Consider the following 144,179-nt stretch of genomic DNA (forward strand, 5'->3'; position numbering starts at 1 on the left):
TAAATCCCACATGGATCAACGAACGCTTTTCATTCCACTAATTTATTCGTGTTTTTCTCGTTGCCATGTTCCCATCAATAACGTAGCTCCATTTTCTGCCTTTAAAAGCACACACAACCCACAATTCCTCTATTCGCTCCGACGAAGGGCTAACGCTCGAAACGTCAGCTTTTGTAATCGTTACGGTGGCCAATTTGCCTTTTCAACTTTGTTGATATATCCAAATTATTTCGTTACTACCACCGACGCAGCCCCAAACAGTTTCTTTCGAAACGATCAGCCTTTACTCTTACTATAGATTTGAACGAGCAGCAGATATCCTTATGAGGAGAACGACACGCAATGCTGTTGCAGAGTTCACATCTTTTCTCTGCAATTCATTTCCTTAGTAAACGAAAATGCTAGTTTCAAGGTAATTTCTGCAATTAATCAAACAATCGATAGAGATTGAAATAGTAAGGAAGAGGAAACAAATAATTCAATTTTTCAGCGTCTTAAAAAATACTTATAAATTATTTAAAATCCTTACGTATACTCGAGGCAATTGTCATCTCGACCGCTTCCTTACACAAAGTAAGCACCCAAGTTTGAAATAATTAGCGTTATTCCGCACACGAGAAACATGTTTCTGAACTGACAACATTTCGCCAACATTTGGTTCGCGGTTTAGTTAAATACTTATATTTAAACAAAGATCTCTTACGTGAAGTAATTGCAGCCTCCTTTTCAACGAAATGGAAAGAGAGAAACCCTGAAATACGCTTTGTAAAAAATCATTATTAGGATGTGTTGACTATCCTGCCAAGTTATATCGCTATTATGGGAGCGATGCAACAATTTCAGGACTGCAATCCCCTTTTGTGGTACAGCAATATGGACGGTAAGATGATATTATATTAATTACGCTGTAGATTGGATGTAAAATGCGAAAAAATCGAGTTTGCGTGTGAATGGGGAGTGGTCAACTAACGTCTGTATGTATGTATGTATGTATGTATGTATGTATGTATGTATGTATGTATGTATGTATGAATGTATGTATGTATAATGTGTACATTTTCGAATAACTGAAGGCATCGCCAAATCAGCTCATTTTAGCCAACTTTAAGATTTGATTAAATCGCACTGAATCATTTCCACAAAAAATCCTTTGGAGATCGAAAAGAACCACACTTTGCCTTCCAAAAGCCAGATTTTCAGTCGATTATTTTGTATAGCACATAGTTAAATAACGGGTTACTTTTGACCTATTTTTAATCTTGTTAGAAGAAGGTCGGATAAATTCAATTACGTTGTGTAAATAAGTGATCAACAATTGCTCAAAATGCTGTCAAATTATGTATTGATGTTGTTTTTCAAGATTTGGTAGTTTTTTTCGGTCCAAGTCTTTTCAATTCGTGGCGCGACGCTCCGAGGTTCGTCTGAAATTTTGAGCTTCAAAAGCGGCATTTGGGCGAAATTCAGTTATTATCGATTTTTTCGAAAATAAATCGATATTCAGCCAAACAAAGAATGCAGTGCTTTGTTTCACCATAAGGCCTACCTAACTTGAGAATATGAGTCGAATCGATTTTTCGGCTATTGCCACCATATTTTGAAAACGTTCGATTTTTAATTGGCCGCATTTCCTCTTAAAATTCATTTGCAGGTCAAAGAACCCACTAGAATTTGTGTCGCTCGCAATGCCCCCGCGTGTGTCTTCATAGCTTGGCAAGTAGCATCAACCAGCTAGTGCCTGGGAAGCGCAGACTCGATTATGTGTCCTTCCATATTTTCCGATTATAAAGCTGTGTTATGACTGCTTGAACCCTCTACAAAGATCGCACGCTTTTTCTAAGAAATGCGCAACATGATGACGCTTTAAGCTGAATTTTTAAAGGTCTTTTCATAACCATCTCCATATCATTGAAAAAAGCAGTTATGCTTTTCTGGTAAGTTTCCACGAGGTCAATAATCGGATGATACTTAGTACCTTACCATGGTCAATTTGCAGTTGTGGACGGTCATTACACAGACTGGTCGGAGTCTGAGTGCAGTGAAACATGTGGGGGAGGAACCTTGACTCGGACGAGAACCTGCACCAATCCTCCACCTTCCAACTGTGGAAAGGCTTGCATTGGGCCTGCTATGCAGACTATCGCGTGCAACGAAGAAGAGTGCCCTCGTAAGTCAAAGCTTTGTTCAATAACAAAATATTTTGTTCTTCTGTGTTCTAACAGCCAATTTTAAATCTAAAAAGTAAGGCTTTTGATCTTGTGTATCTCTTGAGACATGGCGAGGGGCTGGTGCTGATGTCCATACGTGCTTCAAATTAATCCCAGATTTATCTTGTTCCCATCGTGATAGTTCATCGTAGAGGAGAAAATAACATTTTCATACTGTCCCTCAAAAGGATGTAAAAGTTTTAAGTAAGGCCTTAAACCACCATAAAAATTAAAAACAAATTTGGAGACTTGTACTTAACTCGTTTTTAATTTTTAAGGACCTCGTTGGAGAATATGATACCACAAAAGAGAAACTTAATCGAAAGATATAGAAAATTGGGAATAATTACCTGGCGCAATCCAGTTCATATCCTAACTAAGTGGTTTTGTTTACTCAATACAGGATGCCCAATGGATCTGGTGTTTGTTTTAGACTCTTCAGATACTGTTGGTGAAGCGTTGAAAGGCGCAAAGGACCTCGTAAAGGATATGGTGAAAGGTCTAAAACTAGGACCAGATGATTCTCAAGTAGCCCTGGTTTTGTTCGCTGATGAAGTTCGCGTTGAGGCTCCATTTAGTAAAAACTATGGCGTCAAAGAATTTCAAGATATCGTACAAAGTCTGCAGAGCATCGGTAGCCGAACAAGGATCGACAAGGCCTTGTTAAAAACAAAAGAGGAGTTTGAAGAGGGAAGATACGGCGCATATAAGATTGCAGTGGTACTGACTGATGGTAAACAATCCCAAGACCACGACAGTAAAAGCTTGCTAAGTTCCTCTGAGCCCTTGCGAAATTCAGGCGTCCGTGTGATAGCCGTGGGAATAGGAGCTGAGGCGACTAAGAACAAACTAAGGCTGATGACCGATTCAATGGAGGACGTGAAGATGAAAGATGAAGCCCTGACATATTTCCAGGAGCTAACCAACAACCTTAACCAGAATCGCTGCGGTAAGTATTGCAAATCTTATTTATAGGAAATAAATAGGGTGTTCTCCATTTTGATACAGAAACATTGAAAATGGCGACTTAGAACTTTCCAATTTCTTGCTTTTGACTTTAGTTGAAAGTTAATGGACGCAGTGCAAGATTCGGAACGAAAAGTATGGCGAGTGAGGAACTTGAGTAGAAGAGTTAAAAATAAAACAACAAAAATCAACAATAACTCAGCGGTCAGGGCAATCTTCAATTCCGAAATTTTGCTGTCACGGTCATAAGGGTAAGGCCATATATGAGCCCATATGGCCCGTTCAAGCTTGTCCGCTTTGATCTTGCGCAATAAAAAAATTCGCGAAGCGGACTTACAAAGTTCGCAAGTTTTGGACAATGTCGGCGATGGAGTCGCAATAAGCAGCGAAAGATAGTCAAATCAGGTAGCGTCGTAAAAAGCAGCAAAAGGCAGTCAAATCAAATAAGATATAAATGACTTTCGTGGGTTTATTGTGTTTACTTCGATCAAAGAACAGTTAAAAAATGCACGGTCGTGCGTACATAAATATTTTTACCATGGTAAAATAAAATGGAAAATATGTAGGACTTGAGCCCGCGATATGTTATATTCGATGGCGGCGCCTATGGGCGAACGCTGTGTTCTGGTGGTAAGTACTTGGTGTAATCCTTAATGTATATTAATGAATGCAAATGACCATGTATTCCCATATGTTCTTCTGTATTGATGCATGTATGAAGGATTTCACCAGGTACCTACCGTTCTGGTAGGCCACCCGAGCGGGGAAGGTGAGCCCATCTTGCCCGAGCGCGATTACCAGCATTGATCCCGCCCATGAAAAAAAATTGAATTAGTACTAAGTTCTAACCTCCCGGTTAGCTCAATTAGTTAGAGCGCTAGATTGTTGTGCGGGAGGTCGAGGTCGATGGTTCGAGCCCCGGCCGGACCAACACTCAAGGTCTTAAAATAACTGAGGAGAATACGCTATCTTTCAAGACATGGATAGACATTCAGGTCTTCTCGGATAAGGACCAATAAACCGTAGGTCCCGTCTCCTGCATCTATTAATTAGTTACTTTGGTTAGGCAGGGGACGTTAAAGATCCCACTCACGAGATTACTGTGATGTGCTCTGGCCTGTTTACTGGGAGTTGGGAAAAGGGGGGCATCTCCAAATAAGTTTCCTTCGATTGTTTGTAAACTGCTAATGCAGTCCGGCCAAAGTCCCTCGAAAAGTGTTGTGATGCGCACTTGATCATATCCACATGTTAATTTGCGCAATATAAATATTAGATTATTATTATAATTATTACTAAGTTCGTAACAATGCCGACGGTGGAAACATACAAAAGCGACAAAAGTTAGTCAATACAAAGAAAATAGAAACGACTCTCGTGAGTTTATTGAGCTACAAACACAGTCAGCTTTCTTACATGGCTCTCGAAATAAACAAGTCATTCTTAATTCCTAATAAAGCGAAATCTTCTTGACATATAATAGATCCGTTATTGATCAAGCTTGTTGGGCAAGAGTAGCTGGATATTAGCTTCGTTCTTTTTATGCATTTAAAAATAAAAATTAAATTAAATAATAAAAAAATCGGCCAATATCCAGCAATCTTGACCTCGCGCTTGATCAGCAACGCACAAGTATCCGATCTCTGTAGTTTAGTGGTAGAGATTCAGAATGTCCAGTCTTAAATTATAGAGTCCTACTGCCCTGGGGACGCAGATCTTTTCTGTGTGACAAAATAAATGACATGTATTTGTATTAGCTGAAAGACCTCAAAGTTTTCGGATGTTGTTACACTATGACACAATTATTCCTGAAAAGCGCGTCAGAAATGAGACGGTAAAGAGTCAGAGAATACGTTTAAAATGTTGCTAATAGATTAACAAGCATCTTTTTTCATGAAAGCTGATATTTTGCTTTTTCTCTCATGACTACACAGTTCCTCCAACACCCAAGGCTCCGGCCCCAGGTAACGTGTAGTGTCTTTAAATGCTCTTTTCTGAGGGAATAGTAACTTATGTCACTGGGCGCTGAATAATTTGTCTCTCTTTGAAATTAGAAAAGAAGTCATTGATATTTTATTTCAAATCATCTGAATTCATTTTTTCCTCTTCGTCTTCAGAAGTTTGCGAGGACCATGCAAAAGAATGTGCAGCCCATAAATCTCCAACATACTGCAACACCGATCATGCAGGAGTAAACTGTCCCAAGACTTGCGAACTTTGCTTTCGTCTAGTAAGTACAGAGCTTATGTTTCGGAAAAAGAGTCTGCTGGAATTCCCAGGTTTATGCGAAAATAAATTTCCACAACTCTTTTTTCCTTTTCAAATCATTGCAGGGCTTGACGGGTAAAAAGAAGTGAACAGGCAAGGAGATTACATCTTGACACTGCCAAAAATCGCATTTAATTAACTATAATGAGAGTCTGAAAACTTTGTTCAAACTTTAGAAATGGAGGGTCAAGTATCAGGAAAATGCTTTTAAAAGGGGATCAAAGTTATATAACACTGCTTAAGTTAAACTGAATAAAAAGATAAAAAAAATGAGATGGATCTGATAGCTTTAATTGTCTTACGGAACGGTGAACTCGTTTAGAACAGACCTGTTGCCTTAATCGTGCAATGTACGCGGTCCAGATACAAATACAGATCTTTGTTGAAGCGTCCTAAATGGTTTTTTCAGCATCGATACAAATGCTCAAAAGAAATAGAACAAAAGTTAAAGGATATGGTTTCGTGATAAACCTTAAAATGAATTTTTTCCACCAACTCCTTTATTTCTTTTATCCTTTTCTCTTCTTTTTCCTCTTTTTCCTCTTTTTCGTCTAAACGCAACAACCTACTTCACCTTCTTATATAGTTCCTTACAATCTTTCTAGAAGATTCTACAGATTTACAACACGACTATTTTTAGTAACATTACATCATAGAATTTTCCAGAATTTACGGTAAACAAGTCGAGTTTCTATAAATAGACGTCACGTACTCATGTCAAAACCACTAGAACTTTCCTAAAGGACTAATCAAGAACGTTCTGGAATTCATAGGATAATCGATAAAGGTGCCAAATAACATGTCTTCTGTCCATCCTTCCCCTCCTCGATGGGCCGTAGGCTCATCGACTGTAGAACTCTGCATCCTTATCCATTATCTGTCAGTAATCTGTTTCGCACTCCAGAGGACATAACTTTGATATGGGCCTTTCAAAGATCTTCTGACCAATTCTGACTTTGGCAACTCTCACATGTCCATCTTTTCCGGGAATCGTCTCAGCTATTCTGCCCAGAGGCCATTGTCCTCGTGGCGTATCCGGAGATATTACCAGTACTATATCACCAACTTTTAAGTCTTTGCCGTGTTTGAACCACTTTTTCCTGGCATTCAAATTCGGCAACCATTCTCGCATCCATCGATTCCAAAAGTGGCGAATTAGTTCTTGAACGCGTCTCCATCTTTTACGAAGATTGAAATCTGTCTGCTCCACGGATTCTGGAGCGAACTTTCCACCGACCTGACCATGAAGTGAATGGTTTGGTGTTAATGGGACGTTATCTGCTGGATTGGCTGACTGATAGGTTAACGGACGGGAATTTATAAGTCCTTCAGCACCTGTAAAGGCTGTCATCAGTTCCTCGTCTGTTACATCAGCGTTTCCTAATATACCATATATTGCTTTCTTAGCTGCTTTGATCATCGTCTCATGTGCGCCCCCAAAGTGAGGAGCCAGAGGAGGGTTAAAATGCCATTTTACTACTCTATTAGCAGTTGAACTTGCAATCTTTTCCTTGTCTAGTTTCTCTATTAGCTCTCGCAGTTCTCGAGAAATTGGTTCCATTATCCGAGATCATTTCTTCTGGCAGTCCTCGCCGACTTGCCATTCGACAAAACGCATTCAAAAAAGAATTAGTGTCGAGACCATATGCAATCTCCAGATGTACAGCTCTCGAAGTTAAACACGTGAACAGGCAAAGGTATCGTTTGGCCCTACGCTTTCCTCTTCCTTGGATTGTTAGAAATGGACCTCCAAAATCCACTGCTGTGCGAGAGAAAGCACGAAGCGGCATCTTCAACCTGATCTTTGGCAGAGGTGCCATAACCTGCTGAGCTGCCTTTGCCTTTCTTCTTCGACACTCATAGCATTCTCCTTCGTATTCTCTAATTTCTTCTCGACCTTGCATTAGCCAGAAACGCGACGAAAGCATTGCCAACGTTTGGTTTGTCCCCGCTGTGTGATTTCCTTGTTGATGATACCACCTTACTATCAGTTTTGTTACCCACTCTTTTCTTGGCAATATTATGGGATACTTGACGTCGTATGGTAAGTATTCGGCATTCTCTAATCGACCTTTGGATCTCATTACGCCGTCTTCGTCCTGTGTTAGCTTTAACGTAAGCAATTTACTGCTCATGGGAAGTGGTTTTCGAGAGGATAGTGCTGAACACTCTGCTTTAAACGACCTACTCTGTGCGGCTTTTATGATCCTGATCTCAGCTTCTCGGATTTCCTCGACAGTCAGCTCACCCCTTGTTCGTCTACCGTTTGGAAGTAAGCAGTTGTTCAAGAAGCTGTAAATCCACGCTTGGATTCTGGTTAGTCGCAACCAACTCGAAAAACGTTTTGGCTCTAAGCGCGATTCTCCGTCTCCTTTGATTGGTACCATCGTTCTGTCTCTTCTATCGCTGGGGTCTAGCTGGCACTTGTTGCTCTTCCTGACTTCTGTATCAGATGCCCTGACAGTTTTGACCTAGTTTATCGGCCATTCTGATGGTTTCTCCTTCAGGTAACTTGGTCCCTCCCACCATGAATTCTTCTCAGCAAGTTCTGGGACTGCCAGCCCTCTCGTGACAAAATCTGCTCTATTCTCATTGGTTGGTACGTATCTCCATTGGTTAGGATTACTTGATGATTGGATCTCTCCGATTCGGTTTGCTACAAATGACTTGAAAACTCTACTTGGTCGGTGTATCCACCACAACATGTTCATACTGTCTGACCAATACTTGGTTATGCTTGGATCAATGTTTAGTGCCCTTGCTATCGACACACTCAATCTCAAACCCAACACCGCGCCCATCAACTCCAGACGTCCTATACTCATGGCTGTCAGAGGTGCGACCTTTGATTTAGAAGCGACCATTCGTACAGCAACCATCCCGCTTTTGTACTCGCTTCTTACGTACACCAATGCTCCACACGTCGCCGTTGAAGCATCAGCAAATGAATGTAAACTTGTTGAAATCAGTTCACCAAAGTTAGGTTGTAGACATCGGGGAACTTGTACGCACTGTAGAGAATTGAGCTCTTGGAACCATTGTCTTGCCTTCTCTGCTTGATCCTCTTTCATTGGTTCATCCCAGTCTATCCCAGTGGTCCACATTTCTTGGAGAATGATTTTGGCGCGAACAATGTATGGTGCCAGAAAACCTAAAGGATCAAAGAGTGTTGCGATACTCTTGAGAAAACTACGCTTTGTAAGTTGGAATTCCTTCCCCGGTGGGTGTGCCGTGTAGGTAAACATGTCTTCCTCAGCAACCCAAAGTATCCCAAGCGTCTTTACCGATGGTAGATGGCCCTGGTCTAAGTCTGCTTCAGAGGCCTGTCGTCGACTGGTATTTCCTCCAGCACCTTCGGTGAATTTGATAGCCATTTTCTCGCGTGCATTCCGGCTCTTCCCCAGAGCTCCGATAACTGCTTGTATAGCTCTATTCCTTTTCGATCATCTGAAGTAGAGTCCATGCCATCGTCCATGTATGTTGACTTTAGAATCGTTTCTGCTGCCATTTAAAATTCTTCTTTATGCTTCTGCGCATGCTCTTGAGTGACAAACTGAGCTTAGAATGGTGACGAATTCACTCCAAAAACTACTCTATTAAACTCATACACGTCCGGCGTCCTGGTCTGATCCAACGATCTCCAAAAGAATCTATGAAAGGGTCTGTCTTCTGGTCCTAGACTTATTCGTAGGTACATTTCAGCGATGTCACACACCAATGCTACGGGGTTCTTGCGAAATCGTAGTAAAACACTGAAAAGTTCACGTTGCAAATTGGGTCCTTGGTGTATGACGTCGTTCAGAGAAATCCCGTCGCTCTTAGCGGACGCATCAAACACGATTCTCGTCTTTGTTGTTTCTTTATCTGGCCTTATGACAGCGAAGTGGGGCAAATACCATGATTTGCTGGGTTTTTTATCCATCTCTGGAACCTTTCTTATACACCCCTTGGCTTGGTACTGATTAATTACGTCTGAATAGCACTTCCCGATTTCTGGATATCTGCAAAAATGTTTCTCTGTGTTCTGCAACCGCCTTAGCGCTGTTTCGTAGTTGTCTGGCATGAACGGCTTTTCTTCCTTCCAGGGTACTCCAACCTCGTATCGTCCATCCTCACACTTTATTGACTTCTTAAGTGCTTCAAGTGCGACTTTGTCTTCTGGCTTTAGTGTCTTGATCTTCGCCTGTAATCCGTCGTCTTCTATCTCCCAGAACTTTCGAATAGCGTTGCCCAACTCAACAATTGAGTCCTCGTACACGGAGTAAGTACGTATGAAGTTTGTCCGGTAATTCAGTTCCAGACACAGACTGGGGTGCCCGATACATGTCCACCCTAAAGGTGTCAGTCTTGCCACTAACTCGCCTAGTCTACCTCTTACATCTTTGATGGAATAGTGTAGGTCTGCATAATCAATATCGATCAGGATATCAACAATCGGACGTGGCCCCAGATAAGGGAAGTTTACATCCTTAAGGTGGGTCCAGTTCTTGGCGTATCTGGCCCAATTAACCGTTTTCATGTTGCCTGTGACTCTCTTTGCTGTAAACGCAGTAATCCTAATGCTTATTCTACCATCTAAGCTCTCTATCCCACACTCGACTGGCGTCTCGAACGTATCTTCCTGGCCATTAAGAACGTTGACCGTCACTTTACGACTCTCGCCCTGTAGTCCCAACTCAGCAGCGACATCGCTATTTACGTACGTCTTGGTACTGGCGTCGTCCAGCGGTGCATTTACGACTAGCTTCCGCCCTCCATTCTTTAGTATCACGGGTACTGCTCTCAACGCAATGCATTCCTCCTCGACGCTTTCTTTCGCATGTACCGTGGTCATGTATGATCTCTCGGATCTCTGCTGCCTCCCCTCTGTGGTTGGTCCTTGTGCACCTTGCTTTGCTTCTTGGCTGTCATTGGACTTTTGACCACTGGTACTGTTCCCCTTATCCGACTCTCTCCTTTTAGCTTCATGCAACAATCTGTTATGTGTATCTACACATCCATTCAGGCCACAGATTCTTGACCTTGTACATGACTAACCGACATGGTTGGCTCCTAAACATCTGTAACATAAACTGTGTTGCTTCGCCGTTTTCCATCTTTCAGGTACGGCCATCTCCTTAAATTTATTACATAGCCAAACTGGATGCCTTTCTCCGCAGACTTTGCATGCTCGATTTCTGTCTCTTTGTTGACCCTTAGGGCTGCTTTGGAATCTTGGCTGGCCAAAGTATGTCTGATCTTTCCGCTGCGTACCAGATGAGCTTCTTGATATTCCACGTAGCGTTTCGGATGCTATGGTCTGGAACTCCGCCTCTTGTATCACCCACTCTCATAAAGTTTCTACGCATTCTGTTTTGTTTCTTTCAAACACCCATCTATGGTACTGTGCCAACATCTGCTCCGTCATTTTCTTCTGCAGCTTAGCGTATAGTGACCCGTTACCCAATTCCTCGTATCGCCTTACTTCCTTCAGGTTGACGACTGCGATATCCAGAATGTCTGCAAATCTCTCGATATCTTTTGGGTGTCCCGGCCTTACTGGTTTAAAGTTATCAAGTTCTTCAAGATGCAGCGCAATCTGCCTTCTTCTCCCGCCGTATTTCCCCTCCAGCCTGCTCTTTGCTGCTTCGTAAGCGGACGCTGAATGACCCAGGTTTTCTATTGCCTTGAGCGCTTCTCCTGACAAATATTGCCTAAGCTGGAGGAGCTTGTATTCTGCCTTGTCAATGCATGCCTCGAAGGCTGCTTTCCAACTCTCGTAGTTGGTTTTGTCTCCGTTAAACAGAGGGATGGATACTCCTTTTAGCTGTTTCCAAAGGTCTTGACCAATTTCCATCGCTTGCGACACTTTTCCCCTCGCGGTCTCCGCCTTTTCTTGACCTTTGATCTTTAACCCGCCTTGATTCTCTATCTTCATCCTTGGCTTTTGTTCGCCTTCCTCAAAATCACTGTATTCCACCCCGCCGACATAGTCCTCTTCTACCCCAAGCTCCTTGTCGATCTCTTTTTCCATCTTGACTTGTATTCTTTTAACTTCTTCTTTAACGTTGACGAGTTGGTCTCTTTTTTGCAGTGATCGAGCTTCAAGTTTTCTCAATTTCTTAGCGTATTCTTCTTCTACTTTTCTCTTTTCTGACTGTATAGCTTCTTCTTCTTTCAATATGCTTGCTTCCATTTGCTCCGCTTTCTTCTTTACTTTGACCATTTCCTCTTGAGACTGTCTAACCTTTTGTGAAGTATCCGACGCGATACTTGATAGTTCGTCTTTTCTGGAGTCCAGGTACTCTTGTGTCCTATTCTGAGTGTCCGTGAACTCTTCTGCGATTCTCTCTACTTCTTGACTTAACTTTCTTACATTTGCGGTATCTTGTCTTTTCTCGCACGCTGTGGACAAGGCCTCTAAATCCCCCATTACTTTGTCTAGTTGCTTGTCCAGCTTTTCTCGTGCCTCCCTTATTTGAGTGCGACTGGGTAAGTCTTCTTCCAGTAATTGTAGAAGTCCATGTCTTACTCTCGTGAAAGCCGCTTTGCTCCTTGACTTCGATTGCTTTTGCTTCTCTACAGCGTTATTTTCTTCGTTAGACCTTCCTCCGACTTGAGGGCTCTCGTTTCCATCTTCGTCCTCGCTGTAGAATGCTCCCTTTCTCTTGCTCCTTTTTTTACCCATCGATGCGACTTGAGTTTTTGCTCGTCTTCTTCTTGGAGCCTCGCTCTGCTACCAATCTGGTTTCGTGGTAAACCTTAAAATGAATTGTTTCCACTAACTCCTTCATTTCCTTTATCCTTTTCTCTTCTTCTTCTTTTTTTTCCTCTTTTTCGTCTTTTTCGTCTAAACGCAACAATCTACTGCACCTTCTTATATAGTTCCTTACAATCTTTCTAGAAGATTCTACAGATTTACAACACGACTATTTTAAGTAACATTACACCATAGAATTTTCCAGAATTTACGGTAAACAACTCGAGTTTCTATATATAGACGTCACGTACTCATGTCGAGACCACTAGAACTTTCCTAAAGGACTAATCAAGAATGTTCTGGAAATCATAGGATAATCGATAAACGTGCCAAATAACATGTCTTCTGTCCAGGATATAAAACTATAGTAACTGCGAAATATATATATATATATATATATATATATATATATATATATAAATATTATGAGAGGAAAAAAGGACGTAACTACATTTCCCGACCGGGAAATGTAGTTCGGGAAATGTAGTTACGTCCTTTTTTCCTCTCATAATATTTATTCTGCTCTGCTTCAACGTATTGAGCACTGTTCCACGCGAAAATCGACTTGCAGACTTCCTATATATATATATATATATATATATATATATATATAGATATATATATATATATCAGAAAAATAAAAGCTTTGAATAATGAAGTTAATCTAATAGTATAAAGGCTGATAGTTTCTAAAGAAACTGTTTGGGGCTGCGTCGGTGGGGGTAAAGAAATAATTTGAATATATCACCAAATTTTAAATGGTAAATTGGCCACCGTTACGATTATAAAAGCTGACGTTTTGAGCGTTAGCCCTTCGTCGGAGCGAAAGACGAAGGTCTAACGCTCCAAACGTCAGCTTTTCTAATCGTAACGGTGGCCAATTTACCATTTAAACTTTGTTGATATATTTAAATTACAACCTAATTGTAGCTTGGTGAATTGACGCTTCAATTTCTTGGGACATTTCAAGAGTGACCCTCATGGCGGTAAGGACCGAGTGAGATTGAAAAAATGTGGCACAAGGTCGAAAAAATGGACCCCTCGATATACCGTCCAGAGATAAACTATGTTATGCTAAGAATCGTGATCTAAGTCTTAGGTTCTAGATTTTTTGCATTTTTGAGAAAATTACGAAAAACCATCGACCACCCGTGAAGCCGAAAAATCACAGAAATGAGGTCAAATTTCATGATCAGATGATCGAACTCGCGTGAAGGCGCATAACGAATTATGGTTTTCCTTAGTTTATAGTTTTATTTAGGAGGTATTGCTAAGCTGCCTTGATGATATTTTAGACTTACAATAGTAATTCCGAATTCCTGGAGAGCAAGCGAAGAGAACCGAAATTTCTAGACTCTGAAAATCAAAAATTCCATACCGTTTTCAAAGACCTCAAAACATACTCGGTAGTATGTAGGATTCTTTCAAAATTAAATTCTAGCAAGTACAAGAGCTGTTTTTGAACGTGATACAATTTTTTTCTTGGAAAAAGTTATTTCTGAGGCGAGCGGCCCCATGCAAATTGACCCACTTTGACCTTTCGAAGAGACTTTGTTTCACCAGGAAATTTAAACAATTCAACGAGCCTTAGCTTAGTTTCTGAGCAAACCATTGAAAAACCCTACCATTTCCCATTAAAACTGCCCAGTAAACCTGAGATAATACTTCGATGACAGCTTACCTTCCAAATGGGTATTTGAAGGCAAATTCTTTTGACGTTCTCAGTTAATTTTTCCATTGCTCTGTTGCCACGCTTCACTGATAATTTAGGGTAATATCTTGACATCGAGCTTGTACGCCGGCTCCAGGCTAAGCTTGTGCAACACTTTTCCGGGAAATCAATCCACAAGTTGCAATATCTACCTCTCAGTGAGCAAGCTCTTGATATTCATTTAGTTTCTTGTATAATAAAATTGCGCAAGCGCAAGACGTAATACTCGGTATAATGAGTGTAACGCAATCTTTCCTTCGTCACTTCCAGACCAGGTGATTAATTTTTTTTTCTGACAGGGGAGGGAGAAAAAAGTTTTCCGACGCAATGTTGCACGCAATGCATTTAACGGTTCAATGTGGCCACTGCAACAATTTAACTGAGATTTTCCATCATTATGTAAACATACACAAGACTTTTTCACGTCTTTTGTTCCAAATATTTAAACAGTAATTCATTCAATTGCTTTCGCTCAAAATACGTTTTTCTTTCAAGTTAAAACGGGACAACTTCCCGTTTTTCCCATTAGCGCACTCAGCTATTTCTCAGCTCAATGGGTGGTGGAAAATAGCTTAGAGTTCGTAACCATACCCTAGTCACTCCGCCTAGTCCCCTACCCCACCTTTGTACCAACCTTGAATTTCAAGTGAGCGAAAAAAATGTATTTGGGGTAAAGGACGGCCAGTTCCATTTTTTTTATTAAAAGGGGGGGGGGGGAGGGGCTGGAAGATTTTGAAAACAAAAATGTGCAGGCGCAAGCGGGAAAACAAATTTCCTGCTGAGCGCAAACTTATATAAATTCCCTGAAGCATCTTAGTGACATTAATTCTAAGAAGAATGTCCACATAACAGTGCTCCCACGATTGACGTACGCTTTAGGATTTAGCGTGGTATTTGGGTCGTGATACTGTAAAACGTATCCCTATGATCACCCTCCTCCCATCCCCCTACCCCACCCTTGTGCTAACTTTCGGCTTTACCTACAAGCTTTGCAGCAACATTTTTTACAGTACACCTCAGTTTTGTCTGCATAGGCTTGTTTACGTTTGATGGCTACATCAACAGCAAAGTCAAACCCGGCGCAAATGTCTCTTAGTTTTGCAACCGATAACTTGGTCGTGTTGAGTTTCCCTCCTCAGGTCATTTCGCATAGATTATATTTATCCCACATGATGGGGTGTGCCGGCAAAAGTTCCCGAGAAACCTCATTCGTCAATTCTTCGATGGTTGCCTCCTGGGTGGCACATTCAATCTCTTCTTCAAGATCATCACCGTTAAACAGAGACTTCATTGCCGCAGGTCTGGAGAAGAATCCAGCGACCTGAGATGCAGTCAGAAACTCTTCACTGCTGAACATCCATTTTCCTTGCGAGTCCACTGCAGACATCATAGAGCGCGCAACTGATGCTGGATCACTTTTTCGTCCTGACCGCTCACCTCGTTGAAAAATCTCAGTCGGGTAGTTCTTTTGCTTGTACGTAAATCAACATATACGGGAAGCACTCGACTTTAGCACCAAGCCCTACGGTAGCATATCGTGAGAAGACGGCGGTTCTGCAACTGCGTCCAGCTCTGGAACAGCTTCGCATTGCCCCCTCATGCCTTTGAACATATCCAGCAGCAGTTCTATCCACTAGAGTATATCGCTCAAGAGCACGTTTGTGTTTTTCAAAGTGTAAATGCCTCTTCTTTGATAGATATCTCACAAATATTTTGACACAACCCTCCTCACGACAGCTGAAGATCGCTGCGTTACTGTCTTCCTCTTCGATATGGGCTGGTGGATCTCGAACTCATGCTTTTATGCGCCTCTTCTTGACAGATGTAAATGCGCTTGAGTAGGAGCGAGTAACTCCGGTAAGGGTCGGTAGGTCAGATGGGGATGGGCAACGCAATTTGTCTGTAGGGATGAGTTTGCCATCGCCGATACCATACGTCCTCCAAACTAGTAGCCCCTCTTCCTTGTACTCGACATTACTGAGCTGAGTTATACCCTCTATCTTTAAAGACAGCACCGTCGAGACTTGGGCAGTCGGGACTTGGGCACACAAGGCTACGTTAACACCAGGAACTCCACCACAAGAGAGTATCGCGTCTCTCATCTGCTCAGGGGTCTCGATATCATTTCCAGCGTTAAGATAAATCTTCATGTGTGACTTTATAGTCGCAGCCTTCCGATCACATGCCGCCTTGCCCCCTTGTGGATCAGAAAATTCTAGACGCCTGATCTTGACACCTTCTTCATGGCTAAGGGCTGCTGCACAGACGAGAGTGGTTCCGCAGTGGTAGCAGCCGGCATTATCCTGCCGATAACAGACGGTTTTGAGCCCGGGCATGGCGATCTTGAGCTGCTGAATAACATCAGCTATAACGGCAAGGACAGCGCAGCTGTCTTGACTACAGGACTTTAAAATGTGTGCGAACGTTAGCATCTGCAACTCCCCTCCCTCCCATCTTGTGGCAACTGTCAAATGCCATGGGATCCCGCGTTTACCGAACCAATCGGTCTGGCTTTCTCTATACTTCCGAGGAAGATATTTCATTGCCCAATCTTAAACAATTAAAACAGACGACTCATCAATCGCTTCCAAAAGCTGTACTCTGGCTCCATCCTGATTGACGGAACGGAGGAGATGAGACTTCCACACCAATATAGCGGTCTTTGCATTCTTGACTCGGAAAACAAGTTCTTCCTTCGTGTTGGATGTCATGTTTTGACTTTCCGCAACCAAACCTTCCTCGATATCATTTAGAGTTGACGCCAATGTAACGCAGCGCTCACACACGTCACTGTGATAGTGATCACATGTGGCCTGGAACGAAGGCTCCTTCGGGTCGCTTAGAGCGAATGACCTGCAGTGATCCGCTACTGTAGAACTCTGGGAAACGTGGACCTGCATAAACGTTTGAAAAAAGTTATAACTAAGAAGCGCTGCTTTAAAAGAGTACTTGGCAGAAAGATAGAGAAGATTTCACATGTCTGCCAGACAAGCTTAGTCTGTTGTTAGTGAGCCAATCAAATGGCGATCCAAACTCAAACACACGTTTACTCATGTCACTACTAAACGCAAGTCAGACATATTTCGCCTCCTGATTGATTTGTTGTTTAATGGGTTCCGCCCTTGGTTGGCTGAGGAATATTTTTTTGCGGTTAGTTTTACAACAGTCAAGTGAAATTTGCTCTAACATTTTGCATAGTTAGTAGAGGGGACTATGCATTTTGTTATCATATGTTCCTTATGGACCGATTGGCACGTCCATTGAGTCAGTCCTTTCTAGCAATCAGCCTTTGAGTGCCGGACAGTAGAACCATGAAACTGAAAAATACTTAGCGGTAAATAGCACCAACAGAACAACAACAACGAAAAAAACAATAGAAAGTATCCTATTTAATGGTATTTCGATTAAACTGCTAGCAGGTGGAATAGGGCGTTTTTCTTACTCGGAAAACTGGGAGTGTGTGATCGAAGACGCCACATTGAATGCACAAGACAAAGATTTGGGGCGAGTGACATAGAGAGGTATAGGGGTATCTGCCTAGCGCAGGGTCACACCCACCTTAAAGTCGCTTTTAAGGTACCGCTTACTTGCGCGTAGATTATTTTCCTGCTTTTTCGCCCATCCCATGCCTTCTCCTACATCTCCAAGGGTTTCAAAAACATCACACAGATTGTCAAATGCTTCCGCAACTGCAGCACTAACATAATCAAGGCCTCGAACCGATGTCCGAACAGACGCAGCGCACTTGCTTAAAATCCGCACAAGGGTAGCGCGGCTCAGTGGCGTGAGCCCAGACTCCTGGCAGTAAGTCATATACTGGATGACTATTCACTCTGGGATAATCACCCGTATGACGTTTGGAACCTTGATAGTCTCTTTAGTCGATAACATGATTGTTCTTTCGCCAAAAGGCAAATCTTTGATAATATGGGGACTAGTGATGAACGCTATGAAGTGGTCGATTTGAGCAGCGGATAGTCTCATTCTTGGCGTCGGAACTGTTAGCACTGGTGCTCTCCTTCCATATACTAAGCAGTGGCGTCTGGCCTCCGTAAAACGATACTGAGATAAATCGGGTATCCAGTGTCGGAGCTGATTCAGTGCCAACTTATCAGCCATAATAGACAGGATTTTCCGACGCGTCTCCCAGCCGTCGGCTGCACGGTAGCATTCCGCGAGTGCGCTCATCATGGTTTCGTCGACTGAGATACTTGTGGCTTCCTCTCCGTTACATTGTAAGGTTCTTTGTATGACACCAGAGGAATAGAATGCATTGAAGAGAGAACCACCATCACCTGGAGCTATGTCTTGTAGAAGTGTAGATAAACCTTGACTTGCCTTCCGCACGTAGCAGCGTCGTGTTCTTTCACTCGCTTCTTCCCAAGGCCACTGTAGCCGAGAACGAATGGGACTGATTTCTCGAGTGCGCAAATAATCATCGAGTGGGTCAGTGCATCTTGGACTTTGTTTCGCGCTTTGTTGTAGCTGGTGCGCTGTCAAAGGAGATCTCCTCAGAGGAGGACAAGTCGTTGCTAGGTGGCAAATAGAAGCTTCCTCCTGGGGTGGCTGGGGTACTGTGTTCAGGACGAGTAAGAGTCGTCTCCTCGGCCTAGAACAGCAACGTCAGCTGTTGTATTGCGCACGGTTCATGAGGCTTTTCCATGATAATATATAGAAAACAAGGCGTGGCATAAATGATTGAAAACGACCATAACAATAACGTCGCTAAGTATAATCAGGGAGTCTGATTAAAAAAGAGCGATGCAGAATAAGAGTTGTGTGGTAACTCAATGAAATTCAGGCCTTTATCCTGTTCATGTAAAATCAATGGTATGTGCGAGACTCCCAAAATAGCTAGTACTTACCAAAGAAAGCTCATGAATACTCTCTGAAAAGGCAATAAGTTGTGGGTCTTGGCAATCAGCTCTGACATGTTCTCCAAGAGTTATCCTACATTCACTGCAAATATTCCTTGAAAGAAGATAAAACAATAATAAATAATGATACGTATGATGCACGTATCTAATACCGCAGTTCAAATATATGAACTTCAAATAAATAATGAATAATGATTCAATTTTAGTGCTCAACATTGCTCATCCGAATGTGACTTGGCTCTTATGAAATGTAATGTAACACTGCAGTCTATGGATTTTATTCGAATGGACACTTACCAAAGCCGACTGGAAGAAATATTTCAGTAATACGCAAGATTAATCTGGAGATGTCTTTACTGATTCCACGCTCCGTAGTACGGGATTTTCGGACGTGCTTCGACAGCTGGGCTGGTATACGGAAACGCGCCAAACCCCTTCGCCACCCAATTCCCAGCGAAGAACGATGAGCGGGACAAACATTCATGTCAGAAATGTTGGAAGGGAAACTGAAAATTGAAGCTCCGACCAAGGGCTAACGCTCGAAACGTCAGCTTTTGTAATAGTTACGGTGGCCAATTTACCATTTCAACTTTGTTGATATATCCAAATTATTTCGTTACTCCCACCGACGCAGCCCCAAACAGTTTCTTTCGAAACTATCAGCCTTTATTCATTTGAAAATTGAAGACCTTGCTAGAATCAGTTCCACTTCAGTGGCTACGCCGCTGCCGGTGGTAATCCCAAGAGAGCTTTTTTAGCGGTGATATATCCTTGTTATAAGTTAGCAAGGGAACTAAATCTTGGACTTTAGTGCTTCGAGGGTCTTGACCGCACTGGCCACCAACTAGCCGCTGAAACGAGCATTTTCTCTCCATTTTCCAATTCTTTAACCAATGACGCAGAGCAAATGACTCAATTTCGACAGAAGTAAACACATGTGTCCTAATGTTTGATTTCAATTTTTTTGTTTGACCAAGTGAACGCTCAAGTTATACAATACACTTAAACAGACCTAAACTCATTTTCCTGCACATATCTTTGTAAAGTTGTAAAGATTTTAATCCAGTGGAGTTCAGTTTTTCCACGTAAGAAGGTTTACTAAATTTAAGAAAAAGTTAGGAGCCTCGCACTTGCTAAACAACGAACAATAAACATAATCTTTATTTCTTAAGATAAAATCACATATCCTAAGTTACAACATAAACTCACAAGGGAAACTATTATCTTAAGATAATTATCCTATTACTAAAAACGTTCTTAAACCTTTCAGTATGGATTTTAGGGACAGAGACTGACGTATCTCTAAGATTGTAGCTCATGTTCTTTTCCTTAGGTGAAAACTGGAAAAACGGGCATTCGGGGTCATTCGATCTTTTTTTGTAGAGTGGCTTGTCCGCCTTCTCTAACAAATCTTCGCTTATCGGGCAAGCGATCGACAAGTTCGATTTTAAAAGGTAACAGCTCGAATTCTGTGAGAATTCTATATTTAGATCTTTTTGAGAGGTTAACAAAGCGCTTGCCACAGATCTATTTGCGTTTGGTTATTATCTGTTTTAAACTTAGATCTCTCTCGTTGGCAACCCTCAAAACAGTTTTACGGCATGCTCTATGGTCGTACGAAAAGAAACATGTCTCGTGCGAACCCAAAAGCAAATCATTTTCAGTTTCCAAAGGGATAGTTTTCGAAGAATCATTAAAAAGCGTGTGCGTACTTCTGCATCGAAAGCTATCTTGTTCAACATAATTTCGAAAAAGTTAGAAGCACCACGAAGTTGACCTATTCGCGTGTTCACCTGCCATGGGCAAATTGGTAAATAAATTAATACAAAAATGATAACAAAAACTCGCTTTGCGGCCAATAGCTTTTTCAGATATACATTACTATTCCCTTTTATCTAGCTTTAGGAAATCATTAACAATGGACCCGCCGAGGCATTTGAATTTTGGAGCTAAAACTAGCTAGGATTTCTAGTTTGTTGCACAGTCACTAGAAAATGGGAAAAGTAGATGTGTTGCGTGTACATACACCGATTCAAAGTATTGCATACAAAGAACTCTCCTTCAAAATAGGCTTGTGATAACAAAAAAAAAAAAATACAAAACGCAAACATTTTATGCTAGTGAGGAGGAAAATGAAGAAATGAGCAAAAGCAAGACAAAAATATCCATGCGGATGTATTTGCGGCACGTGATCACTTAGATGTGGAGATTGCGTGACATCGATCTGGGTCTATTTTTCAATTCAATATTAGTTCCTTCACTTCTTGCCTCTTTTCATTAAAAACATTCAATAGGTACCCAGAGGAGGCTTTATATGCAAGACATGGATCCAGGTCCCGCAAAAATATTACACAAACCAGAGAAACTAAAGGTGCCGTAGCCGTATGAAAAGGCCGGTGGCTGAGCACGGCAGCAAGACAGGAAAATCATTAGCGAAGAACATCAAAGTTATTTGCCTTCAAAAACCCATTTGGAAGGTAAGCTGTCATCAAAGTGTTATCTCAGGTTTACTGGGCAGTTATATTAGGAAATGGCAGGGTTTTTTCAATGGTCTGCTCTGAAAGCGAGCTAAGGCTAGTCGAATTGTTTACATTTCCTGGTGAAACAAAATCCGCTCCGAAAGGTCAAATTGGGTCAACTTGCATTGGGCCTCTCGCCTCAGAAATAACTTTTGCCAAGAAAAAAATTATATCACGTTCAAAAACAGCTCTTGTACTCACTATAATTTAATTTTGAAATAATTCTACATAATACCGAGTATGTTTTGAGGTGTTTGAAAACGGTATGGAATTTTTGATTTTCAGAGTCTAGAAATTTCGGTTCTTTTCGCTTCCTCTCCAGGAATTCGGAATTACCATTGTAAGTCTAAAATATCATCAAGGCAGCTTAGCAATACCTCCTAAATAAAATTATAAACTAAGGAAAACCATAATTGGTTATGCACCTTCACGCGAGTTCGATTATCTGATCATGAAATTTAACCTCATTTCTGTGATTTTTCGGCTTCACGGGTGGTCGATGGTTTTTCGTAATTTTCTCAAAAATGTAAAAACTCTAGAACCTAAAACTTATATCACGATTCTTAGCACACTATAGGTTATCTCTGGAAAAAATATCAAGGGGTCCATTTTTCCGACCTTGTGCCGCCCCTCACGCGGTGGTTTGGTAGAGTGACTCTTAAAACACTTACGATTACTGCTCATTGAGTTTCACAGTTTCGCCCCTCTATAAGCAAAAGACCTCTGACCAGTTGAAAAGCGGTAAAAAGGTATATTCAGGGTACTAGCTGATCGAGTTTCCCTGTCATGAACACAAGAACTGAACGCAGCCTAAACTTATTTGCGAGGTAATCTGGGGTGAGATTGTTAATGCACTTGAAAACCATAATTGCATCAGTCAATTAAGTCTATCTTTAAAAGGGAGCCAATTCAATGATCTTAGTCCTTCGGAAATATGGTCATATTTTCTAAATCCCAGAACAATTCGTCCAGCAAAGTTTTGAACTTTTTGTAATTTGTCAATTTTGCTATTGCTGGTATTGCTCCAGACACTTGAGCAATATAATAATTTTCTAAAAACGAAAGCATTCACAAGTAAAAGACACTTAATTCTATTGATTTGTTCTAACTTAAATAGACAGTCTGAAAAACTCTTAGTAATACGTTCGTTAAAACTGAAATTTGCCTCCAGTTGAACGCCTTGGTCTTTGGCGGCAGTCTCACGTGATATTTGTTTATCAAAAAATGTTAGTTTGAATGGTGCGGGAAGACTCCACAGTAGTTGTGGTACTCCAAATATCAGAACTTTGGTTTTACTTAGAAAATTTAAGACTCCCCTTCACCTCATCCTCATAGGAAAACAAACTAACCAAAGATTAATGACACTCATCATCTGCTGGTACCCGGTGTCGGACCTGAGGATATTTTGATTCCGCGCCCCAATGCTCCCCCACTAATCAACAGAGACTTTACGGTGATTCATATATGACACTCATTCACATCATGCTAGGATCAGAAATATCGAAAGCTTCTTCAAGTTAATAGAGTTAGGAAAATTTTGAATTATAAGCTCGGAAAGAAAATGGGGGAAGATTCTTTTCTGTCTTGTCACGAGCGCAAGACAAAGAAAATCATTATGATTCCCCCGTAAGGACTGGAATCTCAGGTGTTCGGATTCCGTGCACGATAGAGCATCGGAGAGCGTAGTTGGGCGTTTGAGGGCGGAATACGGGAGTTTGAGGTTCGATTCCTCGTGGGGACTCTTTTACTCGGGTACTCCAGTCGTTGTTTCTTCAGAAACTTTCTTCAGTCCTTCATTTGAAAGTCCAATCCATAACATTAGTAGGAAGGGGCTTGGGACCAAATAGGAAAGACAATATGGCGGATGGTCTCTCGTGATGTGGAATTACGTTAATTCTTCGATCTTTTTCCTCCTTCAGGTGGTGTCAAACTGTTTTCCTCCTGCACTGATTCACCAACTCCTACAAATTGTACCATATATTTTTCTTGGATGCATTTGTTATGGAACTGACGCCATGTTTTTATCAGTCCAAGGAGAGTACGCCACTTACATTGGAGCTCTTGTTGACAATGCTGCCCATGGGATCATTGCTTTCTTCAGTTGGTGTATCGTTTGTGAGATCCATGTCCGAAGAGATCTGATCGACGGGGTTCTTTGTGGTGTCATTGCTTGTGCGGTCGATATCGATCATTTTATTGCAGCTAAATCTTTCAAACTTCAGGTAAGACACAATACTCAGTTAAAGAAGAGGGCTTTATCGTGCCTCTATAGCCTCGACTGAACACGAAGGGATTTTTAGAGTTTGGGACAATTATGCAAGGGGCATTAAGATTATTATTTTTTTTTTTTTTCATCCCAATCGCAACTTGGCCTTTCAAGTTTGTCCCCCAGGCTCCCTTTAGAAAAGCCATGAGGTGAATTCTTTTTTATGATTGACTCTCTGATTGCCTAACTTTAATGGGGATCGACTCGCAGTGATGAGCCAAGAAAATTTCCTTACAGGGCACACCAGATAAATACAAGGGAATTGATCTGCTTATATATCCAACATGTTAGATATCGGCCATTTCACGCAATGATCACCATGATTAGAGTATATGATTTGCCAGTGTGTCTTTTACCGTAAAATGAGCACAAATTATTTGAAGAAGTGAGCAAGAAAACGTAAGTATCCTTGATCAGAAACCTCCCTGAAAATATTGTATTTTATAGAGGTACAATTGATTTAATTTGCCCCAAAATACCTGAATCCATGCTCTATCCATGTGAAACTCTGCAGAAAACTGCGAGGTTCATCCTGCAACCAGGAGACTCCAGAATATTGCTGCAGGGATGTTGCAGAACTCTTAAATTGATTTGCTGGCAGAGTGAGTGCCCAGGGGCATGGTCTCCTGAAAAAATGTAAAATAATTGAAGTAGCTAAGACATGCATTCCTTTGTTCATTTCAAGAACTTTACACTGTTGGAATATGTTCCAACCATCTGAAACGTTAAATGCATGAGAAATCAAAGTTTTCATTGTGAGAGTGTAAGATTGAATTTGTCATGTGCTCTGCACTTAGCATAAATGCTTGAGAATTCCATTGAATACAATCTATGTTTATTTATCAGTTGTCAATGTTATATTGTACAGGATGCCCTTCAACTTAACCACAGACCATTTCTTCACACTATGACAGTTGTCTTCATTGTGGTGCCAATATTACAAGTGTGGCTTGCACAGAACAATTACTTTCTTCGATCCCTTCCATACGTGTTTGCAGTCGCTGTTATTTCACACCATCTACGCGATGGAAACAGGCGTGGCTTATGGTTTTGGCCTCTTGGGAGTACTCCACCTGTGCCGTACTGGATATACATTTGTTGTACTGTAGCCCTACCCTTTATTGTCAAAGAGACAAAAGCTAACATTGACAAACTGGCTGTTATTCCTATAGCGAAACAAAATGCAGTTCTGCTGGATGTATGAATAGTACCTGAATAGAGAAAGTTATCCATTTTTTGTTAAATATAAGGAAATACTGAGAGATTTTATTCAAATGCTTATTCTATGACTTAATATATCAGCTTGAGCAACTCAAAAGGGCTTAAACAATAAAAAAGAGGGAGTTACTAGTTAAAAAATTCTGGCAATGACAGAATGGCATGTTGTTACTCAATTATGAAGGATGTAAAATTTACTTGTCTTGAAATACTTTTAGCTTATGTAGGCTCTAAAGTTAAAAGAACTTTGTGTTTTATGAATCATAATTGGTCAAAAATTTTAACAGTCTACTGAGAAATAACTTGCATATAACTGACAACTGAGATTTGAGTTAGTGAATAAAAATATGGGCCAAATTTAAGCCTGCAAACATGAGGTTGGCATTTGAGGCACTTGGATAAATAAACTACTTGAGGGAAATAATCTATCTTTCATTTTAGTATTTACAAGCCTCCTATCTACCCCTTCCCAGGCTCTTTATGCTCTTTTATAACCAATCAATATTGTCTTCCACTCAATCTCATTTCTTTAGTTTGTGCCATTAAATTTCTGGCAAAATAGTCTGATTTGAGTGCCTCAAAACAACTGATGGGAAGTGTTTATGAAGAATAACACATCTTTGACATGAAACTATACATCAAAAGACAAGTTTGGAGAATATTACAGGTACAATCAAGCAGTTGTGCCTTAATCTTATCCTTTAAGCTCAAGTGCATAGTATCTCTGAGGATATCGTTGCTTGATGATTTGCAAGCGAGTTAAAGAATGACCATAATTTATATGTCTATAGAATGCAGCTTTATTAAATCACAGCAACACAAACCGGATTTGACTACTGTACTGTCAATCGTCTGTCAGCCTCGTCAAACGAGGTCATACTTAACAAATCGAGAAGCCTTGACTGTGCTCTGTTCTGTAGTAAAGCACGCAGAAGCGGCTAGAGCACGAAAGAAGTGGGGAAAAACACTAGACTACGTCTCGTGTTTCTCCCCACTTTTTGAGTGCTGTAGCCGCTTCCTAAGTGCTTTACTACAGAACAGAGCACAGTTAAGGCTTCTCTATTTGTTTTATAATAAAGAATCCGTTAAATTCCCCACACATTACTTGCAATTTCCAAACAAACTTTATTTTCAAAGCGAACAACAGTGTCGTCAGCATGCTCTATTTAAACAATAGAGTGTTTCTGTCGAGGAACTATCGGCTGATAGTTGCCCCGCGAAAATTTGATGTTCTTAAAACAAATATTTGCCCGAGAAGCGAAACTTCGAGGGCAAATATGCTAGTTTTAAGAACACCAAATTTCCAAGGGGCAACTATCGGACCGATAGTTCCGAGACATAAACACTCTATTGTTTTTATTGTTCACCACTAAATTTTCTTCCGCGCCTACAGCTTGTCACAAATGTCAGTAATTCGCAACCGTACGTTGTCTAAATAATACGTTATACCTGTCAGAATTGAAAAGTCACTGTTATTCCGATCTGCTCAACTTCGCGGCCGTCAAACCATTCAAAACTTTTCACGGATGAGTACTATCAATCCAGGTATTTTCCGCGGATGGGCACTATACATCCGGGTATTTTCCGCGGGCGGGCACTATGGGCTGATAGTGTCCCTCCACGGATGAACACTATCGCGTCACGTGATCGATTTAAACCAATAAGAACCGGAGAAAATTTAGTGGTGAACTCTCTGACAGAGCACTTACAATAAGGCAATCAGAATCCTTGTTAGAATGGCAACCTAATTTGATTGGATGAACAAGACCAAAGCTGTCAAAATGTTAAACCATCGAAAGCTATCACGAAGAACCGCAAATCTTGCTTTAAGAATTCGAATCCATAGAAGAGCAGTTTTTGCGTACAAAAACCAGTCTCTGTAATAACATGATTAATGAAATCCGGCCGAATTTTAGCCAATGAAAACCTGGACGTTATTAACGTGACAATTTGAAAATAACTGCTTAAAGCTTGTGGTTGGAACTTGACAAACTGCTGCGCTGTGTTGTTCTGTGAATAAACAACGGTCGAATTTACAGCAGCGTGAGGATTTTCTGAACTGGTGGCTGCATCAGAGGAACGTGGCAGCGATGATCTTCCATTCAATGCACCAGAGAGGATATCTGAACAAGCCTGTAGCTGTTCACTGGATGGACGAGTGTTGTAATTCCTCAGGCTAGCTTCATTAGATGCGATGACGAGAGACAGCCATTATGTGCCGCGATGGGACTTGCGCGTTGGATCACAGCGTGATTGCAGTGGCTCTGGCACTATGGTTAGTGTAGATTCTCGAAAGAGACGCTACTTTAGAAATTTCTTTCATTATTCCTTCAATTTTGTTGACCTCCAGAGGCTTGTTGTCGTACCAAACTTTAACTTAAGGTTCACGACTCGCTTTGGGTACTGAAAAAGTGCTTTGCAGGCAGGATTTAACTTCTGGATAGGTCAATCTCTTTGTTGTTCATTTCGTGGAGGTTCTTGGCAACTTTTCTTTCACTACACCAAGCTATTAATAAACGGCAACGAAAGAACAAAGTGTTTTATTTGTATTTTGATGTTAATTTTCTAGAGAAAGTTATAGTTGTTGGTTAGAAACGTATGCGTGCTAGCCAGTTTTAAAATCATCCACTTTCCTTGATTTTTTTTTTTTTTTTTGGCAAGAAAGTTTAGCAAATGTGCGTCCACTCTGTTCGAGGTTTACATATGGTATTTACTATGTTTTCTCACCTTCAAAAACTCGGATAGCCCATTCGGTGTATTGTTTGGTTTTCTTTGTTTCTGCTCTTACAATTATCTCGTCTATTGCGGCACTTGACATGTTTTCAAATATTTGCCTGTTTAAATTGCCGTAGCCTGCGAAGCAAGCCATGGGGGAAAGGAGGGGGGATTGGGGGGAGCGGAATGTGCGGAGGGGAGAGAGAGGGCTTGCCACAGACCCCCACTAACTAACGAAACGTCCCCTATTTTCATATTCATATCGTGTTGCATATGTCAATCAGCGTCTCCTAAAATTAACCAATCAGAAAGCGCCATTAGCGAGAGCTCAGTAAACCATGCAAACTGTCAAAACAACAACTAAAAACTTGCTCCACGTGAGTGAGAAATATCAGACGACAAGGAGAATCTGGTATCAAAATCTAAGAGAGGGAGAAAGCCAAAAGTTAATCCAGAAGACGTAGTTTGCCGGTTTTGTGGAGTAGATTTAAGAAATAAATTTGGAAGTGGCTTCAAGAGTTTTGTAAACATTTTTAATCAGAGTCAAAGGGAAGAATTTCAGTGTGTCTTCGCCGATCGCCTTCGAACGGTCGGTTTTCACTTTGAAAATAAGTCGCACACATCTCAAATTATATGCCTTCCTTGTGCAAGGAAAGCTAACAGTTTTTGCCAGTTTTATGAATCGTTGAATAAGGCCGCTTCTCAATGTCCGGATTCCCGTGATGTTTCGTCGAAATGAAAGTTTTCAACACCGACAGGAAAAAGTCCAGGTTGAAAGAGCTTGCGTGTCCCCTCCCCGGCACATGCAAAACCTACATCTAGCAGGGAAGCGTTGTTTGACTCGCAGACAAAAGGACAACCCTCAACTTCAGCGATGGATACAAATTTAAACATTGATGAAAAGGCTCCAACGTCCACCGGCTTTGCAATGTTGTGATTACGGGCAAGTTTGAGAATGAAGACGCCATTTTTATTAAGGCCCTGAGCTTGAACAAGTGGATGGCTGCCACAAATATTCTACTTCGACATCGATTCTTGAGGGCAGAACTTCTCGAAATTACCGTCGTCCGCCATTTTCTAAATGGTAGTCGCCACGAGAGACTGTTTAGTTCGAGGGTTGATTGACAACGTGTTGCTCTCAGCCAATGGGAATTTTTCGTCCATACGAGATTGGAAATTTCGTTGGCTAGTGGGGGTCTGTGGCAAGCCCTCCCTCTCCCCTCCGCACATTCCGCTCGCCCCAATCCCCCTCCTCTCCCCCAGGGCTTGCTTCGCAGGCTAAAATTGCCGCCGCGCTCATTGTTTTCATAATTAACTTTGTTGGAAACCTCACTTTCAGTTAAAGGGTAGGTCGCATTTTCATTGACAGTATCCTCTAAATCGATCGACGCTAATAGCTCGTTTTCTCTTTCGTCTTCTAGGTCGTAGAGGACTTCTGGGTCGAATAAAAACCCGAGAGAAAAAGTCGGGATTTGGTCTGCCATGTTACAAATTGGCAGATGGCGCGACAGCTTCAAATCCATGTTCTATACTCGGATAGAGCACGCCCTTTCAACCAATGACAGCACGCGTTATATCTGAACTTTATTATAAATTTTAATAAGAAATACTTGTGGTAAAAATTCTAGAATATATGATTTCATGAGAAGTAATAAATCAGATTAAAAAGTTACCTAGTTTGAAAGATTACGATTTATAACTGAAGTTGACATTTTACTAAAAACGGGAATTTTTTCGAGGTATCTCGTTGAATAAAGCATCGGAAACTGTCATGGAAACGTCATTTAATTTCTGTACGGTTAATTGTCTCCTCTCAACGTTTTCGAAAAATTGTAGTCTGGAATCATTAAAACCTCCTCTTAGCAGTAACAATTCTACAAGATATTATTTCATAACATTTCAGAGTAAACAGTTATCTAGTTTGAAAAAAATCTCGATTCATAATTAAAATTGACGTTTTACCAGAAAACGGAATTTTTTTCCTGCTGTCACCGAATAAAGTATTGGAAACTGTTCTGGAAACGTCATTTCATTTCTGTATAGATGATTGTCTTCTTTAAACGTTTTCTTTTTCTACAGTGGGGCGCTATTGAATCAATAATAGCGCCTGAAATATGCGCCGGTGCATCTGATGCGGCAGTCCGGATCAATTTAAATTTTTCACATGATGAAAAGAGCAGTAAAAATCATGTTTAAGTTTCCAGGGAAATCGCCCTGAGCAAGAAACTTTGATAAACAACAGCCAACTACTATTAACCTCTGAATCAGTTCCACTGACCAAAATAAATCAAAATTGTCTCGGATAAAATTGCGTTATGAAGAGAGCCTTATTTTCGCGAACACAATTTGTTGCTCCTAGAACAAGTAAAGCTCCACTTCCTACATTGAAGCCCAGTTCAACTTAACTTGGTCCTTTAGCCCAAGTAATCTGTACTGTTCCCATTTTTATGAAGCTCTAGGATGTTCTATATTCAATGTCCCAGACACAAGCTGGAGCTAAACCAGATGGGGTATATCTCGTTCCCTCGAGCCGTAACTCGAAGACGGTCTACCATCTGACAGGAGGCTTCCTCTCTCATCAGTTGATACACTTGGCTGGTTCGAATACCGTCGGGTGCGAGGCCTGCGAGGTCTTCTTGCTTTTTTACGAACTCGCGCCAAGTCAGCTTCAGTGGGAGGAGGAGGCAGATTCTCATCATCAAACGCCCACGACATATGCATCTGACCACGCCTCCACGGTGCGCGCGCAATCACGTGGAAAAACGTCTCGACTCGGTGCCATAGTAAGGTCAAGAACTGAATCACAATGATGAGTCCGTAAACACAGAGAAACGCGAGACCCAGCACGTTGGTTCCCAAGACCTGCAAGTGACTCTGTCTCATTAGAGCCAAGATCAAAATAATCCACATCCCGTTTGCAATTAAGAAAACCATCAGAGTGTAATTACGGAGATCTTCAAGCCTCTCTTTGAGTTCCTCGACGGCCCCAAACACAGCTGACTCAGGTAAGAGACAAAGTTGACGCAGACCTGTCGACAAAACCGTTTGTACAGGCAAGTTAAATTTTTTAAACTAAATGTGAACAAGAAGTTTGTTTTTCCACTGGTTTGATTTAAGGATTAGAAGAAAGAGAGGAAAATGAGAGCGAACTTTTGCTTCTGCCACTGATGTGTTGCCTAATCTCACTGTTGACAACATCTTCCAAGCAGAGGTACTATATATGTCTCCCTTTCAGAGTCGAGTCGTAACGACTCTACTTAAACCCAACGCAAATTCTGTTATAACATGCCTAATACCTAATATGTAAGGAAGCCCGCCTCCCTCTTCCAAAGTTAAGAGATAGTTAAGTACACAATTCGATTACGGGAAATTGTTCATCAACCCCACTAAGGGTTGTAGAAGGTCCGGATTCCTGGAGAGAAAACGTTTTTCACTCTTCGTAGTCGAATGACACGTAAAATAACTTCGAGAAATTTCGAGAAACTTCTATCGACGGCTGATCACGTAAGCCGTATAACGGCTCAATTTAATGATCCCTCTATTTATCCTTACTCGCCAACTGGTTTGTTAGTCGAGTAAGCAGTGTAACCTTTTTCTTGTTCACATGTTATTTTTGTTGTTGTCATCATTGTTGATTTTATTTATGCAGTCTTGGTGGTTGGTGTTTCTGCTGTTTTTAAGAAGGCTATTGTTTTCATAAAAAAAATGTGGTCGGGTATTCGTGAATCGATTTCACGAGATTACAATTATTTCGGCAACTAGAGTCAGTTCATAAAAAAGAAACGAACGATTTTTTAAACAACGCCAAAATGCATTTACTCGGGAAAATAAACAGAGACAGGGCAAAATTTGGAAAAGCTGGAATTCTAAAATGTCTTCAACAAATAGATTCCGTGTTACCGTAGATCTGTTCAGTAATTAATCATAGATGAAGTCAAAATGTGGCAACATCAAAAAAGTGGCAAACGAGGCGCAGCTGACTGTATTTCGGATGTTTCCACCATGGCAACATTGAATCTCTTCTTTCTTTTCCTTTTTTTATTTTTTTTCAAGATAAATAAGAAGGTTGTTAATGATGACGTAATCTTTCCAGCAGATAACAAGAGCCAACCAAAATTCGTGTGAAATTCAGCTTACCAGATCACAAAATAGAGAGAACGTGAAAGTAAAGGAGCAATATCTACCTTCCCAAAATTGGTATTCATAGCCACCGTCTTGATTATCCACTTTTAAATCCATGACCTGCAATTTGTTCGTTTCTTCACGAGTGTGACGAATTCTTCTCTGAGCTGCAAAAGAAAACAAAGTCTCTTGAGCTCTCTCACCCCTGAGATCTCAAAATAAATTCTTCTTACTATCTGCCATACATTTCTTTTAACTTTAGCTCTGAGAAAATGGTATCAAATAAAAAAAGGTGCTAGTAATTTTTTGTTTTGTCCCACCAACCAGCTATCTACTGGGCAAAATCTTGACACAAAAAGGAGAAGTAACTTACTGGTCGCTCCTGAGGGGGGGGGGAGGGGGGGAGGGGGGGAGTGTTAAGCGATAACCATGACCTAACTAGTTTATGCAAACAAAGAGCTTTCTGTTTTACCCTTGTTTTATTTTCCAATACCTCTTTTTCGTGAAAAATTCACCCATCATAACCTCTTTAAAAATCCCCTCCCCCTAAAAAAACAAACTCTTCTCTTCATTAGAAAAAGAAAAAAAATTGTATTTCATTTGTGTAGTTAACAGCAATTTTCAGTTGTTTGTTGTTGGTTATCAAAGATGCATTGTTCTCGCGTTGCGTCAGCTCTCTGTAACTGGCCTGGAAAGCTCTCAAAACCCACCTATCCAGTCAGGTCTACAATTAGAAGATATCACGACTTGGTCACCACTAGCGTTTTCCCGCGCGTTGTAAAAATTACTAGTCTGTTGCGATAGAGCATTTTCTAATTGACTGCCAAAAGTAACCCGAAATTGCAATGGCGTTACTTAACTCCACTCTGTGATTGGTCCAGAAAACTGAAGCCACTCATTCAACCAATCAGATACAACACTTAAACTAATCACTACTTGATCGCCCGCGCTTTGCCGCGCTCTGGGCAGTCTGCTTGGTTTTACTTCAAGTTCTCATTGGCTCCTGAAGGTATTTTCCTTTCCTCTGATTGGGCGTTTTGATAGCTTTGCTTTGGTTTTACGACGCTCTATCGACAAGTGCTCTCATTTCTATGGCTCAGATTGGCAGAATTTACCTTCAGTTGGGTACTGGACTTTCTGGATCGCCTTGTATAGCTTATCAAGGTGGCCTGGTTTGGTTATTCCGAAGGTCTCTTTCAACGTTTCCTTGTTCATAATTTTTAGATCTTCTAACATTCTAGGTTCGGTGTAGCCGCTCTGAGTGAAATTAGTCCAGTATTCATCAAGTCCCAGCTCATTTAACCAGTCCTCGACATTTTCCTGAAAATGAAGATCTCATTAAAGTGGTGCCAAACAACAATTCGAGGTATAAACCTCGGACAAAATACAGCCGAAAATTCTTGCGCGCTCAGTGAAACTGAAACAATGGCCTTGTATACACTGCAGCGCTTTCAAGACTTTTTACGCCTACGCTAAACCAAGTTTGCAGATTACTGATACAGAATTGTTCAAATCATTTATTAAGGTAGTGTTTGTAATTTACTTAGACGTCACTTCCAATCATTTGATAGACCTAATTTTTTCTCAGCCTTCCTAACCAGGCACTGCACTATCGTGTCATGGCACGAACTATTATCCATGCGAACGCTTGGGGTCAAAACGATTTCTTATCGTCCCTAGGATTTGATAAACATGCAGTAATTAAAGGATCAAACAGGATTGCAGAACCAGGGCTATTTAGTTTCAGAGACAAAGTAGTCGTGATTAATTCAATAATTACCGGAACTTCCTGAGGAATATCTATTTGGGGTAGTTTTTCAATTTCCATCAACAACTTCTTTCGGTGACCACGTTTCTCAATTCCGATGGCTTTCAAGTGCTGTTTGGAACAAAAAAGTAAAACAAAACAATTCTCAACATCTTGGTGAGACTGCAACTCGCTCCCGCAGTCAAGCAAGCAGTAACTCAGATCTCAAAATATGGGGCAGTGACTGATAAGAAAAATAACGTTTCGAAATACTTAGTTCAGGGGTACGCTTCATGACTCGCAAATATTGATGAGCAGCTCCCCATCACTTTGGAAAGCGCTGCAATAATTCACATAGACAAACAATGTTACATCTCAATAATTTTATTTGTGAACTTCAGTGTGCAACACAATAGACTGACGAGGAGCTCTAGTGTACATGTTACACCCACTACTCACCTTGTCTGTCATACCAACGATGAAGCTGACGCTATCATAACCACCGTCTCTGAAGTTGTTCGCGTAAATCTGCAAGAAAGTACAACGACAACAAAAAAGCGCTATTTAACTTAAGGTAGGGTTTTTAGGAGTAACGCTGCGTTTATTTTGAACTGCATTTGAAATTCGTCGGCAAAAGGAAAAAAAGAGAACAGGGAGAGAGAGGGAAAAATCTCGTTTGACACGTTCAAAAAGCGTAATTTTCTCTACCTTTTTCCACCGATTAGCGAAACGCTTTCATTCGTCTTTGAACACCGTGACAGTATTTAGCACCAACGAAATACGAGAATTATTACGCAGTTGATCACTCGTTCGAACAGAGCCTAAACTAAGAGACAGTTGGAAGGGCTAACAACCTTGCAAACAGTATTGTTGAGAACTACTCAATAAATCCGCGGTTAAACTCAAAGTTTTACTTTATTCTGACTAAGGACAAAACCTCCTTGGCGAATACTCGATCTTTTTTTTGGCAAAACTCGAACGAAGTAAAAGTACTTGACATTTAATCCCTGTCACTCATTTTAAAAATACTATAAATGTAACGCAACGTCACGTTCTCCTGAACAAGTATAGCATATTGTATTTTGTATTCCATCAGAAGTATGTACACATCAACTTAATACACAAAAAAAATGCGTTTAGAATTTTATCCTTCATTTAATTGGTTTCTCCGGCTTTGATTTAGAAAGCTTCTGCGCTATTTCAAAACGTCGGGCGCATACTAGGAGCAATACGTCTTGATCAGTCGAAATTTTCTGACTTTCACCTATTTAATTGCTTTAACATTTAAGTTCCTCTTAGCTCCTGGTCCCAGATCTCTACCGGGTGGATAGCGTAGTAAGTTTTGTTCACACATTCGCTGAAGAGCGATTTATTAGTTGGATAGTGTTATCCGCCCATTAAGTAACTGGGCCCTGGTAAGTCGTTTCATTCCCATCTAATTCAGTACCCATTTAGATAACTTAGGTTTTGGTTTTACCATACTTTATAGAAATACGTTCTAGGGGCACTAATCAAGCTTACTTGAAATTCTCTTTGAAGCCAGTCCTCCACTAGAGTCTCAGGGTGCAACCGTGGAAGCTTGGAAGCAAATGTGACTTTTTTGTCCCCCGGATAGCGCCACTTACCCAGGCGACCGCTGTCCTCTTTCAGGCCATCTTATAAAAAAGCATCACAAGTAAATAACAAACACACACACACACGCACACACACGCACACACACTTTAGATGCCGAAGGTTACTGTTAGCGGCATCCGAAAGCTTGCAATGCAAATGGTTGGATGCATCAGAGAAAATTTTCCTCCTAAAACTCTTCAATTTCCAATTTAAATCACAACAACAAACTTGAGAAATGAGCAGCCAAGAGGGCAACACCAACAGCTTACTTTGAGTGGAAACTACTTCAACACCTTAAGGTTCACAAGTGCACTAGTAAGTCGGCAATTTAATCTGTCATACTCATGAAACATTCCGTGTTCCGAACTGACTGAGGAGGACCACATTTAAGAATATGATTGGTTGGAATGATTAAGGCCTCGCAGTCCAGAGCATCCGCCCTTGACGGGATTAAGACAAGTACAGAGGTAGTGTAAGTCGCGAAAACGATACAAGAATTGAAATAAAAAAACATCGGCCAACTCTCAGAGGATTACCCTTACAGCATTACTACAAATATCAAGTGTACATTCAAGGTTGCACTTACCACGAGGTGCAGAAGGCCGACGCACCAGCGGCTGCTTCATGGCTGACTTGGGAGGTGGCTCGTCCACAAGTTTACCGCTTCCTAAAGAGGAAGCTGATGCACCATCTGACCCACTGTCAGCATTTTCCTGAACGGGAGGGGCGGCGTCCGAATCAGTCTCCTGCGATCAAGTAAAAATAACAAAATAAGTTGAAAAAAGTTCTTTTAATCCACCAGCATCCGAGAAATAGTCGGATGAAACAATTATCATGGCGTCGTCATTTCAAATCATAATGAAAGCAGCATATACTCAAGCGAAAAAATTCTGCCTTTGTTACCACCCTCAAGATGTTCCAACAGTAGACTATAGCACGAGTTTGGGGGCAAAAGCAAACCTAGTAGGGAATAACGCGTAAATCAAAGTTTTTCTTCCTCACAAAAACGTCATACCATGGGGTAAAAATGAGATGGGAGGAGGAGGGAATGGGAGGGACAATACAGTAATATCAAACGTTTGTGAGGGAGGTGGAAGGGAATATCGGCACTTTCCCAGTGATAGCTGTGTGATGCAAGGGGCACTGACCTCTGGAGAAGTCGGAGGTTCTGAGTCTGTTGGAGGCCCATCGACCCTGTCAGTGACGGCAGGCTGAGGCGCTGGTTGTGGTCCGCAGCATATGCAAATGGATCTGATCTTTGCCCACAACTTCTCATACCAAGGAACATCGTCCACCTTTTTAATTTTCTCTTCTCTTGTACCTGAGGAAAAGTGACCGTATTGAGAAAGAGACAGGTACATATCACCTCCTTCAGCAAAAATAACACGCCCTCCTAAAACAAAGCACTATCCCCAAGAAAGTAATAAATAGTACTCGTAAACGCTTTCTTAAAAAAAAAAAAGTATGGGGTTTTTAGGAGATCACGACTGTAGACGAGGCAAACCTATGCTAAGAAAGCTGACAATAATTATAATAATAATAACAATAATAATTTAATATTTATATTGCGCAAATTAACATGTGGATATGATCAAATGCGCATCACAACCCTTTTCGGGGGACTTTGGCCGGACTGCATCAGCAGTTTACAAACAATCGAAGGAAACTTATTTAAAGGTGCCCCCTCCCCCCAATTCCCAGTAAACAGGCCACACCACATCACAGTAATCTCGTGAGTGGGTTCTTTAACGTCCCCGGCCTAACCAAATTAACTAATTACTAGACCCAGGAGATGGGACCTACGGTTTATTCGTCCTTATCCCAGAAGACTAGAATGTCTATCCATTTCTTGATATTATAGAAAGGTGGCGCATTCTCCTCAGTTATTTTAAGACCTTGAGTGTTGGTCCGGCCGAGGCTCGAACCATCGACCCCGACCTCCCGCACAACAGTCCAGCGCTCTAACCAATTGAACTAACCGGGAGTTAGTTATAAAATAACTGAGGTATTACAAGGGCCCTGTTTGGTAAAAAACCTATAGTTCACTGCACCGGTGAACCTATAATTCGTACTGAAAAGTAACAGAACGCGCTTTGAAATGGTTACCGGCGTACTAACGCTCTTGGGATGTTGAGAAAACACTGAAAAAAGATACAAACTTTTCTTGTGTTCTTCCAACATCGCGCTACGGGTTATTACTCCGGTAAACCAATATGAAGTCTAGTACACTGCCTGCATAAATTTCGACGAAAAAGAAGACTGCAAGTCAGGACCAAATAATATGTAGCAAACTTGAAATGCGCCAAAACTGTCACAAAGAACGGGAGGAAAATATTTAGCCGGGGAAGCGTAGTAATACTCGCCAGTTTCTGTGCGCTCATTCTGTACCGAACTAAGACAAGCTTTCCTGAAATTGGGACTCGAGAGTATACATGCCCTTGCAAGCAATTTTTCAGTTCTGTGGATCGTAATCTGGGGTGAACCTCCTTTTGCGTCACTTTTTTCCAAAACTAAAACCAATCGCGCTTCAGTCAGTTCGCTTGTTTTCACGCTGAGTTATCGTCAGCTCCTTTTCCTTTCTTCTGATTGGTTGGTTGTTTAATTACTTTAGTTTGGGTTTAGCCACACTCAATCGAAAAGCACACTTCTGCGCTAAGAAATAAAGATTGTACATACCCCAGGAACGATCCGTCAGGTTACAAATAGAGTAAATGATGAGCAGCAGATACCCAGACGGTAAGCAGAACAAGTACCACAAGCCATGGATCAAACAATATGCTTCAGTAAGATGCAGTAAGGCAGCTAAAACGAATATTCCAATCAAGCCACCCAAATACAGAGAGCTTACATTAGCGGGAAGCTTGGGTCCAGGATTCTCGGTGGGAGAGCTAGCAGTGGTAGCATTTGTAATCGTCTCAGCAAGCCATGGCTTTGGAGTAGGGAGGTGCTGCCATGTATCAGTGGGAAGTGGGGAGTGGGAAAGACCAACGGCGGTTAGCTTAGTTGACTGAACTATGGATCTTACTGGCTGAGTCACTGGTGAAGTAGTTGGAGGTGAAGTAGTTGGATGCGAACGGTTGTAGAGGTCATCAGCGACTTGTGCGGTTACGCCCACTGTCACAAAAGCCATCAGCAATGCTAACACCATTGTTAACAAAAATGCAACTTTTAGCTGGAAGTCTTGCGAGGTGTAGAGACAAATCAAAGCATAACCAACAGAGGTAAGGATCAGAAGAACGAGTATTACAGTTTCGCCGAAAATTGGAAATTGTGCATACACCATACCAGACGCCATGATCAGAATAACCGTCGAAGGACTGTATATAAAAAAATGTCATTTCAGTACGAACGAAAACATCATCTGGACCGGAAATGAAGAAAATAACTTCATAATATGAACATAAGGTGATGAAGAGCAATGAGGCAAAGATGTTTCTTGGCCCTGGGAGGTAACAAGGTCCGCCGCGCGAGTCAAAAAACAGAAAACGAAATTTAAAAAAATTGAACTTAGCACGCCACGCAAAACTCTGGGAGGGAGCCTACTTCTTGAGCACCTCACTACCAGAGGTTAGCGGCGCGCTAAGACCAATTTTTTTTCACTGATTTTTGTTGTTGTTGTTGTTTTGAAATCTCGCGACGAACTTCACCGAGAGAGAAGCGTTTCTATTAAGCAACTTGATAATCTTTGCCTTAACCTCTCTGATTTAAAGCAAACCTGATAATTGTGGAGAAGACCATCAACGCCTGGTAGAGAATAAATGCAATTGAAATATAGTTGTTAGATATAGTTAGTTTCCACTGACTGATAACAAGGGCCAGATTAGCTAAAGTCGAGGGAATCCAACGCCGCCTTTGTTTGAAGAATTCGTCAAAGTTGTCTGGACAGAAGGTGCTATCTTCAGCTGCCGCACAATAGTCTAAACGCCAGCCTGACTGAACCATCAGAGTACAAAGCCATCGATCCTCACCTATAGACGTTACAGCAACGAGTTATCTTACTTTTAACATGACAAGAGGATTCGGACATGTTATTGTGCAAAAACTCAACCAAGCATATGGACTGAGTAGAAGAGCAGTATCTGATCATGGGTTTGCCTTCAAATGAAAAATTTGATGATCATAGTGTTCAGTTTTGGTCATTAAGTGAATTTGTTGCGCCACATAAAAGAAAAAAAACTTCAGACTTCCCAATTCTTCCCATATCATTTACCAGTCTCGAAATCTTTTTGGTATTTTGCAGTCTTTTTCAGGGGTCAAAATTCCGAAACATGTCTCAAAAAAGTTGTCTATTTCTTACAAAATAAAAGTATCCTTGACTCTGATGATAACTTCAGCTCAGTGTTCTGAAACGTCAACTACCGAGTTATCAGAGTACACGACCATATAAAAGTACTTCCGTGAACACAAAAACTCACCCATGTCTTTGGTGAGGAAATCGAATGATGTGTCAACTTTGGAGGAATATATGGGTAGCACGTCCCTGATTGCAGCGGCTCTGTAAACACTGAAACAACCAGGTGAGCACAGAACAGATCCAAGGACATGGTTAGCCACCTGCGTGATGGGAGCCCATCTGGTTAATACATTTCTGTTGCATCTCTCAAATGAAACTTAGGTTTCTTTTGTGCTTCTACTTTGTTCAATACTCATGTCATACAAGTCCATGAGCATGTTGGTCAACTTTATTCGATGACTGAGCTCAAAATTTACCACCATTCTTCCTCTAACTCTGCAAAGGAATCCCTTCACATTACTGGGCTCCAGAACAGGCCTAATTTTGGCGAAGGAAGTGCTCAGAATTTTCTAATTGAAAATTATACACGTAGCTGCCGTCTTTGATTTTTACAGCAGAGGAATGGTGGAGAGAGAAAGAAATTTGTACCAAGGGGGTGAGCGACAGTTAAAAAGACGGAGAAGATATGGGTGGGGCAATACAAATTACACCGTTTTTTCGCCTTTCCCTGCCTCCCCCCCCCCCCCAACTTCCATTCTAGATCTAAATCAAACTTAGCCAGTCAAATAAAAGATCCCGATTATTTACAAACCGAGAGCAAGTGATAACTATGGTACTAATACATTTGCTTTTGTAGCTTCAGTTATCTGGGAATCTATCCCCTTTGAATTAAAAAGACTTTATTATAATTGTTTTCACAAGCAATACAAAATGTATCTTTTAAACACTAAATCCAAAGGCATCTATAAACAGGACTGTACCTTTTGGAACCAGTGTCCAATTGCATAATCAAAGATCTGGTACCAGACAATCGGTCCAACACCCAAGGGATGTGTTCTGCCACAAACGGCGCCCACGTTAGGATCTCGCACCATAAGATCAAGTAGCGCCTCTACTGATTCATGCGTAAACCTCACATCAGCATCTGTGGTCAGTATGTAGGTGTTTTCATCTGTCACTGTAAAACGAAAAAAAAAAATGTCACCAGCTCTTGCAATCATTCAATACAAAGGCAGTTTTGGGTGAGCCTTGAAGCTTTCCACAAAGTTCCCATGAAAACGATGAGACCAATTACTCCACAAGGGGTTTTCGGGGCTCCACTCACCTCAATTTCATAAAGGCCCCAGGAAGCCGCCAAATGTCCAAGCTACAGTTGTTGGGGGGTTATTTTTACTCAAAAATTGAAACATTTCCAGAGTGAGTGAGGAAAAAGGTTTTTCTAGAGTAATTTCATTTTATTTTCAACTTAATACAAGGACCTTACTTAGCAGTAAAGCAACAATACGTTTTTAGCTTGAAATAAGATCCAAGTTTTTTTGATTTTAAGAATTTACTCGCGCTACATATTGATCAATCCTAGGCGGAATATCACAAGAGTAAAACCTCTGTTGGGAGATACAACAGCAGTTCAATTCTTATGGTGTATTCATTGAGGCTTAATTAAGGTTGCTTCCTACCTTCGGAGGCCGAAAAAATGTCTTTTTTTTTTTTTGGACTAGATTGAAGTTAGACATTTTAAATGGGCGAACCCCCCAGGGGAACATTCGCGACAATTTCCTGTGATTTGCATATTTTGTATACATCGCACACATGACAAAATTTACCCGTGGAAAGTCTTTTCTCATGGATAAAAAACACAACTCAAAATTAGAGAGGAGTCCTTGGGTGAAGAAAAAAAAAAAAAAAAAACAGGCCCAAAGAAAAGAGAAATGGCACCATTTTGTCAAAAAAAAAAAAAAAAAAAGATAAAAAAAAAAAAAAAAACAGTCTTTTCTAAAAGCGACAAGCTCAGCATCCGCTGAAGATCGGCAGCATTCGATTATCCTCGAGGGAAGCACCTTAAAAATTAAAGTCAACACCACAGAAGGTTGTAAACAAGATCCTTCGTCGGAATCTGACGAAACCGATGGAGAAAAAGAAGAATGCGACTGATTCACCCTTTCTGCCGCGGGTTTTTACTTCGCCGACTTTGTCCAAAATCTTGATTCATGTCATTAAGGCTAGGTCTCGTCTTCTCATTGGTTTGCGGTTTCAGGAGGCGAGATAATCTCCTAGTATGGCGCTAGTTGTTTATAAACCTCTAGGAGCTAAAATCTCGCATTTGATTTTGAGAAGAATACATCCCCTTTGGGCGAATTTATAGGGTATGAAGATTTCACCGATTTTCGTGAAATTTAGGCAACACATTCCTGAGATGATGACGAACAAAAGCGTGTCAGGAAATTGTGATATTTGAAATATTTTTTAGGTGGTGTCCATTTACGCAACACGTTTCGCATATTTTTCGCTACTCTAACTTTAGATGCGAATATCTAGACAACCAATCAGCATATCGGAAAAGCCTAACATACTTTTGTTGATTGATGCCTTGTGAATGAGACTGTGCAGCCATTTTTCTCGTGCCGCGGGATCCGATACCCGTTAAATTCAATAGAAGGACCCTCGGTCGTTTCACGCCTTACCGGCTCCTGACACTTCCTAAATAAAAAAAAAATCGCCTAAATTATATTTTCATAGTAAACTGCATTTATTAAGCTTTGTTTTGATGTATAGTTCGTTAGGGTTTTCTTAAAACTAGCGCGCGTACGAATTTTTTCCCGAAGGATACCCGCGAAGGTAGGTAGTAACTTTAATAGACAGGTTAATTTGGCTTACCTTCCATAAGCTTTTCTTTAAAATCTAACACATATGACATGTACATGACTTGACTCCAGCGTTTCTTGTTCTTTACCTAGAGGAATATTAAGGCTCATTGTTATTTCAAAACAATTGGAAATCCTGAACAAGTTACAACCAGGATAAATAAATAATGTTCAATGGTGATCACTAGCCTACGAGAACACTCTCATTGGTCTTGTCACAAAAGCGGCAAAGCTTACAAGATTTTGAATTCCTAAGCAAAAGGAGCCTACCAGAGGTCTGCAAGAGTTTTGCCAATGAAAGTAGTTATCATGCCACAATCTAACTTGCAGACCTTGCAGAGAATTTGCCGTTTATAGTGGTGTGCAAATGAGAGCCTATTTACTGGCCAGTTATCGTGTGCATGGTCACCTAGGCAAGGAGAATGGTGGAAAGAACTGCTATCGGTTATAGTGACTGATGTTTAGTTGACCTAAGGGGAGGCAAACAGGAGAGGAAGTGAAAAGGCATCTATTGGTTTCCATGCTTAGAGCCAGGATCATGAAAACTGATATGTCAATTTCCTGCGATTTTATAGGCTGTAAGACTCATTAGTCTCTTATCCATTGAATCACACAGAATGATGACCTAACAACACCAAACAATAAAACTTGACTTATATCACAAGTAGCAAATGCTGCTTGACAGCAAACGTGTGTCATTTATAACAGAAATCAAGTCAGTCCTCAAATTAATTCATAGTTAACTATGATTAATCTAATGCCATTCAAGGCTGAGCATTTGGACACCAAGGTGAGTAAATGGGACAATTGCCATATCATCTGAGCATGTAACCAGGTCTGCTAAGGGGCTGGTCATAATTTCACCTGGGGGCAAGGGGGGGGGGGGGTTTTGCAGGATTTTGATTGAATTTTCTATAGTTTCCTCTATACACTGTTAGTGATAACTGATCCCCCCAACCACCACCCCCCCCCCCCCCCGGCAGGTATCAGGTAAAAACACACTTACCCTTAAATTATCTTTCAAATGGATGTGAAAAAACATTCCACCTGGAAGTCTCCAACGCATCTGCATTCCATATGGTGTTTTCAGCTTCATACACACCTCAATTGAAACTTTCAGTGCCTTTGGAATTAGTGAAATTAACTGCAAAACATAGTTATTCAAAACATCTCCTTTGATAGCTCCATCAAAAAATATATGCGACTCAATTTGCCGCCTTGATTTTTCCCTCGCACAGTCAATGTCATGCAGTGAATTAAGCAGTTGTTCCATTTCTTGTTCATTTTCGTGGTACATGGTGGTGCAAATGTACACACATGAATTCTTCACCAGTTCTGCAAGGTCAACATGATAGTCATCTGTGATCTCATTCCTTCTATTTAAAAGAAGATGTTGCTCCAAGAATACTCCTATAAAAGAATGTTTCAAAATCAATTCACCCTTTTCTTTGCCAGAAGTAATGAACATGTATATCCTCCCTAAAATATCCAAACATGTATTGAGAATACCATATTTCCTTGAATAAGCATCTGCACACTTTAGCTAAAAGATGAAGCCCTTATTGTAAGAAGAGGCCGCTTAATCGTTGAAGTGCTTATTATTTTTCTGTACTGATTCTGTTGTAGTTGAAGCTTAAAAAGTTATAAATAACATGGTAATAAAAACAGGTTTTCCTTGTATACCTACTATTTAAGAAAGTGAAGGAGGGGAGGGTACCTATTGGAGAGGGGCACTTGTTTGACTTTATGGCCTTAGGGGTATGCACTCATTTAAGGAAGGGTGCTTTTTAGAGCACAAGGCCTTATTTAAGGAAATACAGTCCTCAAACTTATCAAGTAGATATTATTATCTTGTTCTAGCCCCAAATTCTTATAACTACTTTACAAGGAAATGTGTAACAGCCAGATTGGAGAATCAACAATCAGATCTTTGGAATTAAAGGGTCACGATCTATATTCTCCATCCACCACTGCAATATTAGTGTTTTGACCCAAATGCACTGTTGGTATATCTTACCATTGTATGTTGGCATCCAAAACAAGCTTGATTCCTTCGCCATTGTAATATCTTGACCTTTCAGCACGTAGTAGCCCACTGAAAAAAACTGTGCAAGCAGGAAACATCCAGTGATAACATAGAGCAGAACATCTTTTGGATCACCAGGCTCAAAATGAAATATATGATCCTTTGCCCATCCATTACTGATCAAAGTCAGGCCAACTGAAATAGGTGTTGCAAGAATCATAGGCACTGCAAAAGCAAGAAGCTGCATGCACATTGCACAAGCCAAGATGCCAAGCATATACCCAAGAAAGCTTGTCCATATCTGCACCATAAAGGGAACAAATTCTTTACTGTCAACACTGAAATTGTCAAACCCTTCCTGTAATCCTTTCAAGTCTGCTCTTTTAAATATAGAATAATACAAAGCTGCCACAAAGGGAATCAAAAAAAGCTTCCACAAGCTGCTGATGATTGCTGCCTTCCCACGTGCAGATTTTGAGCGGGTGACCATACCAAGTACTGTTTCACCTTGAGGAAGAGACAACCCACCATTTTCAACATTTGTCGATGGCTGACTGGTTGATAGCCCATCTAGACCAGAATTTGGATGATTTTGAACTGGTTCAGTCACAATCTTAAAAATCTCTGGGTTCCATGCAAATGATACAGCTATGAGAGCCAGGGGAACACCCCAAAATGGAGTGTTTGATGACTCTCTTGACATCTGCAATAAGAGAGAAAATGAAAAGCAATTACAAGAAACATGCATATTGCACTGAGCGTGCAAATTCAAAACGGGGCAAAGTATACTGTCAAAGCTGCTTCATTATCCAGGACAAGATATTCATCCAAGCAGGTTCCCCCACTGAAATGCATCCAGTTTCTCTGCCAATGTGATAAACTTGTCTGACTAATAATTTTCATAGTCCTTAGTGGTAAGATACAATGTGTCTTAATGTCCAAGAACACAACACAACCATAACTTGAACCTGGTCCTTTCAACTCGGAGTTGAGCAGACTTCCATGATAACTTCTTTTAGTAAGTATCTTCCATCCACTGATGGGCTAATGTTTAAAACATAAACTTCTCAAAATTTGCTACCACAGCTTATTTACATTGACTTCAAGTTGAAAATCAATGTTTCATTATTCATAAATTGGGGGAATCCAAACAGAATTCAAGTTCAAGAATAATTTCAAGGTGGCCGACAAAGTCACTGTCATTATTATATACTAACTTTTCAAAATAAATGCAATTTGCTCTTGATAATTCTTCCACTTGCCTTGAAGGTAAGCATTCCAATTCCTGCAAACTCCAGGATTAGTGCAAGAATGAATATAAAACATTGTCCCCAGGAGCCTTGAGCTTGGCACCCTCGACTTCTGAAGACTTGCCACAGTACTGGAACAAAAAACACTCCATTCATCATAACTATACGCAGACCAGGGTGGATGCTTTGATCAAGAAGCACAACAATGCCAAAGAAGCAAAGGCCAAAAACTTCCAGCAGGGAAGAAAACAAACCCTGTGATAAAATGTATAAATCAGTTGAGAGTAATATCACATTTAGGGGTGGGGTAAATAACTTAAAATTTGTGATGGAATTAAGGGTTAATTTACAAATATTTCTGTCATGACAGCCACTTAAAATGCAATTTTGGTGACTAAATATGGAGCAGGAGTCTAAAATTTGGCAACCTGTGTTTTTTTGTTGTGTAGCAAGCTGCAATATTATTTGAACTTAGTATAAAATGTAATGTATATGGTGTACATAATGTCCAGAGTTAAAGTTAAGGTGTCTTAATTGCAAGTACACAGTATTTGCACAAAGTGTCCTCTTTCCTTCTTTCCTGGCAATTAAAATTTTACTTCTAGCAACAATTTTATAATTCTTGTTGGCCAGATGATGACTTTGAAAATGATAAGAATTATAATGATAACTATCATAAAACATTTATTTAGTTCTATAATAACTATCTACATGCATTTAAAAGTGCTTTCCATCACGTAAAGGATTATAACCTTTAGACTTAACACTTTTCCTAAGAAATGTTTTGAGTTGTTTCTTAGAAGTAGATGAGCTACTGCTGGAACAGGTGGTAATGAGTCCAATAAAGTAGTTTGAGCAGTATGTATAGCAGTTGACCCACAGAGTAAACAGAGGAGATTGTGAAGATGAACAAAGAACATAATTAGAGGAAGGTTTACAAATGCAAGATCTCAGGGCATACTAAGATTTCTTGAAAACAAAAAAAAAATACTTAAAAAGGTTCAGTTTGGATCTCTGCCAGGTTTACCATTAGCTTTTGTTGTTTTCTCCTGCCATTTGAGGAAATACGAGCAATTAAGAGCACAGGTCCAAGAAAGGATCACAGCTCATCACATGATGACCTTCTGTCTCTCAGATTATTGGAGGGCTTAACAACTGTAAGATGGATATTATGACACTGATCAAGTTACACATTGTTATCCTGATAATCTACGAAAAATGATGCATGGGCAGTCATTTTATTATATATTCCATTATAAGAATGGGCGTTTCGTGAAACTTATGAAAAACCCGTAGCTCTGTTGACCTCATCTCAAAAATACAGAATGAATCTCCTTGTTACACAGAATTCGATGGTGTTAAACCCTATCTTTATAAGTAAGATTACTTGTTGACTTGAAAGTTCCTATTTGATATTTGAACAAACAGTGAGAGTGTTTGTTTTCCAAAGTCATGATAAAATTTTACCATAAGGAAATCTAATTTGTAACCACAGTGTACAAAGTACACAGGTTGCCAGTGTACAAAGTACAAGAATGCAGTTAAATTATTAATCGCTCTATAGTAAGGGAATGCAGTTCATCGTAAAAAGCATAGGTGTTACTAATGCAGATGAAACAGTATTGTGTGCATGTCAAACAATACCACCTACTTTCTTTTATTGTTTTCTTCTAATTAAATCAACGACTATCTATGAAGTTTTCTTAACCAGAGAATGGACATTATCTTCCTGTTTCTCCTTTTAAGTCAAAATAACAAGAGAAGGCTGTTGGGTTAAATAGAATTTTAAAAGCAGTTACTTTTCAGGGATGAAGTATTTCGACGTACTATCGATCACAGTCACTAAGAGTGCAACTAGACCGATTATTTTTGCAAGAGGGGTAACGACAGATGCGGGACCGCCGTAATTTCAATTTCGATGAACATTATTTCGAGTATTCTGGTACAGTGGAACCTCGATTTAACCATTGCCAAGGGGCTGGGGAATTTGGTTCGCTGTGTCGAGGGTTCGCTATTATCGAGGTTCTGTGGCATACATTTTCAGTTTAACTTCAGCCGCGCTGAAACTGAAGTATCGTTCGTTATACCGAGGACCTCGTTATATAGAGGTTCGTTAAATCGAAGTTCCGCTGTACTTGAGTTCAAGAAAATTGTCTGTTGTAATGGAGGAAATATCATCGCCGATCGAAAGAGTCATGTGATTTTAACTTGACCCCCAACGAATGTTTCCGCAGTGTATTCCGAAGAACAACTTCGATTTGATTCTCTCGGACTTCCAATTTCTTCGAACGATATTGGATTAAAGAAACATTAATACACTCCCTGGCATATCTAACTTCTGAAATTTTTGTAACATGCTTACCAAAAAAACAGCTTTCCTGCACGGCCACTTGTGAGTTTTGGAAAAGAGACTTGTCCAACTAGCCGTCAAAAGCGTGTAAACTTCCGGTATCATTAGAAGCAGAACAATCATGATGAACAAGGTTTCCCTTTCAAAACTGCTTTTCGAATGGTTTCCTTGGTAATATGATGCAATTGACAAAAGAGAAAGTTTACTGGCAATTAGGCAAACCAAGACGAAAACAAACAAGAAAGCGCCGAAGAGACATTTCACGATGAAAAGCCAGGCAGAAGACCTCGACTCGCGTGGTTTCTCTCGGTGGATCTTGGCAGTCTGTGAAACCGCGTAGTCAATTTGGGGAGTTGTTTCTGTACGCAGTGATCTTTCGGATGGATCCATTGAGCTGTGTTCAGGAAGCGTTGTCTGTCGTGCCATCCTCCACGTCTGAATACCATTTGCGTGATTACCCTGCAGCTGTTCCATGCAGAATTCGTGGAAATGGAGGAAGTGACCGTGAGCCCGCGAGCGCACCATGAAATACATCCTCGGAGACCCAGGGGCTGAGTCGATTTCAAGTTAGGGCATGAAGAGCCCCTGGGGACATTGTCTTACAAGACTAGTTCCAAACGGTCGCAGTCGTGGGTTTTAACACGGACGTATACTTGTAGCTCAGTTGCTCTCTATGTTTGTTGGACCGTGTGACGGAGATTTGCTTGAGGTGAAAAGTTTCAGTCCTAGCACACAATGTAAGAGAAATCGATCAGATTGTCCGCGAAAATCTTACCGGAAATTGTACTGAATACTTTCGCAGGTATCACTAGAGAACGTGTTTTAAAGTTTGCGAGGTTTGTATACACCACGATGGTTGCAGTCATTGATATGTCGCTTTAAACGTTAAAGGAGATTGAAGCTTAAATTTTTCTAGAATTTTTTGCATAATTTGCTGTGACTGAAACTTTGCCAATCCCGCGAAGTTATTTCGTCGCACGGGCCACGCAAGTATGTCAGCAACTGGCGCTTTCGCCTACGTAGCTTTCTGCTTTCTGTACGCGCCAAAATCTAATCTTAGCAGTAAAGTCCTTCACAATACGGCCAAGGTTGCAGAGAACGTTAAGTTCGTGGACGACCTCCAGCAAGTCCTAAGAGAAAGCTTAGCTGTATTTCCGGTTAGCTAATTAAAATCTGAACAAAAACTGTTTAACGAGAACATCGTGAGAAAGAGAGATGTTTGCGGGCAGTTGCCGAAAGGGTTTGGAAAGAGTTTAATCTTTCAACTGCTATCTAGAGTGTTGAAATTCTTGAGCTAGGAAGGCCACGGATTCTCTTCTAGTCCCTTGGTCATTGTCATTTCACCTCTTCTGTCGATAGTTGAAGACCAGGTTAAATACCTTTGATCATTGGGAATCGATCTGATGCTGTTTTCAATGGAAAAAACAAAACCAAAGACCAAGAAATATTGGATGGAAAGGGCGGGTTTGTTTTATTGCAAATGTCAGCTTAGTAGTACAGGGTCATCTATCCACATCTAATAAGCAAAAGTTTCCACGCTCAGCTTTTCTTTTTTTTCAAGCGAAGATGAGATTAGATTTTGGCACGCACAGAAAGTTGCACAAGTTCCAGTTGCTCGACATACCTGCGTGGCCCGTGCGACGAAATAACTTCACGGGATTGGCAAAGTTTCAGTCACAGCAAATTATGCAAAAAAATTCTAAAAAGATTTAAGCTTCAATCTCGTTTAACGTTTAAGGCGACATATCAATGACTGCAACCATCGTGTTGTATACAAACCTCGCAAACGTTAAAACACGTTCTCTAGTGATACCTGTGAGAGTATTCAGTACAATTTCCGGTAAGATTTTCGCGGACAATCTGATCGACTTCTCTTACATTGTGTGCTAAGACTGAAACTTTTCACCTCAAGCAAATCTCCGTCGCACGGTCCAAACAAACATAGAGAGCAACTGAGCTACTAGTATATGTCCGTGTTAAAACACACGAAAGGACTCTAAAGCACACTTCACTCTGATTGGGCAGAAAAACACAAAGATTTTCTGGCACCAATCAGATGGCAGAACGACTGCGACCGTTTGGAACTAGTCTTGTAAGACAATGTCCCCAGGGGCTCTTCATGCCCTAACTTGAAATCGACCCACAGCCCCTGGGTCTCCGAGGATGCATGAAATATTGACCTTGGAAAGACCCCTGAAAAATTTTGCTTTCGTGATCTTTAGTAAAGCTTGTTTCGTCAGGATCCATGCACCCGGTTTGTTACTCTCGATTATTCAACGTCCGATGACTTTCAGTTTGAGTTTCGGTCGTAGATCCAGGATAATGGCGTGATCGGACGTGCGTGACTGAGCTGGAATAGGAGTTCTTACAGAAATGTCCAAATTAGAAATTCGCAGAAAGATTACGAAAATGATTACCCTAATTCGAAAGACGAAATAGAATGAGATGAAAAATCACAAAAATCTCTACCTTTCAGATTTTTGAAAGCAAATGTTCATATTCTGCCACATAATTTAACACTGTTTCAATGGACCTCTAGTAGCTTGAGGTGTCTTTTCTTTCCATGCACCTAGGCGAGAGAAGCGTGCCCGGAACCCGCGCAAGAGTATTTGCGAGGTCTCTCCGAAGCAAGGAAGAGAGAACCGAAAAAGCGCACGATGTCTACGCCATGTACAATACCTGTGGATTGCATTTTCTAACGTATTCCTGAAGGGTTGTCCCTAAATTTTTCCCGAGGTACACTTTTGAGGTACACTTTTTGAGGTACACTTTTGAGGTACACTTTTGAGGTACACTTTAATTTCTCCACTTTTGGAAGAACCTGTCGAAGAACCGTACATTTAACCATTGACCAATTATTTCAGGATATCTGTCATACCAGGAAATCCTTCATTATCAAGCCCCTTGAAAGAGTATTTATTTTAGCACATTATGCTTTGTCACTTTGTAACTCTCTGAAATACATTTTGCACATCTGCTTAGAAGATCCGACGTAAAACAGGAAAAAAAAAATAGAACAAGCGGTAGGTATAGCATATGTATTGATTCATTTTAAAACTGTTCAGGGTGACAATGGGTGGGTTAAAAAAAGTGTCCGGTAAATCGGGAAATAAAAACCATTTTTGCGTCGTGCGCTTTAATTTTATCGAAATATCCATTTGGGCTCAACTGGCTGTCCATAATAGTCTTTTACGAACAGGGTTCCTCTACAGACTGCTACGATTGCTGCCAAATGATCATCATTCACTTTGTCGCTGTACTCAACTTCAATATGACGTAACGAGGGCGCAAAGGACATGGAGCGACATGGCATTTGGTCACCGAGGGACTTGGCTGTTTCCTACAAACGAAAGAAAGAAAAAACGTTGGTTGCACGCAAATGTTGATAAGACCAAGCAAAAGCTTGACTTCCACTGGTTTCTCGGGTTTACTCCTCGCTCCTTTTTCTCTTTCGCCGCCGTTTTTATGGCTACCGCGAAGCCTTAATGTTGTCCTGTTGAGCGAGTGTAACAATAGAATACGAACAACCTCTTCGCCCACAACGAAGTCTGCCGAGTTTTACCCGATATTCGGTCTTTCAGCGATGATACTTATTGTTTGTTTCGGATTACTTCAGAAAATGATAAGCATCTCACAATTATTTCAGGATGGCGTTTGAAAAAACAAAGCTTTACCTCGCAGAAATCTCTGAAAAGATGTGATCGGTGCATCGTGCAAACGTAAAGGAAAAATTTCTTCTTAGATAAGAGAGTATTTTACCGTTCGAATCAGCGAACTATGCCCAGTAGATCCTAAGCTATAATTTTTTTCAGTTCTCGCTGTGGCACCACAAAAGACGATTAACATTTCAAAATAATTCCACAGTGGCGTCTCCGGCACGAAATTGAAAGAAGACTTCTCCTCTCAGAAATATCTAAATAGGTTTGATTTGCACACCTTGGAAACTTTGAAGAAAAATTTTATTTAACTGCCAGTAAGATCGTTAAAAACTCTAGGAAGTTTGACCATGTAACACCTTTGCTTCGTGAGCTAAATTGGCCTCCTGTTAAAGAACAATTATTTTATAGAGACTCCGTTCTGACCTTTAAATGTCAGAACGGTCTTGCGCCTCAATACTTAACGAGTAAGTTTACCAAGCGATCAAATATACATACTCGTAACACTCGTACGCGGAACTCTTTGCAGATTCCGCTATACAGAACAGCTACTGGCCAGCGCACTTTTTCCTATAGAGGGGCCAACATATGGAATAACTTGCATAAAGAGCTTAGGCAAAATGCCTCATTGGCATATTTCAAGCGCGCTCTGCAAGACACACTATTGAGGCAGACATTTCCTTTATAAGCTCTAGAACTTGGTGGAATACTATCATAAAATCTGACCATGAGTTATATCGTTATTTAAGTTTTTATAAATTGTAAAAAGTTTGTAAATAGTTTCTGAAAAACCTCACGAGGATGTTACTATTAAAGATGATGATGATGATAGATGATGAAAATCAAAGTTAAAATTAAAAGAAGCATAGTTTAATCACTACTGGAGCCTAGAGAATAGACCGATAGAGGAACTGTGAGATTCTTCAGCTAGACCCTATAAGGTATTATAATAACTACTATTATCATTATTACTATTATTATTATTATTATTATTATAATTACTATTATTATAATTATTATTATTATTATTCATTGTTATTAAAAACTGGATCATTGGATAATGCAATTCAAGACTTTTTATTGGCTTAGCCATTATGGTATATGAGCCAATATACCATAATCTAATATCTGTACATTGTAACATCCGGTTTCTTCTTACAAAATAAAGTCGAGAAGATTTGTCTAACATCTTGGGGGAGCTTTTTTTAATAAAACAGTAATATGGCTGTGTCTCACAAGGACTGGGAACTACCGAATTCACGAATTTGATTGGCTGAAATCAATACTGAAAGCGGTCTAGATTTTCCCATCTAGACCGATATCTAGACCGGTCTAGAAAAAAAAGGTACAAAGAATATAAAAAATTGGCATATAAGACACAGCCATATAATAAACATCTTATTAACCGAGCTAGGTCGGTCTGTATGGGAGAATCTTGACCTCGGTCGCTGGTACAGACCTCACTGCGTTCGGTCACTGCGACGTCGGTCAAGATTCTCCCATACAGACCTCCCGCTCGGTTAATAAGAACTAAGTATCATTATCATTATCATCATTATATCATTATTATCGTTATTGTTATATGATTATCTGTTATCACTGGTGTCAATTAGTCACTATATTCTTGAATCATATTTCCCTTATGGAACAAGCCTGACTCATAAATATGTGGGATGCGGTAGCAGTAGCTATGCAGTCTTAACAGCCTATTCTTAAGGATGTCAAGCAAAGCCAACCTCGCATTGCGTGACACGCAACCCACGCCTCCCTCTTTTTTTCATCATCATCATCATCATCATCATCATCATCATCATCATCATCATCATCATCATCATCATCATCATCATCATCATCATCATCATCATCATCATCATGTTTATTTATTCAAGCAGGTTGAATTTAATGGCAACTGTATAAGCTGATGTGGACCTGCTGTTTTCCCACCCAACCCACCCCAGGGGAGGACATCCAGCACACAGTAATCTCGTGCGTGGGAAATTAACGGGAAATTCCTTCGCTATTCTCACGCCGTCTACTATCGTGCTCTGTTTTACATACTAAACTTCTGGAACAGGTTACGAATTTCACAGCAGAAGTGCGTGCTCAATTTCCGAACAGCGGCTGGAGATTGGGTCTAGACCGCATAGTTTAACCTATAAATTCTCGTTTTCGTTATTGTCCTACAAAGTGGTGAAGTTTCGCTAGTTATCACGCTTGGTACTCCAAATGACTTTACCTTTGTACGCCAGCCACGGAGGCTAACAATTTAGTTATAGATTTTCCCGGTTATTCTTATCAACCGTGAAAAATTGTTTCCACATACAAATTTGTTTTTTCCATTAAAGCAAACTCACTCGTCGCTGCTGATTCGTCGGTGACGTAAAGAAAGGAAAAATAGCAATAGCAACAAAGATCAACTTAACGTAACTGTGGAAAAATAAAAAAAAAATTATGTATGGCAAAGATCCATAGATTTAAAAATATTTGAAAATACAAATTAAGTTACACTAGTGGTTAACAAAGCGTTTCTGAAATTATAAACAATAAAAATGTTCCTAACGTTTCGGTCGCAATCACGGACCTTCTTCAGGGGAAATGAAAGAAAAAAATTCATGCAAAAGCCCAGATATAAACAAGACGCTGATTAAAAATTCAAAATACGTGTCACTTTTTCTTGTTAGCGAGAGTCCAGTGTAAATACTCCTTGGGGAGTAACGCCCCGTCGCCTCGGTTGAGTGTAGTAGAGGGGACTAACTATGGTTCTGTGGAAGCATTGCTGACAGGAATCTTCAGGATGACGACGAGCTTGTTTCCTTCGACGTCGTCTCTTTGTTTACGTCGATTCCGGTAGATGTAGCTATTAATGTTGCTCACAACCGCCTTGTCAAGGACGGCCCTACCGGTCACTGACATTATCGAATTACTTGACTTCTGCCTGTCAACCACCAACTTTCAATACGACCACAAGCATTATAAGCAGATCCATGGGACAGCTATACGCTCACCCGTTTCCGCCGTAATGGAAAATATGGTCACGGAAGACCTTGAAGAAAGAGCATTGACTACTCTTACCAATCAACCTCTGTTTTGGAAAAGATTTGTGGACGACGTGAGTACAACCACGAAACCTGATAGTACTCAGAATTTTCTCAAATCGATTCAAACTCAATTGAACCCTGCATTGAGTTCACGATTGAACGCGAAAGCGAGGGGAAAATTGCCTTCCTTGACTCCATGCTTTACCACCAAGAAGACGGAAGATTAACCACCACCGTCTACCGGAAACCTACCCACACTGATCGCTATCTGTCTTTTTCATCGCACTATCCCAGTCTGCATAAGCGAGCTGTGGTTAAATCATTGATAGATCGGGCCGGAAAATCCCTACAACAAAATCCGACCAAATGAAGCAAAAACAACGAGTGATATCGACATTGCAGTCCAATGGATACCCCAAGCGTTTCATCTTGGGTGCCAGCAAGCCTAAACCACCCTTGAAAGACATAACCGCCGTTGCAGAATCTGCACAGGGGCACAGTACAATTCCATACGTTAGCGGGACCTCTGAGCCAGTAAAGAGAGTTCCAAAAAACCACGGCATTATAGTGACATTTAAACCCTATCAGACAATAAGCCAGACGTTCTCAAAACGGCCGAAAAACTAAATTGACTAAGAAACTCGTGACCTACGACATTCCTTGCGCTGATTGCAGCAAGAGTTACGTTTGCGAAACGCTGAGAAAATTCATAAGAAGAAAAGGCGAGCACCAAAAGGTTGTCGCGCGGCGACAAGGCGAAAGATCTGCATTTGCTGACCACGTGATAAAAAGAAATCACAATATCGTAGGGATGAGGCCACAATTCTCAGGACTAACAATAACTGACACCAAAGAAAGATTCTCGAGGCCTGGGAGATTCACTGCGCCAAAGACCCACTCAACCGAGGCGATGGGGCGTTACTCCCCAAGGAGTATTTACACTTGACTCTCGCTAACAAGAAAAACTGACAAGTATTTTGAAAATTTTTTCTTTCACTTCCCCTGAAGGTCCGTGATTGCGACCGAAACGTCGGGAAAATTTTTATCGTCTATAATTTCAGAAACGCTTTTAACCACCAACGCAACTTAATTTGTATTTTCAAATATTTTTAAATGTATCCACCTGGTGACAAACCCAGTTTTAATAGATCCATAGACGTTGACACCATGGTAAAGAAGAGGTGAGTGAAAATTCTCGAGGGTAGTTTGGCAAATAAAGATTGCAGGAACTCGGAACTGGAATACTCGGGACCGGAATACTCGGGATACCCGGAATTCCCGGAATGACCGAAAATAATAAATTAAAAAAATAATAAATTAATTAATAATTAAAAATAATCAGCTCTTTCTCTGAACTACTCGATTCTGCGTGGTTTTCCAAAAACAAATACATTATGAAAAAATTGATAAACAGTGCCTATACACTTCAGAATCGCTGGGAGTACCACCAGTGAAGACAACGGACCACGTGGCGGGTCAAATTTAGCATTCAAGTGCAACCACGACCATAAAAAAGTAACTGGAAAAAAATCTCCAGAGACAACCGAGGAGTAGGTCATTTTTCGTCCTTTTTCTATGTTTTGAACAATCCATCAGTACAAGGTTTATATTTCAAGGTATATATAATAAACGCGAAAGGTGTCGAGTAGCTGACGATCTCTCAATTTTAACTGTAGACGGCTGGTCTTAATGGTAGCTGTTTTGATAGCTCCCAATGTGTGGTTAATAATTATTTAAGGTAGAGCATTAATTTGTAATAGTTCGGAGCTTATTACAATTGAACTATTAAACTAATTGGAAATATTGCATTTGTTTAATCTTCTGCAATGGTTCCGGCTGGAAAAGCGTGGCGGCCTAATGGTCATGGCGCCCAAGACATTCTACAGGCCCCGGTTGTTCGAAGGACGGATAACGCTATCCAGTGGATAAATCCCTATCCGGTGGATAGCGCAGTACGTTTTGGTAACACTTATCCGCTGGATAGTGATTTATCCGTTGGATAGCGCTATCCGCCCTTTGAACAACCGGAGCCAGGTATGTAAATGGGTGGAGGCGAATTTAAAACGGGGAGTAACCATGTGATGGAAGGAAGAGTAGAAATATTTCGTCGCTTAGGCTGTAGGGGCTACTGGCCTGACGCAGACTTTTTTTCATTCTAAAACGTGCATCTCCACGAACAGTGCTGGTAAGTATTAAATTATTTAAATAAATTGTGAATTATGATTAATTTTTAATCATCAATATTCTTATTTATCTATCAATTTACAATTTATTATTTTTCGGCCATTCCACGAATTCCGGGTATTCCGAGTATTCCGGTTCCGAATTCCAGCATTCGATATTTTCCAACCTGCCATTCTCGAGTGTGGTTTTATAACTGGAATCAGCGAATCACTTACCGCATCACACGCCTTCAGAGAAACTTTCCCTTGGGGTAGCACACCTTGGAATTTTCTGTTGTATCTCCACAATTCTTCCAATAAGCGCCAACAACTCAAATCTCCTATGATTTCCAAAAATGGCTGAGAGGTAATAAGCTTTAAACCGCTTAAAACTGCTTTCTTAAGCTTTACACAGCTTTGAAGCAGGGTTTTGACGCCGTTATCCGATAAACGCGAGTTCCAGCTTGCGTCTATTTCTCTGAGAAGCGGCATATTCTCGGCCAAGCTACTGAGTGCATCATCTGTAAAGCTATCAATCCCTGCGATGTTCAGGCAAGAAATATGATGGCAGTTTTTTCCAAGTGAAGTGATGGTGAGCTTCGAAGCTGCACATTGGCGTAGACCAAGTCGTTGAAGGGAGCGACAAGATTTTGCCACCGCTGACATTCCCTGGTCTGAGACGTCTTCACACCAGGATATGTCCAAGACTTTAAGCTACAGAAAAGAAAAACATATCAATCTATCCGTCCATATCTCAGAACCTGCTTAAAACTAATTCGTCTACCAGGTTGAAGAGGCTAGGACTCGGTTCAATCATACACCTTTACTGAAAGAAATAACAACTTTGACCAAAATACACCAACATATAAGACGGGAAAATAAATAAGATACCACAAGACAAAAAAAAAAGCTTACCAAATGCTGAGGGAATATACGAACGAAACACTCGTAGGGAAAAGATTTACATCGACCCAAGCAATAAGACACACTGCATAATGGGGCGTGAAACACATAAACGGCGGCGTAATTTACATAAAGTGCGAAAATATAGGTGTAGAAATTAAACGTTTAAAAACGAAAAGAATAAGTGTATATTAACGGGTGCGGAAATATAAAACCTGTATGTAAGAAATACAAAAAATTACACATTCACCACAACATAGGTGCTTGAGAACTAGGCTAGTCTCACAGCTCGTGGTTTGAACCCCAAATTAACAATTGTCGATCGTGTAGCAGCCTGCGATCAGACATTATTATGAGCCGGATTAGCGCTACAAGACGAGCGTGTTTCAGCCCGCGGGAAGACTGGAGACGAGTCTGGGAGAACTCAAGGTCTCAAAGTTACCCGCCGTCGAAGAAACACTCGTAACAAAGCACTTATACTGAGGGCCTGGTCACGGGCTAATCATGCAGAAATCACACTACACGACTATGAATACAGCACGTCCTCGAGCACCCATAACCCCCCACCGTATAAATACAGAAACAGAGAAAAGGGATCCTCTATGCCTTTTTCCCTTTAGAATTTCGTAACTGTCCACTCTTCATACACAAAATGTGTATGTTATCTTTACTTCAGCCCAACCACCCCCTCAACTCACCGCAATTCTCACATTTCTCATAGGGCTACAACACTAGTCCTACACAAACAAAGCTCTATGTATATAGATACTTTTACCTTTGCCCCACAGCCCTTGGCTATGTTCTCAAGTGTAAAGTCAGTAATGGCAGCCTCAGCCAGGGACAAGGATTGTAGACATTTGCTCCTAGCAAGGGGCACCAGTCCATGGTCAGTGACATAACACATGCCCTTCAGGTCAAAACTGCTGAGTTTTGGACAATGCACAGGGATGGAGATCAGAGAGAGGTTGCTGAGCTTTTCACAATCAACCTGGAAAGTTGAAAGAACATCAAAGAGAACTTTCTGTAAGTCTAAGTTAGGGATACTCTGAAGGTATGATTAAGTCTAATTCCCTTCCTATGTTTTTCTTTGGATCACCTTGACTATGATGATAACGTTTTACAAATCTAAATTGTCAGGATGTTGCACAGACCACAAGAAAAGTTTGTAAATCACATAGCAAAGGCAAACTACAGAAGAACCTCCATGCAAGGGTCACTCTTGGGACCAGAGCAAGTGTTCCCTGGATAGAGGTCTCCTGGATAGAGGTCCCCTGGATAGAGGTCCCCTAAAAGGAGAGGTTCAAATGTATACAAAACTTTTCAAGTTTCTTACCAACATCCCACTTGGGTTCTCACGCTGAGACACTGATAGAAAGTCCCCTCTATTGCTAAATCATGAAAACCTTCAGGTTTGCTGCAACCATAAAGTAGAGCCAGGTTTCTGACCCATTACCAAGTATTTAAGTTACTATTGATAATTATCAATAACTTGCACACACTCATGTCTAACCATTACAAATAATAACGACCATGGATATTTCTATATGTACATACCAGAGACAAAGATTCCAGGTCATGCTGATGCTTGAGAATGGATGTCAACATTCCATCCTCCAGTTCCAACCATGAAATTGCAAAATTTTTCAAGCATTCATTCCCATGAGAGAAAATTTTCAAGCATGCATTACCCAGCTGTTTGCTGGGATAATGCATGCCAGTGATGTCCAGTGTTGTAATCTGTGGCTGAAAACTCTGCATTAATAACAAATCACTTATTTGAATAACTCTTTTGGGTGAAAGTAAACAGTCGGGTGAACTTTTGTCATCCTTTCCACCAGTATAAATTCTATGTTGATTGGGGTTAACTTCTTCCACGTACTCATTTAGCACATCTTCACCCTCCCAGCAATTCTTAGATTCCTTGCCTATCCCATTGTTGTCGGGAATAATAGCAGGGGTGGAAGATTCATGCACTGTACATGACATGTTACATGTAGCAGAGCGACAATCACCATTCACTTCATCTAAATGTTGCAAAGAAATATTGGGAATAACAGGTTTCTCTCCTTCCCCACTCCTAGCATGGATTCTAAACTCCTGAGTCCCTACTTCTCCATCATCTAAAGCTGACTCTGTAGAAGGTACAGCACAATTCATGCTTGTGATTGGTGTGGTAAGATAGTTGTATGTAGACTTTTCCTCCCTAGCTTCCACACATTGTGCTGTAGAATAGTCAGGTTGCTCTCCCCTGATTTTTCCCCAAGACATATCAGTATTGATACACTCTGTACTCAAGACATCTTCTCCAAAACCTGTACAAGTAGACACATTAGCTACAGGTTCTATTTCATGTACTGGATCGCTCTCTACTTCAAAATTACCTTCACCAGCTAAAATTTCCTCTGATCCACAGTGTTCCGTAGTTTTTTCTGTGACAGTCATCTGATCATATCCCTCCATGCAAAGCTCTCCCTTACTTACACTCCCAAGTTCACAAGTACTTTCTTCTTTCATTGAAAGTAATTGCATCCTGTTCCAACAAGTACTTTCATTGTCAACAACTGCCTCGGATCCATCTTCAGTGGGAATGTAATTCCAGCAAATTTTCCTATCTCCTGCTCTCTCCATGAAATTTCTATCACCACCATCATCATAACACTCTTCACCTCCCTTCTCCAACAGCTGACCAAACCTTGCACTGTCGTGATCAGAAGCTTTACTACTTGTTGGGATTTCTGGGGACAAACTGGATGAAACTGAAAAAGAGGTATCAGATGCAGACTCCTCATTGCTCTGTTCATTTCCTGCTTCATGCAGTTCATCCTCATGACATGGAGGGAGAATAGACTTTAGTGTCAAAACTTCCATTTCATTAAAAAAATCTTCATCATGAAAAAGATCATTATCTTCTGACATCATTGGGGTTGGCTGTGTTTTGAAAAAATCAATGTCCTGTCCTGTCTTTTTGTGTGACATCAAAGCAAGATTGGTTGTTATAGCAACTGAATTGTGTATGATTCTTGCTACTTTATCCATATTTAATCCAGCTAAGTACAGCAATGCCATGCAATTGACTCCTGTGCAAGCAAGATTGATACTTGTTAAACTACATCCACATAAACTGACAAGGTGTTTCACTGCATCAGTTGATAGTGAACGGCAGCCCGATATATCAACATTCGTAAGGTTACAACCTGCCTGAGGTGTTTCACAAGCAGGATCTGTGCTTGTTGCTTCTTTTTTAGAGTTTGGAATTGCAAAAGCAGCATCAGTAATGTTTTTACAACTGGAAAGGTTGAGGTGTTTTAAGCCTGGACAGCACATCAAAGCCACCTAAACAAGAAACAAGTTCAGCACACTATAACTGGGCAGCATGAGAAGATAGGAGCAAAAAATTATTTCCATCCAACATGAAAATATTGTGGGTTTAATTTCACTTGAATTTTTCAGATTGTCTATAATGAAAAGCACACTTATTAAACCTTTTTTCTACCAGAGTTTCTACAGAGGACATATAATATGATTTTCAGTTGAATGGAATGACAGAAGTTTGGCTACCACGTTTTGACATTAAAATTGTATTGTTGTCACAGGAAACTAGCTCCGTTTCCTGTGGCAACAGGCTCATGTTTGATAGCTGGTGACACCTAGCTCTTGAAATTTTGCTACCACTGGAAACAAGGAAGGTTGGCCATGACAACACCATTATTTTACATGAAAAGCCCCATCATTGAACCTTTTTCCACACTAGCTAAATTTATAATCAAGTAAGTACACTATGTATATGAGAACGATCCTTCGCAGTAAAGCACTATTTGAGCAATAGTGAAAATCAGACCTGAAAAAAAAAATTTTTTTCAGGTCTGATTTTCACTATTGCTCAAATAGTGCTTTACTGCGAAGGATCGTTCTCATATACGTCTCATAACCGCAGTTCACACATATGTTTCATATGTTTGTTGTTGTTTAAGTACACTATGATGAGGTTGGTGGTAATCAGTCATTGCAGGAAGAAGTTTCTGGATCTCATTCCAAACTGTCACTGTCATAACTAGGTAGCATACATAATCAGAAATAATAATCCTGTCTGCCTAAATTGTAGATGTGCTCACTGAGAATTATTCACTGACATCATACATGTATGATGTCACATGTTGTGTGGTATCGCTGAGTATTTTTACTGGTTGTGCTGTATTTTGACAAGCCCATAGGGCAAGTCAAAATACAAATAACAAGTTAAAATACTCAGCAATACTACACAACAAAACATCTTATAAGAGAATTATTATCCAACATACCAACCAAATTGTTATTTCGGAGCAGGCGAATTTCACGAATAATTCTGGAGTACAAATATTGCATGATATTTGTGCTCGTTTCGTGCTTTACTTGTACTCGTGAAGCACAGTTGGATAATAATACCAAATACTTTGATATTTGTAATCATTTACAAGTCCCTTGAACGTATACTTACCTGAACAATGTCATCAGAGACAACTTCTGAATTTTCAAAAGATAGAGACACCAATTTTGTTGCTTTCTCTTTAATACAGCAAAATACGACTGGATGAAGGAGATGAATACATTCAGTAAAGTCAATTGCCTGAAGCTGGTGACACCTGCCAGGAAACGAGTATAACACAGTTTGCACTTGTATGCTAATAAATTTTTTTCGATAAATTATGGGAATCATGAATCTACATGAATTAAGGGTATAACATACTTGGCAATTGCCGTTTGAAGCCCACTGCACGACAAACGATCACAGTTTCTCAGTTTTAATTGCTTCAGATGCGGAGGTGATAGGACGGCTAACAGTTCATCGGTAAGTTCACCAGGAAAATCTTCAAAGATTTGTGAAAGAATTTCGTCTCCAAAAACACCTAGTCCAAAATTTCGAAGATACTCCAGCATTACGATGTGTTCCCGTGAGATATCACTACTGCAAACTAAGTACTTTATGATCGTTGCTTGAACAACATATCGCAAGTCGGGTGGGTCCATGATCGTATAAGGACAGTTTGATTAGCATTTGAAAACTATTTGGAGAAAGCTCAATTCGTCCGCCATATTGACTGATCCACCCACAACTCCTTGCGGGAAAATAACGGTTACATACGCATGCGTTCACAGGGTCTAACCGCCAGTCGAATTTTGCGCGTCATTTACCAAAGCAACAAGCGCTTGCTACGCGACGAACGACAGCGTCAAAAAAAATTACGGCAATTTTTTTACAGTTCAATCAAAAGCTCAAACGAAAGCGGAGATGAGTCTTTCATTGAAGACGCCTGATTTTAGCAAAGGGAGAGGCTCGAAAGGCAAGAGGCGGGAGCTCGGTGAAGAACAAAAGCAAGAAATTAAAGAAGCGTTTGACTTATTTGATACGGACAAGGATCGTGCGATAGATTATCACGAACTGAAGGTAACATAAGCTTTAAAATTAAAATCATCGTTACTATCCAACTCTTGACGTTTCCCTGGGCTTGCCGTTTAACATTTGTTGAAATCGGCAAAATGGCGCAGTACCTCTCTGGACTTTAGAAACTGATTTCGTCTTTGTTCTTTAATGATTGTGTGACGATGTTTTGAGCGGGACTTTTCCACTAATTGACCTTTGCTTTAGAAATTATTCTTTAAGTATTGTTTCGAGACAAAAAGTTAACCGCTGCTGTTAAATCCTCTAAAACGAATGCTCTAGGAGACGTTAAACCTTAACATACTCGTAGCCTACTCTGAAGAAACGATTGATTTCTCGACACATTAAATGTCTGGTTAAGACGTGCTTGATGGTTGAAATACAAAATATTTTTAAAATACTGTATTACGTGTACTGTACGCTAATCTTCGTTTACCTTCATCCCAGAATCAGCACGCAATTTCCTGTGCTTTATTAAACAGCGCATCGCAATTATTTAATCAAACAATTTCCGAATTTTCTTGCATTTTATTAATTCAACCAAGGTTTACCTTTCAATCGAACATGATCTTTTCAACCGAGTAGCAGATTCGACACTAAAACACATGTTTTGTGAAGTAACTTTTCGAATCTTGGACAGGAGATGTATTTTCTCAAGCACAACTCGCGAGTCTCGTCTAAAGAAAAGAGATTTGTCGCTCTACATGTCACCATATACGTAGGACTGCTTTGATAACTTTACATTCCCGCAAATTTGTGATGATCAAGCATCCAAGGAGTATTTTACTGTCATTTCTGTTTGTGGCTGAGTAGTTGTCCACACTGTATAGTGTAATCTTTCCTAAAATATGTATGCGTATTACTAAGTCAGTAATTAGCTTCAGTGCCTAATTGTATTCTGCCTGTCAAAATATTCAATTGATGTTTTTGATAAGTCGAGTGGCATTTTCAATCAGTAAATCCCTTTTGTTTCTTTTGAAAGCATGAATCATAGATAATTAATGTGTCCTTAATAGACCTAACAAAAAACAGGATTGCCTTTTTTTGGGGTTTTACATAGAAGGTCAATGTGTTAGTGTCATATTTTAGATTAAATCAGCCATGATTGAGATAATCAAAGAAATATTTACTTGACTCTGACTGTCAAAATGCTCCTGAAACATGTTACTGGCTGAATTTGGGTTTCTTTCTTATTATGAAGTACTTGTGAATTTTATTTTTGTACTATCAAAGAGATAATGCTTGTAAATGCCATATGGTTACAGTTCTGATCTTGTGTCACTACAACTTATATATAGGCTACTTTATGTTAGCTGGTGGATTTTTAATTTTTATTTGATTTTGTTAGTTATTTGTCATGAATCTATCTGAATTTCTTACTGTGATGGTAAACATGCAGGTTTTGATTTTAGAGGATCTCAGAACTGTTGGCATGTTTACCTAGAGGTGACATTGTTCAAAGTCTGGGAGAATGCTGTTCAAACTCTGTGAATTCTTGTGAAATAGTTGTGAATACAATTGTATAACTGTACCTTTATCTATGAGGGGAAGGGTTTTAAATGCTTGCAGAATTCAAAATGATATCATGGTGGCAAAATGCACCTGAGATAACATGACAAATGATTTTCAGTAGAGGGAGCAATTTTAACTACTGATCACTCAGATGCAATTTTAAATAGATGAATTATTAATTATGTATTGCTGTTATTGTTTAGGTTGCGATGAGAGCTCTTGGATTTGATGTGAAGAAAGCAGATGTTCTGAAAATCATGAAGGACTATGATAGGGAAGCTTCAGGCAAAATTACATTTGATGACTTCAATGAAGTCAGTAAGTAAACGTAAAAGCAGCGATCTTGTTGGCAATTAAAGAGACTTACCATATGAACCATATGACCCACATGTGCAATCTGATAAAAAACCAGTGTGAAAGCTGACATGTGAAGGAATGGAGGGATTGAAGTGAGCTGGTCCTGAAAAAGCTGTAAGGCCCTGCAGTGACACTGCTTTGTTGCAAAAACTTCTAGGAAAAAAAAGAGTCACAAAAAGTTGCATTTTTTTCAATTTGAATTGTGATTTTCTTGTCCTCCCTCAAGAAAAAAAAGGTTAACCTTTTATTTTAGAATCTTTTTTTTTTTTTTTTTTTGTGGCATTTCACATTCACCCATCTATTGCATCTCATTTACATTTAAACAAAATTTTTGAGACTGAGCCTATTTGGGCTGGACAGTAAAATATTTGGCTCACAGTCATGACCTAAAGTCAAATATTTTCCAGCTGGCCCTTCCACTCAGCCAGTAAGTACCTTTTGTAATCAATGTTTACCTACATGAAAACAGAATCAGGGTAACAATGACAATATTTTATAATTGTAATCTTTCAATAATTGAAGAAATTTTTGGGTGCTTATTAGACGTGAACTATTGTGAATAGTCAGTAGTCAATCTATATTGTCAATATAGATAATGAAAACTATGTATGATGTAAGGCAACTTTTAGAAATCCTTGCCAGACGGAGAAAAAATTTCTCTTCTAAAAACAATTGCAAATTTTTGAGATATGGATGGTAACAAACTTCCAAATTTTAAGAACTGTATACAGTCATGGAGAAAGTTTGAAAGAAGAACTTGTCAAGATGGTAGAAAATGCAGAGGAAAATCTTCAGAAATAGAACTCTAGTTCTCAGCTTGCAAAGTTGAAAGCAATTTGGAATCATTGTGCATTTCCAACAATGTGATTTGTTAATTTTGTCTAATGCATTGTTAATGTAAAAAGTGTAACTATGGAGAACTCCTTCTGAACAACGTTATTTACATGCTGTTTCTCCTCCTAATTTCAGTGACAGACTGGATGCTAGATCGGGATCCACAAGAAGAAGTGTTCAAGGCATTCAGATTGTTTGACGATGATGACAGCGGCAAAATTAGTCTCAGGAATCTCAGGCGAGTAGCAAGAGAGCTGGGAGAGAATATGACAGATGAGGAGCTTAGAGCCATGATTGATGAGTTTGATAAAGATGGAGATGGAGAAAGTGAGTGCCTATAAATGTGATTATAAAGATAAAGTCCTTTCCATATTTGCACCAGCTTCCTAACTTGTATTCTAGTTGACCATATGGAATTTGTCAAGGGAAACTGCTGAGCAGTACATGTTCTGGAAAGCCTGATGTATTCTAGTTGATCATATGGAATTTGTCAAGGGAAATTGCAGAGCAATACATGTTCAGGAAAGCTTGATGAAATGTGGGGGGAGGGGGAGGGGAGGTGAGGGGTACAGTAACTTTGTGATGAACTGGCATCCCATCCAGATGGGGGAGAGGCAATACCCCTCATTGCTTCATGCCAAGGAAACCAGGATATCTCCAGTTTGGTGGGCCACTAGGCTTGAGTACAGACTACATGTTCCAATATGCATTATTGAATCCTTTAACTCCAGTGACTGACCAAGACAGAATTTCTCCTTACAATATCAATCCAATATCAATCCAATATCAATCCAATATCAATCCAATATCAATCCAATATCAATCCAATATCAATCCAATATCAAGCAGACATTCCATGAGAATTTGAAAACAGAATTATGGATCAGAGAATTATTAGTTGATCCAATAACAAAATTAATTCTATGTATTAGTCAACATTATAAGAATTATCTAGCAGATAGGAAGGAGAATAACTGAGGAGAACTTTGCAGTAGAAGCATTGAGCATTGTATAATCTTGTACACGGAAAAATTATGTGGCTTTAAAGTCAATTGTATATGTACATGTTATGGTTTGTTTTTTGCTAGAATCCACCCAAAATGTTGTAATTTAATTTGCAGTCTGTGTAATTTCTCTCTAACTATCCTACTCCATCTCTGATTTGTTTCCCTCTTTTGGGAAAGAGGGAAACTCCATTCTCTGCCTTTAAAAGCACACACAACCCACAATCCCTCTATTCGCTCCGACAAAGGGCTAACGCTCGAAACGTCAGCTTTTGTAATCGTTACGATGGCCAATTTACCACTTCAACTTTGTTGATATATCCAAATTATTCCTTCTTTTGAGTTTGTCTATTCTAATAACTCTGACAAACTACCATAAGTAGGTTTCTATTCAAGTTATTGTTATGTGTACCCATTTTAAAATGAGTTTTTGTAGACATGAAGTAGTTAGAATTATTTGGCATTCTGGCTTTTACTGATCTCTATGTCAGTTTCTGCATAAATTTGAAATTTACAGACCTGCAGAAACAGTAATTGTCCAATGAATATCTGTCTTCCTTATCCATATTGTAAGCTTGTAAAATATCATCATTCCCCTAGGTATTTATAAGGTTATTTTCACAGTTTCAACCAGAGATTTAAAACTTGTTAGCTCTTAAAAATTAAAACTCTCTCTGCTTTTGACAGACCGAGAAACATCCCATTTCAACACTCCTTTTCCTCAAGACTATCTCCTCACATGATAAACATGTCTAAAATATAACTATGCTTAGTTTGGTTTTCACTTTTGTTTCTGCAGTAAATGAGGAAGAATTTCTTGCCATCATGACCGGGGATACATAAACACAAGCATCAGGAAAAAAATGTACCTGTATATTTTGTTGGAAAATCTGTGAACATACTCTCCAACAATGACATATTTTTACCAGAAATAAGCAGACATGTTGTAAATTGTACTTTCTTTTGCAATTTGTACATTGTTTATGCTAATAGCAATGCATACCTCTTTCTATTTTACTAACTTAAAAATCAAAGGAAAATCAGAGATTTGGGATGATGTGGCCCAAAATGTGGTGTTGTCAAAATTTTGAAAATGTGATCTTGGCTGATTCTAAAGGGAAAGAACTAGACAGAATATATGAAAATATTAAGCTTTTGTTTTATTGCATTATTTATTATGACAATACCATTGTAGAGATTGTAATACTTTTTAATAAAAACTAAACTGTTTCAGTTAGTGACTTCTTTAGCAGAGGATGTTTACCACCGAGATATGATGGTGGTAAAAAAAGAGAGACTTGGGGAAACGATTTGGTAGCTTGTTTAAACACGAAGGCGCGCTATATAAGGAAGTCTTCCCTGGGAAGACCTAGGCTCATTTGTCACTCACCGTTGACGTGTGCGGGTCAAATTTAAATGCTGGTAGACGAACAAAAGGAGCTAATGAGATATTTATTGTTTACTTCCACCAGCATGGTGGCAATGAGGTAACGTGCGGACCACCTACTTCGATCTCAAATTTACCGCCACAAATAAAGACAGTTTACATTGGAGAAAGGAAATACAAATCTCAGAAATTCTTGTATTGTGATGAAGACATAAAGCAATTTTGTGGAATGCGCCCGCTGTTCACTGCGTTGGAGTAGCTGTAGCTCAAGCTGACTTGACTCTAAGAGTTCTACATCACACGACGGTTAATTGACAAATGGTCCAGTGGGACCTAAGGCTCCTTTGTATAGCGCGCCTTCGTGTTTAAATAAAAATTAGAAGCAAGGTTCGACACTAACTTTTCAACTTACTAGCCAAGTGGCTAGTGACATCTTATATATTTTTAAATGTTACGACCATTTCAATCTGTTTACTAGCCACACTGGCTAGTGGAAATTGAAAACCACCAGCCAAAACTGAATTTCTACTAGTCTGTGGCTAGTGGGCTACCGTTAGTGTCGACCCCTGAACTGTAGCCCGAGAATTTGACAGACCCTTGCAACAGGCATAATCCAAAACGGCAGAGATCGCCAGAAACCACGGTGGACACAAGGAGGGAGTGAGTTTTATTAATCTTGGGTGTACCATTTTTATATCTTGGAATAATTAATGTTGTAAATCGACCATACTTTAGTTCGTTCCCAATACTATCACTTATAACGCGTTTAAATTCACAACGGTTCTTCGCTTAACTTAACACCCCGTTGCACAGCGCGTGACGTTTTCACGAATTTATATTTTGCTTTCTCTCGAGACTTGAGCTGGGGATGCCTGTGTAGAAACAAGCCAAAACATTCCCTGATAAAACTTGATCGCACAAAAGGAGAAATTCCCCTCCCCTCCTCTAGGAATCTTCAAATTAACAAGGATTTGGAAATAAGGAGCAATTAACTAATAATTGGAGTCATTTGTACTGGTAATTATATGTTATCGAGTGCAATTTGGAATAAACAAGCAAAAGTGAGTTTTTTGAATAATGTCACAAGAAAATTATCAGTGATCAGAAATCAATTAAAGAACAATTCCACGAGCACTTGTACAAGTCAATACCAACAGGCCCTTGGAATTCCGTCAAGGGTGACCGAGGCCACTTCAGAAAACAGGTGAACATTTCAAACTAAGTGGGAAAAATTTCGGAGTTTGACAATCAACCACTTAATACAGGGTGATCCCTTTGTACGGGGTTGCTTAAAACAGGTTAGACCGTGCTCATTCTTTTTTTCTAAGAAAGCAGGAGTGGAGGAAGTGAAATAATGAAAGGAAGGTGTGGTCCAACTTAGATTAGGGATCTTTGAGTGCATGTAGAGTTGCAGCCTTCGCGCGAGGCATTAGGGACCTTAAGCAGTCAAGACGGCAACGCTAAAGAAGACGTCGATTAAAAAATGAGATTCTTCTTTTAATTAGAATTTGGAAAATGGTCGCATGCGTTTACCGTCGCCTATGGCGCCTCACCTCAACCTCAACAAAACGCATAAATGGAGCGTTGAGTTCCTGAATGGAAATTAAAATAATTTGCCGTCGCGGTTTCAGTTCGTAGATGACGCAAATTTTGGTGATTTCACGTTGTTGTTTTGCAAAGGACGGCTAAGAGACGTACAAAGTTTTAAAACGCACCATCCTCGAAGACCCAGGGGCAGTGGGTCGATTTCAAGTTAGGGCATGAAGAGCCCCTGGGGACATTGTCTTACAAGACTACTTCCAAACGGTCGCAGTCGTTCTGCCATCTGATTGGTGCCAGAAAATCTTTGTGTTTTTCTGCCCAATCAGAGTGAAGTGTGCTTTAGAGTCCTTTCGTGTGTTTTAACACGGACATATACTAGTAGCTCAGTTGCTCGCTATGTTTATTTGGACCGTGCGACGGAGATTTGCTTGAGGTGAAAAGTTTCAGTCTCAGCACACAATGTAAGAGAAATCGATCAGATTTTCCGCCAAAATCTTACCGGAAATTATACTGAATACTTTCGCAGGTATCACTAGAGAACGTGTTTTAAAGTTTGCGAGGTTTGTATACAAAACGATGGTTGCAGTCATTAATATGACGCTTTAAACGTTAAACGAGATTTAAGCTTAAATCTTTCTCGATTTTTTGCATAATTTGCTCTGACTGAAACTTTCCAATCCCGTGAAGTTATTTCGTCGCACGGGCCACGCAGGTATGTCGGGCAACTGGCGCTTTCGCCTACGTAGCTTTCTGCTTTCAGTGCGCGCCAAAATCTAATCTTAGTAGTAAAGTCGTTCACAATACGGCCAAGGTTGCAGAGAACGTTAAGTTCGTGGATGACCTCCAGCAAGTGATAAGAGAAAGTTGAGCTGTGTTTCCGGTTTTCTAATTAAAATCTGAACAAAAACTTATTAACGAGAACATCGTGGGAAGGAGAGATGTTTTCGGGCAGTTACCGAAGGGGTTTGGAAAGAGTTTAATCTTTCAACTGCTGTCTAAAGTGTTGAAATTCTTGAGCTAGGAAGGCCACGGATTCTCTTGTAGTCCCTTGGTCATCGTCATTTCACCTCTTCTGTTGATTGTTGAAGACCAAGTTAAATACCTTTGATCATTGGGAATCGATCCGATGCTGTTTTCAATGGGAAAACAAAGACCAAGAAATATTGGATGGAAAGGGCGGGTTTGCTTTATTGCAAATGTCAGCTCAGTAGTACAGGGTCATCTACCCACATCTAATAGCAAAAGTTTCCGCGCTTAGCTTTACTTTTTTTTCAAACGAAGATGAGATTAGATTTTGGCACGCACAGAGAGTTGCGCAAGTACCAGTTGCTCGACATACCTGCGTGGCCCGTGCGACTCTAAAGCACACTTCACTCTGATTGGGCAGAAAAACACAAAGATTTTCTGGCACCAATCAGATAGCAGAACGACTGCGACCGTTTGGAACTAGTCTTGTAAGACAATGTCCCCAGTGGTCTTTATGCCCTAACTTGAAATCGACTCAGCCCCTGGGTCTCCGAGGATGAAAACGCACGTGCTGAGCTATTGTTCTGCCAATTCGATCTTGTGTTTCCACGTTCTCATTGCCGTTGCCGTTGCCGTCGTAGTTTGCTTAAGGTCCCTCTTTGCGAATTTGGCGTGCAGAAACTAGTCTTTGCATTTGCTCACGTCTGTAGCGTATAACCCTTGGACAAATGATGGGGACTGAATTGACCAATCAGAGCGCACGCTTTACTTTGGTTGTGCTGTAAATGGATGTGTCCTAACCAGTCACCATTATATGTACCGAGAGCAGGGTGGCGAAGGGTTTCTATGATGAAGCCCAAAATGAATAGCATAGGCGTGAAGTTTACAGAAAGGAAGGTAAGATAAGACCCCCCCCCCCCTCGTCCTCCATGCTACCCTTTTAAGGCCAATTGACTCTTCTATACTAAAAATTAAGAGAAGCACTAAGCAAAATAACTCCTTTATTTCCCTTTCAGATTTCGCCATTGCCATGTTATTTAATATACTTAAGAGGATTCTCTTCAAACTATGACTATCAATTGTGTGTATATCCATCTGTGATCATTCATAAAATAAGATTTTATTGAAAGTGTTCTAAATCATGTTTTGCCTCTGGTCCCTTCTTCATTTACTCTTAACCGTGTGGTTTATCTATATGGAGTCGTCGAGGATTGACAGACTAAGATATCGGTTGAAGAGAGGAAAAGTTAGTTTAAATACAAAAATAACGCAAACAAAACAAAAATAATAAGCTCTTTGAATCTAAGCCATGAAAATGTCTTACATATAAAACTAAATGTTATTAAATGTTATTAAATGTCTTACATAAAAAAACTAAATGTTATTTCCTGAAAATCGTACAAAACAGTTAGGAATTGAACGGAATCCGTACACAAAGATTTTTTGAAATAATGTCGGTTTGTTAACTTTTTGCTTTCCTTTCTTCTTCAATTCATCTCCAACGAAACAACAGAAACCAAAGCCTTGCCGAAAATAAAGCCTCATGACGAGAATAAAGCTAACTGATCCTTGTCTGCTGTGCATATCATATTACTGTTATACCAAACATCAGCGTCAAAACTAATCTTTACTTACTTGACGTTGATTTATCATTACTTCTCCTTTCACCGAGTCTCGTATACTACCCATACTTTGACTAGTAGACGACAATATTCAGAAACTAAGGACTTCTTTTCTTAACCGAGAGAAATACTTCCAATTTTAAACATCTGAGAGCGTCAAAACCCTCTCCAACTGCAACTACCTAGTTTTATACAATTTTATTAGATATTCTTGTGGGTTGTCATTTTTTCTGGGGTTAATCATCCTCCTCCGGCCTGTACTTCGCCTGTCGTATTTGACTCAGTTTATTTCTCGCTGCAGCCAGCTCTTTTTCGATGCGCAGGATCTTCTCTTGAGCTTCCAACTCCTGCGCAATTCCACCAACAAACCGCTGATTTATAACAACCGTGGTCTCTTGTTCTTCAAAGACAGCCGCACTCTTAGCCGCGGTTACCAAGTTGTCTGCGGCTCTCTTAACGGCATTGCCGGCAATCTGTAACGACACACCATAACAAACTCTTACTGTAAGATAAAAAACAACTGAATACAGAATCGTATTTTAATTTTTCGTTTCAACAGTAGGACTATTACATGCGATCAGTGAACTGCAACCGTCGAGTAATTTAGTGAGAGAAATCATTTGTAAAAAAAAAAAAAAAACAAACAAAAAAAACAATTTGTCTTTCCTACGCTCAAAAATTGAGACAGACGACTTGAAAAATCAATGCAACAGGGAAAAGATTTTAGGGTAAAAAAAACAGAAATTCAGACTGATTTTTCAAAAACAAAAAGAGAAAAATATCCAAAGGCGGCCTGAATAGGGTGTGACTAAGAGGTAGAGTGAATTTTTCCATGAAGTTACAACAACCAAACTGTCTAAAAGTTCTGCCATTCAATAAAGCTGAACAGCATCATGCTAAGCCTTGTCATCCGAATGACGGCATTCTTTTCGTTTTCTTATTACACACTGATACGCAAAGATACAATCCGGTTAGGCGATCACAACTTCGTTAGCTCCAATCTTTTATCTTAGACCAAGAAAAGGGTCATTTCAGCGCACTCTTAACCCTCTCTCTCTCTCGGCAAAGATTCTACCCTGGAACGTTATTCTCTCTTGGTGTCCTTTAATCATAGCTTTTTTGAGATGAAGGTTAGTCGTCTCTTTTAAGTTTGTCCAATAACGCGGTAACCTTTCGCATAGCTTACAAAGCACTCCGACAAAGTGTATGTAACCTACTGTCCTCAGAATACCCATCATGCACCACATACCTGTAGTCTCCTCTGTGTGTCACTGTTGGAGTCAGCTTTTACTCTACATGCTAACAGCAGCTGCGCAGTAGAATTCGACACTTGTTTAGCTCCGGCTATCAGCCTTTCCTCGCTTGCGTTACCCTGGACGGCCGCGTTAGCCGCATCACACAACGTTGTCGTGGCTGCTGCTACCATACGCGCCTGAAATTGACAAACTTTATATTTAGACGGGTTTAACGAGGTCTTGCTTCGTCACGCAAAAGGTAACGCGGCGTGATTTCGATTGAAAACAACGGTAACAGAGGGCTCTATAATTTTAAATTACAAACAGGATGGCGAGTAGGTTTAAGTTGGTGATTTTGGAATCTCTAGTCACGCAATATGGAAAATAGTACCTTCTTCTGTCAAATTATGACTTTTCTCGAGTATCATATTAGCAAGTGACGTCATTTTAACAGAAGAGTTATGCTACAGATTTCCGGAATGTTCTAGCAGACTCTATAATGTCTATAAGGACCAGTTATCTTCTTGTGATGGTCGCTGGCGTTGGTAGAGACGTACGTTTTGGAGAGGTGATACAGAGAGAGCTTTGGAAAGCAACTGTAGTTTACTAGGGAAGTTTGTTGGTACTGGAAAAGATTTAGAGTGAGAAGCACTAAGTCTGAGATTTGGCTAGGGGTGACTTAGGAGGTTAGGGGGTTCCCTCTGCAAATAAGAGATCATTGTATTGTTGAAGATCCGCCATTTTGTAATCATAACCCTGTGACGCATAGTTGTCTTAGTCGGTTTTAAGAATTGTTGAGTGGACTATTATATCTACTGTCGCCGGTTACAAACACAACACATACAGAATGAATTGATGACTTCTGAAGGATCTCCAGAGTTTGACTTACCGCTGACACAAGCCCTTGTGACCACTGTCCATCCTCATTAGGATCTGTGGAGGCTGAACACACCTGAATAACGAGTAAAAAGAGGTCAGATGGTGGAAAATTGACGGGAAAAGCAGGATGATTTGAAACTGAGTGGAAAGCAAGCCTTGTTCGAGTTGATTAACGATCTCACAATTTCCCCTACAACCAGAATATGCATAGGTAAGTATACACCAGAAGGCTGGTAACCGAGTATGCTCCAGGGTTACTTTGCATGACCAGCGCAGACACTGGAGTATAATGCGGGAACTCCTTCCATGTCACAATAAATAACAGGCAACCAACGACACCAAGCTACTGGTAAGAGACCCTTACCCTGCCACTCGCCACCAGTTCCCTTTGCGCCGCTGAAGCAGACTTCACCAATGCAACAGTAGCAGCTGTTATCGCTTTGGCAGCTTCCAGGATTTGTTCTTCGAAGTTGAGCGACTCGTCCGCTTCCTAAGAATAGCGATAACGTTTAAAAAATGTCAATATAAACTAAATCCAAAGAAAGAGGAATTTCATCCAGGGTTCGCAAAAAATTTTGTGCACCAAACTCGAGATTTTTCCAAACCATTTTGTTGCCGATAATTCTCTTAATTTACGGATACAAAGTCATGGGTCAAGTCACTTCAAATAAATGATTGTCAACAGTTTGCTTCAAACGCATTCATTAAGGTTTAGCCAAAATAATTTAGTTTGTACATCAAACAAGTTCCCTCACAAAGACTTCAAATTTTCAAGACTTTTTACCCATTCAAGGTCTAAAAAACTAGTTTGCAAATACTAAAATATTTCAAGCATTCAAGACCGTGTAAGAATTATGTTCATGTGATAACACCTTTGGTCGTGGTTTGGGTTTGAGTTCAGCCAGTTTCCTGGCAGCTGCTTCGATCGCAGCAGCAGCGCCAAGCAGCTCGTTCTCAGCAATGACATTAGGATCTTCAGGGTTGACCCAGTCAGAACCTGACAGGATAAAAAAACGTCATATACCATCATATGATATCAATACATCTAATGGGAAAAAATTCCGCACAACTTTACTTGATTTTATGACTGCATCGCACTGAACACAGTTACAGCGGCAGACGAAATTCAATTTTTCTTGCGCGATTATTACAGAAATAACCGAAACTTTCCCGTTTTCTGACGCATTTACATTTCGCTGCCACAGAAATCCATTCTCCCATAATGTATCTAAAATATAAATGAAAACTGTAGCGATAACCTTGCAGGGACTTTTCCTCTCCTACAGATTGTCGTAATGGGTTCTCCATTTTTTGTTCTCTGGGATGAGGATAACGTTGACAACAGCAGTACTGGAAAACGCTGTTGACATGTACTGGACAGCGTTTTATCCTGCGTACAGCGTTTTATCCTGCGTACAGCGTTTTCAAGTCTTCAGGAACAACAAAACCAGCTTTGCGTTGCGGACGGACTTACCTTTCAGTGCTTCGGCCGATTTGACAAGATTGGCAACTTGATCGGCGACAATTTTAGATTGTGGCGTAAGTTTCACCTTCTTATCTTGGGACGGTTTCTGCACAATCTGTAAGGTACGCAATGCAATAATGCCTTTAGACAATAACCAATACTGCCCAATCTTTCTGATTAAAAAATCAAGACGACAACAACAACTACTAGGATGGGCAATCAATAAAAGGTTGTATTTCCCTTATTGCTTTTGCTAAGACCAGCTTGGTGGTAACCAGAAAGGGCAGAACTTGAACTACACTTTTTAAATGCTGACACGATTTAGAGCTTAAGCTCATAAAAAAATTGTACGAGCTATTTCTTTGCAAATCCGGACTTTTGATTAAAATATCGCCGGTGGTGGATCAGAAAGTGTTTCGCCGAAAAGAAAACCATCACACCGCTGTAGCATGTAAACAAACACAAGCGTACAACTCAATATTGTTTAGCAACCCTTACATTATGCACGAGATCAAGCAGCTCCCCAAACGAAGCGCCACATTCCATTCCACTCCGAAGGGCCTGGCTTCTGGCTTCGTTACTTTCTGCCTTGTTGGCGGCACCCTTGGAGAGCAAAAAAGGCACTTGTCAATCAACTCATAGACGCTCACAGTGGCGGATCCTGACCGTGAGCCTAGGCTCCTCCCCTAGATCCGCCACTGGTACATCCCGCATGTTTGAATGATGACGTACTTTATTATTTAAGAAATACTAATCAACTTCTCTTCCTCCGGACGGGCGCAGAGCACAAGAAGTTCCCCATATAACCACTTCTCCTAATTTCCTGTTCTGCCATCTCAGGAAGTAACAGTCTACGAACTGATTTCAATCGTGCAGGTCTCAACATAAAAAGAAGACTCGAATCGATCTTTTTGCTTATAATCATTACAATCATGTATATTCTTTCGTGTGTCTTCACCTCATTGATAAAATTAATATTGAGATTACCGTCCCTATTTACTGTAGAAACGTCGTAAAACAGGAAGTAACACAAAATGTGCTGAACTTGAAGACAGAGAACTATGAAATAAATAAAACAGGGAAGGTCTAAACGATGTTAGCAATGTTATGAAAATGTTCCCACCTTACAAATAATTAACATTTCTGTGACAGCTTTTCGGCCCATGTTGGCAGCTGTCATGATGTCATCTTGCTGACAAGAATTCCCAGCGGCCACCGCTTTGGCTGTTGCTAAAGTGACGTTTTTCGTACTCCTAATAAGGTCTTCGGGTGTAGCATCCCGGACAGGCATTGACGGATTTTGTACCACCTAACAAGGAAAAGATAATCACGACAGACGATCAAATCTTTGTTTCAACAAAGTTTCCGGTACTAAGAAAATAAGTACGCTATGAGCTGAAGAGAGATTTCCCGGTAAAGAACCATAACCGTGGAAAGTAGACGCAGGATAGAAGTCTGAGTTAGCAGGATGATGGGTAGCTTGACAATCGAACTACATGTACTTACCAGCACGGCCTGCTTGACAGCATCTATGGTTGACTCCAAGGCTCTGGTGCCTCGTAGTGCTTTATCCTCCACACTCTTTACCGTTTTTAGCAGCGAGGACACATTAGCTACCATGGTCTGATGTGAAAACCAGGTAAAGCCACAGATCAGAAATAAATTAACAGTCTAACGCTTTTGATGCAGGGGCGACTAGGCTTAATTAGGATGCTAAGGCCAAACTCCAGAATATCAAACTGTTCCAAAGTGTAAACTGGCGCCACACTGATTTGTGCAATGAAAGTTATCAGATGTTGTATTCACAGCTAATATTAACCGAATTCCGCACATGCGGCGATGATGGATTGGTAAATCAGTAAAATACTGCAACCACTGCCTTTAGGCAGACAGAAGTATTTGAGACAAACACTTCCATTCGCAGCCAACTTTCCGGGGTGGAAAGCTGCGTAAACACCAAAGCACCAAAGTCTAGGCTCACTGATACAGAGTTCAGTTTATAGCTGTTATAGTGTACCTTTCCTGTGGTCTCTAGGCTCACTGATACAGAGTTCAGTTTATAGCTGTTATAGTGTACCTTTCCTGTGGTCTCTAGGCTCACTGATACAGAGTTCAGTTTATAGCTGTTATAGTGTACCTTTCCTGTGGTCTCTAGGCTCACTGATACAGAGTTCAGTTTATAGCTGTTATAGTGTACCTTTCCTGTGGTCTCTAGGCTCACTGATACAGAGTTCAGTTTATAGCTGTTATAGTGTACCTTTCCTGTGGTCTCTAGGCTCACTGACACAGAGTTCAGTTTATAGCTATTATAGTGTACCTTTCCTGTGGTCTTGAGCACTTCAGTGGATGGGTCGTTGTTAGGTTTGCCGGATGCATTCTTGGTAGCGTTAATCAGTGCTCCAAGGGCAGACGCCACGTCTTTAGCAGCATTAAGCAACATTTGCTGCACAAATGTAAAGCATAAAAAAGACCTTTTCAACGTTGTTATTATTTTTAAGCCTTTAAAGAAACTAGTAATAGCACCTCCACGCCGAATTTTGAAAGATGTACACGGGAATTTTGAAATCTACTGGTAAACTAGTAAAGAGAATCTATCACTGATCCGCACACTGAAATAGACTTTACCTGTGCATCACTGTCATCTGGTCCAAGAGCCAGAGCTCCGAGCTTAACGTTATCTGCTAAATTGGAAACTGAGCCAACTGCAGCCTCGGCAGCTGAGGCTAGCACATCTTGAGAGGCCTGCGCCGCAGACACGAGATTCTTAGTGTCTTCCACTAGAGTCTTGGCTGTTCGAAGAATGGCTTCTCTACAGAAGGAAACAACAGCACAACAAAATTATTACTTTTACAGCTCCAAATCTATCGTACAGTACGATAAAATCCCCTATCGATAAGGGAAAAAACTGCTATAATGTGACGTGACTGGAATGTAACGACAAAAAAAAAAAAAAATTTGGTGTAAAACTGGGAAAAGCTGTCTTGGTTAAACGAAAGTTCGAAAAGTGAAAGTCAACTTTTCGTGACCAACAGTGAATGTGAAACAGTTTAGGAATTCTCAAAACAATGTGAATCCTGAAGAGAAATGTATGATCGCGCAAAATAAAAAAAAATAAAAAACTACCCCTACTTATCATTCACTTTCACATCAAAAGGGGCCCTATTAATCAAGCTAAATGTGGCAATTAGTGTCAAAGGGCGCTTTCTCATTACGCACAAACTCATCCCAGGAGCCAATCATCCTTCGTGTGACCTTAAGCCTCACATGAACTCATCCCACTTTCAACCCAAGATCACTCTATGCAGCTCTTAGAAACCGTTTGTATGCAATTCTAACGAACCTGTGATCTCCAAATGTATCGCCTTCAGTCTCTGGCTGCAGTGTACCAGTCGATGCAAACATTACAGTAGTGTCCAGGTCACCCACTATTCCCTGCACAGCGCTGGCCGCATTAATGCAGGCCTGGGTACCACGCGAGCCTTGCTGAAGGGCTGCTAAGAGATGAGATACCTAAAACATAATAAGGGGGGGGGAATTTTACAAAAAAAACCTTGGTACGTCATAAAACTAAAAACAACAGCCCTTCTCCCTACCCGCAAGATCACAATTCTCTCTTCAAAATACTATGATAAAAATGATGTAAACGACGTACGTCCATCCACTATTACCTTTTCTGCTACATGTCTGCAATTATCAGCTAGTTCTTTCTTGGAAAATGGATCCCTGGGGCTGCTCTGAACAACTCCGCCGCTCTGAATCAAACTAATACAAGCTTCTCCTAGACCTTGAACACCGGTGCGAATGCGGTGCGCGATCTGGAAGGGAGACAGAAAGAAATATCACAAGAATGAAGGAGCAGATAACTTCAAACTTAAACGCATGCCATACGTCAGTAGGTTTGAATGTTACGTCTTTCACAGGTTACAATTTAACTTGAAGTGTGTCGGCGCACACGTTAAATGAGCTTTAATTGTTTCCTACCTCTGGGTTTCCGACTGTTTTGACAGCTCCTTTTGTGTCTTTTGCGATGTCGTTGTACGTTTTACTGATGTCTTTACCAAGGGGACCAAGTTTCGTCGGATCTGTGGTCGATTTACCAACCTAAAACAAAACAGTTCCACTACATGTGAGTTGTAAATTTTTGCGGAACCAAGGCATATGGCCACGTTTCCTTGCCACAATTATTGTATCGAATTCTAAATTCAAGGAAAACAAAGGAATATTTTGAAACCGTTGATAACTAATCCAATAATTTGAACCGCAGACTTACAAATTAAAGTTAGACGGTAATTTTGAAAAGAATCGAAGGAACTTCTCGTACATTTGATGATTTAGACGAAATCTTTCAAAATATCACCAACACCCATAATTCACGAAATGCAATCGTGTTCGCGCAATTTCCTCAACCAAGGCCTAATAAAACTCAATCCAGATCACCAACCATCAAATAAACTATGAAAGAATAAATTCATTGAATTAAAAGTGAGTTGCCCCTCACTCACCATGTCATGGGATTTCTTGGCCAGTTCCTTCATAGCGCGGGTCATCCTCTCTTGGTAATTCACGAACGGTTCATCTATAACTTCAAATCCATCTGTTCGACCATTAATCAAGGGTTGATCAATCTAGGAAAAGAATTATTCCAAAATGGGTTTCGGCTGAGAAAATAATTAAAATTCTCCTTTGCCAGGTAACTCTGCCCTGAAAGAACAAAGATTCTCAGCACGAATACAAGCAGTTTTTTCCCACCCATCCGATAAACCTATATACACATTTATAACACAATTGTAAAGAGTTTGTTGATGAGCATCTCACCTCAGCCAGTGCTTTTCCGATACTGTCAATTAAACCGGACACGACACCGCTTTCGCTAGCGGCCTCTTCGAGAGTTTGTCCCAGGTCCCGCACAGCTTCTTTCATTCCCTGAGCTGCTTCTTCAATATCTGGATGAGCATGAACAGCCTGTAAAATGTACACAGCTTGTTACCTCTGCCAAGCTCTTCATTTGTGGAAACGAGTGAAAACGCGGGAGCGCAAAAAATGGCGGAGGTAGGGGAAGGGGAAAAATTAGGGAGGACAGCCCTTCATTGTGAAGCCGTTTACTTGACGACCACAACCGCTGTTAGTCGTTCACCCGTTCTCTCGCTCTAGCGCATAGTTCCTCTCTTCATCAAAGAAAGTGGACAGCCACCAGAAATTTGACAGGGAAACTGGACTAAATGCAAGAGTGGGAGAGGGGAGGGTGAACCTGTGATGAACTTGAGACACTGCTGGCATTCGCTCCACAGATAGGTTCAGGTAGTGGCAAACCACTAAGCCGTAAGACCACACCTTTAAACGTACTTCCTGAAGACAATAATAAAATCTTTTCACCTTTGGATTTCCTCCGCCTTCTTTAGTAGCGTACATGAGTTGTGCTGCTGACTCCGCCACAGTCTTGGCCTGATCTAACAAGTCAACCTTGCGTTGAACATCTGCGGTTCGTGAAGCTGCGCCTACAGCCAGGTCGGCCAGCGGCGCAATAAAACTCGACATCTGAGCTACCTGTTTTGGAAAAAACATCGGGGATTTCAGAATTAGTCTTAAACAGAACATACACAGACACTTAACCTTCTGGTATGATAAGATTATTTCACGCAAGCACTCACAACGCCCCCCCCCCCCGCCCCTCCCCCTCCCCCACAAAAAAAAAGGACATAATAAACCAAAGACATAACTTTTTCCTCTTATCTTTAGGATAGCTAGCGACCCCAACACAAATTGAATACTGTTCACAGTCCAGTGATAATTATCAACAAAAAAAGACAACAAAACTAGTATGGTACCCCGTGTCCAATCTTCTCTGGTTCGGACTTTGCTGCCTCTGCTAACGGATCAATAACATCAGTCATCTGACTCAGGTTTTGCATCATTTGTTCATGGAAACCCTAATAAGAAATCGAGGAACTGTTTGGATTCAAGTTCATGGCAAAAGGAACTAAATTAGTGGCAAGCCTGAGGCCTTAGAGATCTTTCAGCGAGATAACAGTAGGGTAAGAGAAATCAATGCTCTGCTGCCGCGAGGAAGTACGGGAAAGAGAGGAAAAGGGAGGGAATGGACGAGGTAAAGGTCAAGCCACCGTCGCTTCCACGGACATTTCATTTGTTGGCTCGCCTAAGAAAGGACAAATAGGAGTGAACGAATTACTGACCCTCAAACCAACGGTGGTATACCACTACTGAGCACTGGACCTGCCCACTGCCAGAGTCTAGAGCTAAAACGATGGTTTTTGATTGGTGGCTTTGCTATTTTACCTGTAAAGTGTTTTCAGGTCTGGGTTCCAGCTGCTGACTTATGGCCGCCAATGATGCTTGATCCAATTGATTTATGGTGTGGTTAATTTGTTCTAACGCCTCATCACACTCTCTTTGACCAGGGGCATTGTCTCTGTAACCAAAAAAAATTTATATACATGAAGGGGAGAACAGCAGAAGTGATCATCAAAGTCAAGAGTAAGACAACATGTTCAGGTTGTCAGTCACTGATTACGGTGAGATGCCTTTTCAGGGGAATGAGACCCAAAACCATAGTAACCCCAACGGCCAATCAGAACAAAGGAAAACAGCAGTCAACTACACAAAAAAAGGCTTGAGTTGCTTAACTTAGCAACTGTTTTCCATCTGATCGATTGAGACTGAGACGCAAGATTTCTAGTCAAATCTAAGTGCGAAGCAAAGTGAAACAAAACAACTCTGACTCACTCTGGAAACTCAAATGCGTAATCTCTAGTCATGGAAACTTTTTGAATCAAACTTACTTGATGGCGGTAATAAGTCTTCTCATGGCATCAGATACAGCCTTCGCTTGTTGAGCGAGTTGCTGCCAGCCTGTCTGATCTTTAGAGTTCACGGCAAGAGCTTTGGCGACATTGAAATAGTTTGAACTTGAAGTGGCCATGGATTTGCCGGACATGATTAGCGGAACCTGAGCTGAGCGGGCCTGTAAAAGGAATGCGCTCATAAATCACAGTACAACTGCTGATTTGTAATGACTAATAACCAAATTTTCTGCGAGCACGACTCCATTTCGAGAAACCGCACGAATTAGGAGCAAAAGAAACGTCGCTGTCAAACTGAACTGCAAAACGTTTAAGTTAAGAGCGAGACAAATAAGGCTATTTAAAGAGGAGAAAAGCTCCCACGAACCTTAAAACGCGAACTACACATGCTGGAGGAGCAAGACTTACTAAAGACACGGAGGGCTTGCATAATTGATTAACATCTTATTTGCAACAAACGTTGACTATCTTTTGCATATTTTTCCTGCTCCTACAGCGGAACCTCTTGAGAAAGCCCCTTCCCTCTACAACTCTACAACAATTTCCAGAACAGTCTCAGTTTGAGGCTAACTACAACTGTTCCTACGATCTACCTTTGTCAGAATACCAGTGCTCCTGTTTTTAGATTATACCTACAAGCTTATCATTGAGCATAAGTTCTCACCTCTGCACTTATTTTAGCGGGTACTGCAGCAAATTCTGGGGACAACGCGTATGCTGTTAGACTCTCTACGCTGTTTATCAGCGGTTTAGTCGAGGCCGCGCATGCTTCCCTGTTGCTATCGGACATGTCACCCGCGAACACCTGAAATGATACCATACAATAAACACGACTGTGTTACAATGCCTTTCACTGTGTTTGAAAGGAAATACATGTTCTTGTTCACTCTCGGAGTTAGTAGCAGAATACACGTACAAACCTTGATATTCTTCACCAAGTTTGCTGTATTGTTGGCCACATCTTTTGCTGACTGCACGAACTGTCTCTTGGCCGCAGGGTTGTTAGTTTTAGCAGAAGCTGCTTTGCACGCATTGCACAAGGCGGACGTGTGCTTGGCGACAGATGTAGCAGCTCCGAGAACCTGTTGACAGCAGAAGAATTAAGTCTTCTTCGCAAGGAGGTCAAAAGGGAAATTTTTTCTAAGAATACATGATCTAAGGGGAGGGGGGGTGGCAAAGCTGACAGAGCAAGCAGCCGCCAACTCAATGTCCAAACCTTTTATTCGCAATTAATTTCATAGTGAGCCACGCCATGTTGCGAGGTGATCTAGTACGTTCCCTTTTTTGGCGCAAAAGGCAACCACTACTTCAAGTTACATGTCACAGAAGATACATAGTCCTAACTTGACACTCGCTGAAGCTAGACATTACCTCCTGCTGACTGGCCTCTGGGTTGAGCAGACTCTGACATGCGTCTACGATCTCCTGTTTTGAGTTCATAAACTGCGTCTGGTCTATGAGGCCTGGTCTCCCAGCCACACTCGAGGGATCAGCAACTGCCACAAGGTATGCAGCCTGTAAGTTAAGACGCACCGACAATTACAAAATATCCTCATACTGTTTTGTTTCACAGGCTCACTTGCGACATTCCAACATTTCGTCACTGCTGGCATCTTTGAGTTCTCGACCAGTTTGGTAACGGCCGCTACTCAGCATTCCAAAGCGATTTTGTCGCGGTTGTTTACAGGGTTCCCCCCTGAAACTGAGTTTTAAGACTCCTACAACAAAGCTTCTTTAGGAATGCGATTAATTCTATGCAACCAGCTTTCACACACGATTAAAATCAACAAAGCACGTGAACAAGCACGTGAAATTTCTCTAATTAACGCAAGTAATTGACCAACATAACGTCATATCGTCTTAGGATGCGTTCACACTTGATGCCCGAGCATTAGTGCTAGGGCACCGGCACAAAATGGTGCTGTGGTCAGACACTAGATACCCGACGAATCAATGCCCGGTTCAGTGCCTGAATACAAGGTCAATTGAAAAAAAAATGTGTTCACATTAGTGCTCATCAAGAATCGTACTCAGGCACCGTGCTAGAGCACCAAGTATGAACGCAGACTTAGAAAAATAACGAAAATATTTTCCCGCTATTTGCATTAGTTCTGGAGTTTTTCACAGCCTACCTGTGCAGCAGACTCAGTCAACGCACATACAGCACCTGAGGCGTTTTTAACTCCATCATCAAACTCATTGAAATCACCAGACTTAACACTGTTGGAAATCTTTGGCATTGCTTCTGTTAGATCCTACAGAAAAACAGAAAAACAGAAAAACAGAAAAACGTCAGTGCAGCAAGTTCACAAATCGGTACAGTGTGAAAGGAATACAAGCGGATAGAGAACACTGCCACTCTCTGCACATTTGAAGGAATACAAGCGGATAGAGAACACTGCCACTCTCTGCACATTTGAAGTTAATTATCATTTAACTAAGAATCCTTGTCAGTCTTCTCCAACGTTTACCTTACCAGTTTTGATTTGTTTTCTTCTTATCTCCGCTGTGTTGAGTGTTAACTTACTTCTATAAATTATCATAGTGAGGAAGTTCCCTCTGTTAAAGGAAATCTTTAAGAAGAGAATAAACGAACACAAAATCATGCAAAGTCGAGCGAACCTTACCTGGGATTTACGAGTTACTTTATCGAGACAATCAAAGAATGTGTCGCTATTGACTGGTTCAACTGGATTATCCAGGATGTTACTAACTGCCTACAAAACAAAATGAGTAACACCTGGTCAGTTACTAGATAACACAAACATTCTAACAAACAATCCAAAAGGTGTCGTGTATGGTTGGGGAAAACATTCGGTTGTACCAAAAAATATCCTCTTGTTGATCAGAATAATCTCCACGACTAATGGATTGTCACGCATTCAAAAATTGAACTGCACCAAAAACTTCCAGGCATATCTCTCATACAGTTTAGGCGCTGCACTTGATAAGTATTGCGCTACGTTACAAAATGTCGTCACTTTCCGCATTCTTCAGTTAAAATGCTATTCATCATCTTGTTTAGTTTTGTATTTAAGGCACGCAGTCCGCAAGCCTCAAATAAACAACAACATTTCAGAGCTAGTGACGTACCTGGATGTTTCTCAAGGCGTTGTCGCATTCCTTCTGCCCTGGTGCGGCAGACATACAAGCATTGAGCAGCATGTTAATACTATCAGTAACAGCTCTGAAAACAAAAAACAAAAACAATCACCAGTTTTAAACGGTCCAAGTCAATAAAATTCGCACCCGCACTAAGAGCACTTTTCTCTCTTGCCATCGCGAAACCTCACAACGAAATCGGAAAATGGTCATACACCTACGGTTAATTCGGAATGGGTATATTACAAAACAAAACTACAGTATTGGACACAGAAGGCAGAGGCCACATTCTTAGGGACAAGAGGGTCAGGAAATGAAGTGCAAGAGTTAAAAATACAAACCCCAGATGTATCTCTCAAGACTTGTAATAGCTAGCATTTTAAAAAGTAAACTGACAACAGGTTATAGGTTCCATGTAACTAACCTTACAACATTAGCTGACTTGTAACAGCATTTTAAAAAGCAAACTGATAACATGGCTTATAGGTTCCATGTAACTAACCTTACAGCATTAGCTGACTTGTAACAGCATTTCAAAAAGCAAACTGATAACATGGCTTATAGGTTCCATGTAACTAGCCTTACAGCATTAGCTGACTTGTAACAGCATTTCAAAAAGCAAACTGATAACATGGCTTATAGGTTCCATGTAACTAGCCTTACAGCATTAGCTGACTTGTAACAGCATTTCAAAAAGCAAACTGATAACATGGCTTATAGGTTCCATGTAACTAACCTTACAACATTAGCTGACTTGTAACAGCATTTCAAAAAGCAAACTGATAACATGGCTTATAGGTTCCATGTAACTAGCCTTACAGCATTGGCTGACTTGTAACAGCATTTCAAAAAGCAAACTGATAACATGGCTTATAGGTTCCATGTAACTAACCTTACAACATTAGCTGACTTGTAACAGCATTTTAAAAAGCAAACTGATAACATGGCTTATAGGTTCCATGTAACTAACCTTACAGCATTGGCTGACTTGTAACAGCATTTTAAAAAGCAAACTGATAACATGGCTTATAGGTTCCATGTAACTAGCCTTACAGCATTAGCTGACTTGTAACAGCATTTCAAAAAGCAAACTGATAACATGGCTTATAGGTTCCATGTAACTAGCCTTACAGCATTAGCTGACTTGTAACAGCATTTCAAAAAGCAAACTGATAACATGGCTTATAGGTTCCATGTAACTAACCTTACAACATTAGCTGACTTGTAACAGCATTTCAAAAAGCAAACTGATAACATGGCTTATAGGTTCCATGTAACTAGCCTTACAGCATTAGCTGACTTGTAACAGCATTTCAAAAAGCAAACTGATAACATGGCTTATAGGTTCCATGTAACTAACCTTACAGCATTGGCTGACTTGTAACAGCATTTTAAAAAGCAAACTGATAACATGGCTTATAGGTTCCATGTAACTAGCCTTACAGCATTAGCTGACTTGTAACAGCATTTTAAAAAGCAAACTGATAACATGGCTTATAGGTTCCATGTAACTAGCCTTACAGCATTAGCTGACTTGTAACAGCATTTCAAAAAGCAAACTGATAACATGGCTTATAGGTTCCATGTAACTAGCCTTACAGCATTAGCTGACTTGTAACAGCATTTCAAAAAGCAAACTGATAACATGGCTTATAGGTTCCATGTAACTAGCCTTACAGCATTAGCTGACTTGTAACAGCATTTCAAAAAGCAAACTGATAACATGGCTTATAGGTTCCATGTAACTAACCTTACAACATTAGCTGACTTGTAACAGCATTTCAAAAAGCAAACTGATAACATGGCTTATAGGTTCCATGTAACTAACCTTACAGCATTAGCTGACTTGTAACAGCATTTTAAAAAGTAAACTGACAACAGGTTATAGGTTCCATGTAACTAGCCTTACAGCATTAGCTGACTTGTAACAGCATTTCAAAAAGCAAACTGATAACATGGCTTATAGGTTCCATGTAACTAACCTTACAGCATTGGCTGACTTGTAACAGCATTTTAAAAAGCAAACTGATAACATGGCTTATAGGTTCCATGTAACTAGCCTTACAGCATTAGCTGACTTGTAACAGCATTTTAAAAAGCAAACTGATAACATGGCTTATAGGTTCCATGTAACTAGCCTTACAGCATTAGCTGACTTGTAACAGCATTTCAAAAAGCAAACTGATAACATGGCTTATAGGTTCCATGTAACTAGCCTTACAGCATTAGCTGACTTGTAACAGCATTTCAAAAAGCAAACTGATAACATGGCTTATAGGTTCCATGTAACTAGCCTTACAGCATTAGCTGACTTGTAACAGCATTTTAAAAAGCAAACTGATAACATGGCTTATAGGTTCCATGTAACTAGCCTTACAGCATTAGCTGACTTGTAACAGCATTTCAAAAAGCAAACTGATAACATGGCTTATAGGTTCCATGTAACTAACCTTACAGCATTGGCTGACTTGTAACAGCATTTTAAAAAGCAAACTGATAACATGGCTTATAGGTTCCATGTAACTAACCTTACAACATTAGCTGACTTGTAACAGCATTTTAAAAAGCAAACTGATAACATGGCTTATAGGTTCCATGTAACTAGCCTTACAGCATTAGCTGACTTGTAACAGCATTTCAAAAAGCAAACTGATAACATGGCTTATAGGTTCCATGTAACTAACCTTACAGCATTGGCTGACTTGTAACAGCATTTTAAAAAGCAAACTGATAACATGGCTTATAGGTTCCATGTAACTAACCTTACAACATTAGCTGACTTGTAACAGCATTTTAAAAAGCAAACTGATAACATGGCTTATAGGTTCCATGTAACTAACCTTACAACATTAGCTGACTTGTAACAGCATTTTAAAAAGCAAACTGATAACATGGCTTATAGGTTCCATGTAACTAACCTTGCAGCATTAGCCAGCGAGTTCTTAGCATTAGGTGCATTTGGATCGGAAACCAAAGATTTGGCAGCCAAAAGGAGTTTACTGGACGCTGTTGATGTGTTCTTCAAGTTACGCACCAAGGAATCCTTGGCAGCTTCATCCTAAAAAACAATTTGCATCGAGTTATAAAAAAACTAATATCAAATCGAAGCACACGAACTTCTCAGTAGTGCAGAGGCCCCATTAAGTGGGTCTGAGTATCTCGCATCCAGTAAGATTAATTTTTGGCCTTGATATCCCGTATCCAGTTAATTCCTGTGCTTTATATCCCTATAATTCCAGCTCCTGGCTCCTCTGAATAAATAGCGAGTGATCCACTTTCGCAAGCTAGACGCTTGGCCGCCAGGTTGATCAAAATACCTTAGCCTGTCCAGCTAGCTTCAGTCCACTGTCCAGCAGGTCTTGGTAGGAGATTGAAAACTTCTTAGTGGATACAGCAAGTTGGTTGGAGGTTCCACGCGACGCTGACACCATGTCACTAGCTGCGGCATTCAGCGCTGCACCTCTCATGCTGAGCTTCTCTTGGACGACCTGGTAACCCTCTGAGGTGGGCGGAAACTGAAACACCAAACAAATAATAAAGTCAAAACAAGTCTAAAACAAAAGCAAAATACATTAACATAATAATAATATAATTACATGTTGCTGAAGTTTGTTGTTGTGGTTGTTGTTTAATTCATTACGGTAAGCTAAGTGATAAAATTATTCGCCCATTCTTTTCCTCAAAAGTGAATAAAATTCTTACGGTGCTAATCTGAGTAAGAGAAACAATCATCATCAACGAGGGACAATGAATGTATCCACTTAACTCACTCACACTCAGTAACCATTTCCATTCATGGAAAAAAAAAAAAAAAAAAAAAAAAAAAAAAAAAAAAAAAGGGGGAAAGAAAGAAAATAAAAATAACCACATTTGTCCACAAGGGCCCTGTTATTCAAAGGGAGTGTTTAACACCGTTTCAAGCTCGCAATCGTTCACTGCAGCTAGCAGCCATGTTTGGTTCGGCTCCTTTCCTTTCTTTCCTCTTGCCTATATCTAGCCTTCGGGTTTCTTTATCTCCTTAACCTTTGTCTTCTTTGAGTGGGAATAATAATACTGTCGAAATGATAATACTGTGATGGCTGATGCCATAATGGATAGTTCCATCTCAATTTTTCCTACTGAGGAACTCCCACAAGTCAAGGGTGGAAAAATGGAGTTTAAGTTCTTACCCCGGCTTTTCAAAGAATGGACAATGCTATCCACAGGATTGATCTCTCTCCGATGGATAGTGTAGTATATTTTGGTAACACTATTCTAATAGATGGTGATTCGTTCGTTGGATCGCACTATCCGCCCAAGAGATAACTACAATATTCGCTATTACAATTTTGGGTAAATGTTTCTGATGGTTTCTACTTATAAATGTCTAAATACCGTAAATTTAAACAAGAAAATCCAAGGTTTTCAATAAAATGGATTGAAGACTTGGACGTTATTTATCTCACCTCTCCTATGGCTAAGCTCTGACTGGAGTTGACCACGGCCTTTATAGCTTCATCGACATCTTTTTGGCCCGGTAGGTAGTTCACACAGTTATTTAGCGCGCTGGATACATCCTTGGCGGCCTAGAGAAATAAACACCATCGTCTCAACAATTGAAACTACGAACGTGCTTGAGTAACCAAAATTTCATGAACTTGTTTGACCGTTACCTGTGCCAGCCTTGGTTGGTTGTTGGGATCCCCGGGGTTGTTCACGGCATTTTTTGCCTCTTGAATTAATTTTGCCGACTCAGTAACAACAGCCTGAGTTGCTTTGATCAAGTTCATCTGCAGGGCTCTTTCCTCTGCTGTTGCTGCCACTCCCCTGGCTGCAGCGGTCAGCACGCGCAGGGCGCTAGCTGTGTCCCTCGCTGCAATACCTGTGTAACTTTCATTGCCCTAACAATGAATATTGAAAAGTATGAGTCACCGTCTCTTTCTCTAGCGTATTTCAACGTCATTATTTCAATTCGCCATTTGCCGGCATCCCGCGTCAATCCTCAAAAATTCGTGTTCCTTCTAATCTACGAAACAACCGAGAGACTAGACCCACTCTGATTGGTCACAATTCCATCTTTTACGGTGCAAACAAATTCAGATTAATTTTTTAAAAGGAATAGACCTCACTTTCGAACGATTAACTGGGAAATTAACCGAGAACTGAAAAAAGAAAGAAAGACGTATGAGCCATCTTTAACCACACAATCGAACAACAAACACGCACAAGTGATTATAGAGCGTTTTATCAACTTTTTAGGGCCACATATGCATGGTCATATCTTATTTAGTTTAATTTAGTTCATTATTCGTAACAAAAGATACCTGAGAGGCAGCGGTTAGAAGTTGTGCCATTGATGAGCCAACAGACTTTGATGTTGCACCGAGTTCAAGACCACAAGACTCTGCCTGAAAATAACAGACAAAACAAAACAAAAACGCTCATTGAGTTTGTGACGGCTCAGATTTCAATCGCCAGCAAGGTCTGATCACAATACGTCTCCCAAGACTACTTACAGTATCTCCTGGAAGAGGCAGCAGTTTTCCTTCCTCAGCACTCTTCTCATATGCCTCCAAATCACGTCCAAGAGAACTAACTGCATCCAAAGCACTGTCAATCTCCAGAGTTCCACAGGCTTCAGCAGCCTACAACATGCCGCAAACAACATCAAAAACATGTAATAAAACAAGTGAGACTTGAACGGGAAAGGCAGCGTCATGTAACGAGCAAAAGAGTAAACAAAACGACAGTATGACTGACAGAGGAGACTGGGAAGGAGGAAAGGCCACAATGTTATCCGTCGGGTCCATTTCCTAGTTTGGTTCATTTCTATTAAACTTGAAAGTGTGAATGCTTTCTTCAGGTCTTACGGAGTTAACCATTTCATATCTCAAAATTGCATCAGACAAAAAAAGGGAGGAAAAAGCTTAAGTGAATGCAGTGAGTTTACAGGAGAGTTGTAGAGGAAAAGAGAAATCCCTGTAAAATAATATCGCTTACCTTATCCGCCGCATCTCTCAAGTCTCCAAGTGAAGATGCAGTTGACTTGGCAAAGTTTGCGAGCTGTGTAGCTGTGATTGGATCCCCGATGGTTGGAAGAGCAGCTTTAGAGTTTGCAACAAGTTTGGACGTAGGCTGTAAAATATAAAGACATAAAAGATTGATGTCACTCAACTGTTGGAGGTTCATTCTCCTCCTGGACTGATGAGGAGTATTTTAACAGTCAAGAGCTACTACAGTTGGTAATCATTTCCTTACTTCTAATGACCATGATGTCTGATGCGGAAGTGATACCGTGAGGACAAATTCTAAGCTTATCGTTCTTAGTGAGTTTTAAGGGTTAACGAGCAAACGCACACTTGAGACAGAAACAGCGTAATCTTATCTTTCATAAGCTTCAGCCGGAACCGGAAACAGCGTAATCTTATCTTTCATAAGCTTCAGCCGGAACCGGAAACATCGTAATCTTATCTTTCATAAGCTTCAGCCGGAACCGGAAACATCGTAATCTTATCTTTCATAAGCTTCAGCCGGAACCGGAAACAGCGTAATCTTATCTTTCATAAGCTTCAGCCGGAACCGTAGGCGAACCGTCATTTGTTCCTTTGTTTTCAAAGTTGATTTTTCGAGTTCAATGTATGCTTGTCACTGTACTTACTTGGATGAACTCCTTTGAAGCATTTATCAACGCAAGTTGAGGAGCGGCAAGATCAGGATTTCTTGATGTGTCTCTTAGAGCTTCTACCAGTTGGTTAATGTGTTCCTCTACCGGCTGAAAAGGGAAATCGTCGATTAACAATTACTTCATCATAACTTTTGATGAAATCAACTTCCTTAGAATTGTGGATAGAAATCAAATAACCCATTATTGTTCGCCAGAAAGCTGTAATTCAAGCAATTGCAGAGAAGCCTGAAAAAAATTCATTACGATTACGATTACGATTACGATTATTACTAGTGGCGCCTGATCATAGTTACAAAAGCCGTCCATTTTTATTTCTCTGTCAGCTTAACAGAGGCAACTGCGGAAAACAATGGTAGGAAAATTAGGACGGGTTTGCTCACTGCAGGGTGTCCGCTGAATGAAGGGTCCACTTAAGCAGGTTTATTATATTTCAGTTCTCGCTCACCTTGCACTGGTCATTCAGCTGCTGTTGTGAAGCTTGATTTCGATTTGAAGGACCTGCACTGCGGGCTGCAGCGACCAACTGAGTAGCCTGGCCAGCTGCTTCCTTAGCAGCAGCCTGATAAAGAAAAAAAAAATTCATTTTTTAAAAGGCAAACTTTTCAATCCGTTGAAATACAAGTGGAGTCATGCACTGTGTCCAGACACCACCAAAGGTTGAATCAAAACGAAGTTCGCAAATCAAAGAAAGAGGTTCGTTTGAGCGATAGCTGACGGTCACAAGCTTTTTTTTGTTTTTACTTCGAAGAGTAACTACATGTACATATTTTAAAAGTTAAATATTAAAGTAAAAATTCTCGTGATCGCAGAGAAATTGCGTTTCATTTTCAGTTACCGTGGGAGGCCAATCGCTACTATGCTAAGAGTTCACTTAAGCCTCATATTTAATTAGTGCCTAGACTGAATAGCCCATGGCGAAACTTGATGTTTTTTTTTTTTTTTACCTTTTTTTCATTTTTTTCTAATTAAGATATTGAACTCACTTCAAGTCTCTTGACCAGCTTTTTCTTCAGAGCATCACTAGCAGCAGCATTTGTCGCTGATCTCAAATCCTCTGCAGCTTGTTTAAGCTTCTGCTGCTGATCTGCAGCGTTTGGATTTCTTGCTGCTCCCTGTTTAAGCCACACAAATGAAAGTCAATTCATTTTACAAAGACGTCATTCACGATAAACTCATATGAAAAAGTGCGTTTTAGTGTCGAGGTCCTACTGCACCTTCGCGGCTTCTACAAGCTTTGCCGTAGCATCAGCCAACACTTTAGCAGCCGCTAAAAGTCGTTTCTGAGCATCTGAGTCATCTTGAGTCTCAGCTTCTGCTTTAATTCCAGTCACCAACGAAGAAGATGCCTGAATGACAAACAAGAGGATAAGAAGTTATCCAGCTGGCTTACAATAATTATGACTTATTTATAATGTACGACTCTCAGTAAATACCACTAGGGTAAAAACACACGATGAAATTCCACACCTGTGCTAAAATCTTTGCCTGTTTGACCATCTCCCCAGCGTTACCCATGCTGTTAAACAGTCTGTCAGTGGCTCCAAGAATATCATCACAAGCGGCGTCATATTGCCCAGCCTGCTGAGCTTCCCAGGTTCCATCTCGCACCTTCTGCAGCAGACTGTTCATGGCATCTCGAACAGCCTGAGCAGCCGCCAAGAGCTCCTTGAGCAGATCAGAATCTTCGGGGGCTGCTTCCTGAGTCCAGAAAAAAATTCAGAAAAATTGTCAACTAGTAAATGCAGTTATAACAACACGTATTTTGTTCAATGCCTAAGACCTATCTGTGTATGAGGAAAAGTAACGCCTCACTTAACTGAATAGACCGCAACATATTTACTGCTAGTCCCTAGTCCTACCCGCGGAGAACATCTGGTTTCAAATTTACCACAGTTTCATACACTACCGAGAGCCCCCTCTCCCCTCCACGTACATCACATGTTACAACTCCCAAGGATAGCAACCTACCAGGGTAATACTCATTCCAGACCTTTGTGATGAGCATACTGTTTAAAACAAAGGTGACAGGATCACTCACAGTTTAAAAAAAATTAACTCTCGTGAGGGTTTTTTCATCCACTACCTCCAGGTTTAATTGGAACTTGGATGGTTGGTTGGACTTGGTACGAAAGAGGAAAAAAAAAAAACCTACTACAGAAAACCGGACAACCTGCAGAGTATCATCAAAGCTACAGCAGACTAGACTTAACAAATCAACTCAACACATGGCAATCCTAAATCGGGTAATCAAGCTCAGGATATAAACGTTGATAGCACATTCTCTCATCTGAATGATCACTGTACCTTCCAAGCAGTTTTCATCTCACCTTACAAGCTCCCTCAGTGTCATCAACAGCTGTAGCAACAAGTTTTGCAGCTTCAACAACTTGTTCTTGACACATATGACTACTGATGGATGGAACAACCACTTTAACACAGGCCACCAACTGGGCTGTTGTCCTGGCTGTCTCCTTAGCAGCAGTGATTACTTTTCCTTGAGCCCCGGTGTCATTGGATTGACTGGCAACATTCTTTGCTTTAAGAACCAGAGCTGCTGTTGCATTAGCTACAGCTTGGGCCAAAGCAAGCAACATCTCCTGTGTTAGAAAATAATAGCATTATTGATAGCAAATAAGGGATCTTATAGATGGTAGCTGTGCTAATTTACATGTAATATTTTATTATAAGAGACATCTTCATGTGCACCGAAACTAGAAAAAACGTTATTAAACGTTTTCTCCTCTGAATCTTGCTGCCGACATAACCGTTTTTATTAAATTTTCGAATCGCTCTTTGGGATCACATCATGTCTAAGGGGTCCTGATAAATACAACCAGAATTGCCTTGACACACAAAATATGTATAAATAAAGCATTAGATAAATACAAATATTAAGAATAAGACACACATCTGATCAACATTTCAATTTTATAAGATCACTGATAATGGTTATTAATATTCAAAGTCTGTGCATTGTAAAAAAATTGTGCAATTGTTGTGTGATGTAGTGTGATAATTTTCTGTTCACTCCTCATGTAGAGCCAGCTTGTGCATTTTTTGTGCCACTGCACAGTCATTATTTCTTTGTAAGTTGTCCATACTTGAGTTTGTTGATCTACATCAGGTTCACCCATGTACTGCAGAAGAGTTGCTCCTGATGAGCCCACATTACCAGCTGCTGACAACAGCTTGCCTCTGGACTGAAGAAAAAAATCATCATTTACAATCAGATCTCATTTACATGATTCTTTTTTCGAAGCCATGTCTTCTATGCAGAAATAGAAAGGAATATCAAAAAGCACTTCAATCTTATCTTCCTAAATGTGATAAAGAAAATCAGGTTCTTTAAAACCAACCTCACTGTCAGCTCCACCCCCTTCTTGTGCAGCTTTCAACAGAGCAGAAAAAGCACCTGCCAAGCCACGTGTGGCATCCAAGAGGTTTTTACCATCATCATCATCATCGAGTAATCCAGCAATCATTTTGATTCCTTTTGATAAATCTTGAAGGTTAGACGATCTGAAAAATGATCAAATATGTATCCATTAACATAAGGCAGAAGGTTGTAAAGAATATGCAGTACAGAATCAAATGGGCTGCACATGTCGGATAAATGTCTGTCATCTGTGAAGATGGAGTACAACAATAGTGAATATGAACAGTTGTGTATCTCACACACATCCTACGTACATTGTGAAGATGGAGTAAAACAGTAGTGAATATGAACAGTTGTGTATCTCACACACATCCTACTTACATTGTGAAGATGGAGTAAAACAATAGTGAATATGAACAGTTGTGTATCTCACACACATCCTACTTACATTGTGAAGATGGAGTAAAACAATAGTGAATATGAACAGTTGTGTATCTCACACACATCCTACTTACATTGTGTTGACAGCAGCACCAGCAGCAGTGTAGTTTGTTTCCTCTGGCTCACCTTCAAACAACCATAACACTGAAATCTAACACCTGCTAATTTCTGGATTTTGACAAGCTGCATCTTGCAGAATAATTTAAATTATTGAAAATTCAGGAGAGCAAAGAGTAATTGAAATGTTTAAGAGCCTTTCCAAGCATTAAATACCTGATGTGAGGGTGACAATGGAAGCACATGATGCTGATAGAGCAGCAAGGCGAGATGCAACATTTTGTCTGGAAAGGTCCAAAGTGTTCTGCTTCCATTTAAGAGATGCCTAGGCATGTCACAAAAGAAAGATAGAGGTTCATGTCATTTATAATTTACTTCCAGAGAGATTTACAGAGACAATAACTATGATAATTCGTATGGCTCTTGAAGAAAAACTCCAGGGAAAATATGCAATTCCATGCACATGAAAAAAAAAAACTATACACAAGGTCCAAATACATCCAAAGTCACTAGGAAAGGGAGGGTGTTCTTAATAACTACAAGAATGTGCATGTGATGGCAGCTAAATGTGTACAAATATGTCATGCAGATGTCTGACAGTAGGTGTGGAAGTAATGTACAGCTACATTCTTCATGGATAGTTTATCTTACTGGATCTGAACCAAGAGCAGGAACTTCTGCAGGAGATCCAAGGTCATGTTCTGCTGAGACAATTGTGTCCAGACCATAGCTCAGGCTACTCATGTATGCCTTTTGTGCTGGAGTGAGGCTGTGCAGCTTGGCTTGGGATCCCTGTTAAAGGTAATAACACCACAAAATTGGATCAGTAATCATCTAGCCATCCTGCACCACTGAACAGACACTGATAGCATGATAATGATGACCATTAATAATCGCTCCAGGAAAAGAAAAGATCATGCATAACAAGGATGCAAAACCCCGATAATCAAAAGACATAAACAGTATAAACATTCAATCAATTTGCACACAGATCCTTTTCTGAGATAGAACACTTGAGCCCATTTTCTTACCATGGGTGGTCTATGGGCAGAGTGCGCCGATCCTGTGACTGTCCCATACTGGGCTGGCTCCATCTTACCCACACTGTACCTGGATGCACCTACAAAATGAGTACATTTAATGGTTATTACTGGTAATGCTGTATCTTACTAGTCTTTTCATGGAAACTGGAGTTAAGTATCAGCCTGATGGGCTGCTTGGCTTGTAACCAGACTTTTCCTTTTTTACAGTATAAAGCTAAAGAAGAGATCAACAATTTTCAGGCCAAGGATCTTTTTCAACAGTACACTTAATAGATGTACATCTAGCTTACTCTTGATCTGCAAGTATTATTGTTATGGGCAGTATGGAGATAGTGTAGCTTGGAGCAAAATCTTGCAGTTCAAGATTGCAAAAATGTATGGGTGCTTAGTGGCTTACAGTACTTTTGCAACATTGTTTGACTAACAAAACAATACATGGAAAAGATCATAATATTTTAAAATTTACTAGCTTAGCAAAATTAATTCTATAGAAGGAAACTTGAAGGCAGACAGTTCTCTAGTGTGCAGACCAGGCAAGTTCAAGGCCAGCAAAAGGTATGAACAAAGTGTGAGTCACCCACGAGGGGAGGTGCAGGCTAACAATTACCCTACAGATACTCTGAGTGATAATTTGTAAGAATTTTTCAATTAAATAAAGGATGTTCATTTTTGTGGCATTTTCTGTCAAAGTTTTTATTTATTTTTTTGTTTTTGTTTTTCCAAACAAGGTAAGTTCTTCTTACATCATGGTATTTCTGGTCATAAACTCCACTCAAGAGGTACTAGATAATTCTCCAAAAAAAGAGAGATCTAGATACACAGAGCTGTAGAGTACCTGGACCTCCTGCTCTCATCACAGCTGGAAGAGCTACTGATCCAGTAGCAGCATGACCAACCTTATTGGTTTGTCGTTCTAAGTATGTGCCTCTGAATTCAACAAAGAAAAAAAGGTATAAATTTACAGAAAGATGTTTGCAAACATAGAGGAAAAAATATTTGAGTACTCTCATGAGAATTTGAACCCCTGCCAATTCAAGTGTATACTATTTCTATTACATACAAGTTTTTCTTATGGTCTTACTGAAGTTATAATCATGACATATGAAGTGGTTAGAAGTGTGCAAATTATTTTAACAAAAATTTTATCACTTACTTTGAGGGAGTAACAGAATCTTCTACCATTGTTGATTCCTCATCAAAATCTGGATCATAACCCTCTTGACCTTTTCTCTACAGGTATCAATAACAGAAATAAACAATGGGCAGACATGACTTCTAAGTAATTGAGTGTTATCAATTAAAGCCAAAAAAAGTGGCATATTACTAAATTTGTGTAACTGGTTTTAAAATTTTGATTTCTTCTTTTGTTGTTGTCTTTCCCTAAATCCTAGGCAGAACTGATAACAAAACACTCGTAAACAGTTACCTTCTTTAAAATAATATCAATGTAGCCAGCAATAAGTTGGGATATTTTCTCTCCTTCATTAGTTTGCACAGAGTAATAAGACTCTAAATAATCCCCAAAATCCTGTTGAAAGAAATTTATAATAAACAATTTTTATCCTCCTTGTAGGAAAGAAAAACAGTATCAAAATAAAACAGGTAATCTATTGGTCAATACTACCACTAGGTTTACAAGTATAATTTATGCACCTGTATGTGAAAACCACCATCAGCTGTGAAAACAAAATGTTGTGCACAAGTATACCAATGTAACTCTATAAAATTCAGAAAACCCTCTTATGGCCCGAAATAAAACTTTCCACCACATCCTTTAGCAGGGTATAAGCATCTTTTGTATTAAGAGAGATACTGAAACTGAGGATTAGCATAAACAGGTGAAAATAAAGGGTCTTAGTATCAAGGGAAGAGAATTCAAAATAATGAAAATAAAGACTTGATGTGTGAGTTCTTTACACCATGTCATCTATTTCTCCTCAAGTTTACGCTGGGACAATAAGCAAGAAAACATACCAAGGTAAAACTGTTGGGTGAAGCTGCCCATCTCCTTACAGTCGTTAGAGGCCAGGTCTTCATCACCTGTCCGAAATATACAACAATCTGCAGTTAACATACACATCTCTACATATGCGTGTATAAATGGATTCGTCAGAAAAGAGAGAGACTGTTATTAAGTGTTTTCCAATTCACAAAAAAAATGTTTGACACAAATCTCACCTCTTTAGTTTTCTCATCAACTCTAAGAATACTCTCTTTTGTGACTCCCAACAGCCGAGGGACAAGTTTATTCTTTCCTTTCATTTTCTCCTACAAAATAAGGTTTTAATGAATGGAACAGTCTCCACTAAAAACAGTATCACCTTGGGCTTAAAGGACAGATATTTGGGTTAAATTGCAGCACATTTTTTACTTGCCTTTACAAGAAAGAAGGTTACTCCATAAGTCTTTAATCCTCGACACAACTGCACATACTTGTACTTGGCCTGTAACTCATCATGACTAGTCACCTTTTTGTGTTCCTAGTAGTTTCAGTAACAGTAAAATAAATATACTTCTCAAAACAATGAGCCATTGAAAAGTTTTTCTTTTTTTCAGTGTAGTTGAGTAATAAGCCATTTTCAATATCAACATTCAAATTTGGCTTGGAGGTTTGGGGGAATAGAACAAAAGAAATCACATCAAGGTTGGGGGATGAATGATTTATTTCTTTTGTTTTATTCCTCTAAGCCTCAGAGCATGTTAAAATTCTAATACATCAAAAATGGTCTCTTAAACATCCATAGTGAATAAACATACCTAAGCAGCCAACAAAACACTTGTGATATTTATATAGAGATCTTTAAGATCACACTGGAACCTCACCTCCTTTATCTTCTTCTCTATATTTTTTGACTTCACATACTCTTTAGGAAGAAATTCTTTGAGACTATCGAGTAACAAAAAATCCGCACATCAATTAACCCTTTAACTTCTACGAGTAGCCAGCCTCTAAATTCTCCCTTAAGTAAAACTACTCAATCATTCATTCAGATCATGGGAATACAAGAAATGATTGTTAAATGAATTCTCCTTGTCAGTAGCAAAGGAAATGTATAAAGAAGGGTATAGGGAATATACTAAGATAAACGAACTAATGTTAAGGTGTTAAGGGTTCAGAGCTTTTTCATAAAAAGCATGGATTCTCACTTTTGTCTTGCTTCTAACCAAATGTGCAAAGTGTCACTCACTCTATAAACTTGTATTTGCCATCTTCAAAGTCTCCAAACTGGACTTGAATCTGAATAGCCCCTAACTGGGAAGAAAAACATAACAGACAATAACAACAACTTCCCTTTAGTGAAGGGGGGGGGAGAGGAGTGAGGGGGTAGGGGGGGAGAGGAGGAAGGTGGGGGAAGGTTGAAGACCATAACAAGAACTGGAAAGTTTGAGTCAAAACAATAAATCCATAGTATTGTTATTTTCTTCAACCTGGATTTTAAAAGCAGGGAAGGGTTAAGAAGAGAAAGAAATTCCTACTAAGAGAGTGAATGTAAAACACTGGGTAAGGGAGAGCAAAGAGGAGGTGGACAGGCTTTGTCAACCTCCTCCCTCACCACTTCAATATAAGATGTTCAAAAAGAGAAGCATGCTGTTACCTGCGACGCTTCCTCCTGTGTACAGGGATGAGTTCCATCTAAGATACCATCTCTACACTAAGAGAACAAAGAGGAAGCTTTAAATAAGTATTATCTCTTTCTCCTGAAAGTTGAAGATGGTCAGTAGTTTCAGTAGGTTTTGACTAGTGCATTTGTTTCCTACCTGGACATACAACAAGCCAAGCTGGACAGGATCTTTGATGTCAACATTCTGATCTGAGTAGAAGTATTTCCGTCTGAAAACATACAGAATCCAACCTTGAGTATTACAAACTTTACCTTTGAAGTTCGGTAATTGTGAAGAAGAGCTCCCCAAAAAACCTGTCGGCCGACAGTCGGCCGACAGACGACCAACTGTCGGCCGACTGTCGGCCGACTGTCGGCCGACAGTTGGTCGTCTGTCGGCCGACTGTCGGCCGACAGTCGGCCGACAGTTGGTCGTCTGTCGGCCGACAGGTTTTGCCTGAAATATAGGCTACCTGTCGGCCGCCAGCCGGCCGACAGTCGGCCGACTGTTGGTAATGTGTCGGTAACCTGTCGGTACCTTGTCGGTAGCTTGTCCGTGAAACGATCACACAATGTTAGGGATTCTAAGTTTGCCGTTACAAAAGCATATGGGTTTAAATTATTAATTTTTTAATTTGCGTTTGTCGCAGAGTGGCAAAATGAGGTATCGTGGTCGTTTTAGATCAAGAGTTTTTGGTCTGGTTTACCAGAAACGTTGAGTGATCCGATATTTCACTCGTAGAATCGTGCCTCGCTTGATACAACATCCAACATGTTTAATACGTTGACAATTGACTTTCAAGATTTGGTGGCTCCTAAAGGAGCCGTTTTGTGCGTGGTGAAATATACAAGATATTTCACTCGTAAAATCGTGCCGCGAACTTCATTGGCAACAGCTGCCCCTCTCTCCTCATGTTGCTCATGACCGGGATGTAGCGCCGAAGTCTTTTGCGACAGGCAACCTCCAGATCTCGCACGGATTGAACTTCTTGGTCGCGGAGGACGAGGTCCAGTTCCCTCGAGGCGACCTTTTTCAATTCTGCTATCGCCACGAAGTCTCGTAGTGTGCTCCGAGGACAGCCTGCAAGACGGAAGGCACAGGCCATGCTGCATTTGTTTTCTTTCATTGTCTGGAGAACCTGGTCATATCGTTCGTGTATGTTGGCCAGGCCGTGGGTGCTGACCCGTATGTCTGCCGTCTGCTGGTGTTGCTGTTGTGATGCGGGTGGGTCTTCTTGTGGCGCGGGTTGGTCTCTGCGTCGTACCTCCGCTCGGAGTTCTGCGATGACCTTCTTTGCGTCTACGAGGCGCCTCTCGAGGTTTTTAACGACCTCGTCCTTGTTCCGCACAAGGTTGGCTAGCTCTTCAGCCTCTTTCTCGCGTTCCTCTAGCAACGCCGTCAGCTCCTGGTTCTGTTCCTGCTGGTTCTGGAAGGCCTGACCCACTCTTTTGTAGTCCTTTTGCAGTAACTCGTATTTTTTCTTTAGATCGTCGTGCGACGTATCTGCAGGCTGTTGACTGGAGGCTGTTGACTTTGATATCTTTTTTCTTTTCTGAGGCGGGCGTTCATTACACGAACATTGCCTTCTGTCGCCGTGGCAGACGCCACACTTATTCTCACAGTGAAAAATAGAATGGTCGCCGCTGCACACTGTACACTGTACGCTGTCATACATCACCATTACGGATTGTTATGTCACGTTAACTGTTCGTTTTTTACACAATTTTTCTTTTTTCTTAACCTGTCGGTAGACTGTCGGCCGCCTGTCGGTCAACTGTCGGCCGACAGTCGGCCGACAGTCGGCCGACAGGTTTTTTGGGGAGCTCTTCTTCACAATTACCTGAAGTTCTACCCAATTTCCAAAACAATGTAAGCTGAGTCCACAAAAAGTATAAGGGGCACAGAACAAAAGACAAAAAAAATGTGTTGTGCTCAATACAGACTTTACTACAACTCTCCTCTGAAAGTAAAAATTTCACTGGCCTACTGGTTACTTAAACAACATTCAATAAATACGTATGATGCACGATCCTCGCAGTAGAGAGCGCTATTTATGCAATAGCGAAAATCAGACCTGAAAAAACTAAAGCTGAAATACTGTCTGAAATTGTAAAAAAGAAAACACCATAACAGGTACTGGATTGATGTTTCAACTTACGGCTGTCTTATGATGACTTGAAAAGGAAACCTGGCTAAGAGTTTGATTCAAACTTAATTAAAAATTAACATTAAATACAAGTATATATATGTACATAAAACTCATCAATATTGTGTAGAAACCTTAAAAGAACTGTGTGTGAATCATCTACTCCTTGTTCTCTGAGAGTTTTATCATGACCAAGCCAGTGTACTGAAAACAAAACACAACTTCTCATGAATACTACACCACACCAAACAATCACAGCTTTAAATAAAATCTAAGAATAAGTCTTCCTGTCTGGGTATCAACAAGTCATTCTTCCTTTCACTGAAATACAGTTTTTGAGACTTTGCAGGATAGTTGTATTCAGAAAGCTCTCCTAACAACAACTATGTCTGTTAACCCTTTCACAAGCTCCCGATTGTCAAACAAATTCTCCTTGTCTATAACATAGGAATTGAAAGAGAGCAGTGAGGAGAATATGAATGCTAATGTTGGGGCATGAAGAGTTAAGAAGAAGTCAGTACCTTCATCATCTGTGTGGAGTTTTTTCTTCAACTGATCCATTTTCTTCTTGTCTCTTTCTTCCATCTTCTTAAGGGATACATCTTTAACAGACTTGTCCTGTTTTTGTTTTTGTTTTTTTTTTTAAAAATTACAGGTCAATGTCAGTATCTGAGCAACTGCACACCTACCCCATCCCCTAAGCCAACAAAAGTCAACTGATATTTAATCTTTGGTTGGGGATGGGTAGATACATAGTTGATCCAAAACCAAAATTGATCTAAAAATGTCAATTCAAAAATAAAGCAAGAAGCTGTTCCTCAGAGGACACCATGATACAAAACTATGTTACTCAACATAAGTAAACATTTCATGCACCTATAGCAGAGTGCCAGCATGACGTTGGTGTCACAAGTGTATGTCTACATACCCTCTTGATTGTTCCTATTCTATCCATGTCTTCCCTGTCTTCTTTCTGACCCTCAACAAGCAGGGAGAATTCCTCAACATTTCCAATACCTACAGAAATGATGTTATTTGAAGCTTAGTATAGGTTTAAATGTTCTTGGTTTGGAATTTTTCAATGCAGCTTGATATTTGTTTTTATTGTATTTTGCTCTGTTTTCATTTTTTAATTGAAGCAATGATCTTAATCTCAAACAAAGGAAAATTTAAAAATATTGAATAAACTGGTTTGAAAATTTTACACCAAGGAAATACCTTACCCACAAGTTTAACATGCAAATTAGTGGTGATGAAAAGATTAAAACATAAATGCAAAACAGAAGCAGCAACAATATGTCAAGACATGCGCCTCTGACACACTTCTCAGCAACAAGTTGGAGACACACCCAAAGTGTTCAGCAGGCATCTGAGATTAGACAATCCTCTGCGGTTAAATTTCAACTAGATGTATCTCAGCAAGTTCTTCTTAATTTAGCAATTAAGAATGATATCATTGCAATACAAAATTATTCTGCTATTACAATTCTTGATGACAACCATACAAACCACAGATTTAAAACTGATACACACCACCATGTATTTGGATCATTTATTTCAGTGGCGACCAATTCATTGACAGATGGCCAGAAAACTGTTGTACAATGCTATGATGAGATCAGATATGTTGCTATTTCATGCTGCTGTATATAAATACTGTTTAATTATTATTTTTTTTATTATACCATCATCAGTATTTATGTACATACCCATCTTCATGCAAACCGAATCTAAAATCTGACCAACACTGTGACTGTCATCAATCTGAGACAAAACCAGATTAATAAATAATAGATTCAGGGCTCAGTGAGCATTTAGACCAAAAACACATGGATTTCAAGTTAATTTTTGTATACATGTACCTCTTACTAACCAAATTTGAGGTTCTTAAAGTAGGTTTCAGACCAAGTTTTTCTCAGCTACAATTTATGGCCCAAGCACAATGTACACCTGGGCCATAAATCAAAGTGGAAAACGAGGTTTTGTAACTTACATGTACAATACCAACCAAGAAAACGATGTTAGTTGTATTCAGAAAGCTCTCCTAACAACAACTATGTCTGTTAACCCTTTCACAAGCTCCCGATTGTCAAACAAATTCTCCTTGTCTATAACATAACTCTCACTAGCTTCAAATGGCCCAAGCACAATGTACACCTGGGCCATAAATCAAAGTGGAAAACAAGGTTTTGTAACTTACATGTACAATACCAACCAAGAAAACGATGTTAGTTGTATTCAGAAAGCTCTCCTAACAACAACTATGTCTGTTAACCCTTTCACAAGCTCCCGATTGTCAAACAAATTCTCCTTGTCTATAACATAACTCTCACTAGCTTCAAATGGCCCAAGCACAATGTACACCTGGGCCATAAATCAAAGTGGAAAACGAGGTTTTGTAACTTACATGTACAATACCAACCAAGAAAACGATGTTAGTTGTATTCAGAAAGCTCTCCTAACAACAACTATGTCTGTTAACCCTTTCACAAGCTCCCGATTGTCAAACAAATTCTCCTTGTCTATATCATAACTCTCACTAGCTTCAAAAAGAAGGGGGAAAAATTTCAAGATTTCAATTTAAACAAACTTTTGAATTTGATGGGCCATACAGCGGAATACCACTGTAGCATCACTGAGTATTTTTACGAGTTTTGCGTATTTCGATGAGCCAAGGGGCAAGTCAAAATACAAATAATGAGTAAAAATACTCAGCGATACTACACAACAAAACGTCCAATAAGTTATTTATTATTCAACACGACAATTGCTAATTCAGTGCGGGCGAATTTCGCAGATATTTATTTACAGGGAGTGCATGACAAAGTATGCAAAGCGTAATGGAATTGGAGCATTGTTGTGTTGCTGTTTCTATTTTCTTTAATAAATGAAAAAATTTTATGGTTGTCTAGCTACCTTTCTTCATTCAATTCATCTTATAAACTTGTATCTATATTTGCAGCCATTCTGACTCTTCATCATCAGAAATATGATTAAAATTGTCCGCCAACTTGTAACTTCAATCTAACTCCTGTCTAACCAGTTCTAAGGAGTACAAATACCACATGATATTTGTACTCATTTATGGCGTTATTTGCACTCTACGAAGTGTAGTTGGATAATAAAGCCTGCTTAATCGACCAATCATAGCACGCTTTTACTTACTGAATGATATGAAAAAATATATCACAGCAAGCTGTCAGTATAAGAATCATAGATAAAACAATTAAAAGCTCAAAGAAATTAGTTACCTGTAGTGTTTTAACTGAACCATCCATGAACTTGATTTTCAGATGTCTAACTTTTGATCTATATTCAATCATATCCTGAAGGAAAACATACCACTGTCATGATGACGATGCACACTATAGGCCAGTAGATACTGCATAAGTAACACAAACCATGCATTCAGTGTACCTACAAATTAATCACCGTAAGAATTGTTTGCCAAATAATACTGTAGCACATGTAATAAGCCATGCTACATGCGATGGCTTTGTCAGATGTTCATGGATGAGATATAAGTTTTGATGTGTAATCTTCTTGCCTGTATGTCAACTAGAATTATAAATTCACCTTAAATTAAAAGAAATCACTATAAACTTATATCTAGAAGGTAAACATGTAAACCTACTCCAGACTTAAGTGGGTAGAAGTCAAGTGTTCTCGCAGGTTCCAACCATTTTCCTTTGGATGGATCATCATCTTGACAAAACAGACCATAATCTGAAACTAAAACAAAATTAACTCTGAAGACCAAAACCAAAGTGCATCTAAACCAACCTTTCAAACATGCAGCTTTCACCATGTCATTTCCTCTCAACCGCTAATCTACAACTTTATCGCTCTGCCACATCAACTACATGCAGTCTACCAAATAAACAATACCACAGCTACAACTAGCTGCACAGCATAATAAACAATACCACAGCTACAACTAGCTGCACAGCATAATAAACAATACCACAGCTACAACTAGCTGCACAGCATAATAAACAATACCACAGCTACAACTAGCTGCACAGCATAACAATAACACAGCTACAACTAGCTGCACAGCATAATAAACAATACCACAGCTACAACTAGCTGCACAGCATAATAAACAATACCACAGCTACAACTAGCTGCACAGCATAATAAACAATACCACAGCTACAACTAGCTGCACAGCATAATAAACAATACCACAGCTACAACTAGCTGCACAGCATAACAATAACACAGCTACAACTAGCTGCACAGCATAATAAACAATACCACAGCTACAACTAGCTGCACAGCATAATAAACAATACCACAGCTACAACTAGCTGCACAGCATAATAAACAATACCACAGCTACAACTAGCTGCACAGCATAATAAACAATACCACAGCTACAACTAGCTGCACAGCATAATAAACAATACCACAGCTACAACTAGCTGCACAGCATAATAAACAATACCACAGCTACAACTAGCTGCACAGCATAATAAACAATACCACAGCTACAACTAGCTGCACAGCATAACAATAACACAGCTACAACTAGCTGCACAGCACAATAAACAATACCACAGCTATAACTAGCTGCACAGCATAATAAACAATACCACAGCTACAACTAGCTGCACAGCATAATAAACAATACCACAGCTACAATTAGCTGCACAGCATAATAAACAATACCACAGCTACAACTAGCTGCACAGCATAACAATAACACAGCTACAACTAGCTGCACAGCATAATAAACAATACCACAGCTACAACTAGCTGCACAGCATAATAAACAATACCACAGCTATAACTAGCTGCACAGCATAATAAACAATACCACAGCTACAACTAGCTGCACAGCATAATAAACAATACCACAGCTACAACTAGCTGCACAGCATAACAATAACACAGCTACAACTAGCTGCACAGCATAATAAACAATACCACAGCTATAACTAGCTGCACAGCATAATAAACAATACCACAGCTACAACTAGCTGCACAGCATAATAAACAATACCACAGCTACAACTAGCTGCACAGCATAATAAACAATACCACAGCTACAACTAGCTGCACAGCATAATAAACAATACCACAGCTACAACTAGCTGCACAGCATAATAAACAATACCACAGCTACAACTAGCTGCACAGCATAATAAACAATACCACAGCTACAACTAGCTGCACAGCATAACAATAACACAGCTACAACTAGCTGCACAGCATAATAAACAATACCACAGCTACAACTAGCTGCACAGCATAATAAACAATACCACAGCTACAACTAGCTGCACAGCATAATAAACAATACCACAGCTACAACTAGCTGCACAGCATAATAAACAATACCACAGCTACAACTAGCTGCACAGCATAATAAACAATACCACAGCTACAACTAGCTGCACAGCATAATAAACAATACCACAGCTACAACTAGCTGCACAGCATAATAAACAATACCACAGCTACAACTAGCTGCACAGCATAACAATAACACAGCTACAACTAGCTGCACAGCATAATAAACAATACCACAGCTATAACTAGCTGCACAGCATAATAAACAATACCACAGCTACAACTAGCTGCACAGCATAATAAACAATACCACAGCTACAACTAGCTGCACAGCATAATAAACAATACCACAGCTACAACTAGCTGCACAGCATAACAATAACACAGCTACAACTAGCTGCACAGCATAATAAACAATACCACAGCTATAACTAGCTGCACAGCATAATAAACAATACCACAGCTACAACTAGCTGCACAGCATAATAAACAATACCACAGCTATAACTAGCTGCACAGCATAATAATCAATACCACAGCTACAACTAGCTGCACAGCATAATAAACAATACCACAGCTACAACTAGCTGCACAGCATAATAAACAATACCACAGCTACAACTAGCTGCACAGCATAATAAACAATACCACAGCTACAACTAGCTGCACAGCATAATAAACAATACCATAGCTACAACTAGCTGCACAGCATAATAAACAATACCACAGCTACAACTAGCTGCACAGCATAATAAACAATACCACAGCTACAACTAGCTGCACAGCATAATAAACAATACCACAGCTACAACTAGCTGCACAGCATAACAATAACACAGCTACAACTAGCTGCACAGCATAATAAACAATACCACAGCTATAACTAGCTGCACAGCATAATAAACAATACCACAGCTACAACTAGCTGCACAGCATAATAAACAATACCACAGCTACAACTAGCTGCACAGCATAATAAACAATACCACAGCTACAACTAGCTGCACAGCATAATAAACAATACCACAGCTACAACTAGCTGCACAGCATAATAAACAATACCACAGCTACAACTAGCTGCACAGCATAACAATAACACAGCTACAACTAGCTGCACAGCATAATAAACAATACCACAGCTACAACTAGCTGCACAGCATAATAAATACCACAGCTACAACTAGCTGCACAGCATAATAAACAATACCACAGCTACAACTAGCTGCACAACATAATAAACAATACCACAGCTACAACTAGCTGCACAGCATAATAAACAATACCACAGCTACAACTAGCTGCACAGCATAACAATAACACAGCTACAACTAGCTGCACAGCATAATAAACAATACCACAGCTACAACTAGCTGCACAGCATAATAAACAATACCACAGCTACAACTAGCTGCACAGCATAATAAACAATACCACAGCTACAACTAGCTGCACAGCATAATAAACAATACCACAGCTACAACTAGCTGCACAGCATAATAAACAATACCACAGCTACAACTAGCTGCACAGCATAATAAACAATACCACAGCTACAACTAGCTGCACAGCATAATAAACAATACCACAGCTACAACTAGCTGCACAGCATAACAATAACACAGCTACAACTAGCTGCACAGCATAATAAACAATACCACAGCTATAACTAGCTGCACAGCATAATAAACAATACCACAGCTACAACTAGCTGCACAGCATAATAAACAATACCACAGCTATAACTAGCTGCACAGCATAATAAACAATACCACAGCTACAACTAGCTGCACAGCATAATAAACAATACCACAGCTACAACTAGCTGCACAGCATAATAAACAATACCACAGCTACAACTAGCTGCACAGCATAATAAACAATACCACAGCTACAACTAGCTGCACAGCATAATAAACAATACCACAGCTACAACTAGCTGCACAGCATAATAAATACCACAGCTACAACTAGCTGCACAGCATAATAAACAATACCACAGCTACAACTAGCTGCACAGCATAATAAACAATACCACAGCTACAACTAGCTGCACAGCATAATAAACAATACCACAGCTACAACTAGCTGCACAGCATAATAAACAATACCACAGCTACAACTAGCTGCACAGCATAATTATGAATTCTTTGATACTGTTTGCAGTATCAACCATTAAATAGTTGTATTAGAAAGCAAATACAAGAGGATCGTCCATCATACGTAACAAATAGCTTTATTACATCCAATCAAAATGGGTCTTCCAAACCAATTACAATAAAAATAATGTAATATAAACAATATAAGCATTTAAAAGTGATAGGTACTTACATTACTGTGTTGTTAAAAACTTAAGATACATAATTCATAATAACACCTATTGAAAGTCAATGGCTTAAAAATTTGTCAGGGGCATGTCCTTTAATGGCATTCTTAAAAACATTAAATGACTCCATGTTTGTTAAACTTTCTGGAAGATCCTTCCAGAGCTGAGCAGCCCTATATGAGAAGGATTGCTGACCTGTTGCTGATCTAAAAAATGGTACATTAAGCTTATCTTTATTCCTAGTATTTCTTGTATGCACCTGGCTTCTTGTCGTGAGCTTATTACACAAGAAAGGTGGGGCTAATCCCTTCAGACATTTAAAAGCCAATAAAGTGTCTCTAACTTCCAGTTGTTTAGCCACTGGCAACGAGTGAGGTTCCTTTAGTATTGGTGTAATGTGATCATACTTCCTTGCACCAGTCACGATCTGTGCGCAAAATTCTGAACTTTTTGAAGCCTAGCAATGTTCTTTTTTGTTGTGCTAGCCCACATGGATGAACAGTAGAAAAGCTTGCTGAGCTTACAAGTACAGGGTCACTTCTCCAATAAAATTGTGACCTCTCACGCGAAAACGTACACTAACGGCTATTCGTTCGAACGGCAAAACGCACGGCTAGTGAACGGATGACAAACGGATGGCCAAGGCGATTGAAACGGCTAACATGAACGGCTGAACGGCCGAAGAAAAATTTTGAACGGCTCAAAGTGAACGGCTGAACGGCTGAAAAAAATTTTTGAACGGTCCAAAGTGAACGGCTGAACGGCTGTGGAAAATTTTTGAACGGTTCAAAGTGAACGGCTGAACGGCTGTGGAAAATTTTTGAACGGCTCACGGCTCACGGTAAACGGCTGAGGAAAAGTTTTGAACGGCTGACAGTGAACGGCTGAACGGCTGACAGTGAACGACTGAACGGTTGTAGAAAAATTTTGAACGGCTGACGGTGAACGGCCGAACGGCTGTGGCAAATTTTTGAACGGTTGAACGAGTAAAGATGATAACCATTTTAAATCAACGACCAGATTACTTTGACACAGAGCAAAGAAAACAAACATCATTCAATTTTCAGCTGAATATCGACTTTGTGGTTGCGTCTCCGACATTAACTCAGAACCTGTTTTTTAAAGTTCAAAATCAAACATTCCTGTGCACATTTCTCGTTAAATATCTACCAGTAACAAAGATACACAGAACTAAGGTTATTTTAGGTGGACGAAACCATCTCTTTGCGTAAGAACGAGCGGTGTCTACACTTGTCAAAGCATAACATTCGCCACAAGCGAAATTTGCATAACGCACTGTGGTGTTTGATATTTTGCAAAAGGTAACGCAACGTTCAGTTCAGCCAATCAACTTCCACTCTAAAGCGCGTTGTCTTGACAACTACATGGAATAAAACTTGCTACAACTCCTCAAAGAGTTGGAGGAATAGGGGAAGGAAAGTATTCATTCCTTTCCCAAAACCTTTGCGAGACTTGGCAAAGTGTAAGCGTTGGCTAGTGGCTTGCTCACGTTCATCGGTAAAAGGCCTAAATGCCCAGAAACCCTACAATATAGGGCGAGGGCCAAAATAACACCGGACAATGATTTTATTCAAGGCTTTACAAAGGCACGCAGAAGTAAATCAAATCCGTTAGAACACGGAGCAAGAAAAAGTAAATGCGATTATGCGCTTCCATTAACGTGAAATCGGTCGTTTTAAGACTGAAATAAAGAGAAGAAAGCGACCCGCAACAGCTACAACACTGAACCTGAAGAACTGATGTACGATCGAATCAACGCGCGCGGCACAAGCTAAAACACTCAAGATGATGTAACGATCGATACAGTTAAAAAAAAATTGCTATAAACTTCCAGGAACAGATTGCTCATTTCAGTTGACGGCTGAAATTTCCGATAAGGAAACAACATTCCAGGACACCCACATCTACAAAGTCGAACGATTCGAAAAAGACACAGTCCTTGATGTGTGTACTCATTTTAAACAGCATTTCGGAATACGCACTTTAGTTCCTGTCACCCGCAAGGTGTTAAAAAAAATCTTATTTAAGGGGAGGCCCTCAGACCTCTCAGAACAAACTCTTCTCAAGAAATATTACAAGAGAAAATTGCAAACTTCAAAGCACGTCTGCTATAGAACTTGTTTATGCGGCTAAGCATTTTTCTGAACTGATGAACAACAGTTGAGGATTTTTCTCAACGGACGACCGAAACCCCAGCCGTGCGAACTGTTGAATTTTAATTACTTTTCCCAAGGGGTAACCGGCTGAACCAATAATTATTAGTTTTTTGGAACGGATAACACCAGCAGTACGAACGGATGCAAATATTTTTGAACGGATAACACAAGCCGTGCGAACGGATGCAAGTTTTTTTTGAACGGATAACCCAAGCCGTGCGAACGGATACTATATTTTTTTGAACGGATGACCCAAGCCGTGCGAACGGATGCTAATTTTTTTGAACGGATAACACAAGCCGTGCGAACGGATGCAAGTTTTTTTTGAACGGATAACCCAAGCCGCGGGAACGGATGCAAATTTTTTTTGAACGGATAACACAAGCCGTGCGAACGGATGCAAGTTTTTTTTGAACGGATAACCCTGGCCGTGCGAACGGATGCAAATTTTTTTGAACGGCTGGTGAACGGCAAGTGAACGGCAAAACGCCTTCGAACGGATAGCCGTTAGTGTACGTTTTCGCGTGAGAGGTCACAATTGTGTAAAAGTTGAATAAATTGGGGAGTTTATATAGTAAAAGTACTAGAAATTAAAATTTCAGTCATATTTTCTCCATATCAACCACACTATCAGCAAGTGACAGTGTGCGTAGCATCTTTGGTAAGTTACACACCTACATTGTACTACATCAAACAATTTAGTGTGGGAGCATTTCTCAACAGATCAAGGAACAAAACATGTTTACTCTACTTACTTTTGCCTGGACTAGAATCTGGAACTCTTTCTCTTATAATTCTCAATGCTTCTGCTACAGTAGCCTCTGGATTGAACTGTAAAATAATAAATAAAGAAATAAGGATTAAGATTCTGGGGCAGGCTGATTGATTGTTACACCTTTAGTTAGAAGACTGTGTATACAAGCATACACTAAAATAATATTCTCACCTAAACAATGATCATCCATTTTTTTCTTATGAATAAAGGCTAAAAGAAACTGTGGTGCTACGTCGGTGGGGGTAACAATGTAATTTGGTTATATCAACTCAGTTGAAATATGTAAATTGGCCACTGTAACGAATAAAAAAAGCTGACATTTCGAGCGTTAGCCCTTCGTCAGTGCGAGTGATGAAGGGCTAACTCTCAAAACGTCATCTTTTTTATTCGTTACAGCGGCCAATTTTCATATTTCAACTGAGTTGATATAACCAAATTACATTTTTTTTCTTATTTATTCATTTAATTGCCACTTATACCCATACAAAAATAAATTATAGTTGTTTACAACAATAAAAAAGTAACTATAGTAATATCACTATATAACAATCTATACTTAATCCATATAAAATTACTATTTATGATCATTTATAAAAAGTGTGGCAAGGAAGCCCAGCAGAAGCTAGAAGCTTATCAAACCTGGGTTCCTCACACAGTGTACAAGATGTATTATACATAAGTAATAAACAGCGGATGGATGACCTTTATTTAAACACGATAAAAATTTAAGGCTACAAGCTAGAATTATTGCCCATATATAACAAGTGGATACATTAACAATAAGATCAAGCCTGATAAACAATGCACAATGTAAGAAAACTCACCTGTAAAGTCTTTACAGAGCTGTTCTTGACAATGTTGATTTTCAGAGTCAGTGCCATATTAAATTAAAATGTCATAGATTCCTTACAGTATACTTCTCTCTGTAAGCTGAGAATGTTCAAAAATTATTTCAGCATGAAATTCCTACACAAGTGCCAGATACCTCACAAATTCAACCGGTAAAAGACAAAAGTTATTCTACAGGCAGTTACTTATAGTATGCATCTCAAAGGAAGCCTGCATACCTTGCATCAATATAACGTTGGTCCTGCAAGTCAGTAACATGAACCGAAACATGTGTCTTCATTACCCACCTTGTACCCTTGCCAACAAGATTTAAGGCTACATTACCCTGTTATGCATGACTGCAAAGATTTTTCCTGCCAAGTACTATTCCCTGGTTCAATATTTGACTTAGTAATATATTTTTTATTGACAAACCTTGCTCATTTAACTTAGCATGGCTGTCAGAGTATTGGGCCATCTTTTTGCACTAACATCAATAAACAACTATGCCAAATCCAGCCATTTTGACTTAATACTTGGTCTGGCTAACACTTATCTATTCAAACAGTTTGTTAAAACTCAACAACTTGCCTTACAGTCTGATTTTCAAAGTAACTTGTCACAAAATAATGCATGTCAAAAGTCAAGGATAAATTAAAAAGCATCCTTGTTGATGTGTAGAGCAAATTTTTCGGTTCACAGTTCTTCCTCAGGAAGCTCTAAGCATACATACGAGCAAGTCTCATGCATGTATAACATTTCAGGGCAACCAATCTATTTGAAGAATAATTGCCATTCAAGAGGAAATTATCATAATTATAGAAGTTCATGCAAACATCTGACCATAGCTGCAATGAAAGAAACTAAATTTAGCCTTGAACTTTGCAAAAACAAAAGCTATATTGTCAGTAATTATGTTTCAAATCCATTAACATAACCATGCAGAACAGGTTTTTAATCACACCATCTTACATTACATTAAAGTTACCATAATCAACCTCAGAACATATCATGTACAAAAATTAATAATAAACAAATTAAATGACTAATTAACAGTAACTGAAAGAATGGCGCTAAAGGGTTAAACAAAGAAATAACACTTCAGCGTGAAAGAACCGGACAAATCATTTCATGTCAAGTACACGCACTGCTAATAAAATTGGCTTACAGCTTTAGGAAGATATTTAAAATTCTAAATTATCGAAAGCGTACGGATTTAGTCTAAAATACACTCATTAATGTCTTTGCGTGCTGAGTTAACTCAGCAAGAAACTTTCATTATGTAAATCTTCACAATTTTTAATTGGAAATGCCAAATGGAACTTCATCGTAATAATTGGGCAATTTCACGAAAACCTATAACTCAGTATGCGCGTTTCGCATTCATGTCTTCCATCTTACTAATCAATTGAAATAATCACCAAGCAAGAGTAAAATTTTATAACGATGAAAGTGTTATTCATGTTTGAGAGAAATTAAAAACGAAAAGAAAGGAGTCGCACAAATAGGTTTCAATATTTACCCTAAGTAAACAAACATCACATTCATTTCCAGCTGAGGAATTGAGTCGAAAGTAGAAAGATACCGAAATAACACCATGACTTCGCGTCAGTACAAAGGGTAAAGTGTTGAAAAATTCTTAGTTTCGATGAAAAAACGCGTTCGCCGCTGAAACTTATTGAAAGAATATAAAATTTGTATAAAAGTTAGTGTAGAAAATTTATAACTTTTTTCTACCGTGTAATGAGAACGATTCGGCAAACAGCTGAGTTAATTTTCAGAATGCGAACATTGCAATAGTAAACAGAAGCTCAAGTTTTGTTCGACACGCTACATGAACACACAACTTCTGGATAAGCACTCGTCCATTCAAACAGATATAGCATGAATTTATTACAGAAAACAGCCGAAACAATTCCCAAAGAGCTCAGGCTACAGCCTGAAGACTGCCTAATATGCCATTCGCGGTCGCTAGTTATTTCATACAGCTTGCCAACGGTCAACAGCAACTTGTCTTAAACACTTCAGCTCAATGAAATTCCAGAAGGCCATCAGACGACACCAGCACGCAAGGAAAAGAGCACCTACCTTTAAAATTTTGTTTCCAAAACAAATAACACATGCAAGTCTTCAAACACAACGATGCTAGTTAATTCAATTCCACACCTCCCAACAGAAGAATTTCAAAGACGGAAATACGAAATCAAAAAGTCACTTCAGATCGAACATGGCCGTCCCTTCGTGACGCGAGGGTGGCAACCAAATGTCCAAATATGGTATACAACTATTTCGCGCATACTTCTCATCTCCGATCAAATAAATCGAGATTTCTCCAGATTTCCTTTGAATTCCCACTGAGTACGATTAAATGTGGCTCTCCTTTTTATTTTTTTATTTTTTTTTCTAATTAGAGCTAAAAATAGCATGTCTTCCGGCAACGATAACTTATTTTCAAATGTTTTTAGTATAATTATCGTTTCTAAGGAGGGGGGAGGTTCGTTTGACACTATAAAAGTTTGCCAGTTTCAGCTGTAGATTTGGCTTTAAAGTTGAAGTTATAGAATCGTTATTTTATCTATCTACGCATCCCAACTGACAATTGCCAACCAACGTCTATCACAAAAAAAAATTCCGATTCCTCATGCTTTCCCCCAAAACATTTTTTAAAACAATACTGTTGATAAGTCGGTGTGTGTGGACTGGTGAGCTTTTTCCAGAAAAATACTCTCAACCAATTTTGGAAAGAGGTACACTAAAAGGAAATGAAAGAAGAGTAAAATCTTCAGGATGCCCCAAATTCAATTAATTGTGAAGCAAAAGAGAGGATTTCAGGTCTGTTTAAGGGTTTAATTTGATGCTGACGAAGAAAACAAGAAAACGTCATTCTCGTGCTCCTATATATTTCTTTATAGGGGTGAGTGAAGCTTCCCCTATTGAAAAAAAGTGAAATGCAGCACAGCCTAAACAAAATTACCTTTTGACCTCGATGAAACACAGTGTGCTCAACAACTTACACTCAGAGAAGAGCATTCTTCAAAACTCATTTGCACAGTGATACGAGATATTCATTCAAGTTCAAACAAATAGATCATGAAACAAGGAGCAAGAAAACAGCCTGCATGTACATTTGAAGTATAGATTATGGAGCAAGGGCGCAGTGGGGAGACCGTAGCCCTCCCCCAACAAAGTTTTGGGGGCACATCCACCACATTTCAGTGCAGAATATATTGCTGACGAAGCATAAAAATTGGCAAAATATTAAATCTTGTGATCTTTTCACAAATCATTTCATCAGCATAGCACTCTTCAAAACAGCTCTGGCATGTGTTCAAGAAGCTTGCCAACCACAGCAATTCTCCTGGACAGTTTGTGTAGGAAATTAGACATGACTTATTTAATTGTGTGGGTTCCCAATTGATCACTAGGCTAAAAGATTTTAGACTGTGCCAGAAAAAAATGAAAGTAAGTCACAAATCAAACACAGACGCACTTGAAACTGTAAAAAATGTATAAAGGTTTGCTTGTGCCAACAAACAACACCAAGGGCATTTTGGAAATTTGAGTAGGGGTATGTGCATGGGTGGGTGAAAGATAAGCCCCCCTCCCCACCTTTCAAAATGCTGTGCCACCCCTGTAAAGCCTTCTCTGAAGCTGGATGTCATGGGCAAGTTCTGGTTTCCAGCTCCAGGTATTGGGAATTCAACATTCCAGTGTTTTCAGCTCAAGACAATCCTTTGACCGACTTCTCAGCAACTGCAGACTTGGAAACTTTTCCCTCACATACAAAGACTTATTTCTCATTCAGGACTCAAATGCGAATAAGAAATGATATGCAATACATATATAGAGTTAAGGCTGAAACATTTGTCAGTCTGAATCTAAAGGATTCATAGCCAAACTATATTGGCACTTAAATCTACTACATTTACTATTTAGTAAATCTACTAAATCTGTTTTAAAGGGGAACTGAAGCCTAAAAATGAACCATTTTTAAATTGTGGCTTACAGTTCAAATAGCAATGTTCGAGGGTTTTTTTCAGTTTTTGGGCCCAACTTCGCCTCGGAAAAATAGTTTAAAGTGGTATTTTGGTCTCGTAGTACGGTGGCTCAGAAAGGCGATGTCAGAGGTCATTTTAGCTTACTCTTACGTCACTGGTGGGGAAGAAAGATAATAGACCCGTACTCTTCCTACAGAACTTTGGTTTGGTTATGAAGTTATCGAAGCTGCGTGACTTGCAATGGAGATTAACTACGAAAATGAAATAGTAACAGTTGTTTTTCTTAAGTTGGTTCCCCACCACTGACGTCATAAATGACTGTTGCTGACCTATTTTGAGCCGACGGTCTTACAGCCCCAAAAGCGGGAAAAAGGCAACTTCAAATCGAATTTTCTCGTAAAAAAACAAGAAGTGAACAAAAATGAATATCGACACTTTATCTTACTCCTCTAAAGCTAACTAGAAATGAATGCAAACAATATACCAATTTTAGGCTTCAGTTCCCCTTTAAATACCTTTCCTATTAGAAAATAATTATTGCCACTAAATTTGCATAGGTACTTTAGCGAGACTTAACATTGTTACAAATTAATGTTTATGGACGAGAGTTGCTAGTAAACCCTTGTAGGGCTAGTGCAGAGCTCTCAAGTTTCACGCAGCAAGTGCTAGACTCATGCAAATAAATTCAACCTTATGCTCTCAAACTGATACTATTATTTCTCATGCATCTATGGTTTCTAATTTAAACTACTGCAAAGGATCGTGCATCATACGTATTTAATACCGCAGTTTAAAATATATGAACTTCATATATTCATTGTATCTGATTTATCATCACGGGTTTATTACGAATCAACTTAACGGCCTGCTCCCAGATGTCTTGTTAGCTCAATTGGTAGAGCGCTGCACTAGTATCGCAGAGGTCAGTGGTTCAAATCCCATACAGGCCTGTTTTTTTTTCAGGTCTGATTTTTGCTATTGCATAAATGGTGCTATCTACTGTGAAGGATCGTGCATCATACATAGTGTTAACTTTAAGTAGCAAACTGTTGCTTTATTTGGATGATTTGGTAATAGCAACTGAGTTGATAGTGTAAATTTGCCACCGTGACCAGTTTCAAAGCTGAAGTTTTGAACTTTAGCCTTCATCAGAACAAAGTAAGTACCAGTACATGTAATTATAAAATTAGCATGCCTAAAACACCCCCCCCCCCGGCAGTTGATGCACATGACACCTCACTCTTTGCCAGCAAATCAACTTGAGAGCTTCAAGTGCTACATTGACAGTGTCTACAGAAAAATAAAAAACTGCCCTTGAAAATACTAATCGCATTTACCATTGTAAAAAATAGCCATAAAAACTACATTAGACAGTGTAAGCATCAATATTACTAAAAACCTATCTTATTACAATGCCGGAATTTCATTCAATAAGATCATTTTCTTAAGGGACACCTTGATAATGACAATATTTTTCTGCCAAATCTCTCCGCAGAACAACTGTATGGCATAATCCTGCTTCCAGAGCTCCGAAAGTCGCCCCAACTCCATTAGCTTGCTTCCACAACAACAGCAATTGATAACTTTTCTCCACGACTTTACGACTTTCCTCTTCAACGACCTCAATATGGGCTTCAGGAATTCCCAAAGCACGCGCAAGATTCTTCCACTTAGCACCAAGTTCTGAGGACAAACTCAGAAGTTCTGGATCCGAAGGTACACCTTCTCTGAGAGGCATGGTTTGGTAATGTACTTTTAATAGATTTCCTTGTACAACAAAAGAAATTTAGCTGGTTAACTTTGAATCGAACGTATAAATTCAGCTAGACCCGAATATTTCCTGTGGATGAAGAAATAACGAGTACCTTACCTACAGAATATAGCCGTACAGTCAATTTTGAATGTTAACTCCAACTTGTGTAAGGAACGTAAAGACTAATCTGGTAGTTCTCATTCCAAATCATCCGCCATCTTGGATGTGGAATCCTAACGCTCGTACCCAGGGTGCTCCGCTGTTAAGATCATGTACTGGGCCAATCATATCGAATCATTGAATTGATCGTTTTGTTACGTCAATCCAGTTTTCCACCAGACAAATGAGTTCGAAATGAATTACTATTTGCACACCGTGCGTGGCTCCTAACGAGGCAACTGGGCAATCAAAAGAAGGAAAGGAAAAAATGAGAAACTTAGAACCTTGCGCTATCTTCTTAGCGAGCATGGTTCACTTTATAGAGTGATTAGTTTTACCTCACTTAGATAATGTGCAATATTCGGTGGTGACACTCGAAAGATACTGAGCTATTTGTGCGCACTGTTTCATTGATCACAAACCAAATACTATGAATAAAGTCTGAAAGAATGGTCCATGTAGAAGAGCTATCAACAACATAGAACAATGTTGTCACAATTCATGTGCGATCTAACTGGGGAGAATGCATCGATGTGGTAAGAATTCCGTTCCTGGGGACATTTTGCTACAGATAAGATTTTTCAAGAGAACCAAGATATATTTTCGATCATAGAATAAAACTCTTCTCGATAGAGAAGAATGAAAATTTCTTCTAAGTTTCAGTCGGGAGAGACCGTGATTGATAGAACCTAGAAATTACCGCTGTGACTAAAAAGCTACCTTGATCTTCCTATGCACCATAGTTAAATTAACTGTGTTTGCACTCAGCGCAGAACTAAACTCAGTCAGATGAAAGAGCAAACTCATGTTTCCTTTCTGCTTTATTCCCCAATGCAATGTACAATGAACCAGTAGAAAGAATAAGGATCTCGAGAATTCATCGGTCACAGGGAGATATTCTCGAAGAGTCACGGTAAGGTTCAAACCCAAACTGTGAGAAGGCGCTGGAAATGTCGGCCGGAATCCTATCGATCCGTATCCGGCCAAAACGAGTCCAGAGTAGAAGGAACGAGAGGGTACTGAAACTCTCCAGGGTGACTCAGAAAAAAAACTTAAGTAGTTTGTTAGAAGATCTAAAGACGGAGAGGAAGAGTTTTTTTTGGTAAGACAGGCATATTTTGATTCAATAAATAGTTTGAACCCGTAAGTAACATATGATCGCGTAGTCTAAACGTCCGTGTGAGAGCAGTCCTGAGAAGGACAGTTGTCGACTGACGTTTCGACAACCTGAGCAGAAGTGATCCTCTGAGTCAAATGAAGAGTCGTTGCCAGTCGAATATAACAAGTCCGGTTCGTATAAACTTATCGCATGATTTGTCAGTTAAGCCGTGATGTTTTTGGCTCAAGAGGCGTGAGTCGGTCGTGATTGGTCGGTTTCAATCCGTCGATAAGTTATATCGTTCTGTTCGCTTCGTTTGTAGTGTTCATGACGTCGTGAAGTCGTTTGTATGGTGCTGGTAGGAGCTGACGAGGGACTAACGCTCAAAGCACCAGCTTTAGATGATCAATTTTTAATATTATCAACTCAGTTGATAAAACCAAATTATCTTGTGCAGCGCAGTCTCGACCCAATCCTTTCTCGTTCAAACTTCTGGGTCCTCCGTGAAATTCAAACTTAGCCTGCAGAGCAGACGTAATACTGGCGGGCGAGTGCTTAGTGTTATTTTGGTGAAAACTACATACACAGCTACTATATTTGATATTTAACGCAGCGGAAGGTTGGGGAGAGAAAGAAATTTGTACCAAAGGAGTGAGGGACGGTCAAAAGGGAGAAGAGGTGCGGGGGTAGGGTAGTCCTGAACATTACCTATTATTCGCCTTTCCCACCCCCTCCTCCCACCGTCTACTCTAACTCCAAATCAAATATGGTCGGTCGAATAAACAATTGTGAACTTCTTGACGTCAAAACGCCCCAATATGACGCCTGCACTGCTGGCAAATTCAAATTCTCGAATTCAAATTCTCAAATTCAAATTCTCGAAATCGCACTATTTGCAATGATTCTTAGTTATATCTTAGTTAGGCTCAGACTATTCCTCCCCCCCTCGGACCCGACCCGACCCGACCCGACCCGACCCAATTCGACCCGATCTAACCCAACCCGAACTAACCCAACCTAAACCTCGTTCGTTTTTTCGCTCCTTCGTTACTATCGCGCCGTTTACTACACTATGTATAGCTTGCACTTCGTTTTAATAACTGCCGGCACCTGGGCTTTAAATGACGTCATCATGTGTAAGGGCTCTATATTGGTAGAGTGATAGCGATGAGTGCAGTATTCTAGGATGTTCTTTAGTACCTGGCCTATCCTTTGTAACATGACTTAATTAATATACAAATCTATTAAACTAATTATCGTAATTAAAGATGTTTGCACGATCTCCTGAAAATAAATACTTCTGTTTATATAATACATAATTCCTAAATTATTTTGTTTTTCAAGCATAGAAGGTTCTAGAGACTTCCAAAGACGTGTGATACAATAACGTAACTATTCGTGACAAGGACACCCTTTGCATAATTGGATATAAAAACATATTTGTCGGAGGCACAGTAAAGCCTGTACTTTCTTGGGTAAACCACCTCCTTTTTTCAATTCTTTCCTTAATTGATAAAAATTGATTTAGACGTGGGAAGCTTTAATTATTTGGATCTGACTGTTCGTCAGTGGCGTCGAATCATTACATATTTTACCTGAAGGAATTAATGGCATAAGTAACCAAAATCTATTCAGTAATCCTTTTTACGCTTAGATTTATACTGACTTATCTCAAATAGATTTCTCAATTCTACGTTCATTTTCGCCAATCGCTATTAACTCCGTGCAAAATAACCTTAGATGATCTTGGCTCTTACAAAAAGTATGGTCTGTGCTACCCTTTACCTCGGAAAAAAAGTAGACCTCCTGAAACTTCTTAAAAAGTTTTTATCATTGTTTGATTAGCTGCAAACATCCATAAATGCAAACTACGACACAATGAGAAATGATGGCTAAATTAAATTGGGTTCAGATTAGATAAGGCCCTACCATGAAAATTTATTCTAAAGGCACATTCTATTTAAAAAAAAAAAACATAATTCAGTTCTACTCAGAATTTTCTAGTTTCAATCAAAATTTGGGATACGGAGCTCATCAGCCTTACCGGACTGTTAGGAATAATTTCTCATCAACGTTCTCTCTCACATCTTCACCGCGATTTCTTGAAAGTAAACTCATGGCCAGGTAAAGGAATAAGGGTACAATAAGGTATTCTTCCATGATGGACGAGCTCACCAACATGCAGGGCAACAGCATTTTCAAAAGCAGGATAAAGGGCCGCCTAACTAACAACTATAGTATCAGACATGACAATTACAAACAACTTTTAAATCAGATAACATTGAAAAAACGTCGAGCCACCATTTTTGATATTTCAAGAGGCAGTTGATTATAAGATTTGCGTGCATCATCTGCCCCTAAAGTTCCTATATCGTGCGTTCGATGACGACAGTTGAAAAACGTCTTCTTTCATTATTGGCCGGCACATGACTTTTAGCTGTTCACAAAGAAAATCCGAAGGATTTTGCAAAGAGACAAATTAAAAAACCACCTTACGCTCTGAAGGTTAAATACACAAAAAATAAATTAAAGTGTATTTGACACAATGTTTTTTTCCGCTGATTCTGGTCGTTAATAATGTTAGAAAAACGACTGTAAAGTTTTTAGATTTTGAGAATATTTTGAAAACCCTTTTTTTCGTAAAAAAAGCGCGCTACTTTCATGTTGAAATTATCCCAGAGATCGCGCGGCCAAAATGACGTCACTGTGTTTGATAAATATACTTTCTGAAGAATTCAGTCTCACTACTTTCTGAATCGCTAGACATAACCAAATTAAACAGTGCGGGTCGAAAATTAGCGTTAAATCACTCGCACGTTCGAAGCCCCGAGCAAGAGAAATTAGGAGGCGCCTGCGCGACAGCGATGTTGTCAGACACTGTGACGTAACAAGCACAATTATCCTCCCCAGTTTCCCGAGACACTTTTATCCGGAAATTGGCGGTATTTCGGCCGCAAAAAGATCATCCAAATTATTTTTTTCGCATTATCGAAACATTTTTCATTTATTACACATATCAAGAAAGGAAAATACTTAAAGAAAAGATTGTGTCATATACACTTTAAATGGTACATTCAATTGCTATTCTTGTAATGAAACCCTTTTCGAAACACGTGATTTTTATCGTACTCTTCCTCGACAAAAGCTACAAAATTCGGAAAAAAAGGTGAAAAAAGAAAGATTTCAAAGCTCCGAGCCCATTTTAGAGTTCCCTGATAAAAAAGGAACAATTTTAAACAAACAAAAACTCCCGCTTAGCTCAATTGATTGAGCGCCGGACTGTTGTGCGGGAGGTCGTGAGTTCAAATCCGGCCGGACCAACACTCAGGGTCTTTAATTAACTGAGATATAAAGTGTAAATGGTTAGACTTTCTAGTCTTCTCGGATAAGGACGATAAATGGAGGTCCCGTCTCCTGCAGGGTTGGGGTAGGAGACGTTAATTTCCCACACACGAGATTACTGTGTGATGGATGTCCTTGGGATGGGTGGGTAAAAAAAAAAGGGTTAGGTGTCAATTGGAACGAAAGTTCTGTTCCTTTCTCCTGCCATTCCTGTGGCGAATAAATTAAACTTAAAACTTAAACTTAAACTTAAAAAGTTACTATCGCGATAGGGTAGTTGGTAAACATAGGCTTTGTCCTTCATAGTTCGACAACTAAGCAAACGATTTTCAAAGACTCGACACACCTTTACTTACGTATATGAGCACTCCCCTCCTTCGCAGTAAAGCACTATTTGAGCAATAGTGAAAATCAGACCTGAAAAAAATTTCAGGCCTGTACGGGATTCGAACCACTGACCTCTGCGATACTAGTGCAGCGCTCTACCAATTGAGCTAACAAGCCAACTGGGAGCAGGCCATCAAATTAATTCGACATAAACCTTTACTTAACAACAAAGTTCTTTATCCCCTACGGCTTTGCATTCACGAAAACCGTCAAAATCAATTGTTGTCTAAGACACCATATCAGTTAGCTTTTGAGTGAGCTGCTGATGTCGTCAAACGACCAGATTATAACGAAATACTTCTACAGAAAGCCGCAAACACGGAATATTTTCGTACAGGATATCTCTCGAAAATGACACAGAACACTACGGCAAAAGTTCACATGCAATGAATGAGAATATTTTGAGTAAAAGGGAAAATTCAACCGAAAGTCACAGGAAATGGTCTTGTCTGAAATTCTTCCGACTTATATTGCTATTACGAGAGGTTATCAAAATATAACCTTTTACCTTATATAAATCATTACACGTTTACTGTTACCTAATCACAGATGTACTCCATTTTTTCCCTCGATTATTGAAAAGTATCTCTCGATGACTTTGCATTTGTTTGTAATTCGATTTTTATATACTCCCCCTTCCGAGACTAGCTTTGGTTATCCCCCCTGACAGGAGAAAATTGTCACTGCCTCTGAGATAAGGATAATAAGGATTGTTGTTGTTGTTGTTATTATGGTTGTTGTTGTCCTAAATCAAGCCTGGGCTGCCAGTGGCGGTGACTTGACCATTTCAGAGAATTTTTCGAAGTTAAGGAATACGTCCACTTTAGAATCAATGAACTGAAGTCTATTGGAGACAAATAACTTAGAAGTAAGCACTATAAATACTATACTTCACATCCGTCTTCTCATTAGCCCTGTTACATAACACAGAGATAATTACAGGTTACAATTGTGTGGCCAGACCAAACAATACCAGCTATTGAAACTACACTTCAAGGTTTGCGACAAGAACTGTAAAAGGCCGAAGCAGCTCACCATATTTTACAAAGAGAGAATAGTGCTTAAAAACCTTTAAGTCATAATCAATATAAATAAACATTTAGAAATTGATAAATGGATATTAATGAATTATCAAGCCTATGTAAGGCAAAAATAAATAAATAAGCTCTGATTGGCTACTCAAACTCCGAATATGCTGTTCATCTCCGAGCAGGAATAAATGATTTAAAAGCATCTTATCTGCGCTTTTTAAGTGTATACTTAAAAAGTATAAGTATACGCTTAAGTATACTTAAGTGTACACTTATACTTTACACTAAGTTTAGGTATACACTTTTTAAGTGTATACCTAAACTTAGTGTCGGCGGCTAACAGTGTATTTTTTACCTCGCCGCTTCATGCCTTGGTTAAGACTCCTCACATGTCACCTCCGCTTAGGTGAATAGTTGAAGTTCAGATATCGCAGTTGTTTCAAAGATTCAGTTCAATAAGTAGTAGGCTTTTCCTTATTCTATATTTTACAAACTAATTAACTATCGTAATAGTTGTGGCAAAAAAAGATGAGAAAACTTTTAGCTTCGTTTAATTTCAAGAAGGGGCCTGTGTTTTTTTTTTTTTATTATTATTATTAATTTACAGTAAATAAAAAAAGTAATCTATCGTTTGGTGTTAGTTAAATTATTCTTCAGTTATGTTAATTTCTGTTCATAGACGTACTCTAGGCGATGATCGCCCTCTGAAGTACCATAGAAAATTATATCCATTGTCATGTACAAAACCAACTGAGTTACAGGTGACGAGATATGTCCACATAATTATGTTGTTTCTATATAAGTTATTTAGTTAAGTTCGTTTTGTAGCCGTACAGTGTAAATTAATGTGATCCCTGTTAACTTAGAGGTCGTTCTCGAAAAGCTCACAAGAGCTTGTTTAGATCTTAACAAAGACGAATTAATGTGGAGATGGCAAGTTGATAGATAAAAATGTGAATCTATGAATGAGTTTCAAGGCATGAAATCATTTTTCTCTTCAAATAATTTTATGAGCAATTCTGTCTGATATGCAACAATTTGCAACTGAATGAGATTTAGTTTAAAAATAAATTTATAATATTACAATATTAGAATGGGCGATAACTAATCTTCTTCAAAACGGGAATCTGATTGTTCAACAATACGAGTATTTGAGAGCACACTGACCCTACAGAAGAGCTTTCCATTAAGCAAGATACTTGTACGCTTTGTCCTATTAGAACTGTTAGCGTATCTATTATCTGTTCTCTCCGCTAGGAGAAGGGACCTTTTAGTCGACCCTGCGCTTTGTAATCGCTTCAATCTTTCCCTGAATCTTTGCGGTATTTACCAGGCAGGAAGTGGAGCTTTGTTTCCTGTTTGTTTGCACTACTTCCAATCACATGACCCGTGATACACTTGTCACGGCAGACATATTGTTGACACGCGTCTTGAAGAGTCTTACTTTGTAAAGAGACAGTCTAGGTACGCTATGTTTAGCTTCTAGTTGAGGGGAAAATTCGCACCATTAACCCAAGAAATTGCTTTAATTCATCTCGCCATAAAAAAAGAGAAAGAGAAGAACCTCTGTAACCAACAATTTATCGTCCCGCGAACACCATAACTCGAAAGGGAGGTGGTAGTCATCTGGATGAAATCCTATCCAGTATCTAGGAATGCCTGAGCTATCACTTTTTATCCAAAGCAGTTATCAAATACTCTATATTTTTTTGCGTGATTCAACTCGTGAACAATGGATCTTGGCAGACAGAATGACAAGAATTAAAAATTACTTGACAACCAATCTTGTTTTACCCAACGGGCTTGCGCTCATGGTAACTGCTAAGCGTTAATATGTGTTGTGTTGTTGTTTAGTAAGAATGGTCAGTCATTGGTGACCAAACCACTTCTATAACATCGATCTATTGTTTGAGCTCAATTTTTCGCATTTGTTACCGTCCGAAAACAATAAAGCAAAAGGCGAAAAAATGGAGGGGGTTTTGCGATTAGACCGAAGCCCGGCGGCACGCAAGAGAATGTGGCAATTGTGGATAAAAACGACAAATCAACCAAATAAAGTCACTGAAGATAGTATCATCTCAGATCTTTCGTTTACTTGTGGTTCAACCGGCGATAACGGGTTTGTTCCGTTACAAACACCTTGAATGCTCAACATAAAAGATTCTTGACAAACCAGGTTTCTTATTTTCCTAACGGGTTTGTGTTCATAGCAACTGCAAAGCAGTGGTACGTTGTGAGGTGTTGTCCTGTAAAGAAACAAAGACCATCGATTGGTGGTCAAAACAGAAGTTATCATTGACCTTTTGTTTTCACTGCTGACGTATTTTATACATGAAAAACTGATCGCTAGCTCAGAAGTTTTCCTCTTGACTTATTGAGACGACATCGTTCTAAGCAACGAGAAGTGCCAATGTAAAGTACGTTCAAAAGCGTACATACATACAAGCGCTTGCAAAATAAAGAAAAAAGCGAGTCTGCCAGAGAAAAATGGAGGGATTTTGGAAATGTATAGGTAAATACAATTTTGGGTAAGATTTCCGTATAACTCCATACTTCATTATGCATTCAATTCTTGGATAAAGGAAAGCAGAGGCAAAACAACACATTTCCTTTAGGACTTCGGCTTTGTTTTTGATCGGCACATGGTTCTACGGAAATCTTTCCCAATTTTTTTTGCCCATAACCTTTCTTTTGATCAATTTACCCCACATTTTCCAGTAACAAAAATTCTATTTGCTTTTAGTGTTGGCGATCGTGACAAGTTTAGCGACATGCGTCAGTGGAAAAAGCTGCTCTGCAGTTAACGAGGCAAGTTTGAAAAAAAAAAAAAAAAAAGATTATCTTTACTGTATGTACTTTCAATGTTTACTTTTCTAATAAGTCTGGTTCGAAATGGTCCGAGATCAGGTGATGAAGCCATCTTTAGTCCAGTCAAAGTGAGAATGAAGCCTTGGCAGGTGCTATTAAAAGTACAGTATGCCAAATAGAATGGTCTCACTAAAAGCGAACACTAACCCCGACACGGTTGTTCTTCGGAGTTTGGTGCAACTAATTCGTCTAACAGTCTACTGGTAACTCGAAACAGGAGATGAGTTGATACTCGATAGATTTAAAGCAGTGGCAATAGACACTTTCTGAAATTTCTCTGAAGATGGTCGGCACACTCTTGAAACAACAGTTCTTTTTTCTAAAGCTCGTAGCATAGTCGGTCCATCTTGCCCTCACTGATTTTTAGCGGATATTAACCTGCTGGCTTTACTTGCCCGCCAAATATATTTCTCAAAAAGACGATGACTACCTTTTCTGTTGCCTGTATGTCCCGGTTGGGCCTGATTTCAGACAAGTATAGGTAGAAGTGAGTTTATAACATGCAGCCGACTTCGATCTTGAACAAAACCAATGCGGAATTTTGCATAATTTTTACTTCATTTGCTGCACACTTCGCGAAGCAGAACATGATTATTTAAACTAGGCATTCGTTTGCCAGCTTTTTCTTAATAAATGGACAAACAGTTGAATGAAATGTAAGAAAGTGATCAGACAAAACCTTTTAATTTTACCAAGGAACATGAAGTCAGGATAACCACTCGGTGTTCGACAAACAAGCGCATGTTTATTTAGGCCATGTCAACACTATACCGGATAGCTCGTGAGCCGACAAAAAAACCATATCGGATAGGGCTTCTGTTCACAAAGGCAATGCTGATTCCGGCGCGGCTTTTACAACGGAGCGACGCTGCGCCGCTTCGATCGTGAAATTTTCACTTGTGAATACGTCTAAGTCGTGCAGATTTATCTTCGAGATTGCTATTTATGAAACTCGGTGTTTATTTTCCAGTTTACTAAATCAGCGAAGGCTTGAAATATTTACTAGATAGACATACTTTCAAAGTCAGTCTACGAAACCAGACAGGTTTAGATAGAGAATAATCAATTCACTTTGGTTGAAAACAGCTTACTAACACTGACTGATCTCAGACTTTACCATAAAATTTACTCGAGTTAATTTGATATTGTTACTCAATTATCCCTTTGCATTAGTTATTCTAAATTTCGTTTACTATGAAAAACCTTTGGATACCTTAAAAATAACGTTGCAATTATTTTGCTCTCTCTGCATCACAGATGACCGCGCGGCTTAAATAAAAATTTAAATCGATTGCATAAGTCATTATTTCTCACCATGTCTTAAATCAATCTGTTCTTACAAAAACCAGAAAGAGCTAGATCGTTTATGATCACGCATTATGATTTATTCCGCTAAAAAACTGTCAGAGATAGGAAATGAGAAACTTAGAAATAAGCGCTGTTTACGGCAGACGGAGAAGTGGATCAAAATTTGGCAAATGCCATTTCGACATCACGTTATAGTTCTTAGCCAATCAGACAGCAGCTTTTGTGATGGAGATCGAAGTAATTGATTGATTAGTTCTTCATTTCATTTGCTAGCGTGGACCGCTTGTTCTCAGTACCGCCCAAAATCTTATCAGATACTCTTACGCATTCAAAGAAATTTGACTGAAGTCTTTGTCACTACTAGGCCTAAGTCTCCTTCGTGTTGTATAAGTGTAAAAAGAAAACTATTTTCGCGTTATAAGAAGGCGGAGCCGAAGGCGCTAAATTTGCATGTTACAAACAATGTTTTGTTGAATACGCTGCTTTGAATATTTATTAAGTAACGAAGGGTTTCGATGAGTTTTTGCCGTCGTTGAAATGACAGCGAAGTTTATATTCACTTAAATGTGGTAATTAAACGCGCCATTTATCGCACAAGAAATATCCGGTATGCCAGACTATTGCTTCACTGATAATTTAGTTTTATCGCCTTAGTTGATAATGTAAATTTTCCACCATGAAGAGATTCTATAGCTGACGTTTCAAGTGTTAGTCCTTCGTCAGGCGAATCGCTGTGACGAAGGACTAAAGCCCGAAACGTAGTTGATCAGTATAACCATTTATCCCTTAATTCTTCCACCAACGCAGTACCACAGTTTCTTTAGGGACTTATTCCATTGTTTATTTATTCTTCTTCATTGCGATGATGTCAAACGGTCTGCTGTGCGCTAAAAACCATAAGGAATAAAATACTCGACAAAGGAAAAATCCTTGAAATTTATTGAACGGATTACACCCACGCCTCAAGTATTTCAAGCAAAGAGAAAACGTGTTCCAGTCGGGCAGAAGTATTGTAGATGATATTATTTACGAAAACAATCGTTATTTTTTCCATTTATTATCTATTCGGTATAATCACGAGCTTAATGTATAACCACCAGAAAATGACATGCCTAATGTTTCTTGGTCTCATTTATCAATCTACAAGAATTCTACCTTCACCTATCCACTATTTAAAAAAATTCATCCTTTACCAAATCCACCGTTCACAGCATGGGAAAATGAACTTTCCCTATATTTAGTATCTATTAGACAGTTATCAGGGCGCAACGTTTGAAAGATAGTTTCGATATTTCTTCATTTCCTGTGCCAAAGAGTGCCAAAGGCCGAGCCTGCAAGGGGAAGTGGGGGACTCTGGGGACGAGGATAATTTCACTGTGGGCGATGAATGGCTAAAATGGCGGTATTTTCGTGCAGGTGTTTGCTGAAAGGAAATGCAGTTTGTTTCATCACACAATCGTGATGTCTTTATCAGAAATCTTTGAAAATTTTGATGTAACTTGAAGGTATATTTGAAAATTCCTAGAAAATCTGGGAGACAAAAAATTGTGTCTTTTACGTGGCAAGGTCACTCAGCTGGAGAAAATCTTTACACTCTTCATGAAAAAATAATATCTCTTTGCTAACTGGCAGGTATCTCCTTTCACTTTCAGACTTACTGTGATGCAACAGATTCCTGCCAAGGAGTTAATGAAACATGGTACGTTAAGTGGTTCTTGTAGTGTCATTAATGCAACTTATACTTTCAACTTATCAATCAAACTCATGATGAGGTAAAACTCGGATAGGCGTTTGAATAATTATAATATGTACATGTGAAGTGCTTGTGAAAGTAAAGTTTTTTTACTTAAGTGTCAAATTTGAAATTTGGTCGAAGGCTCCCTACTACCTGATATTCGTAAATACCAAGTGCCTGTGCTCTTGGTGATACTTGAAGAATACCTCGTTCTTTCTCGGTGTTAGGTGAAGAATACCCTTTCTTTCTATTTAAGTTAATGTTTACATTGATGAATTCAAGACAAGGCTGCAAAGACTCAAATTTAATATTGCAGTGTCGCAAAAGGTTTTCTACCTTTGCAGATGATATACATGTAGTAAGGATGCCATATTGGTAGCTTGGCAAAATAAAGATAAATTCCACTGCATTCCTAATGATAGGGACTTTAATTAGTCAGGATGGCAACGCCATGGAAGACGTCGATTAAAAACTGAGTTTCTACATTTAGTTAGAATTTCGAAAATGGCTGCATGTGTTTACATCTCATAGGGCGCCAGACCTCAAACTCAAAATAACGCATAAAAGTAGTGTTGAGTTCCAAATGTAAATTAAAATAATTTGCCGCCGTGGTTTCGCTTCGAAGACGACGCAAATTTTGGTGATTTCACGTTTTTGTTTTGCAAAAGACGGCTAAGAAATGTACAAAGTTTTAAAATGCACATGCTGGGCTATTGTTCTGCCAATTTGATCTATTGTTTTTCCACGTTCTTGCTGCCGTAGCCATCGTGGTTGGCTTAAAGTCCCTAAAACCTGGTCATCTTATTTTTGCCTTTTGTGTAGGTGTTCATGACTATAATTTTAATTGCTCTTTTTTGATAATAATTGGCTTGGCACGGATCTTAAGTGGCTAGATCTTAAATATTCTCTTATTTGTTTATGTGTAGACAGAGCTGAAGTGCCGGTCAATGTTTAATTAATTGAAAGAGTAACTTTTCAATTGAGAGGGACTGTAGATTCCACAGGAATTGCTGATCCAGTTATTCTGTTTCATTGCAGTTTTGACTGTTGTAGTCATGTGAATGAGCGCTGCGAAACTGTTGAACTATTTGGAAAGATCTGCAAGCACCTTCCTCTCATCTGCTCTGAATTAGGACATGAATTGCCGCAATACAATTTTAGCAGTGCAGCTCCTATGTCCAGCCATTATTCACATCCTTCACTCGCCCACTCGATCACTGTCACTGTGGGACCAAGTGGTGTGACTATATCATCCGCTCTAGCATACTCGCATCATGCCTCTGGTTCCCATCTTGGCAGTATGAATGCTTCCATGGCAGCTGCCATGAATGGCTCTATGGGGGCTGCCTCTTCTGTGGTAGCTAGTATGAGTGGTTCTGAAGCAGTTTCTGTGATTTCTTCTCAAGTAGCTACTCTGAGTGCTTCTCAAGGAGAGAGTCTGAGTGCCTCTCAAGTAGCATCTGTAATTTCCTCTGAAATAGCTAGCCTAAGTGCTTCTCAAGGAGCAAGTCTGACTGCCTCTCAAGAAGCGAGCCTGTCTGCTTGTCAAGCAGTGACCATAATTTCCTCTCAAATAGCTAGTCAGAGTGCTTCTCAAGGAGTAAGTCTGACCACCTCTCAAGTTGCAAGTATAATTTCCTCTGAAAATGCGGGCATAACTGCAAGTCTGTTTTCTGCAATTGGTTCCTCCATCACAGGAGATACGAGTGCCTCTCATGCCATTGGTTCCTCTATGGCAGCAAGTATGAGTGCCTCCCATGCTGCTAGCATGAGTGCCTCGTACATGTCAGGGGGTGTTATGTCATGGTCTTCTCTAGAGACTTCAGCTTTTGGCACCATGGTTGCTTCTATTAAACCAAGTTCCCAAAGCTATTTTCGCTCAAGTAGTCCTGCTGTAGTTGGTCCCCCATGGTGGTCAAACTACAACCTCAGTGAGTCCATGGAAAGTTGGCTCAGTTTCATTAAGAACAACAGCATGTGTGACCATGGCGAAAAATTCTGCGGATTAAATCTGCAATGTATTCCTGAGGATCAGCCATGCACAGTTTATCTCTCTAATGATGCACTGAAGAACTTGAGTAACATGGCCTGGTGTGTTAATTGTTCATCAGAAGAGTATTTCTGTCCATTGTTTATGCAGTGCATCAATGTTAGTGAAAGCTGTTCTTATGAGAATCTCGATCAATGGATCAATTCTAATGCTACTATGGGGCTAGCTGATTTGGCCTGTGGGGAGAATGGGACATTTTCTTTTGCAACTATGGAGTGTGTTCCAGAGAAGCATCACGGACATGATGAATGTGGACATGGTGAAGTGTTCTGTCCTTATAGCGCATCCTGTAAGAATAGAGCTGATTGTGCTCCTTTCCCTGAACGGAATTACACTGAAGCTCTAAAGAATGATTCTTTTGGTAAGAGTGATAATACAGTGTATGTTTTCAAACTTATTGGACGTGAGAATTTAAACTCCATTTTTATGTGGGAATGAGAGATATCATGTGATTCAATGACAAAAAAACTGAGACAAATAATTATATAGTTTGTAATTGGAGGAACAAAGACAGTTACTCAAAAATTAGTCTTTTTTGACAGAATTGATTTTTTATATCTTTGCATTCTTATTCATTGTGCATTTTTACTCTTTGAGTTACTGAGGTGACCTTTTGTGAAAACAGAATTGGCTTTACCTTTTATCCTTGACACCCTAACATTGTATCCATATTTCTATGTACTTTTCTTTATGCAATTCCTTTGGTTCTAACAAAGAGAATTTGCTTAGCAATCAAAGTTAAAAGGTGATCATTTCCTTAATTTGACATTCTCAAAGAATGATTCAGCAGTATTAATTTTCAAAGGAGAAATTGGATGTTGGTTCTTCCCTGAGGGCCTAAAAGGTTAACTAGAGAAGCAAGTCAGTTTTCATGCACATATGTCAGTCTACCCACTCTCTCTCTCTCTAAAGAAAGGAATGTTGACTGTCAAAGAATGCAAACGATGTGGCGGAATAAGTTTCCATTTCTAGTATATTGAAAGCAAATTTCAAAACTTCTATGGATCTAACTTTTGATTTCCATTTACATGTGAAAGAACTGGCTCAGATTGGCTAGTGCATTAGATATTTAGGAAATGTTTTGAAGATATTGACAGAAGTAGGCAGTGTTGTCTGATACCTCTTTTTTCTCTTCAGGCTGGGTTCGAATGTGTCAATTCAGAAATCTGGTTTGTCCAAGGGTTGCTATTGCTTTGGAGGATTGCAAACTCGACAAGAGAAAATGCAATTCGTGAGTAGCAAGAATATGTCTCAGTAAATCATTGTTATGAGATGGATTTTCATGGTCATTAATGAAAGGTATCTTTTGTATGCTTTTTGTTTTGTAACAAACTGGCATGATCTGAACAAATGAGTGTTACTTTGCTAATACCACAGACATTTGGTTATTGCATTTGTGAAAACTGATTTTAATTTCTTTGATTGGAAAAGTTTAGGTAGAAAAATGTTTCATAAATATGCATTTCATTTAATAAGTGAAATGTAAGTGTATAACTGCAAGGAGATTTGAACAGAAATAATACGTACCTCAGCTGTGTATGTTCACTTTGGTTATGTGTTCAATTATTTTCTTCAGGAGCTGTCCTGATGGGCAGAAGGTCTGCAATGATCACCACTGTATCCCTGTAGATCAGAAATGCTGCCCTGTGGGTGAAACATTTTGTAATCTAACTAACCTGTGCTTGCCAAATGGAACTATGTGTTGTCCTACAGGTAAAGTCTGTTATGAAATTATTTCTTGGATTTCCAAAGACTTATTAGGCCTTATCAACTAGTACATATTTTGTTGGGGCTCAATTAGTTGTTTTCTTGGGTAGAAATCCTTAATTTCACAGTACTTCTTAATCTCTCATCACATGGACATGTTTGAATGTAAAAAAATGCTGAAGCTCTGGAAGATTTAGGCAATACTGATAATCCATTTGATAATTTTGCTTCAGGCCTTAAGATAACTGACAATAAAATTGTGGTTAGTCAACACATCAGCCAAGTGGCTAAGCATTAATTGTTTAATTCTATGACTCTGTCTGCCTTAAATTGATCCTTGACTCTGTCTGCCTTAAATTTCTCATTGTTTTGGCCCCAAGAATTTGGTCCTATATCAAACAACTCCTCGGTGCTCTATGTTTTTCTCTCTCCATTTTTCTTTCTGCTTGAAAATGCAGACGTGTAAGGAGAGATTTGGTATTGGTCACTCTTGGGAACGAAAGAACTAAGAGACTAGTGCCCCATGTTAGCCATGCGGCTATTACATCTCCCAGTAGCAAAAAAATGACACTGAATTTATTTTCTATTTTGACAGGTCAACAATATTGCCAACACACTGATGGCTGTAAGCAACCAGCAGATTGTCTACCTCCAATTGCCAATGTTACCTTTCCAACAGTGTGGGAGTATCTTCAGCTTGGTGATGCATTGAGCAAGGGAATTTTTGAACAAGGTGATGTTGCTGTAGCACTTTGCAGTCTAGAGAAACATGGCGTAAATGGATCCTTGGAGTTCTATAGCAATAGCAAATGGACTGCTGTCAATGCCCTCACAGCAACTACTGCTCTGGTGTTGGGTAAAACAAGTTACCTGAGGTAATTAATAAAAGAAATTAATCTCTTTCAAGAACATTTATCTTTAAAGCTTAATTTACTTAGGTCTTGATGTGTGCAAGTGAATTTGGTAGGATAGTTACTAGAAACTTTGAGATTGAAATGGATAATTGGGCTGCAATAAAGGAGAGATGGATATCTCACTGTGCTCTCAAAAAAACTTCCTCCTTTGAGTATTCTTTTGCAGTTGACTTTCATAGTGATTCCTGCACAGGTTGTGAAAATATTAATCAGTTTTTTAGGTGAATCTGTGTTCAATTGAGTGTTGAAAGTGATCCAGGATTTCTTTCTTCTTTTTTTTTTTTGTTTGCTTTACTAATGCATGGCTTATAACCCCAGTAATATTGTAGTAATGAAATCTCTTTAGTTTATTGTAAAATATCTTTAGTTTATTGTGGTAATCAAACTTCTTTAGCTTGCAATGTGTAGTATTTACTTAATATTTATTTCTAATACCCACCAAGACTAGCTAATGCTATATGCGGGTTGCGTAAATTTGCATGTAATGTTCTGTAAAATAATAATAAACAACTAGTCACTCTCAGAGGTCAAAGATTACAACCAATTTTCAAATGAGTATCTATCTATGAGTATACTTCACTTTGTGATTGGTCCACAGAAAGTGTACTTCTCTTGCTGCCAATGAAATGCATTTAACCCCTCTGACTCCCATGAGTGACCAAGATGGAATTTCTCCTTACAATATCAATACAATTTCAAGCAGTCAAGTGATGAGAATAAAGAAAAATATCAATTAGAGGATTATTTGTAGATCCAATACCAATTTCTCCAAACTAATATCATAAGAATGTACATGTATAGCAGACAGTTAGGAGAATAAACAACAAGATCTTGGGAGTGAAAGTGTTAACTAAAACCAATCACGACTTGGTCTCTTGTGTTCTCCCTCCACTTTAGGCAGCTGGCTCTAAAAGGTGTTTTCCTTTCCTCTGATTAGACTTTGTTGTTAACTTTGATTTCAGTTTTAAGATACTCAATTGAAAAGTGCTCTATGGAGAACACTTATTTGAAGGACATCTAGGACAATCAGATGTGCTCCTGAACCTCTGTAAAACTAAATATTTGTTTAGATATTGTTGAGAAGGCCATGAATGAGAATAAGAAGGACATAGACTGAGCTAGATAGCCAGACATTCCTGTAGAATGATTTTTCTGTTGATGCCTAGGAATCTACATTTACTCATTGGTTAATATGTTTTTCTTTTGTCAGATTTAACCCTACAAGAAAGGGATCTCATGGTATTGTACTGGTTAACTTTACTGCGTACAATGATTCTTCCAAAGTTGGTCAATACATGGATGCATCATCTAAGAAGTGGACACATGGAAAGACCATTGCCATTTTTGTTTTACCATCTGTGGTACCCCCAGAAATGGTGTATAATGGCTCCCTTTATACTGTGGCAGAGGATAGCAAGGGTGAAGTGGATTTTGATGTAAGTGTAAAGCTTTCAAACCACAAATTGGCAAAGAGAGTGTGAGAAGCTGAATGATTTCATGTTTTTGTGACGTGCATGTGGTATTAGAGATTGACTTGGTGATTTTAGAGGGGAGGTGAAGTAAATTGCATAGTTATCAATTTGAAAAGAATATTGCAGTTATATGTAGGGGGTTTGGTACCAAGGCACAATATTGAAAGTACCTTAAGACTTCCCTTTGGTGATTATCCCTGGTGCACAATAAAGTAGTGTGACCAGCATGTAATTCCCTCTTGTAGTAATACTGCTGAATCATTCATAAAGATCAGGAGAATAACAAAAATGATAGCCAACCTGGGATGCTTTGATTATCAACCAATTCTCCTTAGTAGCAGAGGCAGCAACAAATGGGATACTGACGTTAGGGTGAAAAAGCTTAAGGTTAAGTGCACAGTCACTCTCAAGTAAGACTGTATGCAGGGATTAGAAAGGAAAGAATTTGAACAACACTTTTGGTCAAATGACAACAAACACCCTGTTCTTGTTTATAATCTGGAAATGTAATAACTACGTAAATCGATATTTCATCCGTGTTAATCTGTTTCTACTTCTTGTTTGGTTATAGATATGGGATCACCTATATGACAGCTCTCCAGAGGGCAATACAAAAAGCCACATCCCTGATGCCATACTTGCAGATGTTAACTGCAAAATGGTTGAGCTTTACAATGAGTTACTGAAGGATTTATCATCTTTGAAGCTTGCGCTAAAAATTAAAACAACATCAGGTAAGTAAAGCTTTGAAATGAACTATGACCGATAATCCACAATTCTAATACAAAAGTGAGATAAATCTTCCTAAACCCACTTTTCATCAATAGTTACGAACAATAATTGTTTGATTATAACACACAAAATGATTTCAAAAGTTTCTCACAGAGAAATTCTTTTAAAATGATGATCACGATGAAGCTGTTATCATTATAATTTCTAATTAATATATTATTACAGAACTGTTATTTTTTATTATACTATTGTAATGTAATTCATTGTTTCATGCTTTGATAATACCAGTTTATACTTTTCTAAATTATATTTTTTGCAACCATTCTATTTTGTAGAAAATGTAAAGTTTAAAGGAGGAGAAGCCAAAGGTTACCTTTCAAACATGACTGAGATCAAATTTACTCCTAAGAAAGACTTTAATGGCAATGTAGAAATTAGCATGGAAACCTTTCTGGCTTCTCGAAAGAAGTCCTCTTTGGCCATTTCCCACTTTTTCTCCCACAAAGTTACAGAAGCTCTGCATATGACAGCTGATTTAAAGGTGAGTTAAACATGATTTGTCTGGTGAAGCGAGGGTAAGAATTTCTCCATTATGTTAGCACTGGCAGTGTAAAAATCCACTTTTCTTTGCTTTCTGACAGGGAGGTTTACAAGATTTGACAAAGAAGGTGCTTTTCAAGATCATGCAAGACAATTTGAAGCCTACTTCTGATAACATCCGCACAGCTATTCAGAATTTAAATGGTATAATTTTAAATACCACAGATGAGCAAGCCGTTTTTGGTCATGTCGTCCAGCTCATCAATTCAAGTAAGTTTACTCTTTACACTCTAACATCAGCAATATTCTTCTCCGTATTGTTCTCTATAAATTGTCTAAGTTGCTGACTAAAAGGATTTGTTTAACAAACAAAGGCTTCTTTCATTGGTGATCATTCTCTTTATTCTCCTGGGGTCAGGCTGTGAGGAGAAACTGGATGCTAGTCTCTCAAGGCTAATCAAAACTGTTTTTCTTGATTCCACTGACCATTCTGAGTAAAATCCTGAACTTAACAGGGGAAAACATAACTCATTTTTTATGTTGTGGATTAGCATAACTGTTTAAGAAGAAATGGGGTCTACTATTTGCTTTGGAAAACCATGCCGTTTGTTGTAGCACATTTTTGTCCATTATGAATTGCATTTTCACTTGACTTTGTCTTGTTTTGGCAGGCAAGGAACCAGATGGAGACTCCTTTTCACATGTAAGTTAATTTCAAAACCAATCAATCATTTTGTTGTCATCCTGTTAGCGCATGATCTGATTGTAAATTCTCCCATTAAGCTTTAAACAAGGACCCTGACTATAAAACGACTTTTGCCCTGGGCAAGCCGTCAGTCATTTCACCCCTGACACCGAACTGTCGACATCAACCAGTCCGTGACCGTGCGATATCTGCAAAACTATTGTAACCGAAAGGTCACTTGCAGCCAGTGCATATCTCAAACTTCTACGAATTTTGCCATTTTCGTTTACGGCAAAAAAAAGATGATCGGCTCCACTCAGTTGGCTCCACGGAATGTACACCCGCTTGCGATGTCATTTCTGTAAGGAAGGCAAACGGCCAGAGGGCTAGCGGTGAGGACTAGCTTTTATGACCTTTATTATCTTTCACAAGAATCCTCTTCTCATACCGGTTTTGTATTGTTGTAATAAAGTGGTTAGTTTCTTCGACGTTTTGTCTACGGGATTTCATGTGACACTTATACAAGAACTCCTCTGCAATTAAACAAGAGATCACGTTGGATAGAGTTTTTATTTGAATCGCGCGCCATTTCTCCAACGGAATATGTGGTGTTGAAATACGAATCCCGTGGGTGCTCATATAAAATAATTTCGGTCACGGATTGGAAACATGTCTGGTTGACTGAAATCCGATGGAAAACAAATTATCATCGGCTATATTGCCTGAACGGTCCTCAAGAACTATTGAAAACCTCGACCTTTTCATAAGTAGCTAGTGAAATAGGCTTCTCGTTGCAACGCGCGTCTAAAATGTTCAGGCAAAAAATATCCTACATAGTGCCGTGTCAAAATACTTAGAAAACTATGTTCCTTTGAAAGGGACCTATTCTCGAACCTCGCTCTATTTTTTTTTCCTTTTTTGAGCCTTTTTCTCCCCATAACTCAAAACGTGCGATAAAACATTGGACCCGTTTATGTCGGTTTGGGTGGCCGCGTCGCTGGCGAGATGAGAAGCCTGAGCGAACGAGCAAGATCTAAACAAAGAGGAGTGACTTTCACTTACCATACCTCTTTGTTCAGACGATTTGAATAAGTCTAAGAGTCGTTCCATCAAAATAACATTTGCCATCGGTGTTCGACTCGCTAAATGAAGGCGTTCCTTCAACCGCTGAATTCTTGTCTTCACGCTTTCCAATCGCTCTTCCATTCCGGGTCCGACCGCCAGCTCCAGTGTATAACGGACTCGTAGACCTCGCGCCGCTATTTTGGCTTTTTTTTGATGGAAAATCCGCCATGGCAAAATAAAATGCATTTTTAAAGCTAAAGACTAGTTAGTGCGCGACTGTAGCAACCGTAAAATGGATCAATTCGAAGTGGAAGATGAGTTATGTCGCAACATACACGTACACACATTTACATACATGTACATAAATGTACATATATGTACATGAAAACCACTCTCTCTGAGCATGTCACAGTACTGAGATCCTCTAGTCAATGATATCGACGGCTCAAGAAGTTGAGGCAAACGGAGGGGAGTCAGAGGGCCAGTACGACCATCTCGCGATAGGAGGAGCCGTTAGGAGCGCGAAATTCAAATTGCGATAGCCTAATTTTTTGAGTTTTGCAAATGAAGATCAGTATTTCTCCATTCGTCCCTTTTTAATCGTCAATAAAAACATTTTCAAGTGGAAATCAATTGAAACAAGACAAGGATATCGGTCTTCGTGTACAAATCTCTTTTTCCCCCTTCACCTTCCATTCGTCAGCCATCTTCGATTAGCCATGGAAGCAGAGATTGTGTTACAAGACGGGGGAGGAGCTATCCCTTTTATAGTCAGGGTCCTTGTTTAAGCTGTTACACATTTCTTGGTAAATTACCGGTAGTCAGGAGAATCAAGATAACCTCTACCTGATGAGTTTGAGTAGTCTCATTTCCTGTTTGCTGGATGATGTTTGGATAATTATTATAGGGAGAAGTTACATGTTAATCACTTTTGGTAGTTAAAGGACTAATTGCATCTTCAACAATGCTGAGGATTTGTTGTCACCTACAGCAGTTACAACAAATGACTAAGTGATTGATTTAGTGACTTAGAAATAATGAGATTTGCTTACACGATTTCTTTTTTTGTTAAAATTGTAGTAGACTGGTTTTTTTTATTATTCATATCACAGATTTCGGCTAATAGGAAGATCATCGAAGTTGATCAAAGTGGAGAAGTTCTTTTTCATGGTAATGTGACGGTGATAACAATAACTGTCACACCAGTGAATGACCGACCAGTATTAAAGTACACAGGAGGAGCCTTAGACCCGCTCCCGTACGAGCTGTTTGCAGGATGGAATCCTGGAACATTTGTCAGAGATATATTTGACCAATCCAAAACAAATCCCCTTGCAGAAGACATTGACGATAGAGCAATGGAACTTGGAGCTGTCATCCTGTCTGTAGGCAATGGCTCCCTTGGACGCTGGCAGTATCAAATGAACAGTTCAATGGCCTTTCGAGAATTTACCTTCGACGAAGATGCAGGGGAGGTTTTTCTTCTACCACCAGCCGCCAGGTACATGTATACCTCCAACATGAAGTTGAATTTTAAGTGGGAAAATGTGATTTAGGCAAAGTATAACACAAGGCAATGCTTCATAAGCTAATAGATGATAAGTTATATAAAACCTCTATTACATTACATCAGACATTTTGCTGATAACTAATTACATAGTGATCTCAACATTTTCCTGATGATGGTATGAATTTTTATTTCTGTGTTTGCACCCATTCCCGGTTTACTTGACTATGATATTAGGATCAAGATGGAACTTTACGACAACCAATCTGTTTGGAGCTCTTCACAAGCGTTGAAACGAGGAGCAGTTATACGGGTCAGAGCGTGGGACATGACCGATGGAAATGTGCCAGGGCTTTTTAATATAAGTATTTTATCGGAGACATCTGTTAGCAAGAAATTTGCCAACCTTCGTCTTCTGCGGCGAGGTTGCGATAACAAGACAGACTTCCCTTCCAAGAATGACCGATGTGGTGTTTGCAGAGGGAACGATGCTTGCGTTAAATGTGATGGTGAACCGAATTCAGATGCTTTTTATAGTAAGTATAATCTAATGTAATTATATTGTCTGATGCTGTTTTTTTTTTTGTAAAGATCTCAGATATATAAACTGATCACAAAATTTGCCGATCCATTCGTTATTTTGACAAGAGAGCTTGCGGTATACTTATGGGACGTTATACAAATTGAAATATCTTGTTTTCTTGAGTTTCATTCGTGAAGATATAAAACAATATTTTAAATGTCATACCAAAGGCCATGTATGAAGTCCTGAAATTTATTAGTAGTGTGTAATAATCTGAGGAAACTAGTAACTCTTACCACCCCTTAAAGGGATTAAAATGCAATTGGTACATCTTGTGTTCAAGAAATTTTTGCCTATTTGTTACTAATACTAATTACAAGTTTGGTGTCATGATTTTGCTTTGTCTTTTTTTTCCTAGATGATTGCGGATATTGTGTTTTAGGGAATACTAATAAGACTGCAGATTACAAGAAAGACTGTGCAGGGCATTGTGACAAAAACGTCCAGAATAATGATACTTGCGGGACGTGCATGAACAAGAATAAAATCAGAAATCTGAAAGATTGCAGAGGATTATGTTTTGGAACAGCAGATGTCGATGAGTAAGTGTCAATGATAAGACATAATTTGGATATATCAACAAAGTTGAAATGGTAAATTGGCCACCGTAACGATTACAAAAGCTGACGTTTCGAGCGGTAGCCCTTCGTCGGAGCGAATAGAGGAATTGTGGGTTGTGTGTGCTTTTAAAGGAAGAAAATGGAGCAACGTTATTGGTGGGAACATGACAAAGAGAAAAGCAAGAATTAATTAGTGGAATGAAAAGCGTTCGTTGATCCCTGTGGGATTTAGACTGCCGGTTTGAAAGATGAGCTTTTGTTCAAGATTTTTACGGCTTTCCGTGCTACCTAAGTGTAAGGAAAGACCGCAGATTGCCATATGTTGCTTAGAATGATTAGGTAAAGAAAAATGCCTAGCGACTGGTTTCGAT

The 144,179-nt window shown here is 39.6% G+C and overlaps 7 protein-coding genes, 1 non-coding gene and 1 pseudogene across 12 annotated transcripts in view; 4 read left to right on the forward strand and 5 right to left on the reverse strand.

The window, feature by feature from the left end:
- Positions 1–5,708, forward strand: part of LOC111343872 (matrilin-1) — an 11,389-nt gene extending 5,681 nt beyond the window's left edge. For 2 of the 3 annotated variants that reach the window (XM_088731427.1, XM_088731433.1), the window contains 5 exons: positions 1,994–2,164; positions 2,608–3,153; positions 5,102–5,131; positions 5,285–5,397; positions 5,501–5,708. In XM_088731427.1, the coding sequence (XP_088587553.1) occupies positions 1,994–2,164; positions 2,608–3,153; positions 5,102–5,131; positions 5,285–5,397; positions 5,501–5,524 (884 nt within the window). In that variant the 3' untranslated portion in view covers positions 5,525–5,708. The remainder of the gene's footprint in view (positions 1–1,993; positions 2,165–2,607; positions 3,154–5,101; positions 5,132–5,284; positions 5,398–5,500) is intronic. The other variant, XM_088731430.1, reaches the window with a different exon arrangement.
- LOC111343871 (uncharacterized) lies at positions 5,706–10,269 on the reverse strand. The gene is made up of 2 exons (XR_015991095.1): positions 8,004–10,269; positions 5,706–6,706 (listed from the first exon to the last, which is right to left on the reverse strand). It is a non-coding gene; the product is annotated as an uncharacterized LOC111343871 (transcript).
- A 4,751-nt stretch (positions 10,270–15,020) lies between these two features.
- LOC148740856 (uncharacterized) lies at positions 15,021–18,397 on the reverse strand (annotated as a pseudogene).
- A 4,698-nt stretch (positions 18,398–23,095) lies between these two features.
- LOC111343874 (transmembrane protein 267) lies at positions 23,096–25,593 on the forward strand. The gene is made up of 2 exons (XM_022951069.2): positions 23,096–23,503; positions 24,416–25,593. Exons 1-2 carry the CDS (start codon positions 23,159–23,161, stop codon positions 24,749–24,751), a joined length of 681 nt encoding a protein of 226 aa, XP_022806804.2. The 5' UTR covers positions 23,096–23,158; the 3' UTR covers positions 24,752–25,593.
- Positions 25,594–29,051: 3,458 nt separating this feature from the next.
- Positions 29,052–48,224, reverse strand: LOC111343868 (uncharacterized). Of its 2 annotated transcripts, XM_022951062.2 has the most exons (17): positions 47,697–48,224; positions 45,347–45,589; positions 44,076–44,787; positions 43,065–43,468; positions 42,072–42,147; positions 40,178–40,374; positions 39,379–39,517; positions 38,679–38,931; positions 37,640–38,280; positions 36,112–36,284; positions 35,550–35,709; positions 34,871–35,004; positions 33,809–33,877; positions 33,383–33,481; positions 32,718–32,922; positions 31,665–31,769; positions 29,052–30,509 (listed from the first exon to the last, which is right to left on the reverse strand). In XM_022951062.2, exons 1-17 carry the CDS (start codon positions 48,216–48,218, stop codon positions 29,977–29,979), a joined length of 4,665 nt encoding a protein of 1,554 aa, XP_022806797.2. In that variant the 5' UTR covers positions 48,219–48,224; the 3' UTR covers positions 29,052–29,976. The 2 variants fall into 2 exon arrangements, with proteins under 2 accessions (XP_022806797.2, XP_022806798.2); XM_022951063.2 differs by lacking the exon at positions 47,697–48,224 and having other exon boundaries at positions 45,302–45,426.
- Positions 48,225–50,584: 2,360 nt separating this feature from the next.
- On the reverse strand, positions 50,585–62,526 carry LOC111343870 (uncharacterized). The gene is made up of 6 exons (XM_022951064.2): positions 62,167–62,526; positions 61,918–62,062; positions 58,998–60,776; positions 58,219–58,431; positions 56,778–57,254; positions 50,585–51,024 (listed from the first exon to the last, which is right to left on the reverse strand). The coding sequence occupies exons 1-6, from the start codon at positions 62,445–62,447 to the stop codon at positions 50,827–50,829; spliced, it is 3,093 nt and encodes a 1,030-aa protein (XP_022806799.2). The 5' UTR covers positions 62,448–62,526; the 3' UTR covers positions 50,585–50,826.
- Positions 62,527–62,579: 53 nt separating this feature from the next.
- LOC111343873 (centrin-3) lies at positions 62,580–67,799 on the forward strand. The gene is made up of 4 exons (XM_022951068.2): positions 62,580–62,865; positions 64,575–64,689; positions 65,698–65,889; positions 67,366–67,799. The coding sequence occupies exons 1-4, from the start codon at positions 62,710–62,712 to the stop codon at positions 67,407–67,409; spliced, it is 507 nt and encodes a 168-aa protein (XP_022806803.1). The 5' UTR covers positions 62,580–62,709; the 3' UTR covers positions 67,410–67,799.
- A 3,646-nt stretch (positions 67,800–71,445) lies between these two features.
- On the reverse strand, positions 71,446–116,559 carry LOC111343867 (talin). The gene is made up of 64 exons (XM_022951061.2): positions 116,402–116,559; positions 114,310–114,415; positions 113,466–113,541; positions 106,547–106,644; positions 106,164–106,238; positions 104,622–104,676; positions 103,841–103,929; positions 103,434–103,530; positions 103,047–103,116; positions 100,923–100,995; positions 100,760–100,816; positions 100,352–100,416; positions 99,987–100,050; positions 99,539–99,643; positions 99,342–99,431; positions 99,138–99,203; positions 98,590–98,691; positions 98,317–98,393; positions 97,999–98,090; positions 97,152–97,240; positions 96,772–96,912; positions 96,337–96,445; positions 96,138–96,189; positions 95,603–95,765; positions 95,348–95,446; positions 94,574–94,843; positions 93,714–93,944; positions 93,461–93,592; positions 93,230–93,358; positions 92,692–92,805; positions 92,220–92,333; positions 91,562–91,696; positions 91,078–91,206; positions 90,886–90,969; positions 90,235–90,462; positions 90,028–90,147; positions 88,900–89,097; positions 88,501–88,640; positions 85,574–85,667; positions 85,108–85,197; positions 84,613–84,735; positions 83,852–83,995; positions 83,401–83,562; positions 83,145–83,285; positions 82,460–82,641; positions 81,957–82,089; positions 81,488–81,589; positions 81,036–81,206; positions 80,478–80,624; positions 80,165–80,287; positions 79,644–79,763; positions 79,331–79,477; positions 79,003–79,172; positions 78,288–78,471; positions 77,980–78,105; positions 77,169–77,285; positions 76,786–76,971; positions 76,161–76,265; positions 75,672–75,777; positions 75,070–75,194; positions 74,562–74,687; positions 74,208–74,270; positions 73,333–73,515; positions 71,446–72,556 (listed from the first exon to the last, which is right to left on the reverse strand). Exons 2-64 carry the CDS (start codon positions 114,364–114,366, stop codon positions 72,320–72,322), a joined length of 7,692 nt encoding a protein of 2,563 aa, XP_022806796.2. The 5' UTR covers positions 114,367–114,415; positions 116,402–116,559; the 3' UTR covers positions 71,446–72,319.
- An 11,910-nt stretch (positions 116,560–128,469) lies between these two features.
- Positions 128,470–144,179, forward strand: part of LOC111343875 (uncharacterized) — a 33,995-nt gene continuing 18,285 nt past the window's right edge. Inside the window, exons 1-15 of one of the 2 annotated variants that reach the window (XM_088731496.1) lie at positions 128,470–128,594; positions 128,826–128,890; positions 131,911–131,957; positions 133,032–134,404; positions 135,181–135,274; positions 135,620–135,756; positions 136,346–136,625; positions 137,875–138,100; positions 138,708–138,870; positions 139,204–139,409; positions 139,510–139,678; positions 140,080–140,111; positions 142,271–142,659; positions 142,903–143,201; positions 143,607–143,790. In XM_088731496.1, the coding sequence (XP_088587622.1) occupies positions 128,570–128,594; positions 128,826–128,890; positions 131,911–131,957; positions 133,032–134,404; positions 135,181–135,274; positions 135,620–135,756; positions 136,346–136,625; positions 137,875–138,100; positions 138,708–138,870; positions 139,204–139,409; positions 139,510–139,678; positions 140,080–140,111; positions 142,271–142,659; positions 142,903–143,201; positions 143,607–143,790 (3,689 nt within the window). In that variant the 5' untranslated portion in view covers positions 128,470–128,569. Of the gene's footprint in view, positions 128,595–128,825; positions 128,891–131,613; positions 131,764–131,910; positions 131,958–133,031; positions 134,405–135,180; positions 135,275–135,619; positions 135,757–136,345; positions 136,626–137,874; positions 138,101–138,707; positions 138,871–139,203; positions 139,410–139,509; positions 139,679–140,079; positions 140,112–142,270; positions 142,660–142,902; positions 143,202–143,606; positions 143,791–144,179 lie in introns of those variants that run through there. The other variant, XM_088731500.1, reaches the window with a different exon arrangement.

The sequence above is a fragment of the Stylophora pistillata genome, chromosome 1, assembly GCF_964205215.1.
Source record: "Stylophora pistillata chromosome 1, jaStyPist1.2, whole genome shotgun sequence".
In the NCBI taxonomy this organism is placed as follows: Eukaryota; Metazoa; Cnidaria; class Anthozoa; order Scleractinia; family Pocilloporidae; genus Stylophora; species Stylophora pistillata.

What these genes read in the sequence shown, in the direction of transcription:
- LOC111343874 (XM_022951069.2), top strand. Translation starts at nt 23,159, where the DNA reads ATGTGGAATTACGTTAATTCTTCGATCTTTTTCCTCCTTCAGGTGGTG. An exon ending in CTAAATCTTTCAAACTTCAG is followed by an intron (nt 23,504 to 24,415) that starts GTAAGACACAAT and finishes TATATTGTACAG; the next exon opens with GATGCCCTTCAACTTAACCA.
- LOC111343868 (XM_022951062.2), bottom strand. Translation starts at nt 48,218, where the DNA reads ATGTATTTCATGGTGCGCTCGCGGGCTCACGGTCACTTCCTCCATTTC. An exon ending in TAAAGAAAAGCTTATGGAAG is followed by an intron (nt 40,375 to 42,071) that starts GTAAGCCAAATT and finishes TTCGTTTTACAG; the next exon opens with TGACAGATGAAAACACCTAC. An exon ending in TTGGACACTGGTTCCAAAAG is followed by an intron (nt 39,518 to 40,177) that starts GTACAGTCCTGT and finishes CCCATCACGCAG; the next exon opens with GTGGCTAACCATGTCCTTGG.
- LOC111343870 (XM_022951064.2), bottom strand. Translation starts at nt 62,447, where the DNA reads ATGGACCCACCCGACTTGCGATATGTTGTTCAAGCAACGATCATAAAG. An exon ending in TCTCTGATGACATTGTTCAG is followed by an intron (nt 60,777 to 61,917) that starts GTAAGTATACGT and finishes TTTCTTGTTTAG; the next exon opens with GTGGCTTTGATGTGCTGTCC. An exon ending in CCAAGGGCTGTGGGGCAAAG is followed by an intron (nt 57,255 to 58,218) that starts GTAAAAGTATCT and finishes TCTTTTCTGTAG; the next exon opens with CTTAAAGTCTTGGACATATC.
- LOC111343873 (XM_022951068.2), top strand. Translation starts at nt 62,710, where the DNA reads ATGAGTCTTTCATTGAAGACGCCTGATTTTAGCAAAGGGAGAGGCTCG. An exon ending in TGATGACTTCAATGAAGTCA is followed by an intron (nt 64,690 to 65,697) that starts GTAAGTAAACGT and finishes TCCTAATTTCAG; the next exon opens with TGACAGACTGGATGCTAGAT. An exon ending in TAAAGATGGAGATGGAGAAA is followed by an intron (nt 65,890 to 67,365) that starts GTGAGTGCCTAT and finishes TTGTTTCTGCAG; the next exon opens with TAAATGAGGAAGAATTTCTT.
- LOC111343867 (XM_022951061.2), bottom strand. Translation starts at nt 114,366, where the DNA reads ATGGCACTGACTCTGAAAATCAACATTGTCAAGAACAGCTCTGTAAAG. An exon ending in ACACTGAGGGAGCTTGTAAG is followed by an intron (nt 93,945 to 94,573) that starts GTGAGATGAAAA and finishes TTCTGGACTCAG; the next exon opens with GAAGCAGCCCCCGAAGATTC. An exon ending in ATCGGCCGAAGCACTGAAAG is followed by an intron (nt 75,195 to 75,671) that starts GTAAGTCCGTCC and finishes TTATCCTGTCAG; the next exon opens with GTTCTGACTGGGTCAACCCT.